The sequence below is a fragment of the Urocitellus parryii genome (assembly GCF_045843805.1).
Source record: "Urocitellus parryii isolate mUroPar1 chromosome 10 unlocalized genomic scaffold, mUroPar1.hap1 SUPER_10_unloc_3, whole genome shotgun sequence".
Taxonomy (NCBI): domain Eukaryota; kingdom Metazoa; phylum Chordata; class Mammalia; order Rodentia; family Sciuridae; genus Urocitellus; species Urocitellus parryii.
The window spans coordinates 621,565-765,743 of NW_027551756.1; the positions used below are offsets into that span (position 1 = coordinate 621,565).

At 36.4% G+C, this 144,179-nt stretch overlaps 1 protein-coding gene and 1 pseudogene across 1 annotated transcript; both read left to right on the forward strand.

Annotated features, from left to right (window-relative positions):
• Positions 1-31,555: 31,555 nt before the first annotated feature.
• LOC144251247 (broad substrate specificity ATP-binding cassette transporter ABCG2-like) lies at positions 31,556-107,453 on the forward strand. The gene is made up of 14 exons (XM_077794272.1): positions 31,556-31,608; positions 32,216-32,315; positions 32,862-33,014; positions 33,493-33,507; positions 43,490-43,626; positions 47,038-47,189; positions 48,533-48,622; positions 48,926-49,173; positions 61,076-61,185; positions 97,990-98,049; positions 98,641-98,755; positions 99,317-99,469; positions 103,585-103,608; positions 107,361-107,453. The coding sequence occupies exons 1-14, from the start codon at positions 31,556-31,558 to the stop codon at positions 107,451-107,453; spliced, it is 1,503 nt and encodes a 500-aa protein (XP_077650398.1).
• A 4-nt stretch (positions 107,454-107,457) lies between these two features.
• On the forward strand, positions 107,458-108,410 carry LOC144251240 (protein-L-isoaspartate O-methyltransferase domain-containing protein 2 pseudogene; annotated as a pseudogene).
• The last annotated feature ends 35,769 nt before the right edge of the window (positions 108,411-144,179 follow it).

Consider the following 144,179-nt stretch of genomic DNA (forward strand, 5'->3'; position numbering starts at 1 on the left):
CCACAACTGGAAAATTTTATACCACAAAACTTGGTTTCATGCAGAAACTTCTAAAAGTATTATATAAAATTACCTTCAAGTTATGTGTACAAGGTGAAAATATCTTGGCTCCATCCCCTAAACTACCGAAAGTTGCCTGTAAAACATGATCTATCACTTCAAAATAGTTAATAAGAATTCTTTCATTCTTAAAAATAAGAAGTCTTTTATTCTTATATTTCATTATTATATATGTGTTATGATTTGGATGTGAGGTGTCCCCCAAAAGCTCATGTGTTAAACAATGCAAGAGCATTCAGAGGTGAAATGATTGAGTTATTAGTGTCTTAACCCAATCAGTGAATTAATCTCCTAATAGGGATTAAATGAGTGGTAACTGAAGGTAGGCAAGGTGTGTCAGGAAGAGGTGTGTCATTCGGGTGTGCCTTTGGGGTACATATTTGGTGAGCTGAGCTAAGCTCTCTCTGATGGCTAATCATCCTTTTACCCGCCACACTCTTACACCATGATGTTCTGTCTCACGTTGAGCCTGAAGGAATGGAGCTTTCTATGGACTAAGACCTCTGAAAGCATGAGCCCCCAAACAAGCTTTTCTTCCTCTAAAATTATTGTCAGGTCTTTTAGTCACAGCTTTGAAAAAGCTGATTAAAACCTTATGCGTGTACATTTTAGAAAAGATAGCCTATTCAACAAACGGTCCTGGGAAAACTGGAACTCCATATGTAGCAAGATGAAATTAAACTTCTCTCTCTTACCCTGCACAAAAATCAACTCAAAGTGTATCAAAGACTTAGACACTAGAACAGAGACTCTGTGCCTAATAGAAGGAAAAGTAGGACCAAATCTCTACCATGTCGGTTTAGGAACTGACTTCCTAAATCAGACTTCTAAAGCAAAAGAAGTAAAATGAAGAATCTACAAATGGTATGGATTCAAACTAAAAAACTTCTTCTCAGCAAAGGAAACAATCAATAACCTGAAGAGAGAGCCTATGATATGGGAGAAAATCTTTACCACACAAACCTCAGATACATCACTAATCTCCAGAATATATAAAAACTCTAAAAACTTCACACACACACACACACACACATACAAATAATAATCCAATCAATAAATGGGCTAAGGAACTGAACAGACACTTCACAGAAGAAGAAATACAATGTTGATCGAAAGAAACATGAAAAAAATGTTCATCATCTCTAGTGATTAGAGAAATGTGATTCAAAATTCCACTAAAATTCCATCTCACTCTAGTCAGAATGGCAATTATTAACAATACAAGCAACAATAAATGTTGCTGAGGATGTGGGGGAAAAGAGACACTCATACATTGCTGGTGGGATTGCAAATTGGTGCAACCACTGTAGAAAACAATATGGAGATTCCTCAGAAAACTGAATGGAACCACCATTTGACCCAGCTATAGCATTCTTTCATTTATACCCAAAATACTTAAAACCAGCATACTACACTTATGCAGCCATATCAATGTTTATAGCAGCTTGATTCACAATAGCTAAACTATGGAACCAACCTAGATGTCCTTCAACAGATGACTGCATAAAGAAAATGTGGTACACAAGGGAATATTACTCATCCTTAAAGAATAATTAAATGATGGCATTTTCAGGTAAGTGGATAGAGCTAGAGAATATCATGCTAATCAAAATAAGCCAATTCCCCAAAATAAAAAAAAAAAACTAATGTTTTCTCTAATAAGTGGATGCTAATCCTTAATGATGTGTGACAGTGGGAAAGAATGTAGCAACTTTGGATTATGCAGAGGGATTTTTTTTCAAGTGTATAAATTTCATTAAATATCTCTTCACTGAAAAATCTAAAACATAATACAGCAGGCCAAGAATAATCATTCTATTTCTAAGAAAAATGCTGTCTGTAAATAAACATACCTTGGAGTGAAGTACATATTTTCGTTTCATTATTCCCAGTGGTTTTAGTTTGGCATATAGCAAGGATGCAGACTGATTTCTGAAAACCACCTCCCTCACTTCCCACAAAGTTCCTGGTTTTGGCGCACAAAGGTTACAAGGTGCCTCTGCTGGGCCTTGGCATCCCTGTTCCCTACTGGTGGAAACTGATTTTTCTACAGATGGGCTCAAACTTCATCTCCCTAAAAATACCTGCTTGATTTTTAAGTTGGGGGGGGAATATGAAGTATGAGAGTAGGTGTCTGTGTGTGACATTTGTGCCCTACCTCCAGGAACCTCAAATTCAGAGTCACAGACCCTCTGGATATTCTTTAGGTCCTCTGAAAGGAAGGTCTTTGCTGAGGCTTAAAAAGCAGTTTGGCCTTTGACATCTTATAAAGAGATTTTTTTTTCAAGTGTATAAATTTTATTAAATATCTCTTCACTGAAAAATCTAAAACATAATGGGAATGATAAGGATGGTGGAATGAGATGAACATGATTCCCCTATATATAACTATGCTACACCATGCTTAGCAAGAGGAAAGAGATGTTGTGCTCCATGTGTGTACAGTGTGTCAAAATGCATTTTACTGTCATGTATAACTAATTAGGATAAATTTTAAAAATCTGTGTGTGTAAGTATATCTCTCTATATATATCTATATATATAACTATATCTATATATATAACTATATATATATATATATATATATATATATATATATATATATATATATATATATCTCCATCCAAAATTACTCAAGTGGGCAGGAAAATAGGTATTATTGAAAGCCAACTTTAAAGAAAGATAAAAGAAACCTTTTTGTTTTGAATTTCCATCTTCAGAAAACTTAAAGGCCAAGAAAACTTTTTTATAAGAGAAGAAGATGATGAAGTGGGACAAGAGGCAGGAAAAATACCTATGAAGGTTAGTCTGTGTTGGAGAACATGTCAGTGGTGCCTGGCCAGGGCAGGACTAGTTTCCCTTCTCAACATGAGGAAGGTCAGAAGTTAAAACACCTTGGAGCTTTAATTCTCAGTGTAAAGAAATTCCCCCTAGTTTTAGATACATTCCCTTAATTTCAGAGGGAGACTGTTTCAAATTATCCTATTTAGTACAACCTGCAGTCTTGAGGGAATCAGAGCTTCGTGTGTTCTGGCTGACTGTCCATCATTAGATCAGTGTGCAGAACTTGAACATAAGGAGTCAGATGTTTTTTTTTCCTAAAGGAGGCAAGTTCTGGTTCATTTAATAGTTCCAGCTAGAGGAAGGGCCTTTTGGTTAGTTTGTAAAATAACTCTTTTCATACCATCACAGCTGTTTGTTTTGTTGGGGTTGGACATGTTTCTCCATGTAATCTCCCTTCTGTCTCTCAACTATGTCCTCTGAAGACACTATGGACTATTATCAAACATATTTGTCCCATGCCATGGAATCCTTGTTCCATTCTTTGATCTCAGTGGTCCCAACTCAGTGGGGAAGTGACACTTTGATTCAGTGTTAGAAGACTTCATTTTTAGCCAATGTCAAGCAACAGGGTTTTAAAAAGATCTGCTCTTAGGTCAGAAAAACACAAAATATTAATAATAGCAAAGCAATCCAGTTTATATAATAGCTCTGAAATAATGAACATAATCTCTTTAGTCCTATAATATTTTGAACCTCTTTTTTTTATTAGAACATTATAGTTATAGTATTATAACCACAACCACATAGGGAATTTGATTTCAATCCACATTCCCTCCTTCCCCTGCTCAATTTCTCTCTCCTTGGCCCTCTTCCTATTCTCCTTCCCCTACTCTACTTATCTTCTTTCACCCTTGTTGTCTCTTCCTAAGATACTTCATTATGGCTTGTGCTTTTGGCATGCACACGTTCTGGCCCAGATCACTCCAAATTAATATTTTCTCTGAGCCTCAAGAGAGCCTCCAGCCACACTTTATCTCTTTCTACTACTAGTGAAAGCAGGAGGGTGAGTTGTTTCAGCTGTTTCCATTCCTGTCTTATTCATCACTGCTTGAACCATTATGGAGGACTTTGCCCAGGTTCTTAGTGGCCCTCAATAGTAGTGAGCAGAACCAAGGAAGTGAACACTGTGCACATAGTCTCTCCTCCCCTTTTGGCATTCACTCCCAATTCCTATGAAACAGAGTTGAAAATCCAAATAAACATTCTAACTTCACTTACATTTCTTTTCTTATTTTTAGTTGACTTTAAAATCACTAATTCTGCAAGTCATGGAGCTGAGCAATATATTATTTTCCTCCTACTAGCTTTGCTGAGATAAGCCCAGGGACATGTGTGCATGGTGAAATCATTTGACCAAGTTGATGTTAAAGGATTTGAAGCCCATTTTTGTCAAAGCTAATGACTTGCCTTGAGCCTGCACAGGTGTTGGATAGGTGACATTTTGACATCAGAGGACCAGAAATTTCATACTCATATCTGCAAACACCAATAATTTCTGAACATGCATCTTGAGAGGAGCCATGGCATTGGATTGCACATGTGTAGACCACTGCTTCCTTCACCTGGAGTCACCTTTCCTCATGCCTTAAATCACCTTGCATCTTTATCCCAGAAAAAAAACATAAACCTTTGTTATAGGAGAGTCTCCATCTCCTTATGCTCAGTCAATGCACAAATCAACACTTTCTCTTTTAAATCTTGTCATTATGTGACTGGCACATACTGCATATTGTGCAAAATAGGTCTAGTTTGGTAATATCTTGTTGAGACAGTCAAGAGGAAAGTCCAGACAGATCTTTGTCATGGCTTTTCAGACCTTTACTGCTATGGAGACCTGTGCACAAGTTAAAACAAGTGTCAAGGACACTTGTCCCAAGAACCATTCCCAGGGCTTTACCCTGGTTCACTTTTTCACTGTAGAAAGACTCTCTGGCTGTGAAGATGTCCTACCCTGTGAGCCAGTTTTGTACAAGTGAACATGTTCTTTTTTCTTTTTCCCTCTAGTTTAATTTTTCTTGTGACAGTTCTGGGTTTGGGATGCACAGTATTTGATATCTGAAAGGAATCTCTGGTTTGAACTTCATTGGGGAAGGGTATGGTTTGCAGTCAGAGGATTAAAGATTCTCTGTCCATAGAAGTTCTCTTTTTTCTCTCTGGTTTATTCTGGTTCTAGGTGGGGATGGCCCATATTTGATCACAGAGGTATGGTCTGGTCTGGTTTGGCCTTCTTTGCAAGGGTCCTCATAGCTGGTTCTACCTGCAGCATAAGTAATGAAATGGAAAATATTAATTACATCTCCACATGCAGCCCATTTGTTGGCATTCTCCCAAAGTGGGCCACTTACACCTATGAATCTATGAGAGGGATAAAAGTGATTTTTTTTAATACTGTCTGATCCTCAGGAGAGTAATGAACTCACAGTGGGTCCTGGAGACAGTGTTGGGAAGAATTTAACTTAAACCTGTCAAGGTAAACTGTCCTCTTATTTCTGAGGAATAGCTTTAGCATGGGTTTCTGGGGCCACTCTGCTCATTCAGGGATTTTTTTCTGAACATTTTAACATAATTAACTCACAGAAATACTTGTAGCTTTTTATGGTGAATTTATTTTGGATTCTGAACACCTAATTGAATATTTTGTTTCATCAGCATGCCTAATTTAAAAATTTGGGTGGAGTATCTTTAAAATAAATCTTAAATTACAATTATAAGAAGGATATGTAAAGTGTAGCTCTCTATTTTTTCTTCTGATTATATTAAGAATAACCATTATTCAAGGTCACTTGCAGATTTATTTCACAGTCATATGTGGAATGCAACCATATAACTGTTAACTCCTACATTATTAGAGACAAAAAAAAAGGAAAAAGAATAAGGAGGAGGAAGAGAAAAAAGAAGGAGAGGGAAGTGGGAAGAAAAGAAAAAAAGGTCAAGAGTCTTTTTTAAAAATCAGGCTGCTATGAAAACCACTTTACCCCCCAAATGTTGGCTCTCAATCCTCGTAATACAGAAAAGGAGTATCTTAAAAGTTGAGTCATGTAAACAAGTGACCTTATCTTCTTCCATGTTGCCATACATATAATTTGGATTGAATTGTCCTTTAAAAAACTGATAAATTCATATTGTTATTATATCTCTCCTGTGTATCCTGTTAGCACTTTAACTTATAGGGGTTTTCTTTGACAAAGAAATAACTTGAAATGCTTGTCTGATATTTCATGTATGTAAAACTGTCAATGATAGATTAGGTGGATGGAAATAAAATAAATATTTATAAATGTACTCTTCATGGAAGTCTTAAATTTCTGTTATGCTGAATATTGATTAAACATCTGAGTCACTTATAAATAAGAAATTTAGGGAATGTTGCTTATTTCCCAAAACAGCTGGATATCATCATTAAGGATGCCCATATGCTGGAGTGTGGTAGCACCCCTTGTGATTTGCCACAAGAAGCAGAGAAATTGACCTCCAGCTAGGCTGTCTCTGTACATACTCCCCTTGCAGGTACAAAAGAAGTCTGTGGACTTACCTGGGGAGATGAGGCAAGTATCAAACTACATTACTAAGTAGTTCTAATGTCACCCTGAATTCATGATACACTTAAACCCAGCCACCATATTTCCCACTGATGCTTAAGTTCCTATTCATGATTGTATCCAGATTATAGAACAAATTTATCCCTGGCATCCTGATCTAATAGAACTGCCTTTCGAGAATCCATATCTTCAGGCGTACACTTACAGAAGCATTTTTTAGAACCAAGTTGTGTTGCCTTGCTGTCACTATGATAAAAATACCAGATAAGAATACATGAAGGAAGAAAGTATCTTCCACAGGTATGGTGGAGGAAAGAGGCTCAGTCTTGGAAGCCAGGAAGAAGAGAGAGAGAGAGAGAGAGAGAGAGAGAGAGAGAGAGAGAGAGAAGAGAGAGAGAGAACCCCTACACAGCTGCTTTTGTGCAGAAATCACTGCTGTTGTGCCTTTGTGTAGGGCTCCAGGCCCCTCAGTGTTCGAGCAGGAAGAGGAGGAGGAGGAGGAGGAAAGAGAAGAAGAGGGGATGGGAGGGGAGAGGAGAGCAGAGGTCAGGGCAAGATACAATACCCAAAGGCAAACAACCAATTAACTACCTTTTCCAGCCATTTCCCACCTGCCTACTCTTATCACCCCATAATCCATTCAAATTATTAATCCTTCAAATGGATTAGTCTACTAACCAGGTTATAGCTCTCATAATCTAATAATTTCACTTATGAACATTCCTGCATCAATATATGAGCTTCTCCAGGAACACTAAAGAGCCAAACCATAAACAAGGACAGCACAGAGCAGGTTATAGGGTGGTACCCTGAAAAACACTGGAAGAAGAAGTCCTACCATTCATTACCTTTACACAAGGAAGGATCTAGTGACTCTCACAAGGCCACTCCATTTAGCTAAGGAATAATGGGCACTTTAGAAACACACACACACACACACACACACACACACACACACAGAAACTCTTTTATAAGTTAGATGAAATATAAGGTGCAAACTTTTTTGATTCTCTTGTTTTGGCCTTGTTTTGAATGAAAATATGATGCTAAGCATTGTGTCTCTTTATATGTTCATTTTATCAATTGATTTTTACCTTTGAATAAAATGATATGTTAATTTTAAGAGCTGTAGTTTTGTATTAAATTAACTATAAAAAAATACAGTAGGGATTCCACCTCTTGGGTCTCCTTCTTCCTCTGGGTAGAAGTCTCTTCTGCTGTCCTTTAATAAAGCTTGTACTGTCCACTCTTAAAAAAAATTACACTAAAATACAAGATGAAAAAAATAATATTATTGGCCACAACAAATATTTCATTATTTTCATCCAACTCTTTTCTACACAGAAGTTTTGGGTATACGTTTTGGATTGATTTATTTACTGACTTCTTTATGTGTGTGCAGAGGATAAATCCAGGCTGCAATTCCTTTATCATTGAGCTTCATCCCCAGAACGCTGATTTATTTTATTTATATAATTTCAAAACACTATATACAACCTGTTATACTGTTTCTGATTTTTTATGCTTCATCTCAATTTTACATTTCATTTCTCCTTTTTTAAATAAATATAACCCTTCTTTGAACTGCTTTCAGAGAATTCTGATACCACAATAGTCATTAAAATCCAGCAATAAATAATTTATCCTAATTCTGTTTTAAAATGAAACATGAATAAAATGTATTTCTATATGGGTCTTCAGGAGTCTTTAAACTACCAAATGAATCCAAAAGAATAAATTCATGATAATGTTTGGGTGCATATGGATATATACCTAAGTTATTTAAAAGTCTACAATATAGTATTTTTAATATTCTGAAACATTATATACTACAAAATTTGTTATCTTCCCTATTTGCCTGAAACTTCCCTGAATGCAACAAAGAAATAATGCTCAAGGTCTGGGATCCAAGATGGTGGGCCAGAGGGAGGCAGCATTCTGAGTTGCTCCGTGACCCGGGTCTCAACTAGTGGGAATACTGCTTTTCTGAGAGTGATAGAGGACCCCTACACAGCTGCTTTTGCACAGAAATCACCACTGCTGTGCCTGTGTGCAGGGTTCCAGGCCTCAGTGTTCGAGCAGGACCCCTGAATCCCGACTCCCAACTCCCAACTATTAGCCCACGCAGGACTGCAGGTGCCTTACCAGGATCATGGCACCATTTCTGAACTTCCAGACACGCTCTGCTCCCATGCAGGACACTCAGCTGCTACCCACCCATAGGAACTCCAGCTTCCACTCCCCTGTGGACCCCCATCTACTAACAGGGGGCTCTCTCAGTCGCCTCTTTTGGGGACTCAGCAGCTACTGCCATAGTCCCCTACACTCGGTAGTCTGCCTGCACCTGGGGACATCCCACAGTGGCTGAAGACAGACAACAGCTGCAACACTGCATGCCACAGAGAGCTCATCTCTGAACACAATGCACAATGCCTTCACCCAGCTCCCCCCAGCCAACCCAACACTCTATCGCCAAAATTAGTCTGCCTCCATCTTGGGTCACCTTCATCACCATCTTTATTGGGAGTAACTCTCAGATTGGAATTCCAGCTAGCCAGGTACCCAGTTTCCAATCTCCCCCTCACCCCAGTACTCAGTAACCCATCACAGTAACTGCCCAACACAAAATAGCTCTCAGGGAGGCAGGTATGCAGTGTGATCAGGGCACCACACAGGAGTCCCAGTGAGAGAGGTCCCTTATTTAGGAGAGGGTAAAGGTTCAACAGTTTAGAGACTAACAGAGAGACCAGGAACTGGGAGATCTTCAGGCAATATAAATAGATAAGACCAGACATTCAAATCATACTAGCAAGCGGGCCCAAAAAGATACCCTTGAGGTGCAGTCTCCCTTCCAGGACTGGTGGGTGCCACACCCCACTTCCAGGAGCTCTGCACCAGGAACAGCCCACCCACAATGGCTACCTTCACCATCCTGAGGTTAGAGATACTACCTAACAACAGACAACCCCACCTATTGGATAAGAAGGGAAGCAGGAAAAAAAAAAACAGATTTCCAACCAAAACAATCAATAAAACTGGTTCCTTCCTTCAAGGTATTTTTTTTCTTCTCTCCCTCTATTCTCTCACCCTCACACCCTCAACATATGTGAAACCAAGTACTTTGCATGAATTAGGATTTTGAGAACTGGGATGTCTGAATAGTATATTATTGTTGTGTTGTATAACCCTTTTTTCTATTTTTCCCCTCCAATTTTACTGTCTTAACTTCCTTTATTTTTCTTAATATATATGTGTGTGTGTCTTATGTACTCAACTATCTTTCCACATACTTGCCTACCCAAATTACTTCCTGTCTATTCTCCTACTACTAACCCTCATTTCTCTTTCACACTTCCTAACATATATTAACTCTAGATCCTCACATCCTGCCTCCTCAGCATATCATCCTATGCCTCTCCCCTGGTTCATTGTCCATCAGAAACTGTAAGCCCTTTTACAAACCCAGTGATTATATTATAGATAATAATCTAATTCAACATTTCTGTACATTATGACCAAACTATACTTCTTAATAGCAATGAATTGTATATAGGTTGTATATTGTTTATATTGGGATCAGTGAACATTGTCCTTCCCCACAAAGGAGAGGTATTGGAACCCTACAGGAGCACTATAAGCCTACAGGGTAAAAATGGTAAAGCCTCAGACCCACAGTACTAGAAGGGAAGACACAGGAGCAAGATGAAAATACAAGGGAAGAAAGTGCCCCAAACAAATCAAGATACCACATTATTAGAATCCATGGCCAGTCCAGCAGAAGAAATTACAGAGAAGGAGTTTAGGATGTACATAATTAAAATGTTTTGTGGATGAAAGGATGATATAAGAGAACAAATACAGGTAGCAAAAGATCATTTCAACAAAGAGCTACATAAACAAATACACTAAGCAAATGATTACTTCAATAGGGAGATAGAGGGTCTAAAACAAACAAACAACAACAACAACAACAACAACAAAAATAACCCAGAAAACCTTGAAATGAAAGAAACAATAAACCAAATAAAAATTTCAATTGAAAGCATTACCAACAAAGCAGACCACTTGGAAGACAGAACCTCAGACAATAAAAACAAAATATATAATTTTGAAAAGAATGTAGAACACACAGTGAAAAACAGTAAGAGACCAAGAGCAGAACATTCAAGAAATATAGGATAGTATATAAAAAAAACAAACTTAAGAGTTATTGGGATAGAGGTAGCCATAGAGTTCCAAACCAAAGGAATGAACATTCTGTTCAATGAAATAATATCAGAAAACTTTCCAAACATGAAGAATGAATTTGAAAGCCAAATTCAAGAGGCTTACAGGATGCTAAATGTACAAAATCATAACAGATCCACACCAAGGCACATTATAATAAAAATGCCTAACATAGAGAATAAGGAAAGAATATTAAAGCCATGAGAGAAATGAATCAAATTACATATGGGGGAAAGCAATTAGGATAACTGCAGATTTTTCAACCCAGACCCAATCCTGGAACAACATATATCCAAACAACATATAATGGTCGCCAACCAAGAATCTTGTATCTAGCAAAATTAAGCTTTAGATTTGATGATGAACAAAAGTTAAAAAAAATTACAGCTAGAAAACCTGCACTACAAAACATCCTTGGCAAATATTCCATGAAGTGGAAACCAAAAACAACAATGAAAACCAGCAGAGGGAGGTATTACCATAAAGGAAAAACTAATTAAAGGAAAAACCAAGTCAAGTTCAATATAAAAAATAAACAAAAAAGGATGGGAATATAAATCATGTCTCAATAATAATCCTGAATATTAATGGCCTAAACTCACCACTCAAAAGACATAGGCTAGCAGATTGGATTTAAAAAATTACCCAACAATATGCTGCCTCCAGGAGACTCATCTGATAGGAAAAGACATACACAGACTGAAGGTGAAAGGTTGGGAAAAATCATACCACTCACATGGACTAGTGAAGCAAGCAGGGGTTTCCATCCTCATATCAAATAAAGTAGACTTCAAGCTAAAGTTAATCAAAAGGCATAAAGAATGACATTTCATACTGCTCAAGGGAACCATACACCAACAAGACACACAAATATAAATATATATGCACCAAACAATGGAGCATCTGTGTTCATCAAACAAATTCTTCTCAAGTTCAAGAGTCAAACTGCCACAAAAAAATAATCTTGGATGACTTTAACACACCTCCTTTACCTTTGGATAGATCTTCCAAAATACAACTGAACAAAGAAACTATAGAACTCAATAATACAATCAATAATTTAGACTTAACTGACATATATAGAATATTTCATCCTTCAACAAGCGCATACATTTTCTTCTCAGCAGCACATGAATTCACCATATATTATGCCACAAAGTAATTCTTATCAAATACAAAAAAGTAGAGATACTACCCTGCATTTTATCAGATCATAATGCAATGAAATTAGAAAACAATGACTCCAACACCTGGAGACTAAATAATATGCTATTGAATGAATCATAGGTTGCAAAACACATCAAGGAGGAGATTAAAAAATTCTTAGAGGTAAAAGAGAATACTGACACATAAAATCTCTGAGACACTATGAAGGCAGTATTAAGAGGAAAGTTCATTGCATGAAGTTCATTCCTTAAAAGAAGGAAGATTCAACAAATTACATTACATCTCAAAGTCCTTGAAAAAGAAGAACAAATAAACATCCAAACCATTATAAGACAGGAAATAATTAAAATCAGAGCTAAAATCAATGAAATCAAAACAAAATAAGCAATATTAAAAATTGACAAAATATTGATTCTTTGAAAAAATAAAGAAATTTGACAGACTCTTAGCTAAGCTAACAAAAAGGAGAGAGAAAACTCAAATTACTAACATATGATGAAAAATGTAACATCACAACAGGCACTACAGAAGTACAGAAGATAATTAGAAATTATTTTAAAAATTGTACTCCAATAAAATAGAAAATACTGAAGGCATCAACAAATTTCTTGAGTCATATAATTTGCCCAGATTGAACAAGAATGATATACACAATTTAAAGAGACCAATATCAAGCAATAAAATAGAAGAAACTATCAGAAAGGAAAGAAAAGCTCAGGACAGAATGGATACACAGCCAAGTTCTACAAGGGATACACATAGGAAAAGAAGAACTCAAATTAGCACCATTTGTTGACGATATGATTCTATACCTTGAAGATACAAAAAGTTCCACCAGAAAACTTCTAGAACTAGTATATGAATTCAGCAAAGTAACAGGTCAGCACCCATAAATCAAAGGCATTTCTGTATCTCAGTGACAAATCCTCTGAAAGAGAAATGAAGAAAACTATCTCATTTATAATAGCCTCAAAAAATAAAATACTTGGAAATCAACTTAATGAAAGAGTTGGAAGACCTCTACAATGAAAACTACAGAAGCCTAAAGAAAGAAATCAAAGACCTTAGAAGATGAAAAGATCTACCTTGCTCTTGGATAGGTAGAATACTACCAAAAGCACTGTACAGATTTAATGCAATTCCAATCAAAATCCCAATGGCATTCCTCATAGAAATAGGAAAAGCAGTCATGAAATTCATCTGGAAAAATAAGACCCAGAATAGCTAAAGAAATCTCAGCAAGAAGAGTGAAGCAGGTGGTTTCACTATACCAGACCTTAAACTCTACAACAGAGTAATAGTAACAAAAACAGCATGATATTGGCACCAAAACAGACTGGTAGACCAATGGTACAGAACAGAGGACACAGAGACTAACCCATAAAACTACAATTTTCTTATATTAGACAAAAGTGCCAAAAACATGCATTGGAGAAATGATAGCTTCTTTAACAAATGGTGCTGGGAAAACTGGAAATTCATATGCAACAAAATGAAAATTATATCCCTATCTCTCCTAATGCACAAAACTCAACTCAAAGTGAATCAAGGACCTAGGAATTAAACCAGAAACCCTGAATCTAGTAGAAGAAAAAGTAGTCCCTAAGCTTCATCATGTTGGATTAGGCTCCAACTTCCTTATAAGACTCCTATAGTGCAAGAATTAAAAGCAAGAACCAATAAATGGGATGGATTCAAACTAAAAAGTTTCTTCTCATCAAAAGAAACAATCTCTGAGGTGAATCCTGGGAATAAATTTTTACCCCTCACCCATCAAATAGATTACTCTGGGGTATATATAGTACTAAAAAGCTAAAAAAAAAAAAAAGAAAGAAAGAAAAAAGTAAGTCAATAAAGGAGCCAAGGACCTGAACAGACACTTCTCAGAAGATGATATACAATCAACCGACATATATGAAAAAAATGTTCAATGTCTCTAGAAATTCAACGTCTCTAGCAATTCTAGAGAAATACAAATCAAACTACTCTAAGATTTCATCTCTAGTAAGAATGGCAGCTATTATGAAGACAAACAATAAGAAGTGTTGGCGAGAATGTGGGTAAAAAGGAACATACATTGCTGGTGGGATTGCAAATTGGTGCAGCCAATATGGAAAGCAGTATGGAGATTCCTTGGAAAACTGGAACTGGAACCCACATTTGACCCAGATATCCCACTCCTCAGTCTATATCCAAAGGATTTAAAAACAGCATACTACAGGGATACAGCCACATCAATGTTTATAGCAGCACAATTCACAATAGCTAAATTGTGGAACCAACCTAGATGCCCTTTAGTAGATGAATGGATAAAGAAACTGTGTTATATATACACAGTAGAATATTACTCAGCAATAAAAGAGTATAAAATCATGGCATTTGCAGGCAAATGGATGGAGTTGGAGAATATAATGCTAAGTGAAGTTAGCCAATCTCCAAAAATGAAATGCTGAATGTTTTTTTTCTAATATAAGTAGAACTCATAGTGGGGTAGGGAGGGGGAGTATGAGAGAAATAGATAAACTCTAGATAGGGCAAAGGGGAGGAAGGGGATGGGAGGGGGCACAAAGTTAGAAATGATGGTGGAATGAGATGGACATTATTAAACAAAATACATGTATGAAGACACGAATGGAGTGAATATAATTGTATACAACCAGAGATATGAAAAAATGTGTTCTATATGTGTAATATGAATTGTAATGCATTTCACTGTCATATATAACAAACTAGAATTTTTAAAAAGTCAAAAAAATAATGCTCAAGGTCAACAACGTGATAATGTGAGATTTTTTTGTAAACTGCAGATAGAAGAATTTCTCCATGCTGATGCTAGTTTCTGAGGGTAAAGCCAGGGAGTGAATTCTGGGATGGCAGTACTCACTCACAGAGCCTGGTAACCAACCCTTCTCCTAAATCCATTCTGTAACTTTCTAGGATTTTTACAGCCTCAAATTTTTACAGAGAAGTAATTATTTCAGCAGTGTGAAAACACTGAAACAGTCCACAGGAACACTTTCATTCAAACTCCCCACCTCCTTAGATTCAGTTTCTGATTTATTTGGCCCTGGGCACAATCATCTAATTTGTCCCAAACTCATTGGCCAGAAATTGCCTATTGCCCTTGGGATGGGTGAAGTGTGAGAGGAAAAGTCTAGGTGTCAGAGTCCCCAGTGCTCAGGGGCAGGAAAGCAGCTGTGTCAAACACTTCCAGTTGTGCCAAACACTTCCAGCCACTTGAGGTGTCATCAGCTCGGGAAGTCCCACTGATACCAGAGCGAATCTCTTCTGTTCATTTGGAAAAAGCACCAGAGCCTGGGGTTTCCTTTGGTCCCTGTGGGATCAGGGACAGTGAGTGATCTCTGCAAAAAGAATTCCAAACGAAGGTGGAGGTCCCCTACAGGAGCACCCAGGGCTGGCTTATCTAGGTCGGTCAGGCTGCGCCACGCCTTTTGCCTTCTGTCCCCGCCCTTACCCAAGGAGCTCCATCTCTCGGGGAGAGGCGGTCTTGGGCATTCTGGCCCCAAAGCTTGAGCATCACGGTGCGAAGTCAGGTACTCGCGCCTGCTTGCTGTCCAGCTTGCTGCCCACAACCCTGAGCAGGGCTGCTTGCACCTTCCCAGGCTGCCTCCCGCGGTGAGTGCCTGGCTCCAGGAGACCCCCGCAGTTGGGGTGTTCCAGTACTTGGAAGGGCTCTGCCTCTGCTGCAAGCAGTGTCCTGAGTCCAAGCTACGGAGTCCCCAAGGTGCAGAAGGGAAGGGGAGGCCCTTAGTCCTCCAGTGAGGAGGGAGGAGCAGAGAGGAGTGGGAAGGAGCAGGTGGGGGCGGGGAGGGGGAGCCTGCGGACCTGGGGAAGTGCTTGAGGATTTCCAGGGCGGCACTGATGCGTGATGTTCTGCTTCAGGGAATGTTTGGAAGATCAAGCTGACTCCTTTCGACCTTCTTATCCGTGCTTTATATCCATTTGTTTTAAAGCTCTGCCTCTGAGCACATGTGTCCTGAGACTCCTGCACTTGAACTACTATTAAATGAGCAAATCTGTGTTACAGGAAAAGTGGATGGGTATTATGTGCACAGTTTGTTAAAAAAGAGCATACTGCTCAAATTACATGACTAAGTTTGTGCACTTGGAAGTTTGATTTCGAAATAGGAAATAAAAATTGTCCATTAAGAATGTTTTATTCAGAAAATAAAGTGGTGGTGCTACTGATTCTGCTTCTGATGGGGAGTCTTGCATAGGTCGGTTAAGATAAAACTCTTGCCTGTCCCCAAATGTGTGATGATAAGGAGAGTTAATATTGAAGAATGAAATGGGAGTTATTGCAAGTGGAAAAAACACTTGTTAGCTTTAATATTTTGAAGAAATTGGGGAAACTATTTTTTTTTCTTATACTAGGACATAAATTTTGCCCACAAGTTTGGATAGCGTACTACAGAGTTCTTGGATCTCTTACAAAAATTTTCTGTGTATATTTTAATTTTAAAAGTTAACTTTAAAAATTAAACAACTATTTAACACACTTATTAAAATAATGCTGAAAACATGCAAATAATGCAAAAATACAAACAAAAAATGAAATAATAAATTATCAGTTTATAAAGTATATGTAAACAAGGCACTATATATACACCAAAAATTATATATGTACATATATAATTTTCTACTATTAGAATTATAATTCCTTTTTCAGGAAAAAATATAGATTATTTACTTGGCATATTTGTTCCAGGCCCCTGGACAAATTATTTAATAGTTCCTTTAGGGAGCATTTTTTCCCAAAAGGTGTATTAAAATATGCACAAGGGACTGGGGATGTGGCTCAAGTGGTAGCGCACTCGCCTGGCATGTGTGCAGCCCGGGTTCGATCCTCAGCACCACATACAAACAAAGATGTTGTGTCCACCTAAAAAACAAATATTAAAATTAAAAAAAAAATACGCACAAGCATGTACAAAACCTCTTTCTGCATTTATTGTCATTAGGCATCCATGAAGTATTTGAAGTGAGCAGAAGAAAGGTAAATGGAAAATAAAATACCACCCAGAGGGATTGGGGTTGTGGCTCCAAGGTAGAGTGATTGCCTAGCATGTGTGAGGCACTGGGTTTAATTCTCAGTACTGCATATAAACAAATAAAAAATAAAGGTCCATTCACAACTAAAAAAATTTAAAAAGTACCACTCAGAGTGGAACAGTGTCCTGAACATGCACATTGGAATGGACATAGGTGAACTGAAAGGTCCTCAGCACTTAAAAAATTTGCATCTTGGAGGACATAATAGAAAGGGAATGATCAGTCATTTCCTCTGAAGCTGACTCTTTAGAAAAGCTTTACCTGGCATTTACTTTATTTTCTTTTATTTTTTCCTAATTTAAAAATTTTTATTTTTCTATATTTTTGGTATATTATAGTTGGACATAATGGTGGGATTCACTGTTACATGTTCATACATGCATACAATATAACAATATAATTTGGCAAATATAATTGTCTAGTATATCCTTTTTCCCTCCCCTTCTCCCTCCCACAGTTCCCTATCCTTTACTGATCTCCCTTCCATTTTCATGAGACAACCCCACTGGTCACCTTTCTTTTTCATTTTCCTCTCTACCTTCCACAGATGATAGAGAACATGTGACCCTTGACCTTCTGAGTTTGACCTATTTTGCTTAATCTAATGGTTTCAAGTTTCATCCATTTTTATGCAAATGGCATAATTCCATTCTTCTTTATTGTTGAATGAAACTCTATTTTGTATATATACCACGTTTTCTTTATTTATTCATCAGTTGATGGATACCTAGCCTGGTTCTCTAGCTTGGCTATTGTGAAGTGGGCTACTAAAAATATGGGTATGTGTGCATCACTGTATTATGTTGACTTTAATTCTTTAAGATAAATACTAAGGAGTTGTTCAGCTTAGAAATATGAGGGTTCCATTTCTAGTCTTTTCAGCAACCTCCATAGTGGTGATACTTATGTACAATCCTATCAATAGTGTAAAAGTGCTCTATTTTCTCTACATCCTCTTTTCAACATTTATTATTGTTTCTATTCTAAATAATTACCATTCTGACTTGGGTCAGATGAAATCTCAGGGTAGTTTGAATTTACATTTCCTTAATTGCTAATAATGTTAAACAGTTTTTCATATATTTGTTGGCCATTTTTATGACTCCTTTCTAGAAGCGTCTGTTTAGTTCATTTGCCCATTTATTGATTGGGTTATTTGGTTTTGTTCTTGTTGTTTGTGTAAAGCTATGGAGTTCTTTGTATGTTATAAATATTATTCCTCTGTCAGAAGCATAGCTAGCAAAGAATTTCTCCCGTTTTCTGGGTTCTATTTTCACATATTTCTTTCCTTTGCTATACACATGATCTTTAAATGATGCCATCCCATGTATTAACACTTGGCATTATTTCCTGAGCTTTAAGAATCCTATTAAGAAAGTAATTATCTGTGTTTATATTGCTGGAGTGTTCACCTACATTTTTTTTTTCTAGGAGTTGAATAATTTCTGATCTAATTCCTAGATTTTTGATCCATGTTGAATTGATTTCCATATGGGGTGAGATAACCAATTTTCCCAGCATTGTTTATTTTAAAAGCTGTCTTTTCTCCCATGTTGTTTTTGGCACCTTCGTTGAAAAGGATCAGGTTACCGTATCTGAGTGGGTTTGTCTACGTGTCTTCTATTTCTACCATTGTTCCACTTGCCTGTTTTTATGGCAATTATTTTTTAGGGAAATGTTTTGTGTGTGTGTGTCACATGGGGGTGCAGAGGGGACTAGTGAATAGCAATGGAGAACACCCTCAGTGCTATCCATAACACATGCAGTAGTACATGTTCTAAGTGCACTTCGTGAGACGGCTTGTTGCAGTTGTAACTGTTCTTACCCTAAGTGTAACAGCACACACTTGGACACTAAGACTCTGTGGTCACATATGGTATAGTTTAATGGCTGGGTCTTATTTGGAGATAAACCTAGATTTTATAGAGGAATAGGTGAGCCTCCTGTTCCTTTCCTTTCCTTTTTCCTTTCCTTTCCTTTCCTTTCCTTTCCTTTCCTTTCCTTTCCTTTCCTTTCCTTTCCTTTCCTTTCCTTTCCTTTCCTTTCCTTTCCCTTTCTTTCTTTCTTTCTTTCTTTCTTTCTTTCTTTCTTTCTTTCTTTCTTTCTTTCTCTTTATGTTTTACTGCTTGCTTTATATTTTTAAGTAGGAGTAGACTCTGTAATGATAAAAGCTATAGTATAGTAAATATGTTACGAACAACATCATCATTTACCATTGCTATCAAGTGTACATAACTTCATATGCTATTCTTTTATGACTAGCAGCACTATATGTTGTTTATACCAGCATCACCCCAAAGATATGAGTAGTACATTTGCTAGAACGTGATGATAGCTGCCATGTCACTGGGCAACAGGGCTTTTCCAGCTACCTTATAATCTTATGGGATCATTATAAGCGCACTCAGTTTTGACCCAGCTGTCTTTATGCAACCACATATCTGTGGTTTTTATACTCAATTGCACACAGTTGATTGATCCCATTGGTGAGTTGAACTAGGTTGTTGCTGATTTTATGCCACTAGATCTGTCCGTTTCTAACAGAGGAATATTGCAGTCTCCCACCGTGATTACAGATTCATCTTTTTCTCCCTGCAGTTGTTTTAGTTTTTGCCTCATATAGTTTGATAATCTGTTTTCATAGCTATGCATGTTAAGGGTTTTTACATCTTCTTGATATTTCATTTTACTATGATACTCCTTTTATCCCTAATAACTTTACATTAAGCATGTCCTGTCTAAAATACATAGCTACTTCTGTTTTGACATCATTAGCGTAGACATGTCATATTTTTTTTCTCTATGCATTTACTTTTAATCCTTAAGCATGATATTTTAATGATTTTATTATTTTTTCAAATACATGACAACAGTGGAATGCATTATAATTCTGATTACCCATATAGAGCACAATTTTTTTGTATCTCTGTATATAAAGTATGCTCATGCCAATTTATTCCTTTATACATGTACTTTGGGTTTTTTTCTTTTTGCATTACAATTCTTAATACACATATATACCACTATTTTTCATATCTCTGTTTATATATAAAGTATGTTGACACCCAATTCAAGTCTTCATACATGTACTTTGTATAATGATGGTATTGCTTGTTGAACCCAGGATCACTTTTACCACTGAACTATACCTCCAGTCACTTTTATTTTTTTTTATTTTGAGATAGATTCTGAGACTAGCCTTAAAATTATGATTTTCCTGCCTCAGCCTCCTAAGTCACTGTGACTATAGGCATGCACCCCACACCTGGCCATGTGCATCTTTATATTTAAAGTAAATTTCACGTGAGCAGTGTATTGTTTGGTCCTGTTGTACCTGTCCGATCTTGTACAAATTTAGTTTATTATTAGAACTCAGCATATTAATCAGACTTTTAAAATTCCCTAATCCACTTCTAACATCCCTGCCGTCTTTGGTTCTGATAACTTCCTTGTCACTTCAAAGTGGTTTTGGCCATTTAGAAAAGCTAATTTTTTAAAAAATTCAAAATGAAGTAGCAGGTAACAGAAACTATTCCATCTATACATTTAGTAATGTGTGGGTAAAGTGTTAGGGGAGAGCAAGTTTGTTTAGTCCATTTGTGCTACTGTAATAAAATGACAAACTGGGGGATTTATAAACAATAGAAATGTATTGCTAACTGCTCTGGAGTCTTGAAAGTCCAAGACAAAGAGCCAGCAGACTCCATGTGCGGTGAGGTCTCATTTGTTCTCTCAGGGTGAAGGAACAAGAAGCCCCCGTAGAATGTCTTGCAATGGTATTGTTCCCATTCACTAGGTCAGCATCCTGATGGCCTAAACACCTCCTAAAATCCTCATCTCTTAATGCCATTGCACTGGGCATTAGGTTTCAACTTATGAGATTTTTATTTCATACGTTGAAACCTACTGGTTATATGTATATACATATTGAGCAGTCACTGAGGGTGGCCATCTGGAGGAGCAGTGCTAGTCTAAACACTAGTCTAAGGAACCAGCAACAGTCAGTGTGTGTGTGTGTGTGTGTGTGTGTGTGTGTGTGTGTCTGTGTGTGTGTGTTATGTGAAAATATCCTAAATCATCCCCTGGATAATTTGAAGTGGATCACCTAATAATAGCTAGACCTAAGATCTAAATTACCTAATGCTATATTTCTAACACAGAAGGGATTGTTATATATGTATATATGTGATGTGATTGAGCTACAGAAATTGAGCATATGTATAGAATTTGGTGTGACATTTCCTTACACATCTATAATGTGTAACAATCAGAATTGTTATTGTTTTATCTGTCAACTCAGACATTGTGCTGACAGTTTTTGATATGAGTTTGGCAGCAGGAGAAGACAGCATCAAGAAGGAAGGCTTATATTGTGTTACTTATAAACCGTATATTGTGGGATGAGAAGTTAGGAGTGAAATGTTTTGTCAAAATTAAAGAGCCTGAATGGCCTCCCTACCTGTATGTATGGGTTATATACACTTACAAAATCTCATCTGTTCTTTAAATAATCACTGCTGAGTTCAACTCAGATGGGAAAAAAATTGATAGTCTAGATGATTTTTGTTCATAACCTTTTTCCTTTTCAATTATGTGTAATCTTATTCACATACCACATATCTCTCCTACTTAAAGTATGCTTCTGTGGTTAATAATGTATATTGATATTAATATTAATATATGTTTTAGTCAGCTTTTTCTCTGTTGTGACTGAAAAATCTGAGTAGAACAATGGTAGAAGAGGAAAAGTCTATTTGAGGGCTCACAGGGCTCACAGTTTCAGAAGTCTTAGTTCATAGAAAGCCAGCTAAACGTCATGGCAGGAAAGTGTGGCAGAGAGAAGTAGTTCAAATCATGGAGATAAAGAAGCAGAGAGAGAGACTCTACTGTCCAGAAACAAAGATATACATCAAAGCCAAACCCCAATTCTCACCTCCTTCAGCCAAACCCTACCACTTCAATTATCACTCTGTTAATTTCTACCAGGGGATAAAATCACTGATTGGGTTAAGGCTCTTACAATCCAATCATTTCTTCTCAAAACCTTATTGCATTATCTCACATGTGAGCTTCTGGGGGACACTACATCTAAACCATAACAATATATATTCAAAGTCATTCTTGCACCATGATCCCACAAAACCCATACTGATGAGTACTTATTCTTCCTACTCACTAGGAGGCTGATAAGAGTGATTCTCTAATTCGGAGCTACACAGCTAACTTATTACAGAGATAAAATATTGAGTATTCAATATTGAGTATTCAATTGTATTCAAAGTTAGAAGTATAGTAGTTGTTTAAGCCAGGAATGAGCGATAGGTACAGAGAGAAATTGTTATTCTACCTTCTGCTCCAATCCTAGTCCCCAAATAAGTTTGTTTTCACAAGAAGGGAATGAAGTCTTGGTCAGACCCTACTGAACCATAGTTCCTGCACTTTGTTGATCATTAGTTCAATCTCTTAAGTTTCTGGCTGAAAAAGCCTAACTGCTATTAAAGCAGAGTCTGGCTGTAATTTAGATCTTAGGTCCAGCTAGCATTAGATAATCTACTTCAATTTATCCAGAGGTTCAAAAAGATGTTTCTAGAAAGGAATAAGTCTTGTGATCTCCCACTGAAGCCAAGGGAGGTGAGAGTCTTACAAAAGAACAGGAAGGACTGACTGAGAGCTGCCAAGTTTATCTACCCTCTCACAGAAGGTCTAAACAGGGTGCCAGGGTGGGGTCAGCTTGGCGAAGAGAGGAGATAAAGCGTGAGGACTTCCCAGGGCATCTGTCAATGTCATCCTCCTGACTCCCACAGACACACACTCCTCCACGTCTTGATACCTACATCTCGTTTGGATTCATAGGAGCCTCTCCATGAGATCCTTTTTAAATTTTCATGAGTTTTTCTCTAGTTTCTATGGGACATAAAGTCAACCGTTATTATGTATTGTACTCTTTTTATTTCCTAAATTGATCATGCGGTGCGTGAGGCTAGGTACAGGGATGATTTGGAACTGGTTAAGACCATAAAGAACCTTTATAAATCCTCTGTTTGGTTGTGCCCTTGCTGTGGGAATGAGGTTCTCCTCCTCTTGAAGTTCAGTGCCTTTCCCACCTGCACCCCCATTTTCTTGTGAGCAGGAGAGAGTACTACAGGTGGTATGTTCTTGGTGTGTTGTGTCTGATAAACCTGGTGCTGTTTCTGTTCTTGGAGTTCCTGAGTGGTATTGCACAGGGGCAGCACATACAGAAATAAAGAAGACTTCCAAGATCTTTCAACAAAGGAAGGTTCAGAACAGTGTTCCCATGCTGGCTCTTGGGTTGTTATAGTAGTCTCTTATATGATTTCCTTGCTTCATTCCCACCCCTGATAAATGTCCGAGTGGTCTTGTAAACATAGTTAAATCATGCCATTCCTTCACCCAGAACTTCCTAGTACCTCTCTGTCTCATTCCCAGTGCAAGTCAAATTTCTCATGGTGGTCAGAGTTGGGATATGCCTGAGCTCTCCTTCCTCTGACCTCCTATCCTGTCTTCTTGCCCTCACTCACTCTTCAGGCCCTCTGGCCTCTTTGCTGGTTCCTTAGACTAGTGCTTAGACTAGCACTGCTCCTCCAGATGGCCACCCTCAGTGACTGCTCAATAGCATCATTGGAGAGTGCTTTCCTGACCCCCTGTCCCACCTCAGTCTCCTCTGTAGCTAGATTTAGAGGTTTGCACCACTATATCTAATTTGAATTCTTAATTTTTATTTATTTTTAATTGTAAGGAAAATAAAAAGGGACATAGAGACAAGATGCAGAGACAGGAAAGAAAGTTGGCAGAATGGCAGAGAGGCCGAGCTGCCAAACTTTATTTATATAAGTAGGTTACTTTAGGTCATTGGCATCTTTAGTACTTATTGTTCATTGTATTACTAGGCAGGTTACAGACTTAGCAACATTATGCAGCTTATTCCTCAGTTACATATTAAGTTGCAATGTGCAATGTTAGGAGCTTTATGTAGCGCTCAAGAAAATCCATTGTATAAAGTTCCTGTTATGTGGGCAGGTTTGGGCTCAATAAACCTTGTGGTTGTCTAACAAGAGAGTTCTTTTATTCCCAGGAGCAGTGTGCCTGAGATCAAGGTGGAGGCTGATAAGACTCTTAACACAGAGCCTCTTCATGAAGGACATTGCTATAGCAGCTAGGCATCCTGTGTCTCTGCACAGAAGTTTTCCCAGCAGCCAGGCATTCTGTGTCTTTGCACAGAAACTTTCTAGCCATCAAGCATGCCACAGTTACGAAGCTATCAGAGACCTCAATCCCAAACACAGAACCCCTACATTAAATATCTACCTATTTGGTGATGATTTCTGTTTTCCTGAACATATTAATCATTGGTTTTAATGTCAATGTTTGATAACTTCAGTCTAGATTACCTGTGAAAACTCTCCTATGTTCTGATTATTGGAACTTTAGCTCCCATATTCTGACATGTATGGTAATTTTAAATTACTTAGAGTGAAAATTTGGAGGATGGGAGCTTGTTTTGTTTTATTTTTTGTTTGTTTATTTTGTTACCAGAGATCGAATCCAAGGTCCTTAACCAGTGGGCCACATCCACATCCCATTTTCTTATTTTTTATTTATTATTATTTTTATTTTGAGGCAGGGTCTCACTGGGTTGCTTAGGGCCTATTTATGTTGCTGAGGCTGGCTTTAAACTTGAGTTACTGGGATTTTGTTGTGTGCCACCACCACTGGTGATAATATCTTTTTTTTAAAGTGGATTTTAACTTTCTTCTAGCAAGGTCTGAGCAGAGAACCTTTGCCGCAGTCCGGCTGCAGCAAACTAACCGGGAGGTGACGAAGAACTTGTGTAGATTGATACAGCAGGAGTGGGAGCCCTTTATTGTAGGACAACAGACGTATTTATATATTTCACACAGCTTATCTTAATTAGCATAAACTAGATACATCAGTCAACCAATAAGGAATCTCCGCACTTAATTACTTGCTTTTGTTATTTCTCAAACCACTCCCTCTGGCATTTTGCCAGGCACCATCCAGACTTGTTTAAGAACTCTAACATTTCTTTGGCAAAATGCCAGGTGCCATCCTGACTTGTTTACAGACTCTAACATTTCCCCCTTTTGTTTAATTTAAATAATGACCATAGTGGTTTTTACACAAACACCATAAATAATCTGCTACAAGCAGAAGGGGAGGATACAAAATGCCACAATAAATTATACCAGCAATGACACCGTTAGCAAAGACACCGAGTTACAATTTGTTGTAGATTACAGTTTTTTGTCTCAGTCCAGGTAAAGCAGTGTCTCAATAGATTAACTCACAGTCCAGGTAAATCACAGTCCAGGTAAGTTCTGCAGGCAGTTAGCTTAAATCACAGTCCAGGTAAGTTCTGCAGGCAGCTAGCTTGATCCGAAGTCTCCTCCGGTTCTCAGCAACACTGGAAATTCTTCCACCTTCGTTTTCACCGGCACTGGGACGAAGGCAGGAACTCTGGATGGCTAAAGAAAATCCTGTAGCATTCCACTAAGAAAACAACCTTCTGAACAATTTAGTACATTATCTCAAGGTTTTTGCATTTGAAATAAGCCTTAATAGTGCTCATTACTCATTAGCCTCCAGGTGTGGGAGAACCATTGTAGTTTAGTTATTGGCATTGAAAATGACCAAACATCAGGGACCCCGGTAAACCTTGATCAAGCAGAGAATGGTCTCTTTTTGGTTTTCCCCTATTTCCAAGCCATAATATTTCTGGGATTTCAAAATCTTAGGTTCCTAGGGATCCTCACCTTTGCTGGCCACAAGTCCAAATTTTGTCTCTCTAGAAGAAAGACTGCAGAGATAATTGCTCACATATATTAGGGGATTCTGGGAGATGCCTCTAGCAGCTTCTTCCTACCTGGATCCCATGTTTGTCCCATGCATGTGAAGTTTGGGTTTTTAAATACCTGGAAAGAAAAAGGCATAGGGTGCTGGGATTACCCAGTGCCGCTCCCTGCTTACTGCGATTTTGGTTCCTCCAGTCCCTGTGGCTTTCTTGCTCTCATCAGAGAACTCTTCACACACTCCTTCTCATGTTCTGTCTGCTTCTATGGTCATTCTCTGGAGAATGATTTGTTGGGAGCAGCTTGTTCTCCATAGACAGAGAGGAAATACTTCATGAATGTCTTTGGCTTAAAAAAATGAAAACTAGAATTTCAAATCTATTTAACAAATTCAGTTCAGCACTAGGTCTTACTCTCAGTGAGTCTTTTTAAGGGACCTTCATAATATCTTTAATGAAAATTTTTAAAAATATCTTTTTAGTTGTAGGTGGAAACAATATCTTTATTTTATTTATTTTTATGTGATTCTAACAATTGAGCCCAGTGCCTCACACTTATTAGGCATACCACTGAGCCATAGCCCCAACCCAAATGAAATATTTTTAACTTACCTTATTAATATTCAATTTTGCTTTAAACCAAAATTGTGCTGCTTAACTTTTGGTTCAATATAATTCATCATTATGATATGTTTGTTCATTAAAGAAATAATTTCAGTGAAAAAAAAATGTTGGTGTTTAAATTCTTAGTTGATTCAAGGTAAACAACAACCAGACTTGTACAACTTTGAATTATTAATTCTTAGAAATCTCTCCTGCCCCTGTCCAAGAAGCTAAGCTCCTTTTGGTAGTAACAATATTATAAACTCCAACATTAAAACATGTGGGAGCACATAAGATCATGTAGGCTCTCATTGAACTAAAGTTGTATCATAGTATTATATTAAAGACAGAGGAGACTAAACCCTCACCTGCCTTTTTCCTCTTTCATGGTTTTTGAATAATTTGTATACTCTATTTACTCATTAGGACCCATAACTTGGGAATTTGACATCTAATTGAAGTGCAGGTATTCTAATTCTACTTTGGCTCCCATTATAGGTTCTATGATTGTTCTTATCATATTGATATGGGCTGCTCTTTGGAAAGGAAACTACTCATTGCAGGACAGTTTAAAAGAACCTTAGTTTAAATGTGTTCATTTGTTGTTATCTTGTGTCTAAAAACCTCATTTACCTGGACTATCAACTCACTATCGCTTTTCCCTCTACAGAAAGACAGAACTGTCCAGATGTCTTCCAATAATCACCCGGCTTTTCCCCACAAGACCCAAAGAAACTCTGATGACCTACCTGGGATGACCTCCAGTGGCAAAAAAGGGCCTGTATTATGTATTCAAAACCTCTCTTACGAAAGTCAAGAAAAAAGTGGCTTCCCATTTTATTGGAAAACAACTGATAAAAGGACATTATCAGTTACCAAGTATGTGCATGATCTTTTTAAAGGACCACTTTATTGACCTACAATGAACATCCAAGTTTTGGCTATTACCAATAAATTGCTATGAATATTTGTGTTCAAGATTTTGTACAGATATACTGAGAAATGCTTGCCTTTATCTCGGCTAAACTAGGACTGAAATGATTGGACACTTACGTGTATGTTTAGCTTTGAAAGGAACTGCACTGACAAACCACTCCTAAAAGTGATTGTGTTATGTATATCAATCATTGTTTGAGAAACTGAACAATCAATGTGCCATATAGTTATTTGTGAGTAAGCTTTGTGTTTTGGTGAAAGGAGCCCCAATTTTTCAGTTTATTGCTTTTTGATTGTGGGTATAAAATTATAACCATGATTTTTCCAAACTGTGAAATTGAATGTGTCTCTATTTCACTACTCTAATATTTTTGAGACAGATGCATTTTAAGTAGCTGTACACCTTATGTCCTTTATGTTCTAGAGGCAAGGAGGTTGAAACGATAGTATATTGTGAAGGTACTTTACTTTTCAATAGACCTGTTTTAAATGGATGGTCTATTTATAACAATTTAAATGGTTATATTGTCTATAAAAATTTACTTATTACTTGCTCTTATAAAGACAGATAGAACATACTTAAATATAAGATCCCTGTAACAATTGAAATTATGTGGTTTTTAAAGTACCTAATATTTATGATTTTTATACTTTTTATCCAGCAACAAATTCAGAATTCAAAATGTGATGTTGAAGTGGGACCCAAAGTAGGAGGGAAATGAGTGTTTCTCTGTAACCTATCACTCCCAGGTACCTTCTTAAGTTCATAGATGCTGGCCATTAGGGGTGTCAATGTTTTTCTGATATTTGTGATACTCTGCTTCCCCTCTATGGTATCAGGATATGATTTTGTCTTTCCTCAGGTACCATGCCCTATGAGTTATGTTTGTGTACTAAAGAAAATGATTATTTCTAGTCAAGTAAGCACCTTCTCCAGGCTGTTCAAGTCTGGGCAGTGGTTATAAAAGCAGATCTCTATGTAATAAGTTTGTTCTGTTTTCTTGATATTTTTTACATGACTTTACACTTCTCTGTTAACACTAGCTAACTCCCTTCAGAGGACAATGAAGTAACAAGATAGCATAGAAAATGTTGAGGTATGGATGGGAAAGAAATGGTGAGAATCTGGGGGCTGACCAGCCTGAGGCCAGGGCTGCTGTGTAAGATTAGAACTCTGTCCACACAGCAACACCTGCTGACTTGCCTACTTCTTGTCTTTCTCTTGTATCCATTGAGAAATCCTGAATAGGAGAATAAGGAGAGGAATGGTGGATGACAGGCTTTGATCTTTTGCTACATCATTAGATAGACTTGACTTATTAAAATCTGAGAAGACTTTGGTGAAACACAGTAATTAACAAATATTTGTTCTTACATATTTTGTGATGAAAGAGGTAAAATGTGCCATGCTTTGAATATTTGCAGGTTGAATAGTTACAAAGCACACAATGTGCAAGGTTTCATTTACCTCAATTATTCTTTCCAGGTAATCGACTAGGGACTCAGTACACTAAGGTGGAGACTCACTTATACAACAAATTTCGGGTGCCTAGTGGTGCCTGGTGTTGTGTAAGATGCTAGTGACAGAGACATGCCCTGCAATCTAATGAGATTCAGAAAACTAGAGCAGTTTGCCTGCATTGTTTGCTGTGATCTATTAAAGTATTCAAAGACAGAATATAAACCCCTCTCCCTGAATTAGAGTGCCAGGTACTCTGTGTGTGTGTGTATATGTGTGAGAGAAAGAGAGGGGGAGGGAGGGAGGGAGGGGGAGAGAGAGAGAGAGAGAGAGAGAGAGAGAGAGAGAGAGAGAGAGAGTATGTATGTGGGGAGGTTGACCACGCCAGGAATGGCATTTACCTCCTCTGACCATAAACAAAACAATACCAAAGGGTGGACCTCAATCTAGTAAAATATAATAGATCCAATAGCTATCATTCAGGTTTCTTTCATGCCATGAACTCAGTATTTGTGATTCAGTGTGCTGTGTGTAATGGGGGAGGGCAGGAGGGAGAAGTGGTAACAGTCAGACACACAGTCTTGTTGTGAAGGTTTTACAGTATGAGGAGAGAGGACCTCTGCAGGCACATGCTGTAAGCAGAAAATGAGGGGGAAAATGGCTTGTGAGGGGCTAGAAAAGGGTGGAGGGAGGGTGAGGAGACAGGGAATGATGAGCCATAGTTGACAGTTTTAACTGTCATTGTAGCATGAAAGCAACTCTAGATTCTTCTTAAACCAATGAGCATGGCTCTGTCCAATCACAGTGTTTGTGAAAATAGAAAATAAGTGACAAGCTATAGGGTGCTTGTCTCTGAACTAGAGTGTGTACTCCAGGGGTCTGGGATTTTGTTTGATCTGCTTGATTTATTCTCACCACTAGCCCCTGTCCTGGAAGAGTATCTGGTCCACACATAATAGATAGTTCATGATTGTTTTGTCTGAATGGATGTGGAATTACCCACTGTTCCACATTGGAACTGTGGCATTTGGGGATTCAACTCCTACTTCTGTTTCCTATAACACTGGGGTTTAAGTGTCAGAGAAAGCCAAACAGCAGTACCTAAGAAATGTTTTGTCTGAACACATTCATATTCAATTTCTGGTTGAATCATTCAGGATCGATTGCTCCTTTCTTGAGTTTATCTCTTAAAAACCTGGGAAGTTTACCAGGCAATGAAGCCTTAGTGAATAATAAGGTTTTTTATACTCATTTTAGAAGTAATTGTTGGGTAGCTATTAATAAAGAAGATGCATTAAGAACTGCAGAAAAATGCACTTTGAGTGTTTACCCAAGACTTTTTAATTTGGAAGTTTGCTAATGATTGAACCCAAGACTTTGTGCATGCTAATCACCCACTCTAACACTGACCTACACCCCCAGATATGCCCAGTCATTAGCATGTTTTTACACTGGCAGAGGGAGGTTACCACAAGGGTAAGATTTTTCTGTGTCACACCCTGCTCCTGATTTACCACACTCTCGTTATGGTAGTCAAAGTGATTGAATGAGATCCTCCCCAGTCAATGAGCAAAGTGAAAATCACGTTTTACTTCAGTCTCCAGCAGCCCTAGTATCATTGGGAGACAGAGCAGGTGCTTCAGGCCATGAATACCAAACTCATAGTGGATGTGAATGCTGTGGGTCAGATGTACTGAAACGATTCCACTGTAAAATGACACATCTTGATGTACATAGCAATTCTGAAAAGAGACTGGCATAGATACCAGAGTTGTGAATGGGTGAAATCAGACTGCTGTTTCCTCATTTCTGTGCAATTGAATTGTCCCTGCCCTTAGTTTTCCTTCCTCTGTTTCTTTCTTCTTGGTAATTTCACCTCTTACATTTAGGACAAAATTCAGCTTTATCTTGAGTATAGCACAGTCAGTAATGCCATAATCACCTCCTTCTACTCTGAGGGTTCACTACCCTCACATAAACACTTAATATGATTGAAGCATACTTGTGTCTGTTCTGTGTATCCCTAAAGGACTTCCAGGCTTGAGGGATGTCCCCAAATTCTAAACTGAGCATTTTCCAGTCCATTTATCAGACACTGAACAAAGCAGTAAAATCTATCCTGAGTTGGTTTCTTTTTTCCTTTCTTTTTTTTCTTAATTGGTAACATGTTTTTCTTAAATGTAAAGAACAGGTGATAGCTTCTTATACTCTGTAGTGCTTTGTTCCAGTCTTTGATTTCTACTTAAGATGTGTTGATTTTTGTTCTGATTAGATTTTAAAAGTGAGGACACTACTGCTGATAGTCTACAAATCAGTTGTTCTTTAATTGTGTGTAACTTGACTGGGAAGCAGGTAAGGGGATTTGAAGAGGCTGATCATCAAACATTATTCAGAAGCTGTTTTAAGAGGAGTAAGAGTCATGGAGATTATTCATGAGAAATGGATAATTATTTCATGGACTGTGGACATGAAATGTGTCATTTCCCAAAAGGGATTAGTGGTCTGAAGAATAAATGAAATGGAATTTTCAGGTATCTAACACATTTTTCTTATAGGTCCTAGTGATTGATATCCCTAATATACTGGACTACTTTTAATCAATTAATTTTTTCTTTAAGATTTGGTGCTTGTTACTGTCTGCAATTTCATCAACCTTTATTGAATATATTCGTTGCAGCCCCTAAACCTATAGAACTCTTTTTTAGGTTTATTTATTTATATAGTTTTTACTTTATACACAGAGTTATGAAAAATTGTGCTATAGAACTCTTTAAAAAGTGAAATAATAAATCAGTATAATTTTGTGTTTACAGTGGGATCATGAAACCTGGCCTTAATGCCATCATGGGACCCCCAGGTGGAGGCAAATCTTTGTGAGTACAAAAGAAAGTGTAAATAAGCCTTTTTGGTGCAGTTTCAGTGTGCTTTTAAACATCACAAGCATTTGCCGTGCTTACCTTGTCTGGTGCTAGGTCCTATGGATGACCTGCATTTGGACTATCTTATGGTTTTAATCCTAGGACCAGGAATTCTTGTTAAATTTAGCTTTACTAACACAGCATGATAAAGTGATTAGCATATAACATTTGGCCATATTATGGGCTAATGAGGAAGGAAGAGAAGGGAATAATATTAAAAGTGAAGAGAAGGAGCAGAAGGGTTCTGTGAGGACATGCATCAGAGATACAGGAGTGTATTGCCAGGGTTGGGTCCATCAAGGTGAGGGTCATTTGGGAGGTCTATACTGGATTATCTGGTGATACCTTGCCTTAATGTTTTTGGCTTTCTTATAGCACATGATGAATAGGAAGGTAAGAATTTGTGTATGTGCTTGCATGTACAGACTCACACACACACATGTTCAACTACAGAACTTGGCTAGTTCATGTTCTATTTTGAATGGAATTTTGATTCAGACTAGGTGAGGGATGTGGCCTTTGTTGGAAGGAAAAATCTCACAACATATGTGTCCTTTTATAGGCTATTAGGTCTGTTAGCTGCAAGGAAAAAACCAACAGGATTATCTGGAGATGTTTGGGTACATGGAGTACCCAAATGTAATTCAGGATATGTGGTACAGGTAAGTATGAGTGGGTTCCCCTGTTTCTATATGGGCAAGAGCCTTGGCTTGTAGTATAACATGCTTCCAATTGAACATGCTCAAGGAACCAATTTTATTTACGCCAAATTTATATAATCTCCCTTAAGATTGATGGAGAAGTCAAAAGGAGAGGAAGAAAGGGCCTGGAATATGAACCTGTAGGCAATGGTATCAATTCTAGTTTTGATATCATTTACACAAGGGTCTACTGTTGCCCTTTTGCCCTTCCTTCACCTCTCTTTCTCCCCAAAGATGTCCCATCAAATCCTCATACAAAGCATTCTGGAAGTGTTTAGAAGTCACCATAATCACCTGTGCTCCATCTGGGTTTGAAAATAGGGAAGGAAAATTATTCCCTGGGCCTTGAAGCTCTTTGTGGAATCACTGAAATTTTAGAGTTGAAAGTTCATCGTTACCTAGAAATTTTCCTTGGGTTTGTTATTTTTGTGAATTAATTTACATTCACTGGAGTGATGGTCTTAGAAAAGATTCAATGTGACTCACTGAAACCGCATTTCCCTTCAGGATGATGTTGTGATGAGCACCCTGTCAGTGAGAGAAAACATACAGTTCTCAGCTTTTCTTCGGCTTCCAACAACTATGTCAAACAAGGAAAAAAATAATCGAATCAGCAAGGTTATTAAAAAGTTAGGTCTCTCTGAAGTGGCAGATTCCAAGGTAATGTGAAAATTCCTGACAGAGTCACAACCAGGAAAGAGGACTTCCCTGTGTGGTCAATGTGACCTTAATCAGAAATTAAGATGTGTGTGGTCAAAACTGGCTGCTTTCTGTGATAATGAAAAAAGAGACCAGATTCCCACTTCAAAAAAGTAAAAAAACAATCTTAACTGTGGTGGATCCTGGGAATGGAGATGGTCTATGTGGAGAGAGCCCCAAATGGCTTTTCCATGGTCCTCCCACCCTCATTGTTAAGAAACAGATCATTTGATGTCATTTCACTGACTTTTCTTCTTTTTGTTTCTCTCTTTCCTCACTCAGCTGCTCTTCTCCATCTCTTTCCCTGGGGAACATTGTTACATTGTTTTTTGAAATATACATCAGGACTCAATAAATGAAAAGAATCCAAGAATTCTTTTTTATGGGTTCTTTTTATTTGTATATAACATTAGGATTCATTTTGAAATAATTAGAAAAGCAAGGAACATGTTTTGTTCTAATTCAGTCCCCAATGCTTTCACTTCCACTCCTCTCTGCCCCTGTACACTTCCCTCTGCTCTACTGAAACTTCTGATATTTACTTACAGTTTTTTTTTAATTGGTGTCTTGTGGATATACATGATTGGGGAATTCATTGTTGTTTATTCATATATGCACATAGGACATTTAGGTGCAATTCATTCCACTGTCTTTCCCAATCATATCCCTCCTCCATACCCTTCACCTCCCTTAGGCTATTCCACTGAACTTTTAATTTTTTTAAATCACCCATATTCTTATTTTGGATTAGCTTTCACAAAAACCTCAGCTTTTTGAGACAGGCTACTTTCACTTAGCATGATAGACTTCTGTTCCATCCATTTACTGGCAGATGCAATAATGTCATCCTTTATGGCTTAGTAATACTCCATTGTGTATACATACCACATTTCTGTATCCATTTATCTGTTGAAGTGCTGCACCTAGTTTGGTTTTATAGCTTGGCTATAGTGAATTGTGCTGCTATAAACCTTGTGACTGCATCAGTTTAGTATGCTGATTTTAAATGTTTTAGATATATTCCAAGGAGTGGGCTAATTGGATCAAATGGTGCTTCCATTCCTAGTTTTTTGTGAAATCTCCATACTGCTTTCCAGAGTGGTTGCACTAATTTTTAATCCCACCAACCATGTATGAGTGTACATTTCCCCCCATCCTAATCAACATTTATTGTTATTTGTATTTTTTATTGATTTTTAAAAAACTAAATGACAGTGAAATGCATTAAAATTCTTATTTGTATACTTGAAAATTTCCACTCTAATTAGAGTGAGATGAAATCTCAATGTAGCTCTCTTACTCTCTTGCTCTCCCTCTCTCTCTTACTCTCCCTTCTCTCTCCCCCACTTTCCTCTCTCCTCCCCTCTCCTCTCTCTCTCTCCCCCCTTCCCCCTCTCCTTTCTCTCTCACCCCTCTCTTCCCCCTCTCCTCTTTCTCTCTCCCCTCTCTCTCTTTCCCCTCTCCTCTCTCTCTCCCCCTCCTCCCCCTCCTCCTCTCTCTCTCTTCTCTCTCTCTCTCTCTCTCTCTCTCTCTCTCTCTCTCTCTCTCTCTCTCTCCTCTCTCTCTCCCTCTTCTCTTCTGCAACTGGCCGCTACGATCCTGCTAATAAAATCTCGGACAGGTAAACAGTTGTTTTGGCTTGTTGAGTTTATGGAGCTTTTCCTCCGTCCTTTACAGTTAGAGCACAAGACTTTCAGGTCAGGTTGAAGTTATATTTTCCTTGTCCTTCCCTTTGTCTCTGTCTTTTTATATCTTACTCATTGATTTCAATGAAAATATCCCCCAAAATTCATGTGAGAGTACATTTGTTTCTCAATTGCAGCCATAAATTAACTATAGATACAAGGGTTCAGCAAAAATTAATTAAAAATATTCAGTAAGAATAAATAACTACATTGAATTTATCTGTCTTCCTCCTGTAGTAAGAGGAATGGTTTATAGGGTTGAGATCAGGCAATGCATAGTACATATTTTTATTATTTACAAGTTGCGTGTAAATAATAAAATTCTTCTATTTATAATAACATTCTTCTATTTATACCTGAAAGTTCAGTCCTCTTTCTCGACACCAATCCAATAATGAAGAAAAAAATCTTAAGAAAAAGGAAAAGTGTTTATTGTGTTGCTAGCAAAGGAGAAACTCCTTCCCAAAAGCTGTGATTCTGTCCATTCGCAGGAACAAGGGGGTGATTCAGAGAAAATGAGATGAGAGAGAAGAGATCAGAAAGGAGAAGTTTAGGGAAAATATTAGGGAGGAGAAGTTTAGAGAAAAGAAGATCAGAGAAGAGAAGTTTAGGGAAAAAAAAATCAGGGAGAAGTTTAGGGAAAAGAAGATCAAGAAAAAAAAAACAAACATGTAGTCATAGCATCAAGTGAACCCCTGTTACTTGTTATTATTATTATTTTGTGGTACTGGAATTGAACCCAGAGTGTTCTACCGCTGAGCTACATCCCCAGTATTTTGTTTTTAATTTTTCAGTTTTGAGGGAGAGTAAAAAAAATAGAAATCTCAATGTAATTTTAATTTGCATTTCCCTAATACTAGGGATATTTAACAAGTTTTCACGTATTTGTTGACAGTTTGTATTTCTCCTGTTGAGAAGTACTTGTTTAATTCCTTTGCCCATTTATTGATTGGTTCTTTTATTTATTTGGTGTTACTTTTTTTTGGAATTCTTAGTATAGTCTAGCTATCAATGCCCTGAGGAGCAGAGGGCAAAGATTTTCTCCCATTCTGCAGGTGTCTCTTTCTGCTCTTAATTCTTCCTTTTGTTATGCAGAATTATTTTAATCGGATGCCATCACACTTATTGATTTTTTATTTTATTTTTTTTCACTTTAGGAGTTTTATTTAAAAAGTCTGCTCCTGTGTTGACATGTTGGAATGTTGGACCTGCATTTCCTTCTAGCAGGTGCAGGGTTTCTAGTCTAATTCCTAGGTTTCCAATTCAGTTTGAGTTCACATGTGTGCAGAGTGAGAGGTCAGAGTTAAATTTCATTCTATTCTATATGGATTTACAGTTTTCCCAGACCACTGCATAAAAGGGCTATCTTTTCTCCAGTATATATTTCTGGCACCTTGGCTATCATGAGATAACTGTTTTATGTGGGTTTATTTCTGTGTCTTCTGTGCTATTTGATTAGTCCTCATGCTTGTTTTGGTGCCAGGTACCATGCTGTTTTTGTTACTATAGCTCTGTACTATAATTTGAGGTCTAGTATTGTGATGCCTCCTGATTTGCTTTCCTCACTTAGAATTGCTTTGGCTATTCTGGATCTTTTATTTTTCCAACAGAATTATATAACTGCTTTCTATAGTTCTGTGAAATTTGTCATTGGAATTTTGATTAAAATTGCATTGAATCTTTATAGTGCTTTTGGTAGAATGGTCATTTTGACAATATTCATTCTGCCTGTCTTATAATATGAGAGATATTTCTATTTCTATGGTCTTTCTCAATTATTTTCATAAGTGTTCTATAGTTTTCATTGTAGAGATCTTTCACTGCTTTTGTTAGATTGATTCCCAAGATTTTGTTTTTGTTTTTATTTGTTTTTTGTTTGTTTGAGGCTATTGTGAATAGAATAGGCTTCCTAATTTCTTTTTCAGCAGATTATTTATTGAAATATAGGAATGTAATTGATTTATGGGTGTTCTTCTTCCATCCTGCTACATTGCTGAATTCACTTAGGAGCTCTCAAAGTCTTCTGCTGGATCTATTTGAGGCTCTTCTAAATATAGGATCATATCATCAGCATACAGAGGTAATTTGAGCTCTTCTTTTCACATATGCATTCCTAGAGACTCCTTCTCTTGCCTGATTTCTCTAGCTAGAATTTCAAGGACTATGTTGAATAGGTGTTGTGAAAGCAGGCATACTTGCCTTGTTCCTGTTTTTAGAGAAAATGATTTCAGTTTCTTTTCTTTCAGCCTAATGTTGGCCATGGGTTTGTCATATATAGCTTTTAATGTTGAGGGAAATTTCTTTTCTCTGCAGTTTTTCTAGTGTTTCAAACATGAATGGGTGCAATACTTTGTCAAATGGTTTTTCTGCATCTATTGTGACAATCATGTGATTCTTATACTTAAGTCTATGTATGTGGTGAATGACATTTATTGATTTCTGTATTTTGAACCAGCTTGCATCTCTTGGATGAAACTCACTTGATCTTGGAGCACTATCATTTAATGTGTTTCTGTCAATATCTTCAAGATTTTCTGGCTTATTGGGGTATAAATTTTCAAAATAGTTTCCAATGGTTCTCTAGATTTCAGTAGTATCTGTGGTGATATTTCCTTTTTCATCTCAGATTTTGAAATTTTTTTGTTTCATCTTTCTTTTCATTAGTTTGGCTAAGGGTTTATCAATCTTGTTTATCCTTTCACAAATCCAACTCTTTCTTTTGTTGGCCTCTTGAATTTTTTGTTATTCTCAGTTTCATTGATTTTTGCTCTGATTTTAATTATTTTCTATCTTCTACTGATTTTGGTGTTGGTTTGTTTGTTCTTGTTTTTCTATGGCCTTGAGATATATAATATTAGATTGTTTATTTGTTATTTTTCTATTCTTTTAATGTATGATCTCAATGCTATGAACTTTCCTCTTAGAACTGACTTCATACTGTCCCAGAGATTTTTGATATGTTGTATGACTTTTGTCATTTACTTCTAAATTTTTTTATTTCTCCCCTGATTTTTTCTGCTATGCTTTCATCATTTAAGTGTTTATTATTCAATCTGCTGGTTTTAGAATGAGATCTTTTTTTAATCTTATCATTTATTTCTAACTTCATTCCTTTATGATCTGATAGAATGCAGGGTATTATCTATATTTGCAAAGATTTGCCTTTTGACCTAAAATATGGTCTATTTTAGAAAATGCTCCATGTGCTACTGAGAAGAAAGTGAATTGGGTAATTGATTCTTGAAATATTCCATGGATATTGACTGTTCATTCCACTTATTCATTGTATTTTTTTATTCTGTAGAATCTTTATTTAATTTACGTTTGGATGATCTATCGTGAGAGAGGTGTGTTAAAGTCACCCAGTATATTGTTTTGTGATCTATTTGGTTCCTAATATTGATAAGGGTTTGTTGGGTATATGTAGATGTTCTGTTGTTTGGGACATTAATATTTATGGTCATTATTTTGTGGATATATGATTCCCTTAAACAGCATGAAGTGACATTCTTTGTCTCTTCTGATTAATTATGGCTTAAAGTCCACTTTATCTGATGTGATAATTGCTACCCCTAATTGTTCATGAGTACAATTTGAATGTTATGTCTTTTTTATCCTGTCACTTTCAGTCTATGGATGTATTTGGCTCTAAGGTGAATCTCTTGTAGCCAGCATAATGTTGAGGCTTGTTTTTAATACAATCTGCCAACCTGTGTCTTTTGATTGAATAATTTTAGATCATTTACCTTCAATGTTGTTATATAGAGATGACTTTTATTCTCTGACATTTTGTTTTATTTCTAATGTTTAAAGTGGACTTGATTCTTCTTTATCTATTCTACTAGTGCACTTCATTCCTATGCTGCTTTCCGGTTTTTATTCTTCATTTCTTTTTCATGAAGTATTTCATTGTGTCCTGTAGTTCAGGCTTACTAGTTATGAATTCTTTTGGTTCTGTTTAATCATGGAAGGTTTTTATTTCATGTTTAATTCTGAAGCTTAATTTTGCTGGGTATAGAATTATTGGTTGGCATCCATTTTTCTTTCAGAGCTTTGTATATAATATTTCAAATCCTCTTGGCTTTAGAGTTTGGGTTGAGAAATCAGCTGTAAACTGTATTGATTTAGCTCTAAATGTGACCAGCCATTTTTTTTCCTGAAGCCCTTACAATTCTATCCTTATTTTGGCATTTCATTATAATGTGATTAGAGTGGATCTATTGTGATTTTGTATAATTTGAGTCCTATATGCCTTTTTATTTGAATTTATATTTTATTCTTAAGGTTTGGAAATTATTCTTATATTATTTCATTCAAAAGATTGTGCACCCTTTAGCTCAAATTCCAGATTCTTTATCTATCCCAGTGAATCTTAAATTTGGTGGTTTAATGTTATCCCATATTTCTTAAATATTCTATTCATGGTCTCTTAACATATTTTCTTTATGGTTAATTTTATTTTCAAGATTATGTACTTTGTTTTTGAGGCCTGAAAATCTGTCTCCAAAAGTGGTCTACTCTATTGGTGATACTTTTATTTCGGTTTCTTGAGTGTTTTATTTCTAAAATATCCATTTGGTTTCTTTTCAGAATTTGTGTATCTTTATTGAAATAATCTTTCATTTCCTGTATTTTCTCTATAATTTCACTTAATACATCTTCATTTAGGTCACAGAGCATTTTAACTATGAACTTCCTAAATTCTTCCTCTGACATTTCCTCCACTGTAGTGTCAATGGACTCAGTAGAAGCATTATGGGCTGTTTGGATGGTTCATATTGTTTGTATGTCTACCCATCTATAGGTGTAGTTCTCACTTCTTTTAAGAGAGGGAGTACTTTGTGAGTTTCTTTCTATTAAAAGACCTGGATTGGTAGAATATCCAGATATTGTTTTTTAAGTCCACATTTGATCTCTGCTGATCCCAATATCAGCACCACTTTCAGAGATGCCACTGAACCCTGTATACTATCTTCTGAGCCAAGCCTTATGCTCCTCAACTTTATGAGCAATTAAAATTTGTGGCTGTTGTTTTCCATGGTTCTTCAAATCCAGGTGTAAACGTGGAATAAGTTTCTGGACTAGGTAAAAAAAATAGTTATTAAGTTTAGTAAATATACTAGAGCCTTAAATGAGGGCTAAATGGGGGGAAAGAAGAAAGGTTGGGCAAAAATGGGTAGGGAAAAGAGAGAGTGAAAATAAGAAAGAAAGATAGAAAAGAAATAAAAGCATAATTCAGGCCCATGTATAAAGGAGTAATAGATGGATGGTGTATATTTTAAGTAGCAAATAATGCCAGAGAATGAATAGGTGTAAGAGGAGCATTTATCAGCTAGAGCTAGGAAAACAAATATTGAAGATCAATTTCAATTAAATGCCTTATACCATTAGATGAAATACATCCAAATGGTTTGAAGGTACAATGTTGGTTATTGGGTAGCAACTATCATTCAAGTTAAGGAGTTGTATATGATCAAAGTTTGTGTTAGAGTTAATTTATAGTAAACCATGCCTAGGTGAAAAAAAAATCTTTTTGAATCTGGGTTTGGATTTCAGTGGGGTTTGGACATTTAGCAGATTACCATCATTCTTTGGCTATGGATCTGTCCTGATTACAGGGGCATAGTAGTAAACTTGTAAGGTGCTGTGAACCTCCACAACTGATTCTGATTTGTCAGCTCAGGGGCCTGAAGCTGACTGCTTGGAGGGTGCAGTGTTGGATGTTGGTTGTTTCTATTGTGTGCAGGAGATCAGGATGTAGGTTCCGGAGTGTGCCTATTGAGTACTGTGGCTCACTGTGTACCTGTTCCCCTCCATAGGATCCTTTTAATGGTGTTGAAGATCCTGGTGGTTTTCTGTGCATACAAGACTATGAGTGCAGGAATTCTGTGGTTTGTGGTGCAGCTGTCTGGGTTTGGGAAGTGGCCATGTTGATTTAAGGGGATGAATTTAAAGGGCTGAAGGTGCCATGAGATGACTGTGGTTTCCAGCTCCGTTTTCTTTTCAGATTTGGTTTTAAGCTGGTTTTTCTGTTTTTAGGACTCTGCTTTTCCTGTCACACTTAAATTTTTTTCTGCCTTTCTACTTATTTTTAAGTGGGTAAGCTTAAGAGTTTTTCTGCTCCCACCTTTCTCCTTCACTTGCCCCTCCCCACTTCACCTACCTGATTCGGTTTTAAGGTTAGGAGACTCTGCACTTATTTTCTACTCTGGTAACTAAGCTTTAAGTCTCTCCAGGTATCAGATTTTGCAATATTGCTTCTTAAAGTATTTATTTTGTCATGAGAATCTCACTTCTGCTTTTCCTTCACTGCCTCTTTCTGTGTTGAGAGGTGATTGGGACTTTCTAGCTCCCTTCCACCATCTTCACCAGTCTAATCCAAGGATTCTTGCTCTGGGATTCACTTCAGTGTATTTTGGCTTCCAAATTATATTTGGTTACCTCAGTAGTTACTTCTCATTCATGTAGTGATTAAGTTATTTTTCTATAGCCTTTTTCTTCTCTCATCCTCTCCCTTGAACTCTGTATTTTTTTCTTCCCCAGTATTTATTTCCAGACTCTGTCATGCCCCTATCTTTGAGGTATTAGAGATATAGTTGTGGACAAGAGGAACACAATGGAGAAAGTAAATCTTCCTTGTGTGTGTTGTGCAGGATCATGCAGATAAAGGGAGACAAAGGTGTCAAGTTTACAGTTGATTAATAGGTGTAGGTGGTGTGATAAGTAGACATTAGGAGCTTAGTGCAAAAATAAGCTATTTAGAATGTATTATACAGGGGGCAGGTGATGTGGCTCTTTGGTGGAGCACTTGACTATCAATTATGGGGCTCTGGGTTCAGTTCCCAGCACCACAAAACAAACCAACAAACAAAAACTGTAAGCCTGTGGTTCATCCTGTTATCTCCCTCCTTAGAGGCAATGAAGGTAGTGGGTTCTACTGGCTGTTGTTTCCCATGGTCTTTCCTGATAGCCTCTCATGATTAGTGTATTTTTTTAATAACCTGGGATGCCACCTTTCACCACTTATTTTTGTTTGTTGATTGACTGTGTTTACTTTGGAACTAATTTTGTGTTCCTAGAAAGGCACTTTCTTTACTGTCTTATTTAGCTCCAAGCAGGTACTTCCCTGAGTTGCTTGCTTGGATTTCCAGGGGAAACATACAAGGGCAGTTGTTGGCATCTTAGAATCATATAAACTAATTGATTCAAATAGTTTATTTTTGTGGCTCTTAGGATATTTTAAAATAACAGAAATGTAGAAAAATAGTCTGATTACTCAAATGATATGATTGATTATCTAATAACTAATGTCACTTTATCATTAATATAATTTTCTTCAATTTCTCATTTGTTTTCCTCTCCTCACATAATTGCAAAAAGAAATTAGTACATTTCCTTACCTTACCAATACCATTATCAATGATCAAACTGGAAAATGTCTCCATATCGTCACCTGTTTCAAGTTCATCTATTTTGTGGCAATCATTTATATTATTAAAAATACAATAAACAATTGCTTTAGACCCATGATTGATGAAGATTTAATATAGATGATTTTTTTAAGTTTCATGATTCTTATGGTTTTCTTGGTCTTAAATCTATTTTGTTTAAAGGTAGTAAATAAACATTGATATAAAGGGAAGATGAAAAATAGGACAGACATTTGACATTCAATACCTTGTTAACTTTTTTCTTTATAAATTATTCTCTGTTCAGTACTGACTAGCTAGTCAAAATCTGAAGCCCATAAGACATTATGTTATTGGTCATAATATCTTACTTAAAGTAGAGGAAAATTTCAAGAAAAGTCTCCTTTGGGAAAGGTTTCCTAAAATGCCCAGCAATTACATTTTAGTAGCATCAAGCTCATATTTATATTCAAGTACTTTTTTTTAGTTTACAATAGTTATACAGAATAGTAGATTTCATATTGGCATATTTGTACATGCATATAACATTTTGGTCAAGGTACCCAAATGTCTTTTATACTTCATTGGTTAATAGAATCCAATCAAGGGCCATGGGTAGCATTTAATTATGATCTGTTTGTAGATTTCAAATTCCAGATCTGTTTCCTACTTTTTACCTCCCCCAAATCTTCTTTCTCCCTTCCCACACATTTACTTGTTGTAAAGATTGGGCCAGTTGTCCTGTGGATTATCCGCTTACCTGGATTTTTCTGAAAAGATGAATCAGGTGTACCGAGATAAATTAGGTATACAAAGCATCATTTTGGGGAAAAATATTAAACTGAAAAGATGCTAAAATGGTATGGTAAAAAACATACCTTCCTGGCCCCAAGTTGACTCTCTGTTTATCGGTCCACTTGGGATCATTTTGTGGAGGTGGTGTGTCAGAGGGAGGTGGTTAGAACACATTGAAAGAACACTACAGGCAGTTTCCTTTTCCTCTCCTATCTCAATAGGGATTTCCTTATGTCAGAATGGTATTCTTTAGTGTTGTAACTTATTATCTTAAAACTAAATATTTGACTTGGTTAGGAACATAAAGGACTATTAAAAGCCTGAGCTTCATATCAGGTGCAGTCACTTGGCAACTCTGCCCTGGGGCTCAGCTTATGCATGTGGTGAATGAGAGACCTTCTCCTTCTCCCAGGTATCATTTACATGATGTACAAAATAATGAGCATAATGAGATAACATGTCTCTGAAGAATGGTACAGATTAATTCACCAAATGACAGTGACGTTACACTCATTCATGTGGATGATGATAATAATTTGTGTTTCAGGTGAAATCTAAAGGAGAGAGAAAAATGGTTAGTATAGGAATGGAGCTGATCCTTGATCCTTCCATCTTGTTCCTGGATGAGCCCACAACTGGTTTAGACTGGAACACAGCATATAAGATCATTAAACTCCTGAAAAGGTAAATGCTTTGGCAACGTTGTTTTTTCATTTATTTACTCTCTGTTCATTGCTATGTACCTGGTATTCTTGGTGCAGGGGATCCAGAATGTTAAAAAAAAATGTTTCTCTTGGCTAGTGTGATACAGTCAACAAATAATAAATGGTTCAAGAAAGATGAAACAAGAGCAAAGGGAAGGAAGTTCATGTGGAGTTGGGAAGCTTTTAAAATAGCAGGAAGGTCAGGGAAGACAACAAGCATGGGACACAGGAGGAGAGAGAGAGAGAGAGAGAGAGAGAGAGAGAGAGAGAGAGAGAGAGAGAGAGATATGCTATGAATTTACCAGAGCGTTCTAGTTGGAAGAAGCAACCAGTTGCCCTGAGGCAGAGCATGTCGATGTGTGTGGAACATGACAGAGGCCAGGACAGACCTTGGTACTGAGAATAGTGGAGGTTGGCTGGGGGCTTAACAAAAAAACATTAATTTCCTTATGGCTCTGGAGGCAGTAATTTGAGTTGATGCATCCTCAGGTTAGTTTCTTCCTTGGCCTCTGTCCTCGGCTTGTAGATGACCATCAACTCTGTTGTATGTTTTTGCCCTAATCTGCTCCTAATTGGACAGGCAGATGAGGACCCTCAATGACCTCATTTAAATTTAAAGACCGTTTTGAAAGCACTATGTCCAATGTGGCCACATCCTGAGGCACTGGGGGATAGGATTTTAACATCTTAGTTTGGGGAGGACCCAGTTTAGCCCTTCACGGGTGGATTAGGACATGAGGTGGAGTGGATCTGGTTGCAGACTGCATTGTCCTCAGAGGCCATGTAAGAAGTATGGCTTTTCCTGTCACTAGGGGACATGAGGATATTTTGAGAGTTCTAGAGAAGAACAAATGCTGTATACAAGACTGTGCTGTAGAGCAAGGGTGAGGGAGGACCCCATGAAGGATCCACTGAAAGATGATGGAGTTTTGACTAGGAGGATCGTGGTGAGAAGTGGATGGTTTCTGGGTTTGTTTTCAAGGGAACCAAGAGAATCAGATCAGGACTGGACCTGGGATGGTAGGATCCAGACAAACTGCTAAGATTTGGGGCCTGAAGAAATGGAGGAATGAAATTTAAGAAATGATGTTTCCTTTTATCAAGATAGAAAAATGTTTGGAAATATTTATAGGAAAATTTTCAATAGCTGAGATTTAGACATCTCATCTTTAAAACTATAGAAACATATTTCCTACTGACAGAAAGGATCCAAGAACAAAACCAGTGAACTCCTACTCTTCTCTCCTTGATTTCACTGCATCTACAGCCCCTCCTTCCCTTTCTGATGCTCCCTACATAGTTTCTATCTGTCATCATGCCCTTTCACCCCAAATACTCCCTGCTGCAGACTCCAATTAGGGAGGACACATCATCATCTGCACACCCTAGACAATAAACATGACTTTCCCAGGATCCAATCCAGAGCTGCTCAAATTTCCCCAGTTATCCCTACTGTCTCTGTTTATATTCTGCCTCAGAATCCTCTCCAGAAACATACTTTTCCTGTCTTTTTACAACCTGGAGCAGTTCATTTGGTGACTCTCAGCTGCGTGCATCAGGTGAGTGTTGCATGAAAGGATGCTGAGTTCTCAGTGCAACATACCTGGGAATGCGCCCCCTATAGGTGGTAGCAGCTTCAGCTCTCTGATTGTGGTGGTGTCAATCTCCATCATCTGATTGTGATGGTGTCTACTGGGCCTCTCTGCTCTGAAATTATCATTTTTACCCTGAGAAATGATGAGCATTTTGTGGTCTTATGCCTTGACTTGACCAGTAGGAACTTCTTCCATGTGGCTTTTGTGTTTTCACATGTCTGGTACGATTCTTTTACAGTACTTTACTTCATGGTCATGATGCTATTTATGGCTTATCATGTACATCTCCTGAGTGAGCACTTTCTTCCAGCAGTCCTGATTTATTCTGGTATAGTTAACACTTAGAGATCAATATCTGTTTGTTCAGTGTGCTCACTGATCCTAGAGTCGCATTGCTTCTAGGTCCATAGTAGGCAGACCTGGGAAGTACATGTATAAATGTGTTTATGTGTGATGTATGTCTATACCCACATATAATATTAATTTACTTTCATGTTTTATTTGGAAATATAGTAAATAACAATATGAGCCTTTGTATACGTGTGTGAGTATATATATAATTTTATTTTTTCCTTGCTGGGGATCCCCACCTAAGGCCTCATGCATACTATGCACCCACTACATCTAGACTTCATATATTTTTTTTTAATAAAATACATGCATAAACAAAGATCTATAACTATTATTGTTTATGTTTGTGTATAAATATTGAAAATCCCATGAGTTCATAAAAATATTTGTGATTCCAATCTAACACCACTGTCTTATGTTTAGTCTTTGCCATTTTCATATCTGTAAGTGACTTTGGACAGGGAGAGTTCAGGCTGCCATTATCTCAAAATATTTATTTACTTTCTCAGTGAAGTACTTTAATTTTTACTGGAACCACTCTCCCAGTAGTTCTGGTCACTGCTTTTTGTCCACTGTCCCTGGAAACTCCTCTGTTCCATCTTTTTCAGCTGCTAGACACACCATCATTGGGAATTTGGATATTCTATTTACATCACCTTCAGACTGTGTTATCACTCTACTTTTTTTTTCTTTACAAGGAGCCGCTAGCTACTTTTAATGCACATCTTATTGAAATTATAGATTCCTATCTCATGTTTCTCTTTGAGGCAGAAGATCCTTGGATACATTGCTAGATACACAAGGTCCTTATCAAATACTTAAATTAAAGTGATTCTTCTCTTAAAATATTTTAAATAACAGTTTTGAATAATGATTTTGATCTTTGTGTTTTCTACTCATAAGTAATAATTTCTGTAAAAGACAGTTTAGCAGTGTTCCTAGCTTTGCATTAGATCAGAGCTTAGATCCCAACCTTTCCCCATTAGTAACTGTGAGCCCTTGGTCAGTTGCTTGACTTGACTTTCCTTATAACAACATTGTGTCAATGGAAATGAATTTCACTCTAACTCATTTAGCAAATATATCCTGAGTGCTTAGTAACAATATTAGAATATCTGCAATGCTTATAAAGAATACAGATTTCCTGTACATACCCCCAGAGATGGTAATTCCCTGTCTGGGAAAACTGTGTAGAAACCTGCATTTTCACTAAATTCTAGCCAATTCTGGACTTTGATGTACTAAATTTTAAGAATCTTTAGTCTTCTGAACAAAAGCATTGGATTTAGCTTCCCCTATTCTCAAGTATATAATGTAAGTTGAAATGAGAACTTTGTAAGAGAAAATCAAGTTGATTTGAGAGAAAATGCTCTACTGACAGGAATAAAGCATTTTACCAAGAAGTTTCCAGTTCAGATGTTTAATGATTCATTATTTTCCCTTAGCCTTTCTGAGCAGGAAAAAACAATCATCTTCTCCATTCATCAGCCTCGGTATTCTTTCTTCAACATGTTTGACAGCCTCACCTTATTGGCTTCAGAAAAACTAATGTACCATGGTCCTGCGCAGGAGGCTTTGGAATACTTCAAATCAGCAGGTGTGGTTGACCTTTTCATGCACTAGATTTTTCATTCATAGACTCCTGAGGAGAGCAGAGCAGGCAGCAAGAGACTACTTGATCTTTGCATAGACCTAATTGGATTTTCACCACTCCAAAACATTTTTGATCAGTTTGGTGCCAGAATTTTTCTTCATTTTGCAGAACTTGCTTGTTGTTCAGGGCTCTCTCTTTCTCTTCTCCTATATGAGTATGCATGGTGTGTGTGTGTGTGTGTGTGTGTGTGTGTGTGTGTGTGTGTGTGTCTTGGGCCTTTGTCTGTTCTCTTCCCAGGTGTGGTAACCTTTCCCTGATAGTTTAGTAATTAACATGTTATTTTATAGCTAGTTATTCTGTTAGTTAAACACTTTTGAAAAGTCCCAAATCATTGCCTTTTCTACCATGCAACAAATTGTTGTTTTCCAGTGTTTCCCCTGACACGTGATCTTGCTCTGTCCCTCTGAGGGTTCATGAGATGCTGCTGAATTTTCTAATAACATTAGATTGAAGATATAAGTCTTGAATGGTGTGAATGACTATTAACTCAATGGAACAGCTGGCCCTGAATCTGACACTAATGGGCTAACTTTTCCAGGCTGCTTGGTTCTTTCTATTTCAGATTAAATATTATGATTCCTTTAAAGGCTTTTCCATCTTCTTATTTTTAGAAGTTTTTGGGTATTATTATAGATGTTTCTCCATGACCCTACATCAAATTGTCAATATTATCTTTCTCAATTTGTTTTTATTGAATCTTTGTTGTTTAAAAATAATCAAACACATGTGAATCTGGGGAACCCAGGGAAGATGAACTAAAGAGTCAGGCATAGGTCAAGTTTAGATGATTGTACCACAGGAAGTTGAGGTGACTGCTCAGGTGTGCTGTGCTGGTTATGTTCTCTTGATAGTGCTTCTCTGGGAATTTGTTGTCAATTTGGAATTATGTCAGCTTGAGTTGTGATTATTTGGATCTCTGGATTAAACAGGTTGCCAAGCAATCCTTGCTGATGTGCCTCCTGCCATTCCAGTATTCTCTAGGAGAACTTAGAGTATGCAATACACACAGAAACTTAGTGTTTCTTCCTGGACCTATATTTAGATTTTTGAAGGAGTACTCATAAGTACCAGAGCATATTGGTAGCTCCTTGGGGATTTATGAGAAGTGAAGACTAATAATATAAGATGTTCTGAAGATTTCAAAATATTTTGAAATATGCTTTTTTTTTTAAACTTGGGGACTGAGTGGTTGAAATATTGTGTGACTGAATAACTCCATCAGACTTATTGAGTTTTCTCTATTTTCTAAGACCTAGGTTGAGTTCGTGGTGTGTCTTCTTTTCCAGGTTACAAAAGTGAGTGCTATATCATCCCTGAAGAATTCTTCCTGGATATCATTACTGGTATAATAAAGAGAGAGTCAGAAGACCATGAAGGTATGTGAAGATCTTACATTTACATATTTTTGCCAAATTGAGTTGGTTGAGATTTAGCAATGCAGTAGCTCATTAAAACGTGGGCTTGTGAATTTACACATTAGTGCACTGGCCAGAAAGATTTTTTTTGTTAGTGAGTAAGTGTATTTTTATTGACTTTACAAATTATCATTTCTTTTTGTACTCAAGTTTCAGATTTTAGGAGTTATACAAATAAGAGTTCACAGAAAAACTGATGAAACCAGTAGTAATCTGTTATTAATGAGGTAGTAATCTGAGGCCTGTTATCCACTTTTATTCCAGCCAGCAACACTGAAATGTCTTCAACGAATGAAAAGTCAGTCATAGAAGCATTAGCTGATTTTTATGAAAAATCCCCCATCTGTGGAGAAACAAATTCTGAACTAGAACGACTCTCAAAGGATCAGAACAAGAGGAGCTTATTCGGGGAGGAGATCACCTATGTTACCTCTTTTGGTCATCAGCTCATACAAATCACCTGGCGTTCATTCCAAAGTTTGGTGCATCATCCCCAACCCTGGATAGTTCAGGTAACTGACAGATTCTTCTAATTATGTTCTGAAATAATCATGTGAGAGCAATTTGTTCGGATATGGACTGCTCCAGGATTGTTTTATCTTCTACCCATCCTTCCGTTTACTTGTCATTCCCACTTTATTTGAGATATAGTCAATTGAACCAGTGTTATGGTTTGGATATGAAGTGTCCCCCAAGACTCCTGTGTTGAAGGCCTAGTCCCCAATAATAGCCCTCAGAGGTGGGGCTCTTGGAAAGTGGTGGATCATTTGACCAAATCAAAGGATTAATTGATTGAGTGGTTGGATTATAGCTTGATAGGAAATTGGGAGGTGGAGAAACTGTAGGAGGTGAGGCCTAGTTGGAAGAAGTAAGTCACTGAGGTAAGGGGTGCCGTGGAACAGTTCATCTTCTCTCTGGCTGCTTCCTTGCCCTCTCTGCTTCCTGGCTGCCACGAGGTTAAGATGAGCAGCTCTGCTTTATCATGCCCTCCTGCCATGATGTTCCACCTCACCTCAGGCCCAAAACTACTTAGCAAGCAGACCATGGACTGAAACCTCTGAAATGTGAACCAAAAAAATCTTATCTCCTGTCAGGGTCTGTGTTTCTGTGACCAAAATACCAGAAAACAACTTCAGGAGGAAAAGGTTATTTGAAGCTTATGGTTTCAAAAGTCTCAGTTCATGGACAACTGACTCCATTGTTCAGGGCCCAAGATGACAGAGCACATGCCATGCTTAGGAAGCAGAGATGAGAGGGAGAAGGGGCCTCAGGAAGAACAACCCTGTCAGGGCATGCTCCCCAGTGACCCACCTCCTCCAGCCACACCCCATATGCCTACAGTTACTACTCAGACTTTCCATTCCAACTAGGATGGACTGATTAGGCTATAGCTCTCACAGTTCAATCATTTCACCTCTGAATATTTCAGCATTATCACAGAAGGTTTTGGGGGACACCTCATATCCAAGTCATAACCTCCCCTTTAAGCTGATTTTCTTACATATTTTGTCATAGTGATAAAACATTGAATAGCACAACAGGTCAGACACAATTAAGTTTTTACTTGTGCAATGCTTTGTTAAGTGTTTTCCTGGACTATATAACTCAAAAGTTTTGATGATATAAACAAACTGTAATGGAAAAATCTTCATCAAAATTTTATTTTTAAAAAAATGTTAAGTAAAGACAATATCAACTAAATATGGCATTTTCTAGTAGCTGTCCACTATCATTTATTGGTTCATTCCAAAAATTCAACCCAAGAGTCTGTGTTCCATTTTGAGACTCTACCACACTAGTGAATGAAATGGGTAAAAATAAAAAACTCCACTGACATAGATCTTAATTTCTATGAGGACAGAGGGATAATAGTTGAATACAGAAAATACGTAGCATGCCAGATGGTAGAGGGTCTAAGAAGGTTTAAGGAGAGAGAAGGTTTAAGGAGAAAGGGCAGAAAGTAGACCAATGAGTATAGGTTTGCCTTTGATATCAGGTGTTGAAGGAACCCAGTGTTATTGACTACACCTAAGGGTAGTTTGTTCTGTGCACTGTCTGAGGGAAGAGCCTGAAGGCAGAATGCTGTTATTTATAATTAACCCTCCTCATGAAGAGATTCTAATATTGATAAAGCAACAGATGTCTCAAAGAATGTGCAGTTTATGCACAGGAAGTAACCAGACCGAACAAGGCTATTCACTGTCCACTTAACTCCCTTAAATAAAATACAATGATTTTTTTTTTCATTTTTTACTGGTTCTGTGGTAGTGATTGATTATCACTCCTCTGGGCTTTTTGTTTCTACCCAGTGCTGGGGACTGAACTTAGGATCTCACACATGCTAAGCAATTGCTCTGCACCTGACCTAAAAACCCCAGCCCATTTTTTTTTTTTAGTTATTCATATTCTGATGCTACTAGTTCTCTCAGACCATTGGCCCATCATTTATAAGAAAACAATTTAGCTGGTTGTTTGGGGATTATTATTTTTATTATCAATCATTGAGTTTCTGTGGAGTATTTAGATGTGTCATGTTGTTGGCTCTAAATAACTGACTTCTCAGCATGAGCACCACACTTTTCATATTTAAGTACTGTTGCTTTCCAAGTGTGCCTGAGAGCCAGCATCCCCTTTCCAGTCATATTGTCCATGCTGCAAACATTTTTGATCCTGTGCTTTGGCATTTCTCTCAGAAAACAGGCACTTTGGTTTCTTATCAAAAGTAACATATTATTCTTTAATAGTAGATCTAATGTCATTTGAAAAATTATCAGGTGAGTTAGATCCATGAATCTAATTGCCCATTGTTCAACAGTGACATGATGTTTGTAATGAGTTGATTCTTTAGATTTATGCATTAGGTTTTTCTTTCTTGCCTCTACTACTGGTATGCAATGTCAAAGACACAAAATGTAGTTATGGGCAGGCATTATTAAAACATGGCTACTTGTAATACACCAGGATTGTGCATGTTTGGGGTCTAGGCTTCCTTAAGGTGCAGACACTAGGCCAAGAGCCTCCAGGTTGCATGTTCAGCCTACTTGCCTCATCAGTGAACTCAGTTCCACAAAAGGAATCCCAGCAATATTCAAAGAATAAGCAATCTCTAAAATAAAAGTAGAACCCTGTAATTCTCTGCGTTTAGCAGGACAACCCTTGTCCAGGTTTGTAAATGTTGGCATATTAGCTGAGGAGCAAGCAAATGCTTTCTGGTAAAGACCCAGAAGGTAAATATTTTGCACTTTGAGGGCCACATATAGCATTTTCCTCAAATACTCAACCTTGCCACTTCAGTATAAATCTAGCCACAGCTAATATTTATTCAATAATGAACATGACAGTGTTTAAATAAAACTTAATTAATAGACACTGAATTATTAATTTCATAGATATTTCATATTGACAGAAATATTATTCTTGAGATTTTCCTCCCAATTATTGGAAAAAACATTTTTAGTTCACAGGCTAGGGCTATTTGTTCTATGGGCTATAATTTACTGACTCTTGACAAAGGGTTCTTATTCTTGTATTATGATTATTTCTCTAAGTTTTTGAAAATGGAGTTGCTAAAATGTATTACGTCTTCCTGCTGATAATCCTGTATTTATTGCCTTACTACTGTCCTTTGTTTTGGACTAGTCATTTATTGACAAGATTCAGACTTTCTTATCTCACCAGAAAACATATTGGAAAGATCTACAATGATTGGATTCTTTTAAAAAGAAAGTTTAGTGTTCATTTAATGTGCTATGTTTTCTGATCAAATCAATTTGAACAATATTGTCATTAATCACTCAGAGTGTCATTGTTTCTATTTGCATATTAAACAATTAAAGAGTTAACTATGCATCGTCTTCTTCCTCTTTTCCTCTTCCCCTCCCTCTTCTCCTCCCTTCCTCTCCTCCTCTTCCTCCTCCTTCTTCTTCTTCTTCCTTTGTGAAAGCTGCAAACAATCCATAGAACACACCTTGAGAAATGTTGTTTAAATACATCTGAACAAAAGCACGATTAAATGGTTGGAGAATTTCTTATTTTATCTGTTTTGAACAGAAACCAGAGGACAGATGCATAAAGCTCATAGATAATGTCATTTGCTCTTGTGAAATGTCCAGTTGGCTCCGTGGCTTTCTTTTTCTTTGTACAAGAAGGAATAACACACATGAACCTTCATGGCATGATTATGGATTTATTATTTTCTCAGGATGTTTGGAAATTGGCTGAAAATAGGAAACATCCTAAGATAATATTCAGTCTTAGTATAAGATGCCAAGTTTGGATGCAAAAGAAACAAAGAATGCAGAACATCTGTTTTGAAGTTTGAATATCTTTAAAGTTATACTGTGAAAAAGCATAGACTTTTATATACATGTGCATACTACATGTCAATAGAACCATCTGCATTTATTTTGAAAGTCTGATCTGTTGAAATGAAGTAGAGCATATTCTGAGGGTATTGAAATATGGCAGGACAATGTTTTCCTCCCTCAATTTCTCTTATTAGCAAAGGGATTTTAAGGACATCTCATAGGTGACACATTTAAATAATACTGTTTCCAGAATCTGGTCTTTACAAACTAGTCTTTATAGATCATGATTCTGATTTTGCATTTTTGTTTGACTTTTTGCCATAAGTGTGCTTTACAAGTTAGTTCATGGCATGATATTGTGGTAAATTTGAGGTGTTTTTTTTTTAACTTTGAAGTTTCCAATAAATGTGGTAAGAGTTTTTTCTTTATATTACAATTTTCTCAATTATTATATTCAACCTAAGAAGAATTTTAAGAAGAATTCTCCTAATAGACTATATTACAGTGTAACCCTTCACCTTTTGCAAATTAAAACTTTCTTAAGCCACTTTTTATTCTACAAGCAAGTGTGATATTGGTCCATTCTATCTGGGGGCCTTCACATACAGTGTGTAGTTAAAGATGGGCAAGAATGGCAAAGAATTGGAGGCTCAGGTGTGTCAAGTAAAGTGTAGGCATTGGCCTGGGTTGAAAGACAAGCAATGTCAGAGGAGATGGTAATGGAACCTTTGAGCGTGCTCAGCTGGCTGAGTGCTTTAGTATCAATGACAATGTATTTTCCAGTACAGGTGGGGATATCCCACAGGTTGGATACGAGCATGTCCTTAGCATTCAAAATTCCATTGTTAGAATTTGTGTGTGTGTGTGTGTGTGTGTGGTGTGTGTGTGTGTTTGTGTGTGTGTGTGTGTGTGATTAAGTTTTGTTTATCTGTTAATTTTGATGTAATGAAGATCAAACCCTAGGTGTGGCACATGCTACAACAGCATTCTACTGGTGAGCAGTATCTCCAACCCTGAAATTTCAGGTATTTCTAATGATTAGAGTAAAGCCACTTGTTTTCACTTGAACCTCTTGAAGCACAAAGCTGCGATTTCACTGGCATGACAGTTGAGAGCTCAGTTCTAGTCAAAACTCTGATTTTGTTTCTGAAATGACTTCCCCATGCCTGCATTGCTCTGCTGTGCACTGTGCCTGGAGGAAACTTAGCTTGTCTAGTCCTCAACTCTCTTGTCCTATCAAGTGTCCAAACAACAGAATCCTTACATTTTCAATTTGATTTTTAAAGCAGTGGGACTCCGGCCAAGTCATTTAAGATGTGCATTTTAGTGGAGAAATTTGACTGGGTAGTCCTATATTTTATAACAAAATTTTACAACTCTTTTCTTTTTCTTTTCATTTTTCTTTTTGAAAAGTTAATTGGCACATTGATTCTGGGACTCGTCGTAGGTGTCACTTTTCTTTTGCTGAGGGATCACTGTACTGAAATCCAAATTAGGTAAGTAAATTTGGATCTTGCTTTTGAGAAAATTCTGTCTCTTGGTTCAAGCTCAGGGACATCATATAAGTGTTTGAATTAATGACAATGCAGGGTGTTTCTATTTTACTATGGGGCAGCATGTGTTAGTGTATTGTAAATCAATGGAGGAATTACTTTGTGGTTTCACACATATATATGTGGTGGTAAGTTACACACATCTCCTACACAACTTAACCATTTTTAAGTGCACAGTTCGGGGGCATCAGATACATGCACATTGTCAACTGTCACCACCATCCAACTCTAGAGCATTTTTTCATCTTCCCAGGGGGAATCTTCAACCCACCTAATAGTAACTACCCTCATCCACCTCTGCCACCTCTGCAACCATCTTTAACTTTCTGTCTCTGAATTTGGCCATTCTAGGAACCTCATGAATGTGAAGTCTTACAGTATTCATCTTTTCATGACTGCTTTAGTTTCCTTAGCATAATGTCCTCAAGTTTCTTCTAAATTACAACAGGTATTCTAATTTCTTTTCATTTTTAAGGTTAAGGAATATTCTATCATATGTGTATACGGCATTTTATTTATCCACTCCTCCATTGCTGAAAATCTGGGTTGCTTATACATATTGGTTATTTGTGTGATGCTGCTATGGGGGTACACATACCTGTTTGAATCTTGTTTCTAACAGGGCTTTGGGACAGAGACCCAGAAGTAGAATTTCTGTTTCATTTGTAAATTCTGTCACTTTTTAAAACCACTACCATCCTCTCTTCTACCTCATTTTACATTCTTACCAGCAGCACACAGTGTTTTAATTTCCTACATTCTTACCAAAACTGTTTATTTTGTGTTTTCTGATATAACAGAGATCACTAGATCTTTGGAGATATGTGTTTTAAGTCCTTTGTCAATTTTAAAATAGGATTATTTGATTTTGGTGTGTTTTATTGTTGTTGTTGCTAAGCTGGGGATCTTTTTTTTTATGTTACATGGAATCTTTATCCTTATTTTTTTAATTTTTTTTAATTTTTATTGGTTTTTCACAACATTACAAAGCTCTTGACATATCATATTTCATACATTAGATTGGAGTGGGTTATGAACTCCCAATTTTTACCCCAAATGCAGATTGCAGAATCACATCGGTTACACATCCACATTTTTACATAATGCCCTATTAGTAACTGTTGTATTAATGTATGGGTTTTTCATCTCTTTTCGGATACATGATTTACACCTATTTTATTCCATTCCATGGGTTTCTTTTCTCTCTGTTGATAGTACCTTTTATGCACAGATGATTTTAATTTTGATATAGTCCAGTTGATCTGTTTTCTTTGGAGGATTGTAAGCCAATTTTATTGATGCTTTTGATTTGCATGACTTGGGAGTATAGGACACATGATGGGATTGAGTTGTTCCTGCCTCTCACGTGGATAGCTCTTTATCAGTGTTATGATTCTTTCTAGTTTCAGTCATAATGTGTCCTAAAAACTATCATTCCAGGATGTCATTTTAAACAGCTGCATCATAGTCTGAACCCAGATTCTGAACATCAGAGTCTGCATGGTTCTCATCATCGTCACTTTTTTATCTTCTAAGGACAGAAACGTTTAGATTTTTTTTTTTTTTTACAGCTCTGCTAGGTTTATGTCCTGGGAAGATGTCATTTCTTAACCAAGTTCAGTATACTCACAGGCTCTCAAAGTCATGCCAGGAAGCATTTAGAAATATTGAAAATCTGTCATCAATTGCAATAAAGAAGTGAAATGCTAGCCATTAAAGTTTTTAGTAGAAAAATCCAGAGTAATAAAGAGAAACTTTAGCAGAAGGATTCTTGAGAAATGAAACACTAACCTTATCTTAATTTATATTTTTGACTTAGATTTGCTACCACCTTTTTGTAAGTTTGGGCATTGTAAAGTGGCCTGTGTAGGTGGCTTATCACATCTATCTTGATGTGATAAGTTCTAAAACAAGTTCCACACAGACAAGATAAACTGGGTTTAAATGGGCTGGCTGCAACATGAAGCTAAGAATCCAGCAAAAAAATTATACAAAAAAGAAGGTAGTATCCAGAAAGCTGGGGAGGACAGCTGTTTGACCTTAAGGTTCAAGCTTCCAGACTGGAAAGAGAGTGAACAAGCCTGCAGTTTCTTTATTTATACAAAAGGGGGCTTCAAAGGATATCCAAGGAATGTTCTTTTGCCCAATAAGGTAGGAGATGGATTGTCCAGGCCCAATAGGTAATACTCAACTATACAGCAGCCTCTATAGCCCAGCGGAAGACTTAGATCACTGGCTTTTGCTTTGCATAAGCCACAAAATGACTTATAAGGCCAGGCTAAAATCTCCTTGGCTTCAAGGCCAAATAGAGGCTATGCAAATAGCTCAGGGATGGCCTCCCACAATCAGTGATTGATTCTTCTGCTTAGGAAAAGGAAAACATTCTCAGTTTTGTCTCTAGCACCAGGTTGTCAGAGCTTTCTTCAGAGGTGAATATTCAGGGCCTCATCATTTGACATTGCTGGAGAAGCCAACAATTTAGCTCTTCTTTGGGACCAATCACTGTCTTTGCACTCTATCTAACCTCTGTAACTGAGGAACTGGGTTAGAATCCTGTGTGGAGAATGAGCTTATTTGAATAGTTTTATGGTGTTGTAGTGAGAGCTGAACAAATTAGGAAAAGACATGTATTTAGAAAAATATTCGAATCCAGTAATCCCACTTTAGGGTGTTTACACAAAATATTTGAAGTCAGTTTGTTGAAGAGGGATCTGCACTCCCACATTCAGGGCAACACTGTGCACAATAGTCAGTTCAGGAATCAATCGAAGTGTCCATCAGCCCATGAATGGATTAAAAAAAAAAAAAAACCATGTGCACGAGGGAATGCTGTTCAGCCTCAGGAAAAGAAATTTTGCCATTTTTAACAACATGGATGGAATTAGAGAACACTATGCTAAGTAAAATAATCCAGACAGAGAAAGGTAAAAGGCACATGTTCTCATTTATGTGTAAATTCTGAAACTACTGGAGTCATAAAAACAGAGAGTAGAGGCTAACATATAGGGAAATGAGGTGATGAAGGTCAAGATGAAATCTCCTAAGGCAGGAAGGATAGGTTTTACTTTTTCTGAGGGATACACTATACTTGGTGGTGAATCCAGCAAATAATACTGTACAATTCACACTTGCTGAGCATAAATGTTTTCACCATAAAAATTATGAACATTTGAAGCAGTAGGTATCACTATAATTATTTTCATTTTATTATTCTTTAACATTTTGTTTTTGAAACATAGCATCACTTTGAACCTAGCACATATGAATATAATTTGTCCATTTATGAAGAAAAGATAAATCAGATCTATAAGTAGATACAGCACATGGGTTACCACATTGAAAAAACTGGATGTATTAAATTCTTTAATAATTATACTTGTTTAGTGTCAAATAAATCACCTTACATATTAGAAGGAATTTTACTGTCCTTTCCCAGAATCATGAATATTACTGTATTATTAAATGTGCGACAATAAATTGAATTGGATTTCTGCTCTGTCCCATATTTCTAAAACTGCCATTCAACATGTTGTTACATTATTTCAAATCCAAAAGTTAAACAACTTGTTGCCCCTTGGACCAGCCTATTTTCCATTCAATTTAATTACTGTGTGAACTTTTAAATTATAAACAGCCTGAACTCTTAGTTCTTCAGTCTTTAGGTGTGAAAAACAATCTACGGACTCTCTTTTTTTCTTTAAATTAGTTGAGATTATTCATTTGACTTTACATTTATGAAAGTGTTCTTTTTTTATAATTTAAATGATGCACATCATCTTTGTCTCTGGTTTTCCCTGTTATTTCAGTTGTTTGGTTAGGAAGGGAAGCTGCTCCCTATTTCAGGGATGTTGGCATGAATTCATGAGATACTTATTTCTGTTGAAGTATAAATTAATTGAGTACTTTTCATTCTAAATCTCAATTATTTTACCAAGAAATAAGCATTAATAGTCTACATACATGTGATAAAATTACTTTTTTATTACAAAAAGTATCAGATTTATTTCTGTTTTAATCACTTTGGAAATCTTGTAGGATAGTGGCTGTTCCATATCAAGGATAGCTGTCAAGGCTACTGATGGTCCTGGCCTGGGCGACTGTAGTAAGGAGCCAAGTGCAGGTTTTATCAACATCTAATTTCCTTCCACATGCCTTAATTTCTTATTACTTCCCTTTAAAACCAAGCTGGCACAAAACTCAACTCAAAGTAAATCAAAGACTTAGACGTTAGAACAGAGACTCTGCACCAAATAGAACAAAAAGTGGCCCAAGTCTTTCCATGTTGGCTTAGGACCTGACTTCCTTAACAAGACTCTTAATATGCAAGAAGTAAAATCAAAGAACAATAAATGGGATGGATTCAACCTAAAAAGTTTCTTCTCAGCAAGGAAAAAAGTAATAATGTGAAGACAGAGCCTACAGAATGGGAGATAATCTTTACCACATTAACCTCAGATAGAGCACTAACCTCTAGGATATATAAAGAACTCAAAAAACTCTACACCAAAAAAAAAAAAAACAACCTAGTCAATAAATGGACTAAGGAACTGAACAGAAACTTCACAGAAGAAATACAATTTATCAACAAATATATGAAAAAATGTTCAACATCTCTAGCAATTAAAGAAATGAAAATCAAAACTACTCTGACATTTCATCTCACTCCAGTCAGAATGGCAGTTATCAAGAATACAAGCAATAATATATGTTGGAGAGGATGTGGGGAAAGGTACCCTCCTACATTACTGGTAGGACTGCAAATTCTTGCAACCATTATGGAAAGTAGTAAGGACATTCCTCGGAATACTTGGAATAGAACCACCATTTGATGCAGCTATCCCACTCGTCAGTTCATACCCAAAGCACTTAAAAATAAGAATATTACAGTAATGCAGCCACATCACAAAAATACTCAGCAGTTTTTTGAGTCAATTATTTATAACAATTCAATTCACAGTAGCCAAACTATGGAACCAACCGAGATGCCCTTTAACAAATGACAGGGTAAATAAAATGTGGCATATATACATAATAGAATATTACTTGTTAGGGTCCATAAACAAGTCAAAATGGCACCTGGCATTTTGCCAGAGGGAGTGGTTTGTGAAGTAATGCCAGCTAGCCATTAAGATGATAGAGATTCCTTAATGACTGACTGCTGTGTCTAGATTATGTCAATTAAGTTAAGCTGTGTGTAATCATTATGATGAGGATTCATTATTGGTTGACTGCTGTATCTAGTTTATGTTAAGATAAGCTGTGTGTAATTAGTTATATATATATATATATATATATATATATATATATATCCCTACTGTCCTACAATAAACGGCTCCCACTCCTGCTGTATCAGCCTTCACAAATTGCTTGTCACCCCCTGCCCCGTTAGTTTGCTGCAGCCAGACTGCGGCAATAACTCAGCCTTAAAGAAGAATGAAATGATGGGATTTGCCAGTAAATGGATGGAGCTGGAGAATATTATACTAAGTGAAATAAGCCAGTCTCAGAAAACCAAAGATCAAACGTTTTCTCTGATTTATGGATGCTAATTCACAATAAGGGGTGGAGTGGCTAGGGAAAAATAGAAGTGCTTTGGATTAGGCAGAGTGAAATAAAGAGAGGGGAGAAGGTATGGGGATAGGAAGGATAGTAAAATGAACTGGACAATATTGCCTTATGTGCATATATGATTACACATCTGATTATACATCTGATTATACATCCTATACAATCAGAGGAAGGAGAAGTTATTCTCCATTTATGTATGATGTGTTGAAATACATTCTACTGTCATGTATAACTAATTAGAACAAACTTTTAAAAAAACTGGATAATCAAATATTTTAACCTTTGGGAGCTTTATTTAGGCTTACTTAGGTTAATGTTTCTCTTTTCATATGTTAGGAATGATATTCAGCATTTTTGTGAGTGAATTTGAAGATGAGAGGGTATTTTATGTTAGTTCAGGCTGTCATAGGAAAATACCATGTACTTGGTGGCTTAAACAACAGAAATTTATTTTCTTTCAATACTGGAGTCTGGAAGTCTGGGACCAGAGTTCTCTTTCAGTAGATCAGGTTCCTGTGAGGGTCCCTCCCTGGATCTTAAATGGGGCCTTCACTTCCTCTCATGGCAGAGAGCACCTGATGTTTCTTCCTCTCCACCAATTCACTAATCCCATGATGGGGGCTCCAATCTCACGACCTAATCTAAGCCTTATTACTTCCCTAAGGACCTGCCTCCCAGGACTGACACATTGGGGACTATCTCTTCAGCATATGAATTTTAGGGAGCACAAGTCCATGCACCGCAACCTAAAACTGGTATTTTAATACGTGTCATAGTGGGGAGTCACAGAGGCACCACTGAGACACAGAGTTGGGGGAGCAACTAGAGGCAGGTCACACTTTCCTATCCATTGAAACCTAAAGAGCTATTTTTGTTTTTAATTGTATTTGATGTCACATTATTTCTGGGAGGAGTTCTGTGGGAAGAAACCAACCTAAGAGCACTGAGTTGACTGAGTTGCTTTTGTTCCCATTCTGTCCTGGCAGAGCAGGGGTGCTCTTCTTCCTGATGGTCTACCAGTGTCTCAGCAGCGTGTCAGTGATGGAATTCTTTGTGAACCAGAATCAGCTCTTTCTGTGAGTTGGTCTCTGTTCTGGTAAGGGGGATTGCTGGCTGGGGGAAAATGTTCAAACCCAGAATTGGAACTGAAATGTGATTCTTGAGATCACTGGTATTTTTCTTTTCTTTTTCTTTGTATTATTTTCCTTTTAAATTGCATATCTTTATCATGTACAACACAAGCTTTTGAAGTATATATAAAGATTACCAGTATTAATTGAGAAAAAGCAAAATCTTGATGGGGTGGAAAAATCAAGAGTGTATAGGGCCTGTTACAAAGAAAAGTGAAATTTTATGGAGGGTATGACAGCAAATACCAATTCTGTGGAGAGGAATAAAGGGGCTGAGAAATATCTTTTGTTTTTAGAAAATAATAGGCCACAATGACTCTCTCAAAGAAATTTTCAAGAGATTTGGTAGAGATTAATTGGTGGCTTAAGCAGCAATTTGGAAACAGGCTATGAAATTGACAAAGTATGTGCCAAGAACAGCCCTGAGTGAATCATAGACTGGAGAGAGACAGAGGGCAGCCTTAAAGGAAAGAGAGGGGTGGTTCTACCCCTGTATTTTTCAAAGATGGAGGAGATTTGTCCATGCCTACATTCCCATGACTGGAATCACCAGAGAGGGAAGGAGTGAAGATTGTGGTGAAAGAGTTTGGAATTTGGGGAGAAAGGTGCCAGGAAGAAGGGATTTGATTGCTGACAGTGGTGCAGTTGGAGGCATGATCACTGAAAGAAGAAGTATTTTTTCTTTTTTTAACATGAGAGTAGAAGTAAACAAATTTAGTGATATCAAGCTGCTTGGAGGCCTTGGAAAATAACAATGTCAGCATCTTCCCACTCAGAAATGGGGAAAAGGAAAAACAACAGTTACCCCTGAGATTGTCCCCTAAAGTGCTGCTATTCAGGCTGAGGCAACCTCAGAGGAGAAGTAGAGTCTCTGAGGAGAGTGAGGGGACACAGATTGTGTGACCCTGGGGAGGTAAGGTGGGGCCAGAGGGGGCGGCACCAAGAGAGGGTCACAGCAAGAGTCTCATGGGGTGATGCTCCAGGGAAGCTGCACCTGAGGTGGAGAAGGGTGTAGAGGGTCATCCTGGAGCCTATGGGCAGCTGTAGAGTTAGACCTGGTGGCAGCAGGAGTCTGCACAGCAGCATCTCATCAGGGCTGTGTCTTCTCGGACTAATTGGGATGTGTGGTGTGTGTTTTTGTTCTGCAGACACGAGCACATCAGTGGATACTACAAGGTGTCATCTTATTTCTTTGGAAATATATTATTTGATTTACTATCCAGGAGGTTCTTGCCAAGTTTTATATTTACTTGTATACTTTACCTCATGATAGGTAAGTAAGTAACAAGACAAATAGGATGTGTCTTTAGTTGGATATGTAAAAAAAAATTAAGTTCTTAATTAAGTTCTTAATTAATTAAAATTAATTAAATTAAAATTAATTAATTAATTAAGTTTGCAAACATGTTTTTGATTCCAAAAATTATTTTACAAGCTATAAGGGAGGAATCATGTATCTATTGTATATTCTCTAAAATAGACTTTGCCCAAGTAAATGTTAAAATGTATTTTCAAAATTATATTTTTCTGAGGGATGCCATGTGTCATACTCAAACACGGAAAGCATTTGTAGAACTATTTAAGACTGCGCTATAGGAGCTGGGATATTTAATGCCTATCTATATTTTTCTCTATATCCTACTTATGTATCTCTATATAGAAATAAAATATACATAAGCAGATAATATCTCTAATATCTGCAGAGATATGTAGAGAGAGATAAAAAAGAGTGTACATATATATTCTCCCCCTGTCCCCTTCTCTAAGATGGTGATTTGGGATTTATTGATGTAATAAAAGTACTCATTTGTTGAAGTAGACAGAATAATTTGTGCATTATGCTCTGGCTTCATTGAATTCTCATTTCTATGTGTTTCACTGTTTCGTACACACACACACAAATACACACATTCACACATACATATACACACACCAGAATATACTTTCTTTGACAACACACTAAAGGAGAACCAGTAATAGAGCTTAAATTTCTTATTTTACTAATAAGAAGTATGTCATAAGATTAGGTATGGAATCTAGAACAATAGACTCCTGATCAGTGTTCTTGTAACTGTTTGAAATCTTCAGACCATATCACACAGATCATTAGTCATGTTAATTATAAATTCGCTTAAGAAACTTCACAGCCCCATTTTCAATCACAGAACCATGTGGCAATTATTCTAAGGGCCTTAGCTTATGGAGACACCTCCCCTCGGTAACTGAAGGGACACAATGAAATTTGTGACCCAGATAGTTGTATAGTGGATGAGATTTGTGTTCTCTTCTTCATTTCTCAGAATACTGTAGTGCTATTGGCACAAAAAAATAGCCCCCAATATACCATGAGTTACACAGAACTGATCCCTTCCTTTCTTTTTAAGGACTAAAACCAGCGGTGGAGGCTTTCTTCATCATGTCCTTTACCCTCATGATGGTGGCTTTTTCATCCATTTCCTTGGCACTGGCCATAGGTGCAGGTAATAGTGACACAACTATAGCAACACGTATTGCAGACATCTATTTTATATTTATGATGGTGAGTGTGTACTGTTCTTCTCTGGGACACAATTTTTCCCCTTGCTTATGCTTGTACCTTCTTGTCACATAAGCCAGCTGCAGTATTCTGTGTTTGTGATTTTGAGGCTTTTAGGAGGTCACAGACTGAAATAATGTCCATTTTTTTTTGTTAGTTTATAATGTAGTTACTTAAGCACCATGTCCTCACTAATGTAATTTTAAAAAGAGATTTCTTTCTGACATATTATGAAGCCCTTGATAAATTGGAACTTCCAAAACCAGAATAATTGGCTGATTCCCTCACAAAAGTCACCAGGCTCTCTGCCTGCCTTTCATGCTGGTGTTAGAGAACTGCCAGCTGTTTTACCAGCAAGGTGGTTTGGTGTTGGATTCATTACTCTCCAATGTGAAGGTTTCATGAGAAGTGTAACAGGGATCTAGCTTGGATATTTACCTCTTGCATTTTGATAATGTTTTAAAATTACTGGAAAAGTATAAAGTCCATAGTAGTAGCTCTTGTTTGGTTTCCTGAAAATCTCTTATAACCATGTATTTCTGTTTCTTCTTTTCAAAATCATGGTTATTAAGTCTTAATCTTTCATGCTCCTAAAATTTGTACTCACATAAATGAATCAATAGATAAACAGAACCTATTACCTCAGTTTCCCCCCTTACAACATCAGCTAAACAAACACGTTCAGCCTACAATAGGAAGAGATATCTTTCAGTGACACATATGTAGCACATATACTTTAAACACATTTTTTATTAGTGTGGTTATCCGTATAGTTATCCATAATGTCAGGGTTTGACATAATCATTCAGGCTTAGCTTGCACATACTCTTGCCAAAGTTTAGTTCTTCGCTTTCTGAATTTCAAATCTACCAATGTATACCATTGAGAAAGTGATATTTATATTTCATCTGCTATAAAGAAAATGTCCTTCAATAAATAAAGATGTTTGTTTGATTTATTTGATATATGATTGTTATTTAAAGGTTTCTATGTAGAAATTTAAAAATGCAAAAATTGCTTTTCACCCAGAGAAAGGTCAAGGGTGGCATATGCAGGCACAACGCAGCTCTGTCATTGCTGTGCATATTCTAACCTCCCTTGCGTCAGTTGGGTCATGTGTTGTGTGGGTCTCTTAGCTGCCTCTCATTCATCTCCAGCATTTCTTCCTGAGTCAGCATTGCAATACCGCTTACTCATAGCTTTAAACGGGGGGATTTACCACATTTTCGTCTACTATACCACCTTAGGCCATTTATCAGTTCTAGGCTTTGAGAAACCTGAAGCCTGCATTCTGAAACCCAAATTCTTAACATCATGGATACAAAATACAAACTCTTGTAAACAACAAGTCTTGTTGCTGTTTGGAAGTAGAGAGGAATGCGTAATACTCAGGAATGTCCCTCTATCTATTCCTAGTTTTTTGGAATTATTGGCCAGGGCGGGGGGGTGGGAACATGGTAATGGTATAATAAGAATAGGTCAGGAGTCAGCTCATTGTGTCTGTGAGTTCTGCATTGGAAGATTCAACCAACCACAGATGAAAAACATACAAAACAAGAATTATGTCTCTACTGAATATGAATAATAGCTTTTGATCATTATTCCCTAAACTATAACATATACATGGTTACATGCATATGGTATAAGCTACATATGTAGCATTTATATGGTATTTGGTATTATAAGAATCATGGAGATGATTTAAAATATAAAATATGTTCATAAAGCAAAAAGGATTTACTTTGGGTTCCATATTTTAAAAATATGATACTATTTTGAAATAAAGGGATTTGAACATCTGCAGATTTTGGTTTCTCTGTGTGGGTCCTGGCACCAGTCTCCCTTGAACACCAAGAGACAAGTGTACTTCTTAATCTTCCATTATGTAGGTGTACAGAGAATGTTCTTGACAGAGTATTGACAATTAAGGATCTTCCAAGTAAGTAGAATATATAATATAGATTATACTCTATTTTCCTTAACTTAAAACCATAAGCAGCCTTAGCCATGCAGAAATTTACACATGCAAAGGAAGACTAATGTTTAGGGCAAGTGCAAAGTATTTCAAGAGTTGTTCCTAGAGGAAATATTTAGAAGGTTGTAGGGTTCTTGGAACCTATCTTCTCTAGAATTTCTCATGAAATTCCTGGACCAGTTCTAACCCATGATTTTTATTTTTGTAGATTTTTTTGGGTCTGTCGTTATATTTTGAAAACATGACTCCTCAGCTCTCATGGATTCATTACTTCAGCATTCCTTATTATGGCCTAACGGTAAGGTGTCCTTGACTGTCATTGTGAGTGGGTCCCCAAGGTGGGAACAATGCAAATAAAATCTACCCATCTGTTTCCCCTGCCATGACCTATGAATACCTTCCATCCATAATTTCCTTTCAGGAGCAATGGATGAGGATTTCCTAATAGCCTTTTTTAAACACAATGTCAGGGACTCATTTCTGGTTTTCTTTAGTCACTCTGTGGTTTGAGGGCAGAGAAGGGTGGGGAGAATAAATCTCATAGTAAAGCAGAAAGATTGATGAAAACATTATGTTTCAGTTCAATGAGGAAATAAATAAAGGGATAGGAGACTGGGATATTTAGTTTATGATTAAAGGAAAATTATAATAGAAGCAGAGGCTAAATAATACTCTTAGCCCTATAGCTCTAGCAAAGGAATCAACTCCAAAGAATGCTGTTTCTTAATACAGTATAACCAGATTCTAATTCCTATAAGTGATTTTGATGAAAACAAGAAATCATCATTACCATAAATCAGTATTATTCGTTGAGCAATACTGTATCATTTTGGTTATAAAGTTTATAGGGTTATACAATTAAGGAAAGAAGAAGGAAATGGCTATGGGATTCCAGCAAGAGGTCTCCCTTCTTGGCCAATTGGAAGCAATATCCCAAACTTAGGCCTCTTGATTTCCAGGGGCAATAACTTTAGTGACTTTGCTGTGGTACACTATGAATATGCAACTTGGTATGCCTTTGAAAATACCATTAAGGATTAAACTTGGGCTGGGGATGTGGCTCAAGAGGTAGCGTGCTCGCCTGGCATGCGTGCGGCCCGGGTTCGATCCTCAGCACCACATACAAACAAAGATATTGTGTTTGCCGAAAACTAAAAAATAAATATTAAAAAATTCTCTCTCTCTCTTAAAAAATTTTTAAAAAAGGATTAAACTTGAGGACTTAACTGTGATAATTCTTTGGAAATTTTTTGAAATTTAAAACCACCTTGCCTTACTCTTTGTTTCACATAGGCTTTGCTGCATAATGAATTTTTGGGACAATACTTCTGTTCAGCACTCAGTACAACACCTGGCCTTACATGTTCCAACTATGTAATGTAAGTTGTATACAACGTTATCAGGGGTTTCCTTATCACTGAGATGAGGTATAGGGGGTCCTATGGTGTTAGAGGTGGTACAAGTCTTTTTAGGGACAACAAACCTTTCTAAGCCTACATTTTCTCACTCATAAAGTGAGTCATTATGCACTGATGCATGTGAGTATCTTGTACTTATATTCTGCTATAATCAAATTGTTTTCAATGTGGAGAAATGTTCATTGGGGCCTTTTGAAAGATTAATGTTTGAGTTTTTGAGTGATTTTCAGTTTTCACTTTTCAGTACATTTGAATTTTAAACAGGCTGCTTTAATAGTTTAGCAAAGCTTATAGTCTTGATGTATGGATTCTGTGCTGTTAGCCCAGACCATGGATCACAGTAGGAGCTAACAGGCAGCAGTAGCATAAAGGGAGTAACATTAGGATCTGGATCTAGTGTTTCCCTCTGCTCACATAGTGTTGTGTGTGACTGACTTGCAATTCTCCCTATCTGTGTTTATGTTTTTTAGTGAATACACATATTTCAGCAATTTGAGAAAGAAATCTCATTTTTACATCATGTCCTTAAAACAGAAATACAAGTTTTAATAAACTTAGAAGTCCTTGTATTATATTTTTAATATTTTACTTAATCATTTGAAATTGATACAAAAATAATGAGAGAAAAGAGAATGCTGATATCCTAAATCCCTTTTGGGAGTTCTTAGTAATATGAAAAATTTCTATTTTGAATTACCAACCATAAATACTTCCAGGAGGACAGGTTTTATATACTGGGCCTCCTCTCCTTGGTTTGATCTAGGTGTGTCATGTTTGTAACACAGAGTGACCACCAGACTGCTGGGCAGGATGCAGTGGTTGAAAGTGTGGGACTAGACAAGGAGGAGCCATCACAGGCTTCATGCTCACATAGGGCTCCTTCTCACAAGAAGAAAGAAGCAGGTCCTCTTACAGCAGAGAGGCCATGGCTATTTTAAGAACTGCTAAATATCAAATGCACAAGAATGGCAGCAGACCACCACTGAGGCTGCAGCATGTGTTTTAGTACCAGGTGCTTTTCCACCTGTGGAAGAAGCACCTATATGCTCCATCCTGCTCTGTTCCAGCTGGCTTTTAAGGTCTAAGTCTGTTTCCTGGGCCAGCAGGTAATATCCTGTGGCTGAGTATCTGCAATACTCATCACAGTGTTGGAGTGAGAGCCGACAGACATGACTCTGGCTGGTAGCCCTTGCTTCCTCTGTTCCTGGTTTTAGAATTCTTAGCCTGTTTTTAGGAGGGTTATCTTGAGGGTAAACAGAACTACAAGGAACTTTGATCTTCTAAGGAAGGGGCATAGGCATCACCATTTAGGATACAGTTTTCCTCATCAGGAGTAAGTGAAAGATCACTTTATAAACATTTCTGTCCTTGAAGAGGATAGTATTACAGACTTGGAAATAAATGGATTTGAACAAGTAGAAATTTGGTTCATAGTGTGACTGTATACTTGGCCAAGTTCATTAAGCCAACTTCCCTTCCTCTTTTAAATGAGTATGATATCTATACCCCTTCTATTTATCTTATTCTAATTATTTTATTCTAATTATTAAGTAAGGTATTAGGTGCAAGTTGCTTAGCATAGTATCAAGCTAAATTCTAAGTATTCAATGACTGGTAGCTATAGCTATTGTGTATAAAGGGATAATTGTTGAATTTTGTTAACCTATAGATTTTTTTTAAGGAATAGCAATATATTGACTAAAATTTCACAGATGCTAGGAATAAAGTTATGTCCTTTCTGCATTTGATTTCAGGTGTTCTGGTGACGAATTCTTGATGATACAGGACATTGATCTCTCACTCTGGGGGTTGTGGAAGAATCACGTGGCTTTGGCTTCTCTGATGATTATTTTTCTCACAATTGCATACCTAAAATTTTTATTTCTTAAAACACCAATTTTTGCTTCAATTTTCTATGAATTAGATCTACATTTAAAAAGGACCTTGATTTAAGTATCTAATGAGAATATCTTGTTATGTTCTGTTCATATCCATTACACTATAGATCAGCAACAATTATTTTTTTTCTTTTTTTATTGGTTGTTCAAAACATTACAAAGCTCTTGACATAAGCAACAATTATTTTTAATATAAAAATACAGGACAACAAATTGAATTAAACATCAAATAACCCAAGCCAAAACCCAATGATATTACATATTGCATTTTAATTTATGTCATCAGACAGCATTAGGAGGAAATGCTGGCTAATTTATTGAACTAAGGGGGAAAAAAAGGAGGATTTAACTCTAGAAGTTCTTGAAAAGTTGCTAATATCTCTGGTATCAGTTTCCTCATGTTCAAAATGAGTAGGCCAGTAGCCCCCCAGTTGTTATAGTCTATATATCTTTGATCTGTCATTCTTCAATAAATAACAAATGTGTTAATGTTGTTTTGGAAGTAAAAATATTCAAATACTTTCTCTGCTGATATTTCTTGAATAAAAAAGATCCATGCTGATAGAAAATTATAGCATGTCCTACCATAGCAATATCTGCAAAGTCTCCTGTAAGAACTTCCCAAGTCTAGATTTGGCCATTCCTTGATCCTTTTAGCTTTGAAAACCTTAGATTTATGGGTCATTACCTGCTATATCTGTCCTTGCATAAGATATTTCACTACTTGGATGCTTCATTTATTTCCATATATTCTCTGCAGTGTTTATTTACCTGTAACAGGGAAGTATTTACCAGTACGACAGTTCAGTGAATTCTCATATTTGAGGATATGTATGCAGCCAGTAACCTAGGTCAAGAAGTGGAACATTACCAGCGCACTGGAACTCTGCATTTCCCTCCCCAGCACTATTATTTCTCTCTCCATTGTTGTTTTGAATGGTCACTTGGGTATTCATCTCTGTTTTTGTTACCAAATCATCACTACATCTCAGGTTTTCAATCTTTGGTGCACAGGTACATGCTTAAGACCCTCTTAAACTTTTTAAAATTTATTTATTTATTCTAATTTGTTATATATGACAGCAGAATACATTTCAATTTATAGTACACATATAGAACACAATTTTCATGTCTCTGGTTGTACACAAAGTAGAGTCACATCATTCATGTCTTCATGCATATACTTAGGGTAATGATGTCCATCTCATTCCAGGATATTTCCTACCTCCCAACCCCCTCCCTTCTCCTCCTTTCCCTTTGCCCTATCTAAAGTTTCTCCATTTCTCCCATGCTTCCCCATCCCCCATCTCAATTATGAATTAGCATCCTCATATCAGAAAAAAACATTCGGCATTTGGGTTTTGGGAATTGGCTTACTTCACTTAGCATAATATTCTCCAACTCCAACCATTTACCTGCAAATGCCATGATTTTATTCTCTTTTAATGCTGAGTAATATTCCATTGTGTATATATACCACAGTTTCTTTATCCATTCATCTACTGAAGGGCATCTAGGTTGGTTCCACAATTTAGCTATTGTGAATCGTGCTGCTATAAACATTGATGTGGCTGTATCCCTGTAGCATACTCTTTATAAGTTCTTTGGGAATAGACCAAGAAGAGGTATAGCTTAGGTCAAATGGTGGTTCCATTCCCAGTTTTCAAAAAAATCTCCATACTGCTTTCCAAATTGGCTGAACCACTTTGCAGTTCCACCAGAAATGTATAAGTGTTCCTTTTTCCCCACATTCTCACCAACACTTATTGTTGTTTGTGTTCTTAATAGCTGCCATTCTGACTGGAGTGAGATGAAATCTTAGAGTGGTTTTGATTTGCATTTCTCTAATTGTTAGAGATATTGAACACTTTTTCATATATTTGTTGATTGATTGTATATCTTCTGAGAAGTGTTTGTTCAGGTCCTTGGCCCATTTGTTGATTGAGTTATTTGGTTTATTAGTGTTAAGATTTTTTAGTTCTTTACATATTTCAAAGCTTGGACTCATAGATAAAGTAACAAATCTAACAATCTATATTTGCAACTGCACATTGAACTTCATAGATGCTCAGATTTGTTTGATAAAATAAGGGACTGATGAGGATAAATAACAAGATCTGTGTTAACAGCATTAACTCTATGGCCATTCAACATACCTTTTTAGAGTTCAAGTTCATGGGCATATGGGTATGAGGGAACACTGGCTGCCTCCAATGTCTAATGTATACTACATTTTCAAAGCCACTTTGTTTTCCAAGCTACATGATAGTTTTTAACTGTTATTGATAAATAAAACATAGTTCATCTTTTAAACACAACTTTTACCATAATCCTTTTATTGTCTTGGGGGACTGGATATACCCAATATTTCCTTCATGTGACAGGTTCATAGTGAAAAGTGCTAAATATTGATTTTTCCCACCACACTTCTCCATTGCACCCTTTCAATGAGATGCCTTTGCCTTTTTATGCAGCCTTCATGTTGTCTAAAGTAACCCATTTTAGTTAAATATTTGGTTTACTTTTTCCTCAACAGTAATAAATATTTCCTGTCAGTAGAAGATTTGGCAGCTAATAAGAGAAAAAGAATATAGATGGCTCATATAAAAAAATCAGAACTTTAAGAAATTATAAAATCAATTCCATTTTGATTTATTCAATTGGCAAAAATTAGTACTTTTGTTTTAACGGAGATTTTTTTTTTCTTTTAGAGATCAGTGATGGGTGTGATTTCAAGTAAAAATGTTAGGCACATTTTACGCTCTTGAAACAAACTTACATCTGCTGAAAAATCTCTACCTTAAAGTTTTAAGTGTTTCTTTCTTTTAAACTCTGGAAGAAGTCCTTCCTAGGACTTCTGTCTTTTGCAAAGCAACATCTGAGGTTCAAAATATTTTTACATTTCATGCATAAATATTTTGTTTCAATTCAACTAAAAAAATGCTATATTTAAAACAACATTTCCTGTGTTAGGAGGTGGGAAGATTGGCTCATATTATTTTGGCATATGTATTATTTGGCACAAACATTTTAAAGAATTGTCTGGAAATTTGCATCAAGACTATGTTTTCATAATGATTGATCTAACTATTATATTTTCAGATACTTTTCATAAAGCATTCTAAAAGAAACATCTGGAAATTTGAAAAAACTTATGTTAGTCATAATATCATATATAATCATTAAAAATGGAAAAATACAAATATTCATCAATAGCAGAGATGTGGTTAATGTTTTGCTTATTTTGTATAAATTATAAATTCATAACTTATTATTTTATATAGACACATGTAAAATTAATGTATATTAACATACTCTGTTGCCATTAACAAAATTAGGATTTCAGAGCATGTTTATATTCTAATATGAGGTGAAAAGGCAGTAAAGTATACAAATAGTCCTTTGTTCTTCACTATTTTTTATTATTGCATTATAGATTTTCATAAGGTTGGATTTGTTGTTACATATTCATACACGTATGCAATATAATAATATAATTTGACCAATATCATTCCCTAGTATTTCCCCTTTACACACTTTCTCTTTCCTTCCTGGTTCCTATCCTTTACAGATCTACTTTTGATTTTCATGAGATTCTTCCAATCTTTCTTTTTCCTCTCTAGCTTCCACATATGAGAAAACATATAATGTTTAAGCTCCTGAGTTAGGCTTATTTCACTTGACAAAATGGTCTCAAGTTACACCCATTTTCCCACAAATGATAATTCACTTTTCTTTATCTTTGAATAAAACTCCATTGTGTATATACACCACATTTTCTTTATGTATTCATCTGTGGATGGACACTTAGGCTGGTTCTATTGTTTAGATATTGTGAATTATGCTGCTACAAACATGGGTATACATGTATCACTATAATTTGATAATATTAATTTTTAGGATAAATATTGAGGATGGTAGATCTAGATCATAAGGCAGTTACATGCTTAGATTTCTAAGGAATCTCCATATTGATTTACCTAGTGGTTTCACTAATTTACAAACCTACCAACAGTGCAAAAGTGTTTTTTTTTTCTCCACATCCTTTGCAATTTGTATCCTTGATGACTGCTATTCTCAATGTAATTTTGATTTTCATTTCCCTAATTGCTCATAATGTTGAATATTTTTTCCATATATTTGTTGACCATTCGTATTTCTGCTTTTGAGAATTGTCTGTTTAGTTCATTTCTCCATTTAGTAATTGGGTTGTTTTTCTGGTGGTGTTCTTTTTAGTTCTTTATATATTCTAGATGTTAATCCTCTATCAGAAGAGTAGCTAGAAAAGAGTTTCTTCCTTTATCTAGCTTCTTCTCTTCTCTCTTCACATTGTTAAATGTTTCCTTGATGTGCAGAGGTTTTTGTGTTTTTTTTTAACTTGATCCCATTCTATTTATTAACTATTGGCTTTATTTCCTAAGCTATAGGAGTCCTATTGAGAAAGTCATTGCCTGTGCATATATTTTGGAGTGCTGACCCTACATTTTTCTTCTTCGAGTTGAAGAGTTATTTTGTTTTTAATCTAACTCCTAGGTTTTTGATCCATTTGGAGTTAATTTTGTTCAGGGTAAGCGATAAGGGTCTACTGTCATTCTTCTACATATGCATAATCAGTTTTCTTAGCCTCGTTTATTTAAAAGGCTGTCTTTTTCAATGTATGTTTTTGGCAACTCTATCAAGGTTCAGATGACTGCATCTGAGTGGGTTTGTCTTTGTGTGTTGTTCTTCTATTCTGTTCCATGTGTCTGTTTTTATGCTGGTGCCATGAAATTGTTGTTACTATAGCTCCATAGTATAATTTGAAGTCAGGTATTGTGATGCCTTCAGCATGATATTTTTGGTTTAGAATTGCTTTGGCATAATTGAGAGCTTATTTAAATGTCTCTTTATACTAAGAAAGGTTTGATCTCACAAAATTGGAAAAATAAGTGGTAACCCAAAAGTGGGTATAAGTTAAAGAAACTTAAATTCTCTTCTGGGGCCAGGAGCAGTGGTACACACCTGTAATCCCAACAGCTCTGGAAGCCAAGACAGGAGGTTTGCAAGTTCAAATCCATCCACAGCAACAGTGAGGCACTAAGCAACTCAGTGAGACCCTGTCTCAAAAGAAAATACAGAAAAAAAAGGGCTGGGGATGCAGCTCAGTGGTTGAGTGCCCCTGAATTCAAATTGCAATTAACATATTTTAGAATAGCGCAGGAAATTTAGTGTTCTCCAAACTACCACAAGGAATACCATAACCAGACAATTCCAGAAACTACTGAAAAATTATACTTTGTGAATGTAGATGTTCAATATCTCTTCCACCATACAGTAAAAGATAAAGAAGCAAAAGAATCTCACAGGCTTCCAGGAAGCAACCAAAATTTGTGATGTATCAGATGAGCTTTACCAACTACAATTGCCAAGAGTCAATCACACCATTGGCTATTGGCAACTCAACCAGTAACCTGCACTGCAATAACAACAATTAAAACAATGACAATACATACATGTAGCCAAAAAGAGTACCTACCTTGTCTTTCCCTACATTATAGGCAATAAAACTACCCCCAAAGTTTATTCCAAGTTAGCAGTAAATAGTGTTTTTAAGAGCCAACACATTCATTCTGGTAGAATCTTGTACTATAAGAAGAACCAGACTTCTCAAGGTCTTCATTCCTAAGGATTCCTTCCTTTTCAGACTACCCTTCAATATTCTGGTATACTGAACAGTTCTTAAAAATGAGAACCTAATCAACAAAAAAACTCATACTAAGATTTCTTTCAGATGGATATCATTTTACTAGGGAGAAGGAAGAATAAAGAGATACAAATCACACATTGCAAGCACATATCATCCAGTTGAGAATCAGGATATATATTTTGTAATACATAAAGATTGAGACCAAGGGCCTCATTCAATTAGTAGGCAACTCCTGACTACCACTGAAGTTTGCCTCTGGCGTGCTTTTTCTCTACTGCCCAGAGCCTTCTGGTTCACAAGTTTTCAGCAAACGTATATTGGCTGAAACAGAGACTTGCATGTTTTACACTGGCACTGTTGACACTGATTTTTAGTACTTTCCTGAACCTAAGGTATTTTTCTTGCCAAATTCCCATTTCATAGGTGTCAAATGAGAAAGTTAAATGATTCACTTAATGTTCAACCTTCCTATCAACCCAGAAATAGAATTTCTAGCTCCATAATTTCAGATATTTAAAGCCCCTGGTCAGCAATCCCAATTTGAAAGAGTAAGAAATGAAGGCTCAAAAAGCCAACTAAATGATTAAGTTGATTACTTTCAATTAACATGAAATGAGAAAGTACTTTGGATTAATACAAAGAACTTGAGAGGGTATTTGCCATTGACTTTGCTGTTATTCTTAAAAAGAAATATCAATAAATTATTTTTAAATTTTGATTCCTACGTATGGCGTAGTTACAAATAATATTAAATATAGCTATTTTACCCATCAATTAAAGATATGTTTCCTTTATTTTCCTATTGCACTTATGATCCAATACTGAATTTTGATATTGTAACTCTCAGGATCTCTTCAGCTTTCATTGCTTCAGTTAAAAAGGACTGGATCGCCTTGGTTGTTGAGCGCCACCTGCTGGACTTCCAGGGAAACAACATTTTGTAGCTTTGAAGGATAATTATTTTTAACAGATTTCATCAAACATGAACCCAGTCCTTTTCTTGGGCAGGCCCTGGGATATCCCAGATGTCGTTGAGTGACTTGGCCATGAATAAGCAACACAATGAATCTATGTAATTGGCAATTAAATAACACCTGGATTTGGAATCAAATGATATGAACCAGATTTTCAATTTTGCTTGGTACTAAATATGTGCCTCTGGGATTCATGATTGTGGATGTTGGTGTTTTGACTAGCTATTGACTCTCCTGAGCTTGAATTCTGTTTTCTAGAAAATTATGTAATAATATCTGGGACTTTGGTGAAGCCCAACTAAAGAAATGTGAATACATTTGCACACAGCAAAATGCGATGGAAACATGAAGGTTCCATCACTTCTCCTTTCAGTCCTTGATAGAAAATACCATGTGAAAGGTAAGGTAGCATCCACGCCCCCTAAATGAAAGGAATTGTGAAGGACACAGCTATCAGAAGAAACAGACAACCGGAAATGAGTGCTGGAAAGAAGAGAATATTAACATGCAAAATGTCAAGAACATGGTATATCCATGTGCACATATTCTGCTATTTGGCTGATGTCTTAATCCTGAGTTTCCAATTTTCCATAAACTAAACCATAACAAAACATATTAAAACACAAGCAACCAAATCATCAGTAAACTACCAAAAGTGGCCTGTAAAACATAGTCTATCATTTCGAAAGAGTTAATAATAATTTTTTAAGAATCTTTTATTCTTAAATTATTGAGAAAACATGCAGGCAAATATTAAAACAAATACAAGATATTGTAGAATCATATATTTTGTATACCATATACTCACTAGAATAAGATAAAAGACAAAAATATGTAAACTAAGGAAAGACAAAAAGGGAAAATAAGAGGAGTGTGTGAAAATAGAGAGAAAAAAATAAAATCATAGAAATTTGACAAAAGCACAAAATATAAATGGATTAATGTCTTATTGATGACCAAGTTCCAATAAGTGGTACAAAATGAAAAAATCAACTGTAGAATTTTATGACCACATTCAAAATAATGTTAAAAAATAAATCATTGCCAAGATGTATGAAGGACAACATATTTTAAAAGGGTATTAAGTGGTACTATACTCGTTTGATAAATGAGGGTATAGGTGAATATTAGGCCTGATGAAAGATTATTGAATATTGAAATGGCACCATACTCAGTGATGTTAACTATCATGAATCATATGGATTCAGTAATAGAGCTTCAACACAGAAAATAATACCTACTACTAATATAAGGAGAATTAGCAAAATCACATTGCAATTGGAAACTTAACCCTACCACTCTCAGTCTTTGATAAAGAAAGTAGACAAAAATTACCTAGGCATGAAGATTTGAATTGAATATGGGACTTAATATATGTATATCAAATTTTATTTGGGTTGAGCATCCCTAACCCAAAACTCTGAAATTGCTGGGAAATCTAGAAATGTTTAAGTAGTCAAAATGGCACCACAGCTGGAAAATTTCATACCATGAAACTTTGTTTCACACAAAAATTGCTAAAAATATTACATAAAATTATCTTCAGATTTTGTGTATAAGTTGCAAATATCCTGGGTGATCCCCTAAGAAATTTCACTATATGTACATGTTTTGGTTTGGCTGTGAGGTGTCCCCCAAAAGCTAATGTGTAAATCAATGCAAGAACATTCAGAGGTGAAAAGATTGTTTTGAGTCTTAACTCAATCGGTGAATTAATCCCCTGACAAGGATTAATGAATATTAACTGAAGTTGGGGAGGGTATGACTAGAAGAGGTATGTCATTTGGGCATGGCTTTGAGGTATATATTTGGTGAGCTAAGCTTAGCTCTCTCTGCTGCCTGATCATCATGTGAGCTGTTTCTGTTTTCCACACACTTACATCATGATGCCCTGCCTCACCTCAAGCCCCAAGTAATGGAGCCATCTTGCCAGCTGCCCGCGCTGACGAGATGAGCTGGGTTCAAAAGAGGTGGATGCAGCATTAAGCTAAGAAAATGGCAAAGAAATTATACAATACATGGACATGAGTTTCTCAGGTCCAGGGTGGGACTGCACATGCATAGACCACTGCTTACTTCACCTCTAGTCACCTTTCCTCCTGCCTTAAATCACTGTGCTTCTTTATCTCAGAAAAACTCATAAATCTTAGTCTCAGGAGGGTCTCTGATTTCCCCATGCTTAGTCAACACACATACATTCTTTTTCATTTACAAAATTTGTCATTCCAGTGACTAGCATACTTCTTGGTGTGAAAAATGGGCCTGGTTTATTAAAAACTTGGTGAGACAACCATGAAGAAAGTCCAGAAGAACCTTTGCCATTGCTTATCAGACTCTTGATGCTATGAAGACCTGTGGACAACTTAAAACAAGTGTCAAGGTCACCTGTCCCAGGGACCATCCCTGGAACTTTACCCTGGTTCAGTACTGTGGACCTTCAGTGCTGCATAGTAGAAATGTTCCCTGAGTGTGAAGATGTCCTGTCTTGTGAGTTATTTTGGTACAAGTGATCAGATTCCTACTTCTCTTTTCCTCTAGTTTGACTTTTCTTCTGAAAAATAAGGACAATATTTGACATCTCAAAGGAGCTCTGATTCGATCTTCGTTGGGAGGAATGTGATTTATAGTCAGAGAGGGATTAAAGATTCTCTTTCTACAAAAGTTCTCTTTGCTTTCTCTGTGGTTTGTTCTAGTTCTAGATGGGAATGGTCCATATTTGATTACAAAAGCCTGGTCTGGTCTGGTTTGGCTTGCCTTACCTGGGTCCTCAGATCTGTTCTATCTATAGCATAGTAATGAAAGTACATCATTTTGACCAATTTTGTCAAAATTCTGAAACAATGGGAAATATTAATTACATCTCCACATGCAGCCCATTTGTAGGCAGTCTCCAAAATTGGGTTATTTGCAGCTATGAATCCATGAGAAGAAAAAATGGTTTTTTAAAATACTGCCTGATCTTCAGGCGAGTAATGGCCTCAGAATGGGCTCTGGAGACAGCATTGGAAGAATTTTACTTAAACTTATCAAGGTAAAGTGTCTCCTTAATTTTGAAGAATAGCTATTACTGGGGTTCCTAGGATCACTCTGCTCTTTTGGTAGGGGTTTCTCCTGCACTTTAAAACATAATTGACTCATAGTAACATCTTGTGTTCTTTTCTGGTGAATTCTCTTTGGTTTCTGAATACCTAATTTAATATTTTATCAACGTGCCTAATTTAAAAATTTCTTGAGAGTATCTTTAAAATAAATCTTAAACTGAAACTATAGGATGAACATGTGAAAACTTCTAGCTCTTTATTCTTCTGAATATATTAAGAATAAGTATTATTCATGGTCACTTGCTGGTTTATCACACAATCCTATGTGGAATGCAAACATCTAAGATTAAACTCCCAAATTCCTTTGAGATTGAGAGGGAGAAAAGAAAAAGGAGGAGGAAGAGGAAAAGAAGGTGGCAAGAGGAGGAGAAATAGAAAAAAAAATGTCAGAAGTCTTTTTAAGAAATCAGGTTGTAATAAGATCTGCCTTACTTAAAAAAAAAAAAAAAGATCCACAACCCTCATAAATCTGCAAAGGGATATCTTAAAGTTTAGATATGGACAGGTTACCTTAACTTCTTCCATTTGTCATAAATATAATCTGGATTGAACTGTCTTTTATCAAACTGGTCAATTCATATTGCTATATTGCTCCTGTGTATCCTGCATATAAAGTACCACAATTAAACTTATAGGAGTATCTTTGACAAAGAAATAACTTGAAATACTTGTCTGGTATCCCAGTAGTGTAGATATAACTGTCAAAAATAGATTAGGTATAAAGAAATGAGATGAGTGTTTATGAATGTACTCCTCATGTAACTTAAAGTCTTAAAAAGTTCTGTTATATTGAATATTGATAAAACATCTGAGTCATTTCTAAATATATTTAGGAAATAGGAGAAGGCTGTTGCCTATTTCTCAAAACAACTGGATATAACCACTAAGAATGATGATATGCCTGAGTGTAGAAGCACTCATTGTGATTTGCCACAAGTAGCAGAGAAGTTAACCTCCAGCTAGTCTATCATTGTATACACTCCCCAATGTGTACTTTCCTTGCAAGAACAACAGGGGGGTGTTGACTTACCTGGCCAGACAAGGCAAGTATTAAACTATATTACTAAGCAATCTGAATGTCACCCTGAATTAAGGATAGACTTAAACACAGCCACTCCATTTCCCACTAATGCTAAAGTACCCATTTATGATTATATCTATATTATTGAACAAGTTTATTCCTTCTATCCTGAACTAATAAAGCTACCTTTGGAGAATCCAGAACTGGAGATGTCCACATACAGGAGCAATTTTGTGAACCAAGCTGTGTTAGCTTGTTGTCACTGTGATCAAATTACCTGATAAGGATACTTAGAGGAGAAAAAGTTCATGTTGTACTCACAATTTCAGATGCTTAGTTCATAGTCAACAAACTACCTTGCTTAGGGTCCAATATGAGGCAGGACATCGTAGCAGAAGGGCAGAGTTGAGGAAAGTTACTCAGCTCTTGGAAGGCAGGAGCAGAGAGAAAGAGAAGGAAGAAGGAGAAAGAAAGAAAAAGAAAAGGAGGAAAAGAAGGAGGAAGAGAAAGAAGAGAGGAAGTGGAGGCAGAGGAGAAGTAGAAGAGAGAGCTAGGGCAAGATACAATCCCCAAGGGCAAATATCCTATGACCTACTTTTTCCAGCTATAACTCACCTGCTTACTGTTACCTCCCAATAATACATTCAAATTATTAATTCTTCAAATGGATTAGTCTACTAACTAGGTTATATGTACTGTAATCTAATATTTTCACCTCTGAACATCCCTGCATTAACCCATGAGCTTTTCCAGGGACACTAAAGATACAAATCAGAAAACAAGGACAGCACAGAGCTGGGTATAGGGGGATAATCCAGAAAAAAAAAAAAAAAAAAAAACAAAGGAAGCAGATGTCCTTTCACTCAGTATCTCTACCCACAAGGCAGGAGCTTGTGCCTCTCACAGTGGTCCTTCTATTTAGCTAAGGAATAATTGGCATACCCGAAAAACAAAACAAAAAAAAAAGAAAAAAGAAAAAAGAAAAATCTCAAACTAAAGTATTTTATAAATTAGGTGAAAAATTCTTTGATTTTCTTATTTTGGCTCTGTTTGGGGTGAAGGTATGACTCTAAGAATTGTGTCTCTTTGTATATTCATTTTGTCAATTCATTTTGCCTTTGGAAAGTGATTTTTTCATTATAAAAGTTGTACATTTGCATTAAATCAAATATTTGAAAAAATTACACTAAAATAAAGAAGAAAAATATATTCATCTCACTACCCACAACAAATTTAAATATTTCATTATTTTCATCCAAATGTTTTGTACATAGAAGTTTTTGATATATATATATTTTGGCTTTATTTATTTACTTCTTAATGTGTTTGTAGAGGATAAATCCAGGCTGCAACCTCTCTACCATTGAGCCTTCACCCCCAGCACTCTGATTTATTTTATTTATACAATTCCAAAAGGCTATATACAATACTTTGTTATTTGTGCTTATTTTTGTTATTTGTGTTTTATCCCAATTTCACATTTGCTTTCTCCATTTTTATGAATAGATGCCTTCTTTCAACTGATTTCTGAGACAGCTGATACCACAACAGTCATTAAGAGCCAGCTATAAAAAAAATTATCCTAATTTCGGTTTAAAATGAAACATGTATAAAATGTATTTCTGAAAACATACATTGGAGAAAAGGTAGCCTCTTCAACAAATGGTGCTGGGAAAACTGGAAATCCATATTCAACAAAATGAAATTAAACCCCTATCTTTCACCATGCAAAAAACTCAGCTCAAAATGAATCAAGGACTTAGGAATACAACTAAAAACCCTGCATCTAATAGAAGAAAAAGTAGGCCCTAATCTCCATCATGTGGGATTAGGCCCCAACTTCTTTAATAAGACTCCTATGGCTCAAGAATTAAAACCAAGAATCAATAAATGAGATGGATTCAAACTAAAAAGTTTCTTCTCAGCAAAAGAAATAATCTGTGAGGTGAATAGAGAGCCTACATCTTGGGAGCAAATTTTTAACCCTCAAACATCAGATAGAGCACTAATCTCTAGGGTATATAAAGAACTCAAAAAGCTAAACACAAAATAACAAATAACCCAATCAATAGATGGGACAAGGACATGAACAGACACTTCTCAGAAAAGGATATTCAGTCATTTAACAAATATATGAAAAAATGTTCATCATCTCTACAATTAGAGAAATGCAAATAAAAACTACTCTAAGCTACCATCTCACTCCAGTCAAAATGGCAGCTATTATGAAGACAAACAACACAAATAAGTGTTGGCAAGGATGTGGGGGAAAAGGCACACTCATACATTGCTGGTGGGACTGCAAATTGATACAGCCAATGTGGAGAACAGTATGGAGATTCCTTGGAAATAGGGAATGGAACAACCATTTGACCCAGCTATCCCTCTCCTGAGACCCAAAGGACTTAAAAACATCATACTACAGGGACACAGCCACATCAATGTTTATAGCAGCACAATTCGCACTAACTAAACTATGGAGCCAATTTAGATGCCCTTCAGTGGATGAATGGATTAAAAATGTGGCACATATACACAATGGAATTATACTCAGCAATAAAAGAGAATAAAATCATGGCATTTGCAGGTAAATCAATGGCATTGGAGAAGATAATGCTAAGTGAAGTTAGCCAATCCCCCCCCACACGCAAAAGAAAACAAATGCTGAATGTTTCCTCTGATATAAGGAGGCTGACTCATAGTGGGGTAGGGAGGGGGAGCATGGGAGGAATAGATGAATTTTAGATAGGGAAGAGGGGTGGGAGGGAAAAGGAGGGGGCAGGGGATTAGCAAGAATGGTAGAATGTGATAGACATGATTATCCAAAGTACATCTATGAAGACATGAATTGGTGTGAAAATACTTTATATACAGAGGTATGAAAAATTGTTCTATATGTGTAATAAGAATTGTGATGCATTCCGCTGTCATGTATTTAAAAAATAAAACCAATAAAAAATGTATTTCTATATGGGTCTCCAAGAGTTTTTAAACTGCCTGAATTAATCCAAAAGAATAACTTCATGAAAATGTGTGGGTGCATCACGGATATATACTTAATATTTTCAATATTCTGAAAAACTATGTACTGTGAACTCTATTATCTTCCCTTTGTAGCTGAATTTTCCTGAATGGGACAAAAATTAACAATAATTCTTTGGGTCAACACATGATATCATGGGTTTTGTTGTAAACTACAAATAGAAGAGTTTCTCCATGCAGATGCTATTTTCTGAGGGTGGAAGCTGGTGATGAATTATGGGATGGTAGTACTCACTCACAGAGCCTGGTAACCAGACCTTCTCCTGAACTCATACTGTCACCTAGGGTTTCCCCAGACTCAAAATACTGCAAAGAGTACTTACTACAGCAGTGTGAAGACATTTAAACTGTCCACAGGAATATGGTCATTCAGACTCCTCCATCCCTTTAGATTCAGTTCTGGATTTATTTGGCCCTGGGACACAACCATTTAATTTGTCCCAAACTCATTGACCAGAAATCGCCGGTTGTCCTTGGGATGGGTGAAGTGTGAGAGGAAAAGTCTAGGTGTCAGTCTCAAGTGCTCAGGAGCAAGGACAGCAGCAGCAGTGACAAACCCATCCAAGCCACATGTGGTCTCATTAGCTTGAGAAGTACCCACTGATACCAAAGTGAATTGCTTCTGTCCATTTGGAAAAGGCACCAGAGGCGGGGGATTTTGGTTTGTCCCTGTGTGGTCAGGAACAGTCTTCTCTGTGACACAGACGTTGAGGGAGGGTGGAGGTCTCCTGCCTTGTATACCCAGGGCGCTTATCAAAGTCTGTCAGCCTGCGACACGCCTTTTGCCTTCTGCCTCCGCCCTAACCTTGGAAGCAGGACCTCTGGGGAGAGGAGACCACTGGCTTAGGGACCAGGAGCCTGAGCGTCACACAGCAAAGACCTGAGCTCCTAATCATCCAGCTCCCCGCCTGCAGCCCTGAGCTGCAGCCATCTGAACCTTCCTAGGGGGCTGCCCTTGGTAAGTGTCTGGTCTCAGGGCGCGGTGGTGTCCTCCCAGTTCACACATAGGCTCTGCCAAAGCGGTTGGAGGTGTGCTGGGTCCCCGAAGACCCTGCCCCCAGGGCACAGGAGGGAAGGGGAGGCACTCAGTCCTCCACTAGGGAGCTAGTGGCGGGAAGGAGCAGGAAGGGAAAAGATCCAGGGGAGATGAGGTAAGTGCTTCAGGATTTCCAAAGCAGCACAAATGCTTGGTGTCACTGTGGAGTGGAAGCTGCTGTTTCTGGACACGTGTGAAAGATTAGGATGATTCCTTTCACCTCCACATCCATGCTTTACAAAACACATGGGTTTTAATGCTCTGTCTCCGAGCACACACCTCCTAAGACTGGTGCCCTTGGTCACTTAACTGCTATTAAGTGAGCAAATTTGTGTGACAGGAAAGATGGGTGGGTAATGGGTGCACATTTGGTTAGAAAAGAGCACACTTCTCAAATGACATGACTAAGTTTGTACCTTTGGCAGTTTGATTTGAGAGTTTAAAAAATAACACTGTCCAATCAGAATGGTTTTTTTTTTTCAGAAAATAATGTGCCTGGGCAACTGATTCTGGGTCTGGTGCAGAGTCATCCACAGGTCAGTTAAGATAAACTCTTTCCCGTCCCCAAATGTGTGCAGAAAAGGAGAGTTAGTATTGATAGGTGAAATGGGAGTTACTACTGGTTGAGGCAATATTGGTTAGCATTAATATTTTAAGGGAAATGGCCAAACTATTCTTTTGCTTTTTCCCAGGATATAAAATTTGCTCACAAGTTTGAGTAGTTTTACTATAGAATTATTGAGCTCTCTTTCATAATTGTTCTGTGAATATTTTTATTTAAATAATTAACTTTAAAAATTAATCAGCTATTTACAACACATTAAAAATAATCCTAAAAACATTCAAATAATGCAAAAATACAAACCAAAAAAAATCCATCAGTTTAAAAAAGTGTGTGCATAGCAAGGCAACATACGTTTTTATAAATAAATAAATAAATAAATATATATATATATATATATATATATATATATATATATATATATATAGTGTTATATATATAATTTTCCAATATTGAAATTTAAATGCTCACTCCTTTTTCAGGAAAAAAAATACATATACAGAGTAAGAAATGTTTATTGGGCATATTTGTTCCAGGCCATAGATGGAGACCATGATAGAAAGGGAATGATCCATCATTTCTTTTAATGCTTTGCCTGGCATTAACTTTTTAAAAAAAAATTTAATATTTTTTCTATATTTTTGGTGCACTATTGTTCATAATGGCAGGATTAATTGTTACATATTCATACATGCATACAATATTACAATAAAAGTTAGCCAATATAATCCTCTAGAATTTCCTCTTTCCTTCCCTTCCAGTGTCCCCTGGTCTCTTTTCTCTATTCTACTGATCTCCCATCCATTTCATGACACCAACCCACATCCACCTTTCTTTTTCATTTTCTTCCCTAACTTCCACAGATGGGGGAAAACATGATCCTTAACTGTCTGAATTTGGCTTATTTTTCTTAATCTAATGGTTTCAAGTTCCAATCATTTTCCTGCAAGTGGCATAATTTCATTTTTCTTTTTTGCTGGATAAAAATTCACTTTGTGTATATACTACATTTTCTTTATCCATTTATCTGTTGGACATCTAGGCTGGTTCCATAGTGTGGCTCTTGTGAACTGGGCTGCTATAAGCATGAGCATGCATGTGTTACTGTAGTAGATGACTTTAATTCTTTAGGATAAATACCAAGGACCACTACAGCTTAGACATACTGGGGTTCCATTTCTAGCCTTTTGAGGAACATCTGTGCTTATTTCCATAATGGTTGTAGTAATTTACAATCCCACCAATGGTGTAAAAGTATTACTTTTTCTCTACATTCTCTCAAACATTTATTAATCCTTATATCATTGATAACTACCAATCTGGCTGGAGTCAAGTGAAATTTCAGGGTAGTTTGAATTTGCATTTCCCTAATTACTAATGATGTTGAAAAGTTTTTTCATATATTTATTGCCCACTTGTATCTCTTCTTTTGAGAAGTGTCTGTTTAGTTTATTTGTCCATTTACTGATTGAGTTACTTGGATTGGTTGGTTGGTTGATTTTGTTGTTATATTCTTTAAGTTCTTTATATATAATGGATATTATTCCTCTGTCAGAAGCATAGCTAGCAAAGATTTTCTCCCATTTTCTATCTTCCCATACTTATTTCCTTTGCTGTGCAGAATCTTTTTAAATGATGCCATCCCATTTATTAACTCTTGGCATTATTTCCTGAGCTTTAAGAGTCCTATTGAGAAAGTCTTGTCTGTGTTTATATTGCTGTAGTGTTAGCTCTACATTTTCTTCTAGGATTTGCATTGTTTCAGGTCTAATTCCTAGATTTCTGATCCATGTTGAGTTGATTTTCATGCACGGTGAGAGATAAGGGTCTAGTTTCCTTCTTCTATATATGGGTAACATGTTTTCCTAGTATTATTTGTTAAAATGGCTGTCTTTTCTGCCATGTATGTTTTTGACATCTTCATCAAAAATATCAGGTTACTATCTCTGAGTGGCTTTGTCTGTGTGTCTTCTATCTGTACCATTGGTCTATGTGTCTGTTTTTATGGCAATTATATTTGAGGGAAATGTCTTGTGTGTGTGTGTCATGGGGATTGCAGAGGAGACTGAGGAATGGCAATGGAGAGTAGCCTCAGTGCTGTCCACATGCATGCAGTAGTGCATGTTCTAAGTACACTTTCTGAGATAGTTTGTTGTAGTTATAACTGTCCTTACTCTGTGAGAGGGCACACTTGGACTCTAAGACCCTGTGGTCCATATGCTACTTTGATGGCTGGATCTTATTTGGAGATAAACCTAGATTTTATTGAGAAATAAGTGGACCTCCCCTTCCTTCCTTTCTTTCTTCCTTTTTTGTTTTCTTTTTTCCTTCCTTTTCGTTTTACTGTTACCTTTACTTTTTAAGTAGGACTAGACAGTAAAAGCTATAGTATAGTAAACATGTAACCAGTAACATCATCATTTTCCATTGCTATTGAGTGTTATGTACGGTACATAATTTACATGATATACTTTTATGACCAGCAGCACTGCAGATTTTTTTTTTATACCAGCATCACCCCAAACATATATGTAGTGCATTTGCCATGTCACTGGGCAACAGGGATTCTCTAGCTATGTTATAATCTTTCAGGATCATCACAGATGCAGTCCATTGTTGATCAAAATGTCTTTATGTTGCACATAACTGTGGTTTTTTTATATTCAATTGCACACAGTTGATTGATCCTGTTGGTGAGCTGATCTAGGTTGTTGCTGATTTTATGTTACTAGATTTGTCCATTTCTAACAGAGGAATATCGAAGTCTCCCACTTTGGTTACAGATTCATCTTTTTTTCCCTGCATTTGTATTACATTTTTGCCTCACCTAATTTGATAATCTGTTTTTAGGTGTATGCATGTCAAGGGTTGTAACATCTTCTTGAAGAAATGACTATTTGTCTTTATATAATATTCTTTTTGTCCCTGATAACTTTACTTTGAAATCTTGTCTATGTATAAGAAACATAGCTATTTTTCCTTTGATATCATTTGTGCAGGCATGACATATTATTCTCTAGGCATTTACTTTTAACCTCTGACTATAATTTTTTTTCTGGGTAATGGACCCAGGGTCACTTTTGCCACTGAACTACACTTTCAGTACTTTATATATTTTTTTTAATTTTGAGATAAGGTCTCAAAGTTTTAGAAACTGCCTTTGGAATTGTGATTTTCCCACCTCAGCCTCCCATGTCACTGTGATTATAGGCATATACCACTACACCTGGCCATGTGCATCTTTATATTTAAAGTAAGTTTCATGTGAGCAGTCTATTATTTGCCTTGTTTTACCTGTCTGGATCTTGTACATATTTAGTTTATCTTAACATATCCATCAGATTTATTAAATTCCCCGTGTTAATTCTAACATCCTTGCCATTTTTGAAAACTACCCTGTCACTTCAAAATGTATTTTTTGTCTAAAATTCTTCTATTCCTCCCATGAACTCTAGATAGGGCAGAAGCATGGGAAGGAAAGGGAGGGGGCAGGGGGTTAGCAAGGATGGTGGAATGTGATGGACATCATTATCCAAAGTAATATAATTTGGCCAATATATTTTGTCTAGCATTTCCCCTTTCCCTCCCCCTCTTCCCTCCCACTGTTCCATTTCCTCTACTCTAACTGATCCCCCTTCTATTTTCATAAGACTATTCCACCCCTCCCTTTCATTTTCATTTTCCTGTCTACCTTCTGTAAATGAGAGAAAACATGTGACCCTTGACCTTCTGAGTTTGGCTTATTTTGCTTAACTTAATGGTTTCAAATTTCATCCATTTTCCTGCAAATGGCATGATTTCATTTTTCTTTATAGCTGAATAAAACTCTATTTTGTGTATGTATCACATTTTTTAAAATTCATTCATCTGTTGATAGATACCTAGGCTGGTTCCCTAGTTTGACTATTGTGAACTGGGCTGCTGTAAACAAGGGTACGTGTATATCACTATATTATGCTGACTTTAATTCTTTAGGATAAATACCAAGGAGTTATACAGCTTAGAAGTATGAGGGTTCCATTCCCAGGCTTTTGAGGAAGTTTCAGACTGATTTCCATAATGATTGTACTTATTTACAATCTCACCAACAGTGTAAAAGTGTTCCGTTTTCTCCGCATCCTCTCCAACATTTATTATTGTTTGTACTCAAAATGACTATCATTTTGATTAGACTCTGGTGAAATCTCAAGGTAGTTTGAATTTACGTTCCCTAATTGCTAATGATTTTGCACCTTTTTTTTTTTATATATTTGTTGGCCATCTTTTTTTCTTCTTTTTAGAAGTGTCTCTTTAGCTCATTTGCCCATTTATTGATTGGATTATTTTGGTTTTTGTTGTTTTTGTGTTAAGTTTAGTGAGTTCTTTATACATTATTCCTTGGTCAGAAGCATAGCTAGCAAAGATAGGTTCTATCTTCACATACTTGTTTCCTTTGCTGTGCAGGATCCTTTTAAATGATGCTATCCCTTTTATTAACTCTTGGCATTATTTTCTAAGCTTTAAAGTCCTATTGAGGAAGTCATTGTCAGTGTCTATATTGCTAGAGTGTTGACCTTGCATTTTCTTCTAGAAATTGCATCATTCCTGGTCTAATTTTTATATTGTTTTATTCATGTTTAATTGATTTTCATGTGGGACAAGAGATAAGAGTCTAATTTTTTTCTTCTATATATGGGCTACCCGTTTTCCTAGCACTGTTTGCTAAAAAGGCTGTCTTTTCTCCCATGTATGTTTTTGGCACCTTTGTCAAAAAAAGATCAGGTTACTGCATCTGAGTAAGTTTGTATCTGTGTCTTCAAGTCTGTACTATTGGTCTATGTGTCTGTTCTTAGGGCAATTATTTTTGAGGGAAGTGTCTGTGTGTGTCGCCTAAGGATGCAGAGGGGACTTAGAAATGACAATGGACAGCACTGTCAGTGCTGTCCGTAATGCATGGAGTAGTGCATATTCTAAGTGCACTTTCTGAGATGGTTTATTGTAGTTGTAACTGTCCTTATACTAAGAGTGACAGTATACACTTGGACACTAAGACCCTGTGGTCCCTATGTTACCACTTGATGGCTGGGTTTTATTTGTAGATAAATCTAAATTTTATAGAGGAATAAGTGGGCCTCCCCTTCCATCCTTCCTTCCTTCCTGCCTTCTTTTGTTTTACTCTTATTTTTAAGTAGGAGTAGACTGGAGATATAGTAGGAGTAGGCTGGAGATATACCTGAGTTGGTAGAGTGCTTGCCTTGCATGTACAAGACCCTGGGTTCAATCCCTAGTACCACAAAAAAGAAAGAAAGAAAACCTATAGAATAGTAAACATGTAACCAGTAACATCATCATTTACCATTGCTATTGAGTATTATATGTATGGTACATAACTTTCCATGCTATACATTTATGACAGAAGTACTGTAGGTTATTTATACCAGCAACACCCCAAATTTAATGAGTAGTGCACTTGCTAGAACAGCTGCCATGATGTTGACAACAGATGACAGCTGTCATGTCACTGGGCAACAGGGATTTTCCAGCTCTGTTATAATCTGATGGGAACATCACAGAAGCAGTCCATTGTTGAACAAAATGTCTATGGCTGTAGTTTTTATTTTCAATTACACACACTTGATTGATCCCGTTGGTGAGTTGATCTAGTTTGTTGCTGATTTTATGCCACTAGATCTGTCCATTTCTAACACTCAATAGGAGGCTGACAAGAGTAAATATCTGATTTTGAGCTACACATTTAATTTATATACAGAGAGGAAATATTTGGTGGATCATATCCAAAGTTAGTAGTGTAGTAGATGTTTAAGCCAGGGATGGGTGATAAGTACAGGGAGAAATTGCTATTCAACCTTCTGCTCGCATCCTGTTGTCTATGAATAAGTTTGTTCTTTACAAGAAGGGAATGAAGTCTGTACTTGGTCAGAAACCCTCCTGAACCAGTATTCCTATATTTTATTGATCAATACCTCAATGTCTTGGGTTTGTGACTGGAAAAACCTTCTGCTGTTTAAGCAGGGTCTGGCTGGAATTTAGTTCTTAGGCTCAGCTGGCACTAGATAATACACTTCATTTTATCCAGGAGGTGAAACAGAAGTTTCTAGAAGGTAATAAATCTGAAGATCTTGTAGCTGTAACTGTCCTTATACTAAATGTGACAGTACACACTTGGACACTAAGACCCTGTGGTCCATATGCTACTGTTTGATAGCTGGATTTTATTTGGAGATAAATAAATGGTGCCATGTCCCACTGAAGCCACTGGAGGTGAGAGTCTTACAAAGAAAGAGGAAGGACAGACTGAGAGGTTTATCTACCCTTTCACAGAAGGTCTAAACAGTACAGTGGGGTCAGCTTGGTGAAGAGAGGAGACAAAGGGTGAGGACTCCCCAGGGCATCTGCCAGTGTTGTCCTCCTGACTCCCACAGATACACACTCCCCCATGTCTTGATACCTACTCCTCTTGTTTGGATTCATAGGAGCCTCTCCATTGGATTCCTTTTAAATTTGCATGAGTTTTTCTCTAGTTTCCATGGGACACAAAGTCAACTGTTATTATGTATTATACTTATTCTGTTTCCTAAAGTGATCATGGGGTGTGTGAGGCAGGGTACTGAGGTATTTTGGGAACAACTTAAGATCATAAAGGACCCTCACAAATCCTCTGTTTGGACCACAGAGTCCTTGCTGTGGGAATGAGATTCTCCCCTTCTTGAAGTTTTGTGCCTTCCCCACCTGCACCCCCATTTTCTTGTGGGCCAGGAGAGAGTGCTACAGGTGGTGTGTTCTTGGTGTGTTGTGTCTGATAAACCTGGGGCTGTTTCTGTTCTTGGAGTTTCTCAGTGGTGTTGCACAGGGGCAGCATACAGAGATAAAGAAGTGTTCCAAGTTCTCTCATAGGCAACAGAGGAGGGATTGAGAACAGTGTCCCCATACTGGCTCTTTGGTTGTTAGAGTAGTCTTTTATATGATCTCCTTACTCCATCCTTACCCTGGTAAAAGTAAGAGTGGTCCTTTTAAATATAGTTAAATCATGGCATTCCTTCACTCAGAATTTTGTGCTACCCTCAATCTCATTCCCAGTCCAAGTCAAATTCCTCATGGTAGTCAGTAATGATATCTGCCTGAGCTCTCCTTCCTTTGACCTTATCACCTGTCTTCTTGCCCTCCTTCACTCTTCAGGCCCTCTGGCCTTTTTGCTGGTTCCTTACACTAGTGCTTAGAATAGCACTGTTCCTCCAGAAAACCACCCTCAGTGACTGCTCAATAGCATCACTGGAGAGTGCTTTCCTGACCCCGGTCCTACATCAGTCTCTTGTATAGCTGGGATTTAGAGGTTTGCACCACCATATCTAGCTTGAATTCTTTATTTTAATCTTTTTTAAAAAGATGTGGTTATTAGATGATAATCTGTTTTCCTTAACATATTACTACTGTAATTAAAACTACCTTTTAATGTCAATGTTTAATAACTCCAGTCTGGATTACCTGTGGGTCTTCTTTTATGTTCTCATTTTTGAAACTTTAGCTCCTATATCTGACATACTTGAAAATTTGAATGAGGATATCTTTTGTTTTTCTTTGTATTGTTAATCTGGGGCCCTTAACCAGTGAGCCACATCCACATGCCGTATTATTTTATTTTTTTTATTTTGAGACCATGTTCTTGCTGTGCTACTTAGGGCCTCACTAAATTCCTAAGCTGGCTTTGAACTTGAAATTCTCCTTCCTCAGTCTCTTAAGTTGCTAAGATAAAAAATATGTGCCACTCCATCTGGGTGATGATATCTTTTTAAGAGTGATGACCAAGATTGAGCAGAGAATGGTCTCTTTTGGGTTTTCCTGTATTCTCAGGACATAATGTTTCTGAGATCTCAAAAGCTTGGTTTTCTAGGAATCCTCACCTTACTGGCTCACAATTCCAAATTTTGTCTCCCTGGATGAAAGACTGTTGAGATATTTGCTCAGATATACTAGGGGCTTTCTGGACAATGCCTCTAGCAGCTTATTTCTGCTTGACTCCTGAATGGTGCCCTGTGTGTAAAAGTTTGAATTTGCAAACCCCAGAGAGGAAAAGGCACAGGGTTCTGGGATTGCCCAGTGCTATTCTTTGCTTGCTGGGATTTTCTGCATGGAGGCCTACATACCTGGCATACACCAAGGTTTTCTGAGTGGCAGGCAACTTCCCTTGTGCTAGGCATGTGAGCAGCAGAACTCTTACCCTGTAGGCACAGCCCTGGGCATGAGGCCATGTGTTGCAATCCCCGTGCTTCCTCCATGGTCCACTCCTCAATTGGTCGCTGAAAGGACAGGTAGCAGAAATTGCATTGGTAGCTGCCTATAATCTGCTTAGCTACTGCCTGAGTATATATACATGGTAACTGTGCAATAAAATCAGATCTGTTTCCTTCTTGGTCTCCAGAGGTCTTGATTAGCAATTCTGCAGTCACACTCTCCTCTACCCTGTTCTGTGGACCTAATCGCTGGATGAGAGAGAGCCCACACAATTTTGGTTCTTCCAGTTCCATTGGCTTTCTTGCTCTCATCAGAGAACTCTTCACACACTCCTTCTCATGTTCTCTCTGCTTCTATGGTTGTTCTCGGGAGGATGATTAGTTTGGAGCAGCTAGTCCACCATAGGCAAAGAGAAAGTTCTCCATGAATGTCTTTGGCTTTTAAAAATGAGAACTAGGATTATTGCAGTTAGCACTTAAAACCAATTTAACAAGCTTAGTTCAGCCACAGGTCTAATTCTGATTAAATACTTAAGGGAACTTTTGTAATTTCTGTAATGAAATATTTTTAACTTAATATTCACTTTTGCTCTAAAGCTTTGAACTGCTTAACTATTGGTTTGATTTACTACATAATTTTCATATGTTTGTGCATGAAGGATATAATAATGTCATTGCAAAAGAATGTTGGCGTTTACCTACTTTGCTGATTGAAGGTGCCCAACAACCAAAGTTGTACAACTATAAATTCAGAGAAATCTCTCCTGCCCCAGAATGCTAGGATAAGTTCCTTTTGGTAGTAAAAATATTATAAACACTAACATTAAACAAATACAAGCACTGAATGATGTTCCTCCAGGCTCTTCCTGAATTGAGGTTGTATCATATTATGATTTTCAAGCCAGACAAAACTAATAATTATTTGCATTTTTCTGCCTTCCTGGGTTTTGAATAATTTTCATACTGTTTAATTATTAGGACAACTTAATTTGGGAATGTGACATCTAATTGGAGTGCAGGTATTCTAGTTTGGATCTGCCTCCCATTATAGGTTCTAAGGTTCTTTTTATCACAGTGATGTGGGGTCTTCTTTAGAAAGAAACCTACTCACTACAGCACAGTTTAAAAGGATCCTGGTTTAAATGTGTTCATATGTTGTTATCTAGTGTTTAAAATTTGATTTACATGGACTATCAACTTACAAATGCTTTTCCCTCTACAGAAAGGCAGAACTATCCAGATGTCTTCCAGTAATGACCTGTGTTCAATTTCCATGTCCCAAAGAAACTCTGATGACCTCCCTGAGACAACTTCCAGTGATAAGAAAGGGCCTGTGTTGAGTTTTCACAATGTCTCTTATCATGTAAAAGAGAAGAAAGGCTTTCCATTTTATCAAAAAACAACTGAGGAAAAGGAACTATGGAATATCAAGTATGTGCATGAACTTTTTAAAAGACCACTATATTGACCAACAGTGAATACAGGTCTTGGCTATTGTGTTCAAGACTGTGTATAGACATATTAAGATATGCTTTCACAACTTTTGGCTACAGTAGGACTGAAATGATTGAGTCATCTTTAAGTGTATGTTTAGTTTGAAAGGAACTGAACTGACACACCATTTCTAAAAATGATTGTAATACGTATATCAATATTTATTTAAGAAACTGAACAATTAATAGGTCTTTGGTTTTTCATGGGTAAGCCTTGTGTTTGGGTGGAAGGATGCCTGTATCATTGTTTTTTAATTGTGGGTATATAATTGTAACTCTGAACTTTCCAAACTATGAAATACAATGTGCTTTCTGAAACAGATGCATTTTAGGTACCTGTGCACTTTATGTCCTTTATAGTCTAGAAGCAAGAAGGTTAAAATGCTAGTATATTGTGAAAGTACTTTTCTTTTCAAACAGACCTGGGTTAAATGAATGGTTGCTTTAAAATTGTCTCTTTATAATAGTTATAATTGTTCTATAATAATTTACTTATCACTTATTCTAATAAAGACAGGTAGAACATATTTAAATATAAGATGTCTGTAAGTTAATTGAAGTTATACAGTTAAAGTACAGAGTAATAAGAATTTATAATCTTAAATCAACTATTTTTTATTTGTTCTAATTAGTTTTACGTGACAGTAGAATTTTGCATTTTGACATATCATATGGAAATAGAGTATATCCTCTCATTCTTCTGGTTGTATATGATGTGGAATAACACCAGTCATGGAATCATAAATGCACATAGGGCAGGGTAATAATGTCCAATTCATTTTACTAACATTCGGACCCCTATATCTTCTCCCTTCCCTTCACTCCCCTCTGTCTAGTCCACTCTATTTTTCCCTAACCCCCACTGCCTTATTGTAAATTAGCATTCACATACCTAAGAAAACATTCAGCCTTTGGTTTTTCTGGGATTGGCTTATTTTGCTTAACATGATATTCTCTAGCTCCATCCATTTACCAGCACATGCCACAATTTCATTCTTCGTTAAGGCTGAGTAATATACCATTGTGTATATATACCACATTTTTTTTTATCCATTCATCTGTTGAAGGGCACCTAGGTTGGTTCCATAGTTTAGCTATTGTGAATTGGGCTGCTATAAATGTTGATGTGGTTGTGTCACTGTAGTATGATGATTTTAAGTCATTTGGGAATAAATAATTATATTTTTAAAGTACATGGCAATTATGATTTTTATTCTTTTCATCTCACAACAAATTCAGAACTCAAAGTGTAATGTTGAAATGGGATCTAGAGTAGGAGGGCAATGGGTATTTCTATGTAACCTATCACTACCACATGTACCTCTGTGAGTTCAGATACTGACCGTTATGGGTATCAATGTTTTTCTGATATTTGTGAGTCTCTGATTCCCATATATGATGTTAGGATGTGAATTTGGCTTTGCATAGATACCATCGCTATAAGTTCTGTTTGTGTCATAAGGGAAAAATTCTTCCTAAACAAAACAAAAACTTTTTCCTGGCTCCCCAAGACTGGAGAGTGGTTATAAAAGAGTACTTTGACTCAATGTGGCTGCAGATCTATATGGAATTAGACATTCATTCTCTTTTCTAGATATTTTTTATGTGACTTTATACTTCTTTGTTAATGCCATCAACTCCCTTCAGATCAAGGAAGTGATAAGATAGCATAGAAAATGTTGAGGCATGGGTGGAAAAGAAATGGTGAGGATCTGAGGGCTGATTGGGCTGAGGCCTTGACTGTATTAGGATGGGATCTCTGTCCATGCAGCAACACCTGCTATCTTGCCTACTTCTTGTCTCTCTCGTGTTGGTTTAGGAAATCCTGACTAGGAGAATAAGGAGAGAAATGGTGGATAACGGGCTTTGATCTTTTACTATATTAGATAGACTTGACTTATGAAAAGCTAACAAGCCTTTGTGAATACAGTAATTAAAATATGTTTGTCCCTGCAGATTTTGTGATGAAAGAAGTGATTGTACCATGCTTTGAATATGTGCAGGTTGAATAGATATAAAATACACTTCTGTGTGAGGGTTCATTTACCTTGCTCATCCTTTCCAGCTGCCTCAATGGATATGGAATTAGCTACTGCTCCACATTGGAACTGTGGCATTTGGGAAACTACACTACTACCATTTTCTGCAACACTGGGTTTAGTGTCAAAGAAAACCAAACAGTGGTACCTGTGAAATACTTTGCCTTTACATATTTACATTTGGTTTTGGTTGAATCATTGAGGATGGCTTGATCTTTCCTTGAGTACATATCTTAAAAACCTGGGAAGTTTTCCAGGTACTGAATGAAGACTTAGGGAATAAGAAGGCTTTTCCTACTCATTTTAGAAGCAGTTTCTAGGTAGATATGAATAAAGAAGATCATTAGGAACTGTATACAAATGCACTTTGAGAATGTATCCAAGCATTTTTAATTTGGGAGTTTGCTAATGATTGAACCCAAGACTTTATACATGCTAAACACCCATGCTAGCACTGATCTTCACCCCCAGATGTACCCAGTCATTTGTGTGTCTTTACACTGGGGGAGGAAGGTTACCAAAAGAGTAAGAATTTTCTGTGTCACATCTTGTTCCTGGTTTATCACACTCTCATTATATTAGTTCAGGCATTGAGTGAGTTGTTCCTAGTAAAAAGCAAAGTGAAAGGTACATTTCACCTCAGCCCCCAGCTGCCCTAGTATCATTGTGAGACAAATTAAGTGGCACCAGCCATGAATGCCAAAGTCCTAGTGGTGTGAGTGCTGTGGGGCACTGTAGAACACATTTTGAGGTACCTAGCAATTCTAAAGAGAGACTGGCATAGACACCAGTGTTCTGAATGGGCTAAGTCAGACTGCTCTTTGATCATTCCTGTGCATCTGCAATGTCCCTGCCCTTAGTTCTCCTTCCTCCATTTAATTTTCTTAGTAGTTTTACCTCTTATATTTAGGACAAAATTCAGCCTATTTGACTTCATCTTGGGTCTTAGCACAGTCAACACTGCCATCATCACCCCCTCTTCTCTATCTGAATACTCACTACCCTCACATACACACTTAATTAGATTGAAGCACAATTGTATCTGTTTTGTGCCTGCACATCCCCAAAGGACATCCATGCTAGAGGGATGTCTCCTAATTCTACACAGATCATTTTCCAGTCCATTTATCAGATCCTGAACAAAGCAGTAAATCATCTATCCTAGGGCATGTTTTGCTTTTTTAATTGGTAAGGTGTTTTTCTCAAATGTGAAGAACAGGTGATAGTTTCTTATACTCTAGAGTGCTTTATTCCAGTCTTTTATTTTTATTTAAGATGTATTGATTCTTTTGTTCTGATTAGATTTTAAAAGTGAGAACACTACTCCTGATAGTCTACAAATCATTGATTTATTAATTGTGTGTTTCTTGACTGGGAAACAGGCCAGGGAATTTGAAGAGGCTGATCATCAAACATTATTCAGAAGCTGTTTAAGAGGAGTAAGAGGAATGGAGATTATTTACAAGAATTTCACAGATTGTTGATATAGAATGTGTTATTTCCATTTAGGGATTAATGGCTTCATAAATAAATGAAAGGGATTTTCAAGGATCTGAGGCTTTTCTTTCATAGGTCTTGACTAGTGATTCATATCCTATGTATACTAGACTATTTTTAACCAATGATTTTTTCCTTAAAATTTGGTTCTTGTTATATTTCTGCAATTTCATTAGCCTTCAATAATATATTCAGTGTAGCCCCTAAACCTATAGAACTCTTTAAAAAGTTAAATAATGAATCAGTATGTTTTTGTGTTTACAGTGGGATCATGAAACCTGGCTTTAATGCCATCGTGGGACCCCAAGGTGGAGGCAAATCATTGTGAGTATAACAGAAAGCACAAATAAGTCTTTTGGTGCTGTTTCTGTGTGCTTTTACAAATCATATGCATTTTCTTTTCATGTCTTGGCTTTTGTCTTGTGGATAATGTGCATTTGGACTATCTTATGGTTTTAATCCTAGACCAGGAATTCTTATTAAATTCAGCATTACAAACACAGCATGATAAAGTAATTAGCACAAAGCAGTTGACCTTGTTATGAGATAATGAGAAAGGAAAATAAGGTAATAATATTAAAAGTGTAGATAAGGAGCTGAAGGTCTCAGTGGGACATACCTCAGAGGTAAAGGCTCCTATTGCTTGGGTTGGATCCATAAAGGTGAGGGTCACTTGGAAGATCTGTACTGGATAAGCCAATGATATCTTGCTTTAATGTTTTTTGGCTTTCTTATACCACATGATAAAGAAAAGTAAGAATTTGTGTGTCTGCGTGCATGTACGCACATATGTTAAACCACAGAATATTTTGGCTAGTTCACTTTCTAACCTGAACAGAATTTGGATTCAGAATAGTTGAGAGATGTGACCTTTGTAGTAAGGAAAAATCTCACAACATGTGTGTCCTTTTATAGGTTATTAGATATCTTAGCTGCAAGGAAAGAACCAAGAGTATTATATGAAAATGTTAGGGTACATGAAGTACCTCACCCTGACAATTTCCAATGCAATTCAGGATATGTGGTACAAGTAAGTATGGGTGGATTTTCCTTTTAGGTTTCCCCTGTTTCTATATGGGCAAGAGCCTTGGCTTGTAGTATACCATGCTTCCAATTGAACATGCTCAAGGATCCAATCTTATTTACACCGAATTTACGTAATCTCCCTTAAGACTGACAAAGAGGTTAAAAGGAGAGGAAGAAAGGATCTGGAATATGAACCTGTAGGCAATGGTAACAATTCGAACTTTGAATCATTTCCAAAGGGTCTACTGTTGCCCTTTTGCCCTTCCTTCACTTCTCTTTTTCTCCTAAAAGATGCCCTGTGAAATCCTCATATAAAGTATTCTGGAAGTGCTTAGAAGTCACCATAATCACCTGTGCTCCATCTGGGTGTGAAGATAGGGAAGGAAAATTATTCCCTGGGCTCTAAAGCTCTGTGGAGTCACTGAAATGTTTAGAGTTGAAAGTTCACCATTACCTAGAAATTTTCCATGAGTTTGTTATTTTTGTGAATAAACTTAAACATTCGCTGGAGTGATGGTCTTGGAAAAGACTCAGTATGACTCATTGAAAGCACATTTCCCTTCAGGATGATGTCATGATGAGCACCCTGACAGTGAGAGAAAACATGTGGTTCTCAGCTTCTCTTCGACTTCCAACAACTATGTCAAAGAAGGAAAAAAATGAGCGAATCAAAAAGGTCATTGAAAAGTTAGGTCTCTGTGAAGTGGCAGATTCCAAGGTAATGTGAAAATTCCTGAGAGATTCATAACCAGGAAAGAGGACTTCCCTGTGTGGGCAATATGACCTTAATCAGAAGTTTCCTAAGATGTGTGTGGTCAAAACTGGCTGCTTTCTGAAGTTATAAAAAGAAGTGTCCAGATTCCTACTTTAAAGGGGTAAATTAAGTGAAGAAATAATCTTAATGGTGATCTAATCCTGGGGTGGAGTTGGTCTATGTGGAGACAGCCCCGAACAGCCCACCCTCATTGCTCAAGACACAGATCATTTGATGTCTTTGCACTTTTCTTGTTGCTGTTTATTTCTTTCCTTTTTTTACTTTTCTTCTCCCTCTCTTCTTCTGGGGGACATTGTTGTATGATTTTCTATACACTTCTGTGTTTCATAAATGACAAGAATTCAAGGATTTTTTTAAAATGGGTTCTTTTTAGTTGCACATAACACTATGATTCGTTTTGACATAATTAGAAAAGCACTGAATATAGTTTGTTCTGGTTCAGTCCCCAATGCTTTTGCTTCCCCTTCTAACCTCCCTGCCCTGTATCCTTCCCTCTACTCTAATGAAACTTCAGCTATTTACTTATAGTTTTTTTTTAATTAATGTCTTTTGGATTTACATGATGGGAAGATTCCCTGTTGTTTATTCATATAGGCACATAGGAAAATTTGGTCAGACTCATTCCACTGTCTCTCCTTATCTCACCCCTCCTTCTCCTCTTCATCCTCCTTTTTCTACCTCACTGAACTTTCTTCTAGTTTTCTTATTTTGGATTAGCTTCCACATATCAGAGAAAACATTTGAACCTAAGCTTTGTGGAACAGGTTACTTTCATTTAGCATGATAGACTTCTATTCCATCCATTTACTGGCAAATGGCATAATGCCATTCTTTACGGTTTAGTAAAACTCCATTTCATATTTTTACCACTTTATTTTTTCTGCCCATTTATCTCTTGATGGGCACCTAGTTTGATTCCATAACTTGGCTATTGTGAATTGTGCTGCTTTAAACATTGATGTGACTTTATCACTATAGTATATGATTTTAAATGTTTTGGATATATCAAGGAGTGGGCTAACTGGGTGAAAGGATGTTTTCATTTCTAGTATTTAAAGGGATCTCCACACTGCTTTCCAGAGTGGTTGCACTAATTTTTAGTCCCACCAACAATGTATGAATGTACCTTTTTCCACATCCTAATCAACATTTATGGTTACTTGTATTCTTGATAATTGCCACTCTAAAGATCAAGAAGAAATCTCAATGTAGTTTTAATTTGCATTTCCTTGATTAGCAGATATTAAACACTTTTCATGTATTTATTGAGAGTTTGTATTTCTCCTTTTGAGAAGTGTCTGTTTAATTTCTTTGCCCACTTACTGATTTGTTCATTTATTTATTTGGTGTTAATTTTTTTTAAAATTCTTTGTATATTCTGGATATCAATGCCCTGAGAAGCAGATGGAAAACATTTTCTCCCATTCTGTAGGTTTTCTCTTCATGCTCTTAATTCTTTCCTCTGCCATTCATAAACTTTAACTTGATGCCATCCCACTTACTGAATTTATTCTATTTCTTGCACTTTAGGAGTCTTATTTAAATAGTCAGTTCCTTTGCTGATTTGTTGGAGTGTTGGGCCTACATTTCCTTTTAGCATGTGCAGGGTTTCTGGTCTAATTCCTAGGTCTCCAGTTCAATTTGAGTTGACATTTTTGCAGGGTGAGAAGTTGGAGTTAAATTTTATTCTCTTCCATATAGATTTCCAGTTTTCCCAGGACTATTGGTTAAAAAGGCTATCTTTTCTCCAGCATATGTTTTTGGCACCTTTGTCTAGTATAAGATAATTGTATTATGTGAGTTTGTCTCTGTGTCTTCTATTCTATTCTGTGGTCTTCATACCTGTTTGGTGCTAGCTGTTTTTGTTACAATAGCTTTGTACTATAATTTGAGATCTGGTATTGTGATGCCTCCTGCTCTGCTTTTCTAGCCTAGGATTGCTTTGGCTATTCTAGGTCTTTTATTTTTCCAAATAAATATTATAAGTGCTTTTTATAGTTCTGTGAAGATTGTCATTGGAATTTTGATGGTATTTGCATTGAATATGTACATGCTTCTGGTAGAATGCCATTTTGACAATATTAATTCTACCTATATAAGTATATGAGAGATTTTCCCATCTTCTAAGGTCTTCCTCAATTATTTTCTTTATTCCAGTCCTATTTTGTATTTTATTTAAAGACAGGGTTTTACTGATTTGCTTACTGCCTCACTTTTGCTGAGACTGGCTTTGAACTCACAATCCTCCTGCCTCAGCCTCCTGAGCCACTGGGATTACAGGCATGCACCACTGAACCCAGCTATTTTCTTAAGAGTTCAATATTTTTTATTGTAGAGCTCCTTCATCACTTTTGTTAGATTTATTCCCCAGTATTTTTTGAGACTATTGTGAATATAATAGTCTTTCTAATTTATTTTTAGTTGATTCATCATTAGAGTATAGGAATATGATTGATTTATGAGTGTTTATATTGTATCCTGTTACATTACTGAATTCACTTATGAGTTCTCAAAGTCTCCTGCTGGAGTTATTTGAGTCTTCTAAATATAGTAGTATCATATCATCAGCATACAGAGATAATTTGAATTCTTCTTTTCACATTTGCATTTCTACAGATTCCTTCTCTTGCCTGAGTGCTCTGGCTAGAATTTCAAGAACTATTTTGAAAAGGACTTGTGAAAGTGGGCATACTTGCCTTGTTTCTGTTTTTAGAGGAAGTGATTTCAGTTTTACGCCACTCAGTATAATGTTGGAATTGGGTTTGTCATATATAGCATTTTAATGTTCAGTTAAATTTCTTCTGTCTGTAGTTTTTCAAAATGAATGGGTGTTGTACTTTCTCAAATGGTTAATCTGCAACTATTGACATTATCATGTGATTCTTGTCCTTAAGTCTATTTATATGGCAAATTACACTTATCAATTTCTGTATGTTGAGCCAAACTTGCATCTCTGGGATAATACCCACTTGATCTTGATGCACTACCTTTTTAATATGTTTTTGTCAACATCGTCAAGATTTTCTAGCTTATTGGGATATACATTTTCAAAATAGATTCTGTGGTGATATTTCCTTTTTCATCCTGAATTTGTTTTTTAGCCTTCTTTCTTTTTGTTAGTGTTTATCAATCTTGTTTATCCTTTCAAAAAACCAATTCTTTCTTATGTTGATCTCTCTGGTCATTTTTTTTTATTCTCAATTTCATTGATTTCTGCTCTGGTTTTAATTATTTCCTATCTTCTACTGATTTTGGTATTGGTGTATTTGTTCTTGTTTTTCTATGGTCTTGAGATGTAATGTTCAATTATTTATTTGTTATCTTTCTATTATTATAATATATGAGCTCAATGCTATGAACTTGGAGATTTTGATGTGTTGTATTACTATTCTCATTTACTTATAATTCTTTTTATTTCTCCTCTGATTTCTTCTACTATGCATTCATCATTCAAATGTGTAGTATTTAATCTCCTGGTGTTAAAGTGGGTTTTTTAAATATTATCATTGATTTCTAACTTCATTTCTTTATGATCTGATAGAATGCAAGGTATTTTCTCTATTTTGCAAAGATTTGCTTTATGACCTAAAACATGGTCTATTTTAGAAAATTTTCCATGTGCTATTGAGAAGAAAGTGAAACAAGTCATTGATTGATGAAATATTTCATGGATGACTATTAGTTCCACTTATTAATTTTATTTTTTAATTCTGTAAAATCCTTATTTAGTTTATGTTTGAAGGATCTATACAGTGATGATAAAGGTGTGTTAAAATCACCTAGTATTAGTGTTTTGTTGATTTATAATATTGATTTCATTTTTTTTAAATCAAAAATTTTGTTTGTTGGATGTATGTAGATGCTCTTTTGTTTGGGGGACTAATATTTACAATCATTATGTTTTTGATATGCTCCCTTAAGCAGCATGAAGTGACCTTCTTTGTGTCTTCTGATTTATTATGTCTTAATGTCCACATTATCAGATATGAAAAGAGCTGCCCCTGATTGTTCATGAGTAAAATTTGAATGGTATGTCTTTTTCATCCTTTCACCTTCAGTCTGTGGACGTTTTTGCCTGTAAGGTGAGTCTCTTGGAGACAGCATAATGTTGGGTCCTGTTTTTTAATCCAATCTGCCGACCTGTATCTTTTGATTAAAGATTTTCAACCATTTACCTTCAAATTTGTTATTTAGAGATGATTTTATGCTCATTTTGTTTTATTTCTAATGTTTAAAGTGGACTTGATTCTCTTTTGACTATTCTACTTGTACACTTCACTCCTATGCTGCTTATCATTTTTTTTTCTCCCCGGCTTTCCAGGGGAGTGATTATCTGCTTATCATTTTTATTCTTCATTTCCTTTTCATAAAATTTTCCTGTGAGTGTATCTTGTAAGTCAGGCTTTCTAATTATCTGTTTATCATGGAAGGTTTTTATTTCAATTTCAATTCTGAAGCTTAATTTTGCTGGCTATGGAATTACTGGTTGGCATCAATTTTATTTCAGAGCTTGGAATACATTATTCCAAGTCCTCTTGACTTTCAGGGTATGGGTTGAAATTTGGTTGGTTTAGCTCTAAATGTGACCAATCATTTTTCTCTTGCAGCTTTTACAATTCTATCCTTATTTTATATGTTAGGCATTTTCATTATAATGTGTCTTAGAGTGGATCTATTGTGATTTTTCTATAATTGGAATTCTTATGCCTCTTTTATTTGGATTTCTATCTCATTCTTAAGGTTTGGAAATTTTTCTAGTATTATTTTATTCAAAAGACTGTGCATCCCTTTAGCTCAAATTTCAGAGCCTTCGTGTATCCCAATGAATCTTAAATTTGGTCATTTAATGTTATCACATTTTTAAAAATATTTTATTTATGGTCTCTTAACCTCTTTTCTTTATCATCAGCTTTATTTTCAAGATTATATACTTTATCTTTGAGGCCTGAAAATCAATCTTTGAAGTAGTTTAATCTATTGATGATGCTTTTATTTAAGTTTTTAATTTGGTTTCTTGAGTCTTTCATTTCTAACATTTCCATTTGATTCCTTTTCAGAATTTTTTTAATCTTTATTGAAATAATCTTTACTTCCTGTATTTTCTTTCAGTTTTACTTCTTACATCTTCCTTTAGGTCATAGAACATTTTAACTATGAACTTTCTAAATTATTTCTCTGACATTTCCTCTACTATAGTGTTGATGAAGTCAGTTGAAGCATTATATAAAATTTGGGGTATTTCATTCTCTTGTCTTCATACTGTTTGTATGTCTACCCTTGTATGGGTATAATTCTCACTTCTTCTTTTAAGGGAGGGACTATTTTGTGAGTTTCTTTCTCTCAAGTGTCCTGGGTAGGTTGAATATCCACATATTGATTTTTTATTTTTTATACCATGTTTGACTTCTACTCATCCCAATATCAGCACTACTTTCAGAGGTGCCACCCTCTTTATTATGATTGCTTCTGAGCTAAGCCTCATGCTGTTCAACCTTATGAGAAACTAAAACTTCTTGCTATTTGTTTTTTATGGTTCCTCAAATCCAGTGTAAACTTGGAATAAACTTCTCTAACAGGCCAAAAAATTGGTATTTAATTTAGTAAAATTACTATACTTAAATGAGGGCTAAATGGGGGAAAGGAGAAAGATTGGGCAAATGGAGAAGGAAAAGAGATACTGAAAATAAGAAAAAGAGAGTAAAGTTATAAAAGGGTAATTCAGACCCAGCTATAGAGAGAAATAGATGTTGTATATTTGAAATAGTAGCAAATAAGGTAAGAAGATGAATTAGGGGTAAGAGGAACATTTATCAGCTAGAGCTAGAAAAGCGAGATAGGATTGATTCCAATTAATGCTTTAAACCATTGGACGAAATACTATCATATGGGTTGAGGGTATAATGTTAGTTATTGAGTAACAACTATCATTCAAATTAAAGTGTTCTATATATTATCAAAGTTAATATTAGAGTTGTTTATAGTAAACCATGCTTAGGCAAAGAAAAACCTTGTTGAATTTTGATTTAGATTTCAGTGGGGTATGGACATTTAGGAAATTACCATCATTCTTTGGCTGTGGATCTGTCCATATTACAGGGGCATAGGAGCCAATTTGCAAGTTGCTGTGAACCTCCACCAGGCAGTTCTGGTTTGTCAGTTCAGGAGCTTGAAGTTGTCTGCTTGGAGGGTGCAGTATTGTATGTTGGTTGTTTTTATTGTGCGTAGGAGTTCAGGATGCAGAATCTGGAGTGTCACTATGAGTGCCGTGGGTCACTGTGTACCTCTTACCCTCTATCAGATTCTTTTAGTGGTGGTGAGGATCCTGGTGACTGACTGAATGCAGAAACTCTATGAGCACAGGAACTCTGTGTTCTTTAATGCAGCTGTCTAGGTATGGGAAATGGCCATGGTGATTTAAGGGATAACTTTAAGGGGTGGAAGGACTGTGGACTCTAATTCAGTTTTCTTTTCAGATTTGGTTTTAAGAACCCTGCTGTTCCTGTTACACTTTAAATTTTGTCTGCTTTTCTACTTGTTTTTAAGTGGGTGAGCTTAAGAGTTTTTCTGCTCCCTCCTTTCTCTCTTTGTTGCCCCGTCCCACTTTACCTACCTGGTTCAGTTTTAGGTTAGGGGACTCTGTGCTCTTTTTCTACTCTAGTAACCTATCATCAAGTCTCTCCAGGTCTCAAACTTTGTAATATTGCATCTTAAAGCATTTGTTTTGTCACCCAAATCTTAATTCTGCTTTTCCTTCACTACCTCCTTCTGTGTGAGCTGATTGGGACTCCATAATTCTTGTGCTGTGATTCACTTTGTTGTAATTGGGCTTCCAAATGATATTTGTTTACCTCTGGAGTTACTTCTAATTTGTGGAGTGATAAAGTTATTTTGTAAAGCCTTTCTTCTTCCTTTCACAGTTTTTTTTCTCATTCTCTCCAGTCTTTTTTGTTGTTGTTGTTTTTATTTCCAGACTCTTACATCTTTCTCTTTGATTTCTCATTTGTTTACCTCTTCTCACATAATTACAAAAGGAAATAAGTACATTTACTTACCTTATCAACACATTATCAATCAATAAAATGTCTCTAAAAAGTGTCTCTGTGTAATCAGCTGGTTTAAGTCCATATTTTTTGTCACAATCATGGTATACAATATACAATTGCTTTAGACTCGTGATTGATGAAGATTTAATACAAATCATTTTTTAAGTTCCCAATTTTTAAGGTTTTCTTAATCTTAAAAATCCTTTTTGCTTTGTTTTGTTTTACAGGTAAGTAGATCAACAGGATATAAAAGGAGGATGAAAAAATAGGACAGACATTTGACATTCAGTATCTTGTTGACTTTTTCCTTTGTAAATTATTCATTGTATTCCCCTCTTCAATACTGATTAGCTTGTCAAAAGTTGAATTCCATAAGATTCCACGACATTGGTCATAATTTGTTACTTAGAGAAAAAATTTAAGAAAAATCTCCTGTAGGGAAAGGTTTCCTAAAACTCCAAGCAATTACATTTTTAGTATACTTTTCTTTTGAAGGTTTTTATCTATTTAGGGAGATATATAAAATTAACTAGAGTGATAGTAATGGTAATATCATGTATTTGTGTAGCACTTTTAATATTAAGCATCAACTCTATATTTATATTCAACTGTTTTTATTAGTTTATAATAATTATACAGAATAATAGATTCCATTGTGGCATATTTGTACAAGCATATGACATTTTGATAAAGGTACCCAAATGTCTTTTATAGTTCATTTGTTAATAATACCCAATCAAGGGCCATGAGTAGCATTTGGATATCATCTGTTTGGAGACTCCAAATTCCAGATGTGGGGCCGAGGTCGGAGCGGCGTCTGGCCCGCGGACGCCAGGGACGCGCCCGAGCAGCTGCAGTGGCGGCCCAGACCCGCGGGCCGCTGAGCGTGGAGTCTTGCCTGAGTGTAATTCTGAACATGGGCGGTGCGGTGAGTGCTGGAGAGGACAACGATGAGCTGATTGATAATCTGAAGGAAGCCCAGTATATCCGCACGGAACTGGTAGAGCAGGCTTTCCGAGCTATCGATCGTGCAGATTATTATCTTGAAGAGTTTAAAGAAAATGCCTACAAGGACTTGGCATGGAAGCATGGAAACATTCACCTCTCCGCCCCATGTATCTACTCAGAGGTGATGGAGGCCCTGGATCTGCAGCCTGGGCTTTCTGAACCTGGGCAGTGGCACTGGCTACCTCAGCTCCATGGTGGGCCTTATTCTAGGTCCTTTTGGTGTGAACCATGGGGTGGAGCTACATTCAGATGTTATAGAGTATGCAAAGCAGAAACTGGACTTCTTCATCAGAACAAGTGATAGCTTCGACAAGTTTGACTTCTGCGAGCCCTCCTTTGTTACTGGCAATTGCCTGGAGATTTCCCCAGATTGTTCTCAGTATGATCGGGTGTACTGTGGGGCAGGTGTGCAGAAAGAACATGAAGAGTACATGAAGAGTCTTCTCAAGGTTGGAGGAATTCTGGTCATGCCCCTGGAGGAGAAGTTGACCAAGATAACGCGCATAGGCCCTTCTGCTTGGGAAACCAAAAAGATTCTGGCTGTTTCCTTCGCTCCTCTGGTCCAGCCCTGCCACTCGGAGTCAGGAAAGTCCAGACTTGTCCAGCTACCACCATTGGCTGTCCGCAGCCTCCAGGACTTGGCCCGCATTGCCATCAGGGGCACCATCAAGAAGGTCATTCATCAGGAAGCAGCGAGCAGAAGTGGAAGTGGGCTGAAGAACACACCTCGGTGTAAACGAAGGAGGGTCCGCCGCCGTAGAATGGAAACAATTGTCTTTTTGGACAAAGAGGTCTTTGCTAGTCGTATTTCCAACCCCTCCGATGACAACAGCTGTGAAGACTTGGAAGAAGAGCGGAGGGAAGAAGAGAAAACCCTGCCAGAGACCAAGCCAGACCCTCCAGTGAACTTCCTACGCCAGAAGGTCCTGAGCCTCCCTCTGCCAGACCCCCTGAAATACTACCTGCTTTATTACAGAGAAAATAAACTTCTATTTGAAGGGAGAAAGCGAGGAAGAGCCGATTGGAGTCTGATTTTACCGTCTGAGGTGTCTCCTGGGAGCAGATGCCGTGGGAAGGGGACTGCTGTACTGATCCGTGTCGTAGTTTTCTTTTTCTTTGTGTCTCTAAAGTTCTGATTCAGTGCTGTGATTTCTTTAAACATGATCTGACAGGATGTACGCTGCATAGAAGAGTGTTTTCCTCAAGTCAGGAGGCTTGGTTTAGCTCTGCTAAAACACTGAAGTGCAGCAGAGACGATGTTCTGCCGACTGGCCCCCCACCCCCCAATCCCCTGCAGGTGCATGCACACATCAAAGTGCACCTGAAGCAGAATTGCCTGTGGGAGGTGAAGCTCAACTTTGTAAATATATGAAATCTTTTCTCAGTGTGATGTACCACTGCCCAGGTTTGAATTTTATGGTACTGGCCTCTTAATTACTGGCACTGAGTTTTGTTGAACTTGGTTTTCTAGAGGGGAGACATTATTGAAACACCCTCCCTTATTTTAATCAACTTAATTAAATCTTATGTGAGTTGTCAACTGTAATTTTTGAAAGGAAAAATTGTGTGTGGGGGAGCAGGAATAAAAACATCAAACTGCCAGCTGTCTTTTTGGAATTTCAAAGAACTTCCAAGAGTGTTTTTCTGACCCCTTTTGCTACCTAAATTGTAAAGAACCACTGTCATGTGATTTCCTGAAGCATATCCTGAAAACAAAACAAGCTCTTTATTTACATGTGTAAGTAATACATCAAAGTGCTTCTGCCCTGCCCATCGGGATGATGGTTTATCTCACGTCTTTAAAGACCATGATGGATTCCATGGTGTTGGCTTGCCCAGTCCTCAGCAGGTAGAAAGTAGACTAGGGAGCGTTGCAGACAGCTTGTGCTGCTCGACTTCAGTTTGCTGTCTCTCTGTGATCACATTAGAGTATTGATTCATAGATTTATCTTTTATAATTCTAGAGAAAAAGAGATTTGTTAGTTTTGTAAGTTTTCTTAACAGATGTATGTATTTTGGTAGCTCCATTGCATTAGAACAGTTCAGCTCAGTGATTTGTGAGATCCACCTTCTCTAGGCCTTGTTTTGAGAGCTTTCTATCAAGTTGTGGGTCTAGCAGTCAGATGGCAAAATGATTTGAAGTTACTGATTCCATTGCTGATTCTAAAACATTGGCTGTTGTTAAAGAATTTTTTTTTTACCCAAGAATAGACTAGTGTAAACTGTTAATAATGAGTGCATGTGCTGACGTAGGGTCAAGTGTCCCGGTGTTGGTTCATCTTCCCCAGCACGAGCTGACTCACAGGGAAGACTTTGCTGTCTCTCTAGGTATTGTAGCTTGACTGGTTATTTTGGATCTTTTCTGCTTTTTGATTTTTAACACAATATAGTCTGCATGTGTAGCTGGGAAAACATATTGCCCTAGATTGGTAAATATACACTCTTTAAGGAAAGTCAGTTTATAGTTTTTACCCTCCTTTTAACTCAGAACCAGGCTTCATTGTTTCAGAGAGAAATGCATGATTTAAGTTTACTTGCTGATACTTTGTAGTTTGCAGATCCTGTTGACACTATTCTCATTGATGTGTAGGCTTCTATGTACATGGAAATCTGTGGACATGATATTAAAGAATGATACCTGTGAAATGTTACATTAGGTGGCTTGGCTGATTTTCCCCCCTATAATTATATATGGAGTGCATTTTTTAAAAACCACGTTTGCCTTTATGCTAGATTATAAAAATCACTATAATACATAAGAGATGTTTCCCCTATATGTTAAACTTTTTCTAGCATTTTGTGTTTATATTTTGTTGGTTTGTGATTTTTAAACCAGAATTCAGTTAAAAATATAGTTGTAATATATGTGAGAAATAGGTTGGTGTAAAGGAAAATTGTAAGTAAGTTTTCTTGTGATTAAGCACCTCACACCAGAATTCACCATAACACACACTTTGTTTCCAGAGGTGTCATCCTGTAGTTGTATTGTCAGCAAGGCCATACCATGGTGTCCTGATGGCTCTTTACTATTAGGTTCTGTGTTTTCACACAACTTACCTGAAAAGTGGTAAAAGCCATAGATCTGTGCACAACAAGTATGTAATATGAGAGTCAGCATGTACATAAAAATCCTTTCTCCAGCCTGGAAATCCAAGAAATTTGAAACAGTGATTTTAATGAGCTGACATACATGAATAAACACAGTGAATAATAATAAAAAAAAATTCCAGATGTGTTTTCTACTTCCTTCCTCCCCAAAACCTTCTTTCTCCCCTGCATATATATTTACTCATTGCAAAGATTGGGCCAGTTGCCCTGTGGAATATTCGCTTTTCTGGATTTTTCTGAAAAGATGAATCAGGAATTCCAAGGTAAGTTAAGGTATAGAAAACAGTTTTGGGAAAAAATTATGAAATTGAAAAGATGGTGAAATGGTATGGTAAAAAGTGTACATTCCTGGCTCCAACTTCACTCTCTTTATCAATCCCCTTGGGACTGTTTTGTGGAGGCAGTGTGTCAGTGGGAGGTGGTTAGAAAACACTGAAAGATCGCTATAGATACTTTCCTTTCCTATCTTAGTAGGGATTTTTTTTTTAACGTCAGAGTCATATTTCTTTTTTTTTTTAGTGTTGTAACTTACTCTCTTAAAACTAAATACTTGACTTGGTGAGGAACATACAGGACTATTAGAACCTGAGCTTTAATAATACATGATATTACCACTACTATCACTCTAGTTAATTTTATATCATATCAGGTACAGTCACTTGATAACTTTGCTCTGGGCCTCACCTTATGCATATGATAAGAGAAACCTCTTCTTCTCCCAGGTGTCATTTACTTAACATACAAAATAATCAACATAATGAGATAACATGTCTCTATCAAGAATGGTACAGTTTAATTCATCAAATGACAGTGACTATATTCATTCATGTGGATGATGATAATCATTTGTGTTTTAGGTGAAATCTAAAGGAGAAAGAAAAATGATTAGTATAGGAATGGAGCTGATCCTTGATCCTTCCATCTTGTTCCTGGATGAGCCCACAACTGGTTTAGACTGGAACACAGCATATAAGGTCATTAAACTCCTGAAAAGGTAAATGCTATGGCAACTTTGTTTTTTAATTTATTTACTATCTGTTCACCTGGTATTCTTGGTGCAGAGGATTCAGAATCTAAAAAAGTGCTCCTCTTGGTTAGTGGAATACAGTCAATAAACAAGAAGCGGTTCAAGAAAGATGAAACAAGAGCATAGGGAAGGAAGTTCATGTGAAGTTGGGAAGCTTTTAAAATAGCAGAAAGGTCAGGTAAGACCACAAGAATGTGACACATGAGGAGAGAGAGAGAGAGAGAGAGAGAGAGAGAGAGAGAGAGAGAGAGAGAGGTTCTGTAAATTCAGAAGAGAGTTCTGGTTGTAAGAAGCAGGCAGTGGCTCTTAGGCAGGTCATATCTGGTGTGTGGACATCAGAGAGGCCAGAGGGACAGACCCATGGACTAAAGGTAGTGGAAGTTGGCTGGGGGCTTAACAACAAAAAAATAATTTTCTTATGGCTCTGGAGGTAGAAATTTGACATTGATGCATCCTCAGGGTTGTTTCTTCCTTAGCCTCTCTCCTTGGCTTGTAGATGGCCATCAACTTCATTGTGTGTCTTTGTCCTAATTTGCTCCTAATTGGAAAGGCAGATGAGCGACTTTCGAAGACCACATTTAACTTTAATAACATCTTCAAAGTTGCTGTGTCCAATGTGGCCACATGTTGTGGCACTAGGGGATATGGCTTCAACACCTGAGTTTGGGGGGGGAACCCAGTTCAGACCATCACAGGTGGATTAGGATATGAGGTGGAGTTGGGCTTTTCCTGTCACTAGGGGACATGGGGATGGTTTGAGGGTTTAAAGCAGAGCAATGACTGTGGAGAATACTGTGCAGTTAGACAAGGTGAGGGAGGACCCGATAAAGGAGTTGCTGAGAGATGATGGAGCTTTGACTATGCTAATTGTGGTGAGAATTGGGCAGTTTCTGGGCCTGTTTTCAAGGGACTCAACAGGATCAGCTCAGGATTAGACTTGGGATGGGAGGATGGAGACAAACTGCTGAGATTTGGGGCTTGAAGATGTGGAAGAATGAGATGAAAGAAATGACTTTCCTCTTATCAAGAAAGAAAAATATGAGGGATCACTTATAAGAAAATTTTCAATAGCTGAGATTTAGACATCATTAAAAATATAGAAAAATATTTCATACTTACAGAAAGGATGCAAATATAATACAGATGAAATCCTGCTCTTTTCACCTGGATTCCCCACTGGCATACTTCACTGCATCTATAGCCCCTCCTGCTCTCTCTGGTGCTCCCTACATAGTTTTTTTTTCTGCCATCATGCCCTTCCGCTCCAAATACTACCCACTCTAGACTCCAATGAGGGAGGCCACACCACAGCCTGCACTCCCCAGTCAATAAGCATGGCTTGCCAGGATTCAATCCAGAGCTATTCAGATTTCACCACTTCTCCAAAAAGTCTATTTACACTCAGCACTCATTGCTCCCAGGCAATCCCATTTCCATCTTCCAGACATTTCCCAACTCATTATGGCCTTTAAAGTTCCAGTTTCTAAGTGAAGGGTTCATCATGAGTTTGTTTTGCTCCTCACTTTAGTTATCTTTTTCACCCAACACAACACCAAGACAAGCACACACATAAGCACTGCTTATTGTGTGACACAGAACAGCTTCTGGTACTTTCAGAATAGACCTGTTCAGTTTACTCTTTGTTCACCTTGTTCTTTAACCGTGAGTATTTCTTTTCTTAACTCACTCCTGTTAGTGCTTTCAATATTCTACTTATATTAATTTAAGACTGGGTTGTAACCCTCTGTTTGTTTACAAGGAACCATTAGCTACTTCTAATCATCATATTGAAATTACAGATTCCTATCTTGTGTTTCTCATTGAATCAGAACATTCTTGGATACATTGCTAGATGCACAAGGTGCTTATCAAATTTTTAAATTAAAATGATTCTTCTCTTAAAATAATTTAAATAACTGTTTTTAATAGTGATTGTGGCCTTTGTTTCTTCTACCCATAAGTAATAACTTCTATAAAAGATAGTTTAGCAGTGTTCCTAGCTTAGCATTAGTTCAGAGCTCAGATCCCAAACTTGCCCCTTAGTAACTGTGAGTCCCTTTTCAGTTGCTTGACCTTTAAGCCTTATCTGTAAAATGGAGGGAAATGATTATATTAGAACTGCCTTATAACAACATTTTGTAAATGGAAATGAGTTTAACTCTAAAGCATTTAGTGAAGATATTCTGAGTGCTTAGTAATAATATATCATGAGGATAGAAGTGAAAACCAATTCCTAATGAGCCAGAATAGTTAAATGATCAATGAGAATTAGTTATATGATATTCTTTTAATCATTGGTACATAACTACTACTCAAAATGAGTGTACTTAGAGATTATCTGTGATGCTTATTAATAATACAGATTCCCTATACATAACTCCAGATATTGTAATTCACTGTCTGGGAAGACTATATAGGAACCTGCATTTTCACTAAAATTCCAGCCAATTCTAGACTGTTGATGCATCAAATTTTAAGAATCTTTATTTTCTTTAACAAAGCATTAAATTTAGGTTCCCTGGTTTCCAAGTATGAGATATGGAATATGACAAACCCTAAAATAGTATGGCTTGGACAGAGGATGTAAAAAGAAAATTAGCACATTAACAGCATTGATCCTTTCCCAGTTCATTCTTCCCAGTGACAGAACAATCCCTAGAAAGGAAGCCAAAGCATTACTCCTTCCCCAAATAAACCCTTTCCCAGTGACAGTACAGTAGGACCCTGAAGGGAAAGAGACAAGCACTGTACACTGACCCCAGACCCTCCATTCTTCCCCAAGTAAAAATATTTCCCAGTAAAAACAAATTTTCAAATTCTCACAAACCTATTTCCTGAGTGCCCAACTGACAACTGACCCTAGATCTCTCCCATTTCACCCAGTATGTCATACCCCAAATTCCTAAGTGCCCCAAACTAATAAGATCATTAATTAAGTCACCTCTCAGTATAGTTTATATAAGCCCAGAAGCCTCCTTTGTAAAAGGAGTAAAACATATTAGCTTTCTCAACTCATGGACCCCAAGCACAGAGCGCATTAGTATCCAAGTAAAGCCTAGTAAATTTTAGCTTTAATAAGGTGAAAACATTTTAAACAGCCTTAACATGTCAAGTATCTTATCATGCAAGTAGCAGTTTAGAAGGACATAGACTTTTTATTGCATATTTTAAAACATCTCTTGACCATTAATCCTACAAAAAGAAGGCAGGCACAGAATCCTTGCTGAACAAATGACTATGGAATTCTGAGCTGAAAGTTAATTTGTTGACTATTCTATTCTGGGTCATAGAATATCATTGACAACAATGTTCCCACATACAAATCCTGACTTTATAATTCATTATTAGTATCATAGTCATGGCCCTGCTTTATATGTCTCAATACAATTATCTTTTTTTAAAAATGGACAGAATGCCTTTATTTTATTTGTTTATTTTTATGTGGTGCTGAGGATCGAACCTAGTGCCTCATGCATGCTAGGCAAGTGCCCTGCAACTGAACTACAGCCCCAGCCCCTATAATGATCTTTTGATTGTGAGTCTTGTCTTGTCAGACTTAGCTGAACAATATTATTGTATTAGAACATAACTGTTGTTGTTTATAAATGTGATTCTCTCTCTTGTTAATTCCTTAAGAGGATTTTCATCTATTTGTCTCTTGCAATTTTTTTGCATCTCTGAAAAATATTTCCCACCATAGCTTAAAGTAATATGGCTCTAAGAATTCAAAGACTTAAACCTTAATGACAGTATACTCAGAACTTTAAAAAAATCATTTTCAATAAGTATCCACACTTTCCTAATACTTAATGGTTATCAATGTTAAAGTACTAAGCCATAATTAAAGATCATAAATCAAAGTACTTACAGAGGAGAAATAAAATTAGAGCAGGATCTCAATAGAATGAATTAATGTTTAAAAATAACATTTTCCTAGGGGGGATAGTAGGGGATAGGAAAGGTAGCAGAATACAACAATTACTAATTGGGCATTATGTAAAATTGTGGATGTGTAACCGACGTGTTTCTGCAATCTGCATTTGGGGTAAAATTGGGAGTTCATAACCCACTTCAATCTAATGTATGAAATATGATATGTCAAGAGCTTTGTAATGTTGTGAACAACCAATAAAAATTAAAAAAAAGAAAAAAAATAACATTTTCCTAAAATACAATGCATTCTATCTTCATTAGTATTTCCAATGAAAAATAAAATTTTCTTCTCCTTATTAGAATTGTTGAGATGTATTAAAGATAAACATTGTCAAAATACCAAGGAGCAGAGAGAAGAACTAGGCCTGTGTAATTCCAATATATACATGTCCATGCAACTTGGACTTTGTCTATGGCAACGTCCTCTGCTAAAAATTCTCTTCCTCTATGGTGATGGCAGATCATATTGGTTTCCTCCATTCAGTAATCACAAATAATCTAGATCCTGCAAGTTTTTTTGAACTTGAATGTTTCTCCACTTTGAATTACTTTTCTCCAACTATTTGAATAGATGGTTAAATTTCACTCATGATATTTCCATGCCCTTCAATGTGGTTGATTATTTCCAAATATGTTCACAGTAATTATTCCATTTCTGAATAGACAGTCAACTCCTCCTGTCCAGAGGTGGACTCTTTTTCTCCCTTTTCAGTCTGGCATGGCCTTATACTCTCCTAGACTAATAAGATTCTGCACGAGTGATATGTAAGAATGCCTAACTCAGACTTTAGGAAGATATGTAGCTCCTCCTCTGGCTCTTTTGGGATCAAGACTCCACATTTTGTTAAAAATGTGACACCTGCAAATTGTCAAGGAAAAAGAGCACACTTTCCTTGGTAACTTTAATGGATGAGAGAGTTGTTCTTTCCCAGAAATGCAATAAAATAGTGTTTCTAGTTTCACCAATGCTAACTGGATTGTATGCCCATCTCTGAGCCCATTGTTCTGGGCATGAAGGGCAGCTCCATCTATTGTCTTAATGTCATCAAGGTGCAGAGTATGTGTCTCAGTTTAAGACAATGTGAGACTATTAAAAGATATATTAGAAGGAGCGAAATTATGACCATATCCTCAAGATTGTTTTCTCAGCAGTTTAAATCATAAAGGCTGGTTAAGTTTACGCACATTTATCACCTAGAGATTTGCTATTTACTCTTTCTTCTGCCTCAGACTTTTGACTCAGAGCCAATACAATTTGTAAATCTGCCAACGTATAGATTTCTTGGAAATTTGAATTCAGGATTTGAATTATTTATAGTACTTTTCTTTAGGAGTTTTTTTTTTAACATGGTAGTTATAATCCTAGTTTTTAACTCTACTATCTAACCCAGTCTTGGACATAGGAGGATCATATTTATAGGTTTTGAGAATAAAAAATATTTTAAGGACTATTGATTCTCTTTTACAGAGGAATGAAATTCAGTCTATATAGAATAGTATTTAAAGCTACTGAAAGAGTCCTAAAATGTATGACATTTTATTGTAGGTTGTTCAATAAATCTAATTTGCCAGAAATAGATGTCTTCTCCATCAATGTCCACTTCACTTGAAGATAGCTCAATAATCATCAGAAGGTGAAAAAGAGAGAACATGCAGGATGGTTTGAGGAGACACGGAACAGGATTTATGCTATATTTGTTTTGCAGTTTTTCAAGGATAGTACTTTCTGGAGGTCCATTGGGAGATTGGGAGTCCAAATACTTTCCTCCTTTTTCTTCTCAGATTAAATGACAAGTCGGAACCCTGAGTCAGTACTCACTGGCCTAACTCACTCAAAGGAAGCATTTCACTAGCACAAGCCACCACCGGGAACCAGGAGTCAGTGGACAAAAACTCAAAAACATTATATATTTCTCTCCTCCTTTTTTCTTATCATGAATTTTTATTCTTTTTTTCTACTTTTAAAGATATTTGAAACTTTCAATTTTGTAATAATTTTATACTTGCAGAGAGTTTCAAGCACATTACTGCAATGTTCTCACATGTCCTCATCCAGCGTCACACAACCATCCCCTTGTATTACTCTGTCCATTAGTCAAAACAAGGAACCTAGCTCTGGTATTTTGCTACTAATAAGATCACAGAATTTGTTTGCTTCCACTAGGTTTTTTACTATCCTCTTGCTTCCAGGATTCAATCTAGCACACCACATGTATTCATTTTCTTGAATGTTTCCTCCTTACACTGAAGGAAACATTGGTGAATTTTGAGTTTAATTAATTCACCAATGTTTCCTTCACTGTAACAAACATAGCATTCTAATGAAAGATGTTCACACCAGAGGAACTAGCTGTGGAGTGCATGGGAACTCTGAAGTCTTCACGTCTCTTCTGTAGCCCTAAAACTGTTTTGAAACTGTCACTTTCATGAGTGAATAAACAGTTACAGTGGAGCACAGAGGGTCAAAGCTGGACTGCAAGAGTTCAGAAGAAAGATGTTGAGGAAAATGTGAAAATAAAGTAAAGGATGCTGAAATTGAAAGACAATAGAGAGTCAACTAAAGGAAGAGATAAAGCAGAGGGAGATGTAGAGAAAAGAAAATGAGGAGACATTCAAGAAAATGAATACATGTGGGATGATTCTTAGATCAAAGCTAAGAATCTTTTTTATTTCACAAATCATTGTCTTGTTACTGTCTTAGGGTTAGTCACTGTGTCTCCTGGTCCCCTCTTGGTTGTAACACTTTCTTGGACTTTCCCTGTTTGGGATGATCTTGGCAGTTTTGAAGAGTACCAGACAGTTATTTTGTGCAATATCCTTTATTTTGGTATTTCATGCTTTATCTCATGATTATAATGGAGATAAAGATATTAGGAATAAAGTGCCATTTTAACTACATCCTATCAAATGCACACACTATAGCATGACTTTCAATTATTTTTAGTTTTTTAAAAATTTGTTCTTATTTGTTATATATGACAGTAGAGTGCATTTTGACATCTGGTTGTATATGATGTAGAATTACAATGGTCTTCAATCATATATGCATGTAGCAAAGTAATGTCGGATTTATTCTATTATCTCTCCTATTCCCATTCCCCTCCCTTCCCTTAATATTCCCCTTTGTCTAATTCAAAGTACTTCTATTCTTCCCTACTCTTCCCCTTATTGTGAGTTAGCATCCACATATTGAGAGAGCATTTGGCCTTCTATTTTGGAGGGTTGGCTTATTTCACTTAGCATGATAGTCTCCAGTTCCATTCATTTACTAGCAAAAGCCATAATTTCATTTCTCTTTAGGGTTGAGTAGTATTCCATTGTGTGTGTGTGTGTATATATATATATATATATATATATATATCACATTTTCTTTATCCATTTATCTGTTGAAGGGCACCTAGGCTGGTTCCATTGCTTAGCTATTGTGAATTGATCTCAATCACATGACTGGGATAGAAGTTTTCAGGTTTATTCATTGTAAAGTTATTTTCCTACTTCCTTTTATGTATTCAATGGAAAGATGTCTCTAAGAGTATTTGTACATAAGGAATGGGATGTATTTACATGGATAATTTGTACTCATCCTACACAGGGGATGTGTCTACTGTCCTCTATTTGTTAAATTATTTAATATTTATATCAATGTTGGTAATGGATTTTTTAAATACCTTGAGTACTAAACTGATACTACATGATTTGTTGCTAGAGTTCTTAGGTCCTTTTGACATATGCCATTTAATTTGCAGATTTTTTCTTCCACTTTTTTAACTTCCTGGAACTATAGTACTTTAGGACCATTTTATATATTTTCTGCCTCAATCCTTGAATGACACATTTCTCTAAGGATCTCTAATTTTTAATTTTTCTTTCTTTTCTTCTCCCCTGCCTTTCTTTCCCTCATTTCCTTCTTTCCTTCCTAGAGGGGTATTTGAAGTCAAGTTCACACTGTTATCAATCATTTTTGAAAATATCTCTTGGATTTGTTCCTTACTTGGCATATCAATGCCCATAGTTCACTATACACTATATGCTAACTTTGATAGTTTCTTGCTGAAAGCTACTAGAATATTTGGGACATTTTTAAACATTCCCCTGAGTATTTTATACATGAAACAACACACATTACATTTATGAACAGTCCTAAACTTTTCTACATGCATTCAAGAGTATGCATTACCTGGTCCTGCTATGCATACTGAATATTACTTCCTAACTTTCTAAACATTCTGCTTGCTTTCTGATTTGCCTTTTTTGTAGCAACTCACAAGTGAAACACCCATTCCTATTTCTGTGCTTTTGTTTGGGCATTTTCTCTGTGTAGGATTTTCTTACTCTCAGATGTAACTCTAGGTTCATCTTTATGTATTAATTGCCAGATTTTATTAGAGTAACTTCACATAACATAAATATCAGCAGATTGTAAATTGAAATCAAAACACCTCAATACATGTACCCAAACATAAGTGAGTGAATATATACTCCTTAATGGAGAGTCTCCACCCTGTTATTCCAGTTGTTTTCTCTCCCCACTAGGATTCTCCCTAACTATGAACACAGTCAGCACCATGGGCATCTTCCTGAGAGTGTTTCAGCCTATGATCAGGACTGCTGCCAAGCAATGCCCTGTGCAATCAAGGGTCAGGCTCCTTTCTCCAGAATGGACTGTGAGAATGATACCACAGCTGGGCTGCGTGTTTTTGGTGGTGTTATCATTTATATATTGCCTGAGATGAAAAGTTTGATAGAGTGAAATGAAGAATAATGTAAGGTTTCCATATTAGTCAAATCCAATTGGTAGGGAATTTAATTAAGATCATGTAATGATGGCTAAGTTATGATGGAACTTACGACAGAGGTGCAAGCAGGGTGCACGGGAGCGACAATAGTGCAGGAGTGAGGACCAGCAGGCTCTTTCCACCCTGAGGGTAAGACAGACAAGGGGATGGAGAGAGCCACATTGGGCTGAGAGCCTCGAGTGGAGCAGTGGCTTTGGTAGTTATAGTTAGCACGAGGAAGGCTCTCAGGAAAGGAACCAGTGGGGCAAAAAGTGATGATTCCAGAATGGAGAACCAAGAGATAGGTGATTACTGAAGACCTCACACCTCTCTTCTCTGATTGTTTTAGGGGTCTTCATCCACTGGCCCCCATGGAAGTGACAGGACATGGTTGATCTGATGATACAACCCATGCAGGCAAGCCCCAGAGACACAAAACAGGATGGAGAAGGGTAGAGAATGAGTCTAGGATAGATAATGGAAATATTAGGCCCTTTTAAGTTTGGCTCCTAATTCATGTCTGCCATACGTTGATGAATTAGATACTTCTCTCTTAATTTTAGTGTCAAATGTCACAATTAGAAGCATAAGGGTGTCATTAAATGCTGAATTTCATTTTGATACACTTTGAAGTTGAGATAAAATGAAAATATCATTTCATGAAAACAGTAAGGCCTTCTACTTGCATTATACTTTATGGTTCTAAGTGCTTTTGTGTATGTGGTCTCATTTACAAGATACTAAAAAACCAATAAATCGTAGCCATCAGTCCCATGCTATATTCTGGATGCTCTTCTGAAGAAATTAATTCCAATTACTTTAGTAAGATGGTGTGTCTTATAGATAAGAAAATGAGACACAGTGAGGTTATCTAAGTTGCCAAAGAGTAGAACTTGGATTTAAAGACAGAATCTACCCTCAAAACCAACCCATGTGATGCTTTTGACATGTGCAATTAAAATGGAAAGCTTAAGTGGATCAATAGCTATTTTTCATAAGAAAAAAAACAAAGGATTTGGGAAGAGAATACTAAATTCTTTGAATTCTTTAGGGTAAAGAATTTAGCAAAAAGAAAATGGTCTATAAGTTCAGACCATTATTGCTATGGTAGCCATGATGTAGTCACATTTCAAGTTCCTGTTAGAGCTGATGCATATATGAGTTTATATGTGTATCAAATAAAGATGTGACACACAAAAGCATAAATACACATATTTGGGTTTCTATTTAACATACACACAAAACAATAATAAAATTCACTGCACTTAGATAAATGCTATCAGGTGTCAACAGCAGATCTCCTCTTGGAACAGCTCCAGATTCCCTGTGCTGAGCAGTGGCCCTCACGTCACTTATATGATAAGGAGCCTATACCTCTTCTTGCTTTCCTCAGAGAGTCAGATGTAGCACTGCCACACAGCTGTCCAGAGCTACAGCATCTATGAGGTTCTCCTGCAGTGTGCATTGTGTTTCAATATTCCATGTCAGCAACATACTTTCAACCATTTTTGTCAGGGCTCCTGTTGCTCTGATGTTCCTTTTCTTCAGCCTGACTAGGACAGCTTGGATTTGTATTTGGTACATAATAATATTCTTTGTTATTTCTAGCCCTTAAGATTCACATTCCTTAAGATGCACATGAATCTTGGGCCATTATAACCTCGGTGTATTTTTTTTATTCCCTTAATTTAACACAACCCAACTTAATTTTTTAAATGCAGTCCATTTTGATTTCTTTCCTTGATTTATATACATCAAAATATTCATATAATATTGCCTTATATTGAAAATAGTTATTTATTCTATACAATGAAATCCCAATCCTTATGTCAAGCAGTAGACATTATTCAACTATACTATCTTCTCTTACCAATCTTAATGTGGTTTTCTGTGCTTTCTCTATATTGGCTTTTCCATAGCAACCCAAATAACATCTTCTTCCATGTGATGAACAACTATTCACCTTCTTTGACTAATTTCCCCTTGATATTTTGAACAATTGTAAGCATTATTGTCTAGAGATCATTTCCATTAAATTGTGGTTTTTAATATTGAAATATCTCTTTATAACACCACAATTAATATTTAGCAATCACTTCAGTGTATCAACTTATATTAACTAACTTATGCATCCATGTAATCTTCTTCTCCTCCTTAGCTCCCCTGGACAGGGAGACCCATGGGACCAGGATCACATTCCTTTGGATCATCATGTCAGGGTGGCACTGAGCACAGGATCGGGATCAGCACTTAGGAGACACTATAAGAAGTCTCTGAGAGACTGAATGAATTTTGCTCATCAACTAATTCTGTTATGTATAGAAGGCAAAATTTTTTGGATTTTTTGGAATGCCTAGAGCATTTTAATTTATTTAATTAATCTTCACCCAATTCCTTTTCTCCCTTTCTTCCTTTCCCCCAAATCTTCAGGGCTTCCTTGGACTCCAATTTTGGGTACTGAATAATTTTATTCCCTGTTTTAGACACAATTCCCCTATGTGGGCTGGCTTCTGTGACAGCTTCTTTAATTGGTGGCCAGATACTCTTTAAATTTTGTACAGGGGATTGAACTCAGGAGCACTTGACCACAGAGCCACATCCCTACACTGTATTTATTCTCATCTGTGTTCTGCCATGTGTACACTTTCTCTGTGAGTTTCTCTGGTTTGCTTTATGATTCTGGACTTAGATGTATATATTATTCAAATCTCTCAGCAATTTGTGTTTTTCCCTGTCACTCATTTTCTGATATTTGTAAAATGAATTCTGCTCAGATTTGCCTTTTTAGCATACTTGCTTCTTTCCTCCCTCCTTCCTTCCTTCTGTCTTTTCTCCTCACCTCTATTCCTTGGTCCTTTTCTTTTTTTGTTTTCTTTCTTTGTTTATTCTTTTTCTTGTCTTTAATTTGGAGACTTTGTGCATCACCATCCCCCCTGTACCTACCCAGCTTCATTTCTTGCTTAATAAACTGGGCAACTCTTTCATAATTACAACTTGGAAATATTTCCTGTTAATTGGAATGTGTATAAACTCATGCCCACAAAATCTAAATTGCCTTTTCTCCCTAAGGACCACCTTTCCTCTAACAAATGCAGGTAAGAGTGTCCTATTATCTTCTGTGCATTGAAGACTTAGGAAAATTTTGCAAGATTTATTTTTTATTCCCTGTTCTAGACATGATTCCCCTATGTAGGCTGGCTTCTGTGATTGCTTCTATATTTGGTGGCCAGATTTGATCTCTATCTCCCTTTCCATTTGACTTTATTTTAGAGCCTTCTTTTACTTTTCACTCCCAAATCTTAGATTAACTGTGTTTGTTCTTTGGTACCCAATTCCTTCTCTCCAAATGCTAGCCACATCAGAGTCCTGGATTGGAGCCCCAAGTCTCCTGCTTGAAAAAGTTAAGTGTTCACACCAATGACACAGCAGTATGTCATATCTGATATTGTATGTAAAAAGTCAACAAGTTCATATAGATGAAACCTATGAAAGTTGAGGGGAAATGGTAAAACTAAAGATAAATTCTGCATGATGCTAATGAAATGCTACAATCTTTGAGTGTTAGAGTTAGGTTTAGGAAAATTTTTCTGTGATTAACTAGATAACAGTTTTGAAAAGGTATGAAATCATTCCCTCAGGTGAAGATATATCTGTATCATCTCTGTAGAATATATATCAGTTTCTACAATAATACATATTCCACAAAAATTGTATAGATTTGAAACCCTGACCCAAGAGGAAATTGACAATTTACTAGAATCAGCCAACTTGCCTCAAGCATGTGTACAATGGAGGCCATGCATCATATACACAAATATCTAAATATTGAAATAAAACTAGCAATCTATTCTCCACAATTACATGGAAGGGCTGACACAGATTTATTGTTTTATTTCTTGTGCTAACATACAGGAATATGTGGTCCTCCCCCTGACTCTACCCTGGCCTGCCTGTCTTTTCTCTGAATATTGTTCTCTGATACATTGTAGAAGACCTTATTTATACCCTGTGTGGACACAAAACTCATGGGTCCATGTTCTCTCCTATCCTGTGTCATAGATGCTTGCACCCAGATGTGAATACATCTGTGATTCTCCTTCAGAGAACAGACCTTGGGAACAGGACTGTACATGTCCCGTTGCAGATTTGGGGTGTCTGGGAAGTTCCTATATGGTCTAGAAAAGGTCAGGTAAATGTCATCACATTGATTCACAAATACCGTACCCTGCTTTAAGGGAAATTGCCAGGAGAGGATTCAAGTTAGAGCCAAGATGCCCCAAATTCACAGATCAAGGCAGGAACTAAGACTCTTCCTCAGCCTAGGTCTGGTCCATTGTTAGAGTTTATTAAGAATTACATAGTCCAAAAAAAAAAAAGAATTTCTATTTTGCATGTAAACCAAGTCAGTGCTTCAGAGTACGTATAATGATTTCTTTCCATTTTATTTTTTTACTTTTTTAGATTCAGATTATCATTGTCACCTCCTTTTTTAACTGAGAAAGGAAAAATAACATTGAATTTAGTTTTTTAATGTGTTCTTTCTTCCATTTTTAAAAACTGTTTTTAAAAAACAGCTTTATTGAGCTATAATTGATACACAAATCTGCACACACATAATGTACACAATTTTATGAGTTTGTACATAAACATAAATCCATAGAAACATCACAATCAAAGTTATAAGCATTTTTATCACATCCATAAATATTTTTGTGCCTCATTTCTAATTTTTTTTCCTGTGTGATTAGATTACTTAACATGAAATCTAATCTCTTAACAAGAATTTTAAGAGCATAACATAGTATCATTAAGTATAGTGTTTTACTCAGCTGGGACTAAAAGATCTGACCAGACAATTTTAGGGGAGGAAAAGTTTGAGAGCCCATAGTTTCAGAGGTCTTAGTCCATAGAAGACTGGTTCCACTCCTCAGGGCTCGAGGTGAGGCAGAATATCATGGAGGAAAAGTGGCAGAGGAAATTGTCTCACATGATAATCAGAAAACACAAAGAGAATTCTCCACTTGCCATATACAAATATATAGCCCAAATACACACCCCTGATTCTCACCTCTTCCAGCCACACCCTATGAGGGATTAATCACTGATTGGGTTAGGATCCTCACAATCCAATCATTTGTCTTCTGAACCTTCTTCCATTGTCTCACATGTGAGCTTTTGGGTGACACCTCACATCCAAACCATAACATATAGGTACTAGATTGTACAGCAGATTCTTAAAACTTATTCATCTTTTATAACTGAAACTTTCACCTGTTAAATCGAAATTCCTCATTTCTTCCTCTACCCATGAATGTTTTCTTGGATATAATATTAAAAGCACAGGCAGTCATGTATAACTAATTAGAAAAAATTTACAAAAAGCATAGGCAAATAAAAGCAAAGAAAGACTAGTGGGACTATGTCAAATTAAAAAGGTTATAAACAGCAAAGGAAATAATTATCAGCATGAAAAGCTAATCTATAGAATGAGAGAAAGTATTTGCAAACCATAAATATGATAAGGGGTCAATATCTAAAATATACAAGGAATTCCTACAACTCAAAAGCATAAAAACAAACTGGACAACATAGAGAATGGGAAAACTTCCAGAAACATAAGATGTCAAGACTGAAAAATGAAGAAACAGAAATATGAAGAGAACAATTAGGAGTCAGAATAAGTAATCAAAACTTCCCAAGAAGACCAAGTGGTTTCATTAAAGAACTCTCAAAGAATCAGCACAAATCTTCCTTGAATGCTTTTATAAAATTTAAAATGAAGAAGTACTCCCAAATTTATTTTATGAGACCACCAACCAAAAACAGAACAAGAAAAGGAAACTATAAGATAATAACCTTGATGGATCTGGAGGGGAAAGTCTTCAACAGAATGCCAGCAAAGTGAATCCAACAGCATATGAAAAGGATTAGATGTCCTAACCAAGTGAGATTTACCTCTATGATGCAAGGATAGTCCAATATACAAATCAAATGATGTGCAAAACCACATTAACAGAATTAGATGTCCTAACCAAGTGAGATTTACCTCTATGATGCAAGGATAGTCCAATATACAAATCAAATGATGTGCAAAACCACATTAACAGAATGAAGATTAAAATCATATGGTTTTATCAAGATAAGAAGAAAGAGCATTTGACAAAATTCAACCCTTTTATAATAAAGATCTCCCCCAAAAAAGGTATAGGAGGATTTACCTAAACATTAAAAGGGCCATATATGATAAGCCCATAGCAAAGTTGATCTTTAATGGTATAAAAGTGAAATCTTGTCCTCTAAGATCAGTAGCAAGGCAAGATACCCACTCTCTACACTTCTGCTACAAATATAGAAACATTTCCTAGAATTTTTCATTAATTTTATTTTACATTTCTAATAGAACTTCTAAATAAGTCAAAATTCATTGTTGAAAGCAATAACAATTTGACTCCAATTTTCATATAAATTTAATCTAGTAAAAATATATTTTGTAGATTGCAAAAACTTAACAAGTTTTGAAGGACAGAGTGAGAAGTGGGTAGGGGTTAAGTAAGGCTAAAGAATCTGAGTCATTTGAGAAAAACACTTGTGCCCCATTCTTTCAAATATTTATGCTAGATTTAGTCCCAAATAGAGTAGTGTGATTGACTGACCTAAGTTTCCAAGCCCACACTCTTCACTGCCAGAGGGGCAGGAAAACACAAATGTTAGACTTTTAACTTGTGTATTATGAGCTGGAGCTTGCTTTATATATATATATATATATATATATATATATATATATATATATATATATATATATTGCTTTTATGTATATATTGCTTTTATATTTATATATAAATATATATATAAATATATATATATATATATATATATATATATATATATATATTCACATGCTGGCAAATTAACTCAATAATGACCATCATTGTGTTTGGCTACCTGAAGAGAAAAAATAAAATTAGAGAGTATTTCTACACTAGGGCAGGCATACATAGGATTACCAGAGTGTCTCAAAAGTAGAAACAGTCTTCTTAGAGTGTAGTACAACAAAGAATCCAAGGGAAGTTGACCTTAGAGTGGATTCACAGACATGATGGACATTCCCTTTCCACAGTATGTTTAAAGGTTAACTGCATTGTCTCACATGTGAGCTTTCCGGGGACACCTCACACCCAAACCATAACATACAGGTACTAGTTTATACAGTAGATTCTTAAAACCTGCAAAATCCACATATGCTCAGGACTGGCCTAAGAACTGGCTTCTGGGGGATCACTTGTGAATATTTGGAATATCATGGCTAATAAGAATGTCTTTGTGTACCAGATCTTGGGCCATGACAGATAAGTCATGCTAACTATGTGATTTATTGTAATTGTCCATTTTTGTACATATGCCTGGAGTTTGAGTCATTCTCTATCAGTTTGACTCCTTAGGGAGGCAAGTTTGAGCAGCTGAGGTGAGTCACACAGGTATTGCGTACATAGGATACCAGCCCTTAAATAAAGTCTGCAGATTCAGGGCTAGGATGAGCTTCCTTTGTTATCACAGACTGTCAGTGGAAAGCTCAGTACTAACTTGTGTCTTCCCTGACAACACAACTGGGCCCTCATGGCTGGTTTCTTCTGCATTCCTCCCTAAATACCTATTTCCTTTGTTGACTTTGATTAATATACTCTTGCTATAATAAACTGTCATCATGTGTACAATAGCTTTCAGAGTCCTATAAACCTTTCCTGTGAATCATCAAAACAGAGGGTGGTCTTGGGGACCCTCACATTGGAAAACAAGACTTAATGAGATTTTTGTAAAATCCTGAGTTAAAGAGCTAAGCTGTTTTTTCTAATTATCAATTTTTCTCTCAAGGATTGCTTTTTTAATATGTTATATGCTATTACGTTCTATTTTCATATAGTGTCTGCTGGCTATAAGACAAATAATAGAATGTAGAACTAGTACTTGACCAAATGCTTCCAGAACATTGTGTAATAATATGAGAACCAAGATAAACAAGAGAGCAAAGTGACTTGGAAGTTGACATTGTTCATAAAACACAAAGTGACAATGCAATAGTTCACACAGTTTCTCAGAAAGCAGTTTATTGAACACTATGTTTGCATAAATTGTTTTATGTTAATCCTCACTTTTGCTACCTCTGGATGTGTCCCTTATCTCTTTATGGGATTGAGTTGGCAAGATGTGAGTTAAAGTGACAAAACAAACATGATAAATTTCTGCTGCCCGGTGAAATTAGTTCAGTGTAGAGTTCTTTTGCTGTTTAGAATCTTAAGGTTACCCTCAAGCAGCCCTTTCCATCTATCAGATTGCATGCTGCCATCTGTGGAAGTGCCACTGTACTAAGATTTATGTGTTACTATTTAAGGACTTTAAGTTTGGCAACTCCATGCTGTTCATTTGGCCAAACAATAATATGCTAATTAACGTCCTTGACCTAAATAATGCAGTACTTGAAGATATTCAGCCAACCGAATTGCTCAACTGGCTGAGCATTCCTGACTTTACAGTTTTGTATATAAGGAGCTGTACATCATAAAACAAACAGTTATTGGAATGTTCCACTTCATCATCTGAAAGGGAATTCATTATGTTCACTTTAGGAGAAGAATTTATATTTTATTTGGTTTGTTATGATTATACCAATATTTCACAATTAATGCGCATCGTCAGGGAGAAAACCTTTACTTTTCTTCCCAGAATCATTTGTATTTTGTAGTTAACTGAAACACTAATACAGAAATATAGGTATTCACATTTATTACAGCTTGCACTTAGGATTTGAAATTCAAGATCTATATGTGGGCTTCAGAGTACATGAATGCTTGGAAAGTATATTTCAAAGAATTATGAGTTTATGGTATCTTACTGGAAAAATTTCTCTTCTAAGATTGCCAAAATGGATTATAACCTACCCCTACAATAAAATTTAAGATATAGTTGTTGAATATTCAAAATAACAGTCTTTTTAAAAATAAGTTTCTGCTGGGTGGTTGTACACATCTGTAATCTTAGTGACCTGGGAGGCTGAGGCAGGAGGATTGTGAATTCAAAGCCAGCCTTAGCAACTAAGTGAGACCCTGTCTCAAAATTAAAAAAAAAAAAAATGGGCTGGGATGTGGCTCAATGGTTAGCACCCCTGGGTTCAATCCATGGTAACAAAATAAGTGAATGAATGAATTAATTATTAATTAATTAATTAAATATTTCTGTGAATTGTGTTTTTGGTTTTTGACTCATATGTAATTCTAGAAATTTACTGCTGCCACACCTCTATCACCACTAATCTGCCAATTTGCCACCTCAAGAGAACACAAATAAATGAGACTCTCTAATAGCCAAAAGTAAACTAGAATAATAAAGTCATTAAAAGAAGTTACAGCATGAAGGCCTTTAAGGGTTAAAATGTGTAGCATGGCTCAGATTAATACTAAAATTGTTCAGATTCCCAGGTTAAAATCTGTTGGTATGTTGATGATAGGAGAACAAGTAAAGAATGTGGAAATAGGAAAACGTTTAGTAAGCATAAGAAAAATTAAGAGAAGAGAGAGAACATGAAAATGATAAATGGAAGAGAATGTAAAAAATTAGGACGTTTTAAAAACATGTAAATTTTATATATATATATATATATATATATATATATATATATATATATATATATTTGATATTTCAAAAACGTGAATATGTGTGTGTGTGTGTGTGTGTGTGTGTGTATGAGATAAAAAGAAGTAACAAACAAAGCAAGGTGTATCATCCTGTGAGTTGGTGTTTCCCAAACTTTATAGGCCACAGAACTTCCTTGGGCTCTTGTGAAAATGTGAATTCTGTCTCAGCAGTTCTGGGATAAAACCTTCTATCTGTTGGTAATTTCTGAGAAGACTACCACACTATCCAGGGTTGCTATAAATTGGGGGCCATGCCTCCAGTGTTGCACCAGACCCCAGTGGCTCACTAACTGCTTCTTTCTGGGTTCTTGTTTCACAAATCCGAAGAATGAAATTTATAGAACAGAGGAAGGTAGGAGTGAAAGGAGTAGGACTTATTCACATGTGAAGAATAGGAACAACTCTTTCAGGAGCAAGAGGAGACTCTGACAGAAGTTGCCACTTGAGTGTGCTGGTCTAGGGATGTATATAGCCCTTGGATCAATGCTGTTGGTCCAAGTTTATGCTATTCAGGGTCAGTACTAATGGTATTGGTTAACCCTTGAGTCTAAATTTCCATTCAGGTCTGCCCCACTTCCATTTCTTGCCATTGGTTGGGAAACAGGTCCAGGTGCTCAGATCCTAGATGCTGGGGATTCTGGGCTGTGGATCTGTGTGGAGCAGGCATCCACACCAGGCCTGGGCCGGGCCCCCTTGGAGTGAAAGTTCAGTGCACCCTGGCTTGCCTCAGCTCTGGCTTTCCATACTTCAGCATGGTGGGCTCCCTGTGCTCCTGTGCTCCAGCCCACCTGAGCTGCAACTCTCAGCTCCAACACAAGGGATTCAACAGAGAAAGTAAATTATATATGTGCATGCCATGAAGAGGAGCACAAATAAGCAAGTTTCGTAGAAAAATGTGCTTTGGCTCATCCATGCTCACAAAGCATTGCATGAAGGATACCTATTGTCTTTGCTGGTTCAGCATCTGTAAAGATGATTAGTGAGATTCAATTAGGGCACATGAGAAATGTTACTTAAGTATCTTCCAATAAAATGATCAGGTAAATGTACTTATTGTTGGCCTAAAACTTACTAAAAAATCAAGGCTAATTTTTTTTAAGCAATTTACTGAGCCTTGTAAATAGGTTTAAAGTTCTGCACCATCTTCCCAGTACTATGACTTTTTTTGCAGCAATTTTTATTAGTTTTTATTTATGCATAGCTTTCTTATTCAGATATATCTGAGACATATGTATATATCTTATTATTTTTATAAATATTGCACAGTGCGTGTTCCCTTCTGGACTTACTTTTTTAATGTGCAACATTATGTATATTCTTTATATTATAAAACAGCACTTTTCTTTTTTTGCAAAAAAGGCACAATATAATTGTTTATTTAACTAGTCTGCTATGGATAGATTTTTTAGTTTTTTTCTCTATTATTAGTAACAACATCATACCTACAACATTTTGTAGATGTGTTAGTGTCTGCTTGGAAAACTCTCCACAAATGGTGTTATTGAATCTAAAGAGAAATTCATTTGTGGTTTTGATACATATTGCCTACTAGCATTCTGTAGAAATAATTAGCCGTAAAACTGATATTTTCCCATAAACTTATCAGCACAGGACATTATATTCAAATTTCTTTTAAACAGTTGAAAATGATTTCTGAGTAGTTTAGTATTTTCCTGATGCTAATTAGAGAAGTTTAAACTTTCTTCATTAGACTTTTTACAAAAATGCACTTAATATTCTGTACATAGATCTAAGAGAAGTTCACTGTTACTTAATTGAGTTAAAGAGTATAGAGTAATTTATGAATGACTAACATGCATTTGAAGCCTCATATGGGCCAAGTGCTGACCCAGTTCTAGTGATAGAGTAGATAAAACAGAAAAATAGGACTGAAGCTCTAGCTCAGTGGCAGAGCACTGGCCTAGCATTTGTGAGGCCCTGGGTTTGATCCCTAGAACCACATAAAAATAAACAAAATAAAAAGGAATTCTGTTTATCTACAACTATAAAAATTTTAAAAACAAAAACAAAACAAAACAAAAAACCAGAAAAATAAAAAACTCAGCATCCAAAGGAGATTATATTTTAGTGGTAAAATATAATCCAGGGGAACAATCACATAGGTAAATAGTATAACATATTAAAAGTGTCAAGTGCTCTGGACAACAGTAATGTAGGCAATGGTGATACAGGTGTGTGGAATGTTATCTCTCTATCCATGTAACAGTTATCCATTTACCTGTATGTTATGATTTGATTCTGGAATATTCTACAAGGCTTGTGTTGAAGGCTTGGTCCTTAATGCAGCAATGTTTGGAGACAGGGTTCTTGGGAAGTAATTGAATCCTGAGGGCTCTGACCTCATCAATGGATTAAGTCACAGGTGGATTAACAATTTGATGGCCTGACTGGTCGGTGGTGGAAATTGTAGGAGATGGGGTTTACTTGAAGGAGGCAGGTCACCGGTTATGTGCTCAGGAAAGGTGTAGCCTGTCCCTGGTGCCTTGCTCTCTCCCTCTCTCTCTTTCCTGGTGGCCATGAGCTGAGAAATTTTCCTCTGCCATACCCTTCTGCTATGAGTCCTGACTCACTTCAGGCCCAGAAACAATGGAGAAAGTCCATGATGAACTGAAACCTCTGAAACCATGAGCCAAAATTAAATTTTCATATCCTTAAAGTTGTTTTCCTCAGGTTTTGGATCACAGTGATAAAAACTGACTAGCACACCTCTATCCATCTATCCTCTATTCACCCGCTTGATATTAAGTGTACATTTCAGAAAACCTGGCCTATTTTCCATTTATGCAACTTTCTTTTGTGCCCTTCAGTATCTATTTCTCAGCACTTATGTACCTGCTCCCCCTTGTTTCTCTTTTTCCATATTTTTTATTTATAGTCGTACATAATGATGGAATATATTATTACATATTCATACATGCATACAATATGACAGTATAATTTAGCCAGTATCATTCTCCAGCATTTCCCTGTTTGACCCCACGTCCCGCCTTCCTTTACTGATCTCCCTTTGGTTTTCATGAGATCTCTTTCTCTGAAACATACCTTCCTTTGCTTTTTTCTTCTCTAGCTTTAGCTTACACAGATGAGAGAAAACATAGGAACCTTGACTTCCTGCATTTGGCTTATTTCACTTAACATAATGGTTGATAGTTCCATCCATTTTTTCCTGCAAATACCAGAATTTCATTTTTCTTTATGGCTTAATAAAACTTCATTGTGTGTGTGTGTGTGTGTGTGTGTGTGTGTGTGTGTATATATATATATATATATATATATATATATATATATATATACCACATTTTCTTTATTCATTCATTTATGGTTCCATGGTTTGACTATTGTGAATTGTCCTTGGTCTAGCAAACAAGCCTAGCAAATTTTCTGTTCATACTCTTATTTTTCTGTTTTATGCCATTGTAACTGGAATTTTTCTTCTACAGTATGTTCAAAATACTTATACAGTGTATGTGTGTATACAAGATGCATATAATTTTTAATTATTAATTTCATACTTATGAAACAAACTTCATGTTAAATAGTTTTATCTCGAGAATGTTTAGCAAGCTTACTGATTATAAGTTCATATATATATATATATACATATTTTTATACATAATGTATGTGTGTGTACATATACATAACAGAAAGTGAGAGCAAGACAGAAAAACAGGACAGAGGGAGAAACAATGTATTTTCCTTAAAATACATTGAAGATATTCACAAATGATGTTGTGTACCATATTCCTAGATAGGAAAAAATGTCCAACTATTCAAATCAGTCTGTAAGGAACTTTCAAGTAAACTCCAGCATGTTATGAGTACTTGATAAGTGGGTTCTACAATTCAGGATGAAGAGTAGAGAGATCAAGTTATTCATGAGTAAAAACTAGGTTACTTATTTGCTATACCAGTACCAAGGTGTATCTTGGAGCATGGTAATTGAGTGTGACATTTCGTACATAGATATATAAAGACACTATCCAGGTGATGTATTACTCAGAACTCAGAAACAGATCTCTACATCTATGAAATGTTGATCAAAAGCAGATCAGTAGTATTAGGACAGGACAGTAAATGGGTTGCTGAGGTGGTTGTCTGGCTACAGAAGAGGAAATAGAAAGCTTCCCTGTATCCAACTATATAATCAGAATCAATTCCAGGTAGGTAACTCAAGTACAGACAAAAGCCATAAAACTTTCAGAAGAAAATATGAATCTCCTTATGACTTTTGATTAAGTAAACATTTGTTAGATAGTATTCAAGTAAATAGAATAGATTAAAAATTCTACCAAATAGAATCCGTAAATAGAACAAATAGAATCCATAAATAGAACAAATTGAACACTTTAATTACACTCAAATCATTATAAAGAAAAATATAAGTATAGGTTACACATTTAGTGAGGACATTAGCAATACACATGAGTAGTAAAAGGTAAAGAATTCAAAATAAATGAGAAACAATAACTTATGAATACAAGTTGATAGATTGATGTACCAAAGCAAGAAATGGAATTTAAAAATGGAAACAAGAAACTCAACTTCATAGTGATCACCAACTAAAAATTACATTAACAAGAGCCATATTATAAACCTTACAAGTACATTCAAGTTTAAAAGTCTGAAAATATCACGTGTGAATATATAGCTCAATGGCACAACTACTTTGGAGCACAAGTTGTTATTTTTGTATTACATTAAACATGCATATACATATGATTTAAGATTTTTAATATTGTAGCTTATATTTCTTTGACAATGACATTAAAATTATCTTGAAAACCTTTAGAATACACTGATTCCGGGACTTCACAAAGTAATATACATATGATTTAAGATTTTTAATATTGTAGCTTATATTTCTTTGACAATGACATTAAAATTATCTTGAAAACCTTTAGAATACACTGATTCCGGGACTTCACAAAGTAAATCCATATTGATACATATGTACTAAAGGCATATGTATCAACATAAATTAATTTTAAAAATGAAGTGTTAAATTATATCCTAGTTTAAAATCCTCAGAAAATAGAATACATTTCTGAGATCTGTGCTTAGATTTATTTGACAGTGTGCTTGGAAACAATATCTGTGAGCAACAAGAGAAGGAGATTTGGAAAGAAAGAAGTTGACCATGGTGGATTTGTACCAGGGGCCTCAGCCAATCCACTGTGGATATTTGACAGTCAGATAGCCTTGGTCAAACCCTGACCCTGTCACTCATTATGTTCATTATATAATCAAGTTGCTTCCAGAATCCCACCTGACCTCCTTTGTTTAAGAATCTCTTTATCCCTTTTTCTAGCATAACCAAGTTCTGTAAATTCTATAATAGCATATTTTACCATCAGCCCTGACCTACAGGGTGAATGGAAAGTCCTCTAGGTTTTATGATGAGTTTTCTTGTGTTAGAATTCCCAAATCCCTGAGGTTTCTTTTTTTTTCTTTATTTTTTTTTAAATCTCTTTCTCTACTGTTGGCCATGGAAGGTCTGGATGCCTGCTCTTAACTTTAATCAATGTTTAAACTTTTTGTACCCATCTGGAAACATAGTAATGCTCTGTTCTGTGATGTTTTTTTCTAGAGCATTTAATCCCATATAATGGGAGAGTACTTCCATTTCAATGAACTCCAGCCCTTTGTCCCATCTCTCTTATTCCAGCACCTAAAGGATCCCTTCCTACTCTCCCAACTCATACTGGGACATGTCAACCAGGTTTTATAAGCCCTTTGAGGGTAAGGTCCTTTTCCTTTCATAGCAGACTGAGACATTATATGGATGGATCATGTCATGACTTGACCCTAAGTCATGGTCTGGTAACCAAGAGAGAGAAGAGTATTTTGCAGGGGGTATATATGCTTGGGAAGTAGGAGAATCAGTAAGACATCAAGAAACAATGGAGTACTTGCCTCCAACAAGGATGAGTGAGCTTCTTATCAGGCTCATAGCATTCAGGAGAATCTGAGATTTGAGACACTATGGTCTTGGAACCATATGGTGAGGTTCTGAACTAGGTAGCATCTGCAAATTTTTCTGGTAGCTGCAAGAATTGGTATATCATTTCTGAAGAGGATACTGAGTAGTGAACCATCATATCTACTACAAACTAAAAGATATAAACTGAAAATTATAAATTATAAACAATGCTTCAGAAGTTTGACAAAAGGTAAGAAAGCAAGTCACAACCTATGTATGAATGTATACGCATCCATCACACATAGATTTGCATTTGTGGAAAAACTGTAAAGGTAAGGGAGTAATTTACATGAAATCACCACTGCAATTAACTGAGTGGAGGGAGGGATTGATTATCAGGAAGTGCATTTCATTTTTTTTTAATATATAAGTTTAATTCTATGTATTCCCATTTTAAATTTATACCATATTTTTGTTCTTTTAAAGAAAAGGATAATGAAAATATATGCAAATTATTACCTTTTCAATAATCAAAACTGAAATAAACCAAAGATGTGAAGTGAGTACTAAAGGTGTTAAGGAAAGGGTTCCAGGTACCTGATATGATGGTTAGATCCTCCAACACTGATGGCATCTTTCACTGAGCTCTGGGTGCTGGCGCTTTAATCAATCCTTTCTCCCTGTGGCAGAAATTTTAAATTCAGCAATGAAAACCTGGGCTAAAGCAGGAAACATTCTGTTTAGACTTTTGCATTTCCTTCAAACATTTTGTTTGGAAAATTCTGTTTTGTGAAATAGGGTTGACTCATGAAGTGGTAGAGTCAGGGGAAACAGAAAAATCAGAATGAAAAGATAGTCATTTGTTACATGGAAATTTCAAATCAAACACCCAAGGTAGAATTAATTCATTTAGGAAATAATGTATTTGCTGTCATTAGAAATGGGTAAAAAGAAGTTTTTTTTTAAAGAGAGAGAGAGAGGGAGGGAAAGAGAGAGAGAGAGAGAGAGAGAGAGAGAGAGAGAGAGAGAATTTTAATTTTTTTTTATTTTTTATTTTTCGGCAGACACAACATCTTTGTTTGTATGTGGTGCTGAGGATCAAACCCGGGCCGCACACATGCCAGGCGAGGAAGCTACCGCTTGAGCCACATCCCCAGACCTAAAAAGAAGTTTTACCACTGCACCACGTGAATATTGTAGAGGGGACTTAAGAACCAGAGGAGTTAGTTATTCTTTCATTTACTTGACAGACACTGACCAAGCATCATGCAGGTATGTACTGGGGATAGAATGGTAAATACGAAAGATACAGGCCCTGACTAATAGTCCCAAAAATCTAGTTTTCAGAATTTAAGAGCCAGGATGCATTTATTTAAATGAAATTTATATCAAGCCACAAAATAAATGCAAAATAATTCAAGTGGAGGCAATGGGATGTTAACTCCTTCCTCCATAATTTTCTTCTGGCAAAAACTGCACATGTACGTGAACACACACGATGCCTACAACATTATTGCAAAAATTAGGGATTAAAAAAATCTCTGTTTGAACCAAAGCACTCTATAGTACTTAAGATACTCTTTTTGAGACTCTTCTGTCTTTTAAAACTAAGTTTACTTTTCATGAATACATAAAAATGTAAAAATTGCATTTATTGGTACCATGTGATGTTTCCATACATGAATACATTGAGTTGTGATTAAATCATGTTAAATGTATATGTATCCTCAAAATTTCATAATTTCTTTATGGTGAAAACTTATAAAATGCTTTTTTTCTAGTCTGTGGTCACCCTACTGTACATCAGCAACCAGAACTTCTTACACCTATTTAACTGTAACAGGGCTCTCATTGATAAACTTTCCACATCTGCCCTTTCCCCTTACTGTTCCCAATCTCTGGTAACCACCATTGAACTCCAATTTCTATGAGACCAAATATTTTACATTCCACATGAGTGAGATCATGCAGTACTTACTTGTCTTTCTGTACCTATCTTACCTCACTTAATATAAAGATCTCTAGTTCTATCCATGTTGTCACATGATAGGGACTTCTTGGTATATATGCCATATTTTCTTTAATCACTCATCGGTTGACAGAAACTTAGGTTGATTCCATTTCTGGGTGATTGTGAATAAAGCTACAATAAACACAGTGCAGATGACTCTGACATACTGATTTTATTGCCTTTGGTACATACCTAATAGTGGGGTTGCTAGTTCACATGCTGCTTCTATTTTTAATTTTGTAGGAACCTCCGTGCTGTTTTCCAGAATAATTGTACCAATTTATATTTCCATCACTGTGCAAGGGTTTCCTTTTCTCTCATACTGTGCAGCACTTGTTATCTTTTGTTTTTTTGTAAAAGGCCACTCTTACTGAAGTGAGATGGTGTCTCATTGTGAATTTGACTCACGTTTCCCAGATGACTGGTGATGTGGAGCATTTTTTCATATTCCTATTGACATTTGAATGCCTTCTTTGGAGCAATATCTTCTCAGCTCTATTACCCAGTTTTTAAGTGGGATATTATTATGACTTTTTTAAATGAGTTTTTGGAGTTCTTTATATATTCTGGATATTAAGTTCTCATCAAATTTATGATGAGAACTGGAAGGCAAATATTTCTTCCTGTTATGTACATTGTAACTTTACCTACTGGACTGTTTTCTTACTGTGCAGTAATCTCTTAGTTTGATATAATCCCATTTGTCTATTTTGGCTTTTATTTCTTGTGTTTTGGTGGTCTTGTCCAAAGAAATCTTTGCTGATTTCAATGTCTTGAAACATTTCCCATTTTTTTCTAGTAGTTTCATAACATCAGGTCTCATGTTTAAGTCTTTAATAACATTTTGAGATCTCCATAATTGGTTAAAGATAGAGTCTAATTTCATTTTTCTGCATATCAACATGCAATTTTACTACCAGCATTTTCTGAAAAGATTGTCTTTTCTCTAATACATGTTTGTAGCACCTTTGTAAATATCAGTTGGCTTAGGTGTGTGGGTTGACTTTCAGGCTCTCTATTTTGTTCTTATGTATGTGTTTGTTTTTATGCTCATACTTTGTTGTTTGATTACTATAGTTTTGTAGTATATTTTGAAGTCAGGCAATATAATGTCTCTTATTCTGTTATTTATTTATTTTCATTCAAGATGGTTGAATGGTTTGTGGTTCCATATAAAATTAACATTGTGTTTTTCTGCTTTTATGAAAATATAATTAATATTTTGATAAGGATTACATTGAATATGAATATATAGTTCATTTTGGGTGATAAGCACACTATAACAGTATTGATTATTCTAGTTCATGAACATGAAATGTTTTTCCATACTTTTGTGTCCTTTTCAGTCTTTTAAATCAGTAATTTGTAGTTTTCATTTTAGAGAATTTTCACTTGTTTGTTAAAATTACTTTTTGTGTTTTATTTTACTTTTGTAACTATTGTAAATGGTACTACTTTCTAGGTTTCTATTTCAGATAATTTGATATTCAAATGTAGCAATGCTACTGATTTTTGTACGTTGATTTTGTATCCTGCAACTTTTCTGAATTTATTGATGCATATTAATAGTTTCTGTGGAATCTGTGGCTTTCTACATATAAGATCAGGTCATCTGTAAACAGTGACAATTTGACTTACTCTTTTCCAGTTTGGATGTCCTTTACTTTTTTTTCTTGTCTTATTGCTCTTTTTCATTCTTGTTTGCTTTTTTGGAGGGATACTGCATATTGAACTCAGGGCACTGGACCACTGAGCCACACCCCAGCCCTATTTTGCATTTTATTTAGAGACAGGGTCTTTCTGAGTTGCTTAGCAGCTCACTTTTGCTGATACTGGCTTTAAACTCAGGATCCTCCTGTCTCAACCTCCAGAGGCGCTGGGATTACAGGTGTGTGCCATTGTACCCAGCTGTCTTATTGCTTTGTCAAGCACTTCTGAGACTATGCTGAATAAAATGATAACAGTGGGCATCCTTATTGTTTTCCAAATTTTAAGAGAAAGCTTAGAGATATTCCCTAATCAGTATTATACTAGCTGTTGGCTTATTAAATATATCCTTTATTATGCTGGAGTACATTTCTGCTATGACTAATTGTTTGTCATTTTTGTTTTGAAGGGAAAACCTTGCATCTGTTGATATGATCACATAGTGTGTGTCCTTCATCTGTTGAATAAGAACCATGGTTATTTATTGGCATGTACTGAAGGATCCTTAGCAACATGGAGTGCATCCCACTTGATCATAGTAAATAATATTTTTTATGTGTTCTTTGATTCAGTTTGCTAGTACTTTGTTGAGTACTTTTTGGTCTATGTCCATCAGGGATATTGTCCTGCCATTTTCTTTTTTCTTGTGTTCTTGTCTGGTAATGATGGCCTCATAGAATGAATTTTGGAAGAATTTCCTTTTTTCTCAATTTTTGGAATAATATAAGAGGAATTGGCATGAGTTCTTCTTTACTGTTTGATAGATTGCAGTAGTGATACCTTCTGGTCCAGAGCTTTATTTTGATGGGCTACATTTTATTACTGATTCAATCTCATTATTTGTTACTTTTAGGTTCAAGTATGCTACTTCTACCCAATTCAATATTGGTAAGATGTATGTGTCCAGGAATTAGTTAGTTTCTTCTAGGTTATTAATTGCCTTGAGCAAAGTTGTTCATAATAATCTCTAATGAACCTTTGTATTTCTCTGTTGTCATTTGAAACATTTCCCTTTTCATCTCTGAATTTATTAATTTGTATCTTCTCATTTGTTTTCTTAGTTAATCTAGATAGAGATTTATCAATTTTATTTTTTTGGAAAATCCAGGTCTTTTATTTTGTTGATCTTTTATATCTTTTTTATATCTTATTTATGCTGTAATCTTTATTATTTCTTTCATTCTACTCTTTTGGGGATTTGGTTCATTCTCATTTTTTTTTAATCTTAGTAAGATGCACCAGTAGATTTTTTTTTGAGTTCTTTTGGTTTTCTTCATGTGGATGTTGATTACTACAACTATTTCTCTCTGTACTGCTTTTGCTGTATCTCATAATTTTCGGTTATTATTTTTCATTTTCATTTATTTCAAGAAATCCTTGACTTTGCTGATTCCTTCCTTTATCCATTGATTGTTCTTGAGGAAGTGGTATAATTTTTATGTATTTGTATAGTTTTAAAGTAGATTTTGTTTTTAATATCTAGTTGTATTTCATCATGGTCAGAAAAGATACATGGAAAGATCTTGATTTAAAAAAAAATGTGTAAGTACATGTTAATAGCTTACCTTATGATTCATACTGGAGAATGTTTCATGTGAGAATAAATATTCTGCAATTGTTGGATGGATTATTCTGTAGATGTGTTAGGTCTATTTGATCTAGGGTACAATTTCACTGCAATTTCCTTGCTGATTGTCAGTCTGGATTGTCTATCTATTGCTAAATGTAGGGTGTTAAGAATCCCCTAATATTATTACAATGAAATTTTTCTTTTCCTTTTGGTTAATTAATATTTGCTTTATATATTTGGGTACCCTAGTACTAGGTGAATATATATTTAGAATTTTTATTTCTTCTTACTTATTGGATCCTGTTATCATTATATAATGAGCTTCTTTGTCTCTTTATTTCATTTGATTTACAGTCTATTTTATCTGATGTAAATATGGTTACTTGGGCTTTCCTTTGGATTCTGTTTGCATCCAACATCTTATTCCATCCCTTCACCTTATTCTGTGTGTATCCTAAGAGGTGAAGTGAGTTTCTCATAAGCAACATACTATTGTGTCTTGTTATCCATTCAGTCATGTTATATCTTTTATCTAGAGAATTTCATCCTTTTACATTTAAGGTGTTTATTAATGGGTGAGGTCGTATTATAGACATTTTGTAACTTGTTTTGTATTATTGGGAAAAAATTGGGGGGTTTCTTCTCCCAGCCACTTTAATCCTTCTTTTAATTTACTCTTGTAGTATATTTTGATTCATTGCTAATGATTTTTGGTTTGCCTATCATATGTTCGCTTTGTGATTACTATGAGAGTTGCAAAAAATCTTTTTCTTATAACAACTATTTTTAAATGATACTAACAGCATGATTTTAAAGGCAACAAAAGAGAGAGAGGGTAAATATACTGAAAAAATACTGTGCTCTTGTATCATATTCTTCCCCACACTTAAAATTGTTGATGTCATGTTTTCTATATTGCTTATCTTTTTACATATTAACATAGTCATTATTATTTTAAATTGGTTTGATTTTTAGCTTACATATTGAAGACATGAATGTTTTACTAAACCTGTTTAAAATATTAAAAACTTTCTGAATTGGTATGGTTACTTTTACCAGTGAGTTTTATACCTTCCCATATTTTCTTCTCATTTCTTAATATTACTTACTTTCAATTTGAAGAACTTCTTTCAGTATTTCTTACAGGACATGTCTGGTGAAGAAATTCCCTGAGTTTTTATTTATCAGGGAATATCTTTATCTCCTTCATTTCTAAAGATAGCTTTTGCTGTAGTTTAGAGTTGCAATGTTCTTCAAGAACAATGTGTTTAATGCTGTACTATTGTGAGAAGATGGAGTCTTTAAGGGGTTAAAAGTTCATTGGATGTCTTTCTTTCAAGGCAGTTGTAGGTAGATGGGGGTCCACAGGGGAGTGGAAGCCTGAGTTCTGGTGGGTAGGTAGCAGATAAGTGTCCTCTGTGGGAGCAGAGTGGCATTTGGGAATTCTGCAGTGATCCTGCAAAGGTGTTTGTCAGCCTTGTGCCAGGTAGTACTTTGGGAGTTGGGTGTCGGGCTCGATTTCTTTGAATAACTTTCTATCCCTTTGGTATTCTCAAGTCCTTCTTGAACTCCAATAACCCAAATATTTTCTCTATTCATACTGTCCCAAATTTCTTGTAATCTTTCTTCATTCTTCTCCATTCTTGTTCTATTTTTAGCTCTATGTATTTTGAGATATTCTATCTTTGAGTCCAAAAATTCCTTCTTCTATTTGATTTATCCCAATTTTGGTGCCTTCTATCATGCTTTTAATTTTGTTTAGTATATTTTTCAGCTCAAGGATTTCATTTTTTTAATTGATTTCAACTCTTAACTTTCTGTATTTTAATATTGAATTATTTTGCTATGTTACTTTGAAGCTCACTGAGTTTCCTTGAAACACCTATTTTAAATTCTCCATCTAAGAGTTTGTCATACTAATTACCATATGGTCAAGTTCTAGTACCTTCTTTTGACTATTAAGTGAGGGCATGGTTTCCCAGAGGAATATTGATGCTTTCCTGTGGTGCAATGTCCTCTGGTCATTGAAGAATTATGTGTTTATTCCAGTGTTCATAATCTGGCTTTGTGGCCCCCCTTTTTTCCCCCAGAAATTCTTATTCAGTGTACACATTTTTTTCTGAGCCCATAGACAATACTGCTATTTCAACTCTAGATGGCAGCTGAAGTCCAGGTTTGCCATGAGTCTGTCATTGGTGGTATAACTGTCAGCTCTACAAAGCTACCCCAGCCCAGGTTTGATCTAAATTTGTAGTTGGTATATACAGCATCAACTGAGAGAGTAAAAAGGGTATTATGTCCATACAAGTTTCTTCCCAGGACCAGGGTAGGCAGTTACCTCATTCACAGTCACAGAATTGTGGTCTAGCTCTGTGGGATTCTGCCAGACTCTGGGCAGAATCACATTACAATTACCACTACCAGGCACTTATGCCACACTTGTGTTCACCAACAGCCATTTAGCCTATTCAGACCAGTGCCCACACTGCTATGGCCTGTCCACTACTGAGGCAGATGTAGCACAAGGCTACTTCAAGAAGACACAGGTTGTGGGAGGCCATCCTCACACGTTATTTGAGTTACCTCCCTGGCTGGGTGAGAGACAGCTTTGTCAGAGCTTTCCCCACCCTTTTCCAGGTCCAAGGGCTTTTCGTGCAGAGGCATGTCTGGCCACTGCCCGGAAGACCCAATCATCACCCCTAACCTTGGAATGCTGCTCTCCTTAACCTTCATTGGATGGGATTTTCCCTGGAATTTTTTGTTCCCCAATAAAAGTCCACTCCCTGGCGTGTTCTCTCTCTCTCTCTCTCTCTCTCTCTCTCTCTCTCTCTCTCTCTCGCTAGC

What these genes read in the sequence shown, in the direction of transcription:
- LOC144251247 (XM_077794272.1), top strand. Translation starts at nt 31,556, where the DNA reads ATGAAACCTGGCCTTAATGCCATCATGGGACCCCCAGGTGGAGGCAAA. An exon ending in AGAGTCAGAAGACCATGAAG is followed by an intron (nt 48,623 to 48,925) that starts GTATGTGAAGAT and finishes CTTTTATTCCAG; the next exon opens with CCAGCAACACTGAAATGTCT. An exon ending in CCCAACCCTGGATAGTTCAG is followed by an intron (nt 49,174 to 61,075) that starts GTAACTGACAGA and finishes CTGTCCTGGCAG; the next exon opens with AGCAGGGGTGCTCTTCTTCC.